Source organism: Sturnira hondurensis, unplaced genomic scaffold (genome assembly GCF_014824575.4).
Source record: "Sturnira hondurensis isolate 20B ecotype Veracruz unplaced genomic scaffold, ASM1482457v3 Scaffold0000867, whole genome shotgun sequence".
Taxonomy (NCBI): Eukaryota; Metazoa; Chordata; class Mammalia; order Chiroptera; family Phyllostomidae; genus Sturnira; species Sturnira hondurensis.
The window spans coordinates 3,178,367-3,300,262 of record NW_028073498.1 but is presented as its reverse complement, the minus strand read 5'-3'; the positions used below and the strand labels follow the sequence as shown (position 1 = coordinate 3,300,262).

Genomic DNA, 121,896 nt, shown 5'->3' with positions numbered 1-121,896 from the left:
ATGTTGGGGGCTGATCCAGGAAAAGGCCCACGTGCCAAGGAGCTGAGGGAGGACTTTGATCAACAGCCAGTGAGGAACTGAGGCCTTCAACCCAACAAACCACAGGGAACTGAATCCTGCCCAAAGCCACCTGAGTGATTTGGGAAAGCCCGTCAAGCCTCGAGTGGACTGCCACCCCAGCCAGCTTCGTGATCACAGCATAAGAGGCGGAGACAGAGGCCCGGGCAGGCCAGGTCCGGAATCCTGACCAACAGGAGCTGTGAGTTAACAGACACCTATTTCAAGCTGCTGTGTTTGGGGGCAACTTTTTACACCGCAATAGAGAACCAGTTCACCTGGGACAAATGAGGTATCACCGCGTCACCGCCTGAGCACTGTCCAGCAGTTCCCTTCAGCAAGTTACTTGGCCTGCAAGGGCTTCCTTCCCTCCCCTTCCCATGGGAAGAGCCTTCCCCACCTTGTGGGTTACGATGTCTGTCTGAAGGCACCTGGTTCACAAAAAACAGCTCGACATGGACACAACATAGAAAATGGGATCAAATTTCCTTACACAAAACATTTTTAATCAGTAAAAAGAAAGGACACCTTCAAAATCAGGTAAAAACCACGTTTTTCTTTTAATTGACTATTTAATTCACATTTCCTCCTGGGCTGCTACTTCAGTAAGAAGCAGGTCTCGCCTCTCAAGAACACTACACCTGGACAGGCTGAGGCACAGCCAGTGCGAACACAGGGTCGCGAACACAGGGTCCCAAACCAGGGCCTCTGGAAGAAGAAGAATAGCAAAACCCAGCTTTTTCTTTGTCTAGAAAGGGACTGAATCAGAGGGTCCAAAGCTTCACTTTCTAAAAAGAAAAACCTGGAGCGCAATGTAAAAATGGAAACCAAAATGTATCAGCAATGAAGCACAGTACCCTCCTCGTATTCCAAGGTGAAGGTGGTTTCTGAGAAATAAGTATCTGATTACCCGGCTTCTTGTGTTAGGAATGGCCCCTTCCAGCATTTTTAAAGGAAGATATTTATGTTTCTATTTCATTTCCAAACACGTATAAAGTCTACTGAAGGAAAGAAAATGAATCAGAATAAATCAGCTCACTTATAAGAGACACTCCTAGATAATGATTTTGGTTGCTGAGAATATTCAGCACATTATTTCAAAGTGGCAAAATCTGAGGTTATCTGAGGAAGAGAATTCAAAAGAGGCAGCTACATTCACTGACAAAATCACTTGAGACACACATACATACAAACCCATTTTTTTCAGTGTATATATGAAGGGGCCAAGGCCCCTGATCATCAAAATAAGTTACTTTTGTATTATAGTGCACAGAACAAAAGAGAAAAAGATGCTTTCTTGGAGAATGACCGAAAGGCATTTTGCTAAAGGTCCGTATCACTCTGCGGTGCAAGGCCCGGAGCCCAGTGCGGCAGCGCGGCCTTCATTAGCTTGACCCTTCCTTTTCTTTGGTTGCAGTGACCTCGGTGGGAGCTGTCTCTTCCGAATGTTCTCCTGCCTTCTTCTTTTCCTCCTCCTCCTCCTCCTCCTCATCTTGGGGATAGAGGTCCGGGTACTTCTGCATGCATTCCTGCATGGCCCGGAACTGGCTTACACAGTCTGATCCCTTGACATCCTCTGTGCTGTAGTGGAAGCAGGAAAAGGCCGACTTGAATTGTTCCCCACAGGGGCCACTGGCCATGCCCCCAAGGCAAGGGCAGTTCCAGTTAATGTCTCCACTTGGCAGGATCAATCCTGGAATAGGAAGATGGGCGAGGAAAACGTGAGGGATGCTCTCTAACGCTGAAAGAAAAGCAAAACCAAGTCCAGCTTTCATGGGCCACTTGAGAGGTGAACAGTATGAACTGCTGCCTGGCAGGCACCTGCCTGTGGACCTACCTCTTAGATTGGGCTTGGATGCCTGGAACAGGGCCAGCCTTCCTGGCTCAACTGGAGAGAAACCCCCCACTGGCGACTGTCTCCACGAGCAACACGGATCTATATTCTAAGCCACCTCCCAGGGCTCTGACTGTGTCCTAAGAACTATAGGCTGGAATCCATTTAGTCCAAAGTAGAAGCCACCACTTGGATGGTTAATGAGAACCTTTTTAAAGCCCAGACACTTGAAGAATCTGAGGTACTGCCCTGGCCGGTGTGGCTCCGTTGGTTAGAGCACTGTCTCATATGCCAAAATGTTGGCGGTTTGATTCCTGGTCAGGGCACATACCTAGGGTGCAGGTTTGATCCCTGGTAGGGGGAGTGTATGGAAGGCAATCAACTGATGTTTCTCTCTCTCTCCCCCACTTCCTTTCTCTTTCTCTGTAAAATCAATAAGCATATTTTAAAGAAAGAAGAAGCTGAGGTATCCATCTCCTCCTTCTACCCTCGGCTGCCTGCTTGCTCCTCAAGCCCCTCTTGCTCTGCAGCTGCTCTCAGAAGCCACACAGTGTGAAGCCTGGTGAAAACGAGGAGGCTGATCCTTCTGTGCTGCCGAGGAAGATGTCCGAGACATGTTCGCAAGGAAAAGGCTGGTGGCATACAGAGTGGTGTGGTTCCGTTCTTATAAAAATGAAAAATTTAGACCGAGACTAACCATATCAACCCAAGTGCTACACTGTACATAGGTGTTAGGGAGGGGCTAGGGTTTCAGATGGATTTTCATTTCAATATCATACAGGCCCCTATCTTTCAAATTTTACACTTTTTCTTATCTTTGAACTTTGTCCACATCCATATAGTATTTTCTGGTTTTCTAAAATGCTTTTAAGATGATGGCTCATGTTCAGCTTTGTGGCAGACATGGACGGAAATGTGATTCATACAGAATTCTCTTACATATGTCAACCACAGAGACTGAGCGTACTCTTTAAGAAAGACCCTTAAGTGCCCAGTGAAGTTACACTTGATTTTTCATTGCCAGGAAATACGTACATCTGGCATTCTGAGCTAACGTCCAAAGTCCTAGGCCTGGGCTGAACCCTGTCTCTTCATTTCGGCCTAGAAAGCTTCAGTGATCGACAAATCCGCTGGTGTGGTCACTCACTAGGAGACAGGCTGACAGTGGAAACGGCAGTGGGAACCGGCAGGCAGTTCCCCACTGGTCCCGCTGACCGCTGCAATGCACGTTCTCGTGCAATCCTTGTATGTGGTAAATCATGTACTCCTTTCAGCAACCTTCTGCAGTGGGTATTACTAATCCCAGTTTACAAATGAGGTTTCTGGGGTTCAGTGGGGTCCAGGTTGGTACTATAGCCAGGACCCTTACCATTCCCAGAGCCCATTTGCTCCACATCTCACCACCTCTCCCAACTTCACAACCCATCTCTGTGCTGGAAGCATTTACAAATGCTGCCCCCTGGAGGCCTGACACTGCCAATACATCGGTACAGTTTCCGAAAGAAATAACACTATAATGCTAACATTTAAAAGTAATAGTTCCAATTTGCAGGAGTCCTTGTATCACTATCTATCAGAGGAAGGTTAGTGAGAAAGCAGTAGTTCCTCACAGAGAACACTATGGTGCCGACCTGCACTTGAGGGACACAATGTAAAACACAATGATGGTAGCTGCAAACAATGAAGCTCAGATGCAGAGTGTCTTAAAACCAGTAATTCTGCAGTTGAGAGCTCAGAATCTAGGTCCCGGAGTTCTGTTTAATATGCTTCTTCACTATAATTGCTCACACGAAGGGGCTGCAAAGGCAAACACCCATGAAGTCTAAGCAGATATAGTGCATGTGACAGAAGCAGGTAGGAGAAAAATCAAGAGGAACGGGAACGACGGGCAGGAAATGGAGGGAAAGGCACAGCCTCAAGGCAGACGCATTCAGTTTTTATACAAATAGGACGGGGGCAGAGAAAATGAGAAATGATTTGTCCAGCAAGCCTCAGTCTCAATCCATTAAAGAAATGTGCTTAGCTAATGTGGACTTAAAGACCGGCAAAGGACTAGAATTTACATGTGATTTACTTTTCTTTTTCTTTTTTTTTAAAGATTATATTTATTTATCTTTAGAGGGGAAGAGAAGGAGAGAAACATCAATGTATGGTTGCCTCTCGTGAGTCCCCTACTGGGAACTGGCCTGCAACCCAGGCATGTGCCCTGACTGGGAATAGAACCGCGATCATGTAGTTCGCAGGCCTGTGCTCAATCCACTGAGCTACACCAGCCAGGGCTGATTTACTTTTCTTTCAAGAGTGTTGCCTGCAGATCACTCCTGTTGCTGTCCTTCAAAGGAACCCAACACTTTGTACAGTGTCTGCACTTCCTACTGTCCTCCAAAGGGTGCTTGCTACACAGGCCTCTGAGCTTTATTTTAATCCCTATAAGCAGTAGACAGTGTCCTACTTAAGAATATACACTTTAGGCCTGGCTGGTGTGACTCAGTGGATTGAACACCAGCCTGTGAACCAGGTCCCTGGTTTGATTCCCAACAGGGCACACACCTGGCTTATGGGCCAGGTCTCCAGCTTGCAAGAGGCAGCTGATCAAATGTATGTCTTGCATGTCAATGTTTCCTCCCTTCCTGTCTAAAATAATAAATAAAATCTTTAAAAAAGAATAACGAATATACACTTTAGTAAGCATTCGAAGAATTTTAACCAGGAGCCCATATTCTACAGGCAGCTCCTACAAGGTGTTTCAACCACATTAATCACCAATGGGCACCAGAAGGCTTTTCAGTTATTATCATGGATGTCAGAAATGGCTTTAGATTATTGGTGAAGGGAGTACTGTTTATATGACATATAGACTATGAACACAGCATACGTGTAGCCACCTTACACAGGCCAGAGTACATCCTAGTGAGGCCAACAGTCCAAAGCCTTTGCAGTGATGCCCCAGGTCCAGGTGACCATTACCTGAGTTGTGTGAACAGTTCTGACTAGGTTAGCTGAACCCTGCTGCTGGAAAACTCCAAGGAGAAGGCACCTCACAGAACAAGGTATGTGGCTCTTAGGTGCCTGTGTACTGACAGCCTGCAGATGTGGCAGAATTACGTCTTGTGACTTGACTGAACTCAGGATCCTCGTTACCTCATCTGGAACTGCCCAAATCCACTGACACCCCCCTCCAAAACTTAATGACTGGGAAGCATCCAACCAGCAGCTTAAGCTAATGCAAAAATTCAGAAGAAAAAGATGCAGAAGACTTCAGTGAGGAGAAACTCTTATGTTCTAGCCAAATGGCCAGGGAAGTATATCAGAATGGGGGCCTCAGAACAGCCCCTTACACCTCTGAGGGAGACAAACTCACTGTCCTGAATGATGGTCCATGGCTGAGGTACATAACTGAAAACCCAGCCTCGTCCAGGACAAAATGGGGAAGAAAATGTGAACGTTGAACTTTCCCCCCAGTTCATGTCTGTGGGTCCCTGGGAGGCCCCATGTCACTCACCATGCTCCTCATAAGGATCATTGGGATCATCAGCCACCAGCTCAGCAGTGCTTGGAGTTTCATGGTCTTCTTTGGTCACAAATATGATTCGATCCTTCCCTAGTGTTTAGAGGGCAGAGGAAGACACCTTTCACTCAAAAGCAGTGAATCAGCCCTAAAGCCAAAAGGGTAAGACAAACCAAGTTTGAAGACTGTCCCAAGGGAAATCCCAAAGTGAGGTGACCATCAAACTGCCCTCTCTGGGCTGAATTCCTGACTCTGCATGACGCACGGGTTAGCAGCCACTTTCACTGAGTACCTGTGGCTGGAACGAAAGCTCCACTGAGGTCTCAGGTGAGGAGGATGATAGCACACTCTGTCCACCATGTGTATCCTCCACACGGGAGATAAGATGCCCAGCCCTACCAAATGCAGCTGCATTTAGTCTCCAAATTGCTGACATTCCAGTGGTGCAACGAGTCTGTCTTCCTTCAAGAAATGAGCAGTCCTTTTCAGAGACCTCAGAGGGCGGGTGAGATCTTCAAGCTTACTCTCTGCCATGCTCCAGACAGCCGGTGTGTGCTGGAGGGGACTCCACACGTTTGGTGCCCTGGGTTTTGTGGCTGCCGCCCAGCGTACACCCCTTCATTGCCTGGCTCCGGTGGCTGAGGACACTTGTATTCTGGTGTCCCACAGAGCTGTGGCAAGCAAAGCGATTGTTCCTGGCAGGCAGCACCCCCCACCCCGGAACTGCACCGACAGTGGACTAAGGTAATCCTCTCCCACCCCAGGTCTTTCTGTTAAGGAGGTTTTTGCTTGTCTAGATTTTGGCGTGAGGGGCAGACTTCATATCTGGAAGACACCTAGTGGCTTATGGAACTGCTTTCCAGAAATGTAGGCTGGGGAGGCCGAATTGGTGATCTCCCTCTGCCATACTCCAACTTTCTGGTATCACCTAGAAAAGAGCGTATACACTTGTGGGAAGTCCTGATTTTTGTGACCGCCATCCAAGGGACACCTCCAGATTGCCTGGTTTTGGTAGCCAGAGGTATATATGCTTGTAGTCCCACAAGACTGTAGAGATTTGCAAACTTTTAGTAGTTGATGCCTGAGCCCAGGCTGGTGTGGCTCAATGGATTGAGTGCCAGCTTGTGAACCAAAGGGTCACCAATTTCATTGCCAGTCAGGGCACATGTCTGGGTTGCAGGCCAGGTCCCCAGTAGGTAACGCACTAGAGGCAAACACATGTTACCTTCATGTGTCATGTTACCTTCTCTCCCTCCCTTCCCCTCTCTAAAATGAATAAATAAAACTTAAAAAAAAAAGTCAATGCCTAAGTATCTAGCTTTCAGCAAGCCTGAATTTAGGTGCTGAGACTTTCCCTTTTCAGACACCGCCAGTTTGGGCACATCCTCCACTACCAGGAGCCATTACAAATACAATAGGCTGCTTGGCCAAGTCCAAAGATTGAGACAACCAAGAGCTGGGGCAGGGACGAACGACCAGCTTCACCTCCCATATGAGGTCACTTCTTCAAGGCTTAGGTTGTTTCAGCTAATGCATAGAAACCTACAAAGAGAGTCAAGGAGTATAAAGAAACAAAGAAATATGTTTCAAAAACAAATAAAAAACCAGCTAAAACTCAGGGAAAAATGAAGAACAAAACCAGTATAAACTTCCCTAACCCGGAGAAGGAAACAGATACCCAGATCCAGGACGTTCAGAGAGGCCCAGTGAAGAGGAGCCCAAAGATATCTATACCAAATCAGATTACAATGAAAACGTCACAAGTTAAAGATCAGGAGAGAATATAAAAAGTAGTAAGAGAAAAACTTGTTAAGTACAAGGGAAGCCCCATAAGGCAATCAGATTTTTTCACAAACTGTGTAGGTCAGAAGGGAGTGAAATGAGACATTCAGAGTACCAAAAGAAAAATAACTTCCTACCAAAAATACTATAACCTGCAAGGTTACCATCCAGAAATAAGTGAGAGCCCTGACTAGTATGGTTCAGAGCGTTGGACATCATCCTGCAAACTGAGGTGTCCCTAGTTCGACTCCTGGTCAGGGTACATGCCCGGGTTATGGGCCAGGTCCCTGGTTGGGGGTGTGTAAGAGGGAGCTGATTGATACTTCTCTTGCATATTGATGTTTCTCTCCCTCTCTTTCTCTCCTCTTCTCTCTCAGAAGTTAAATGAATAAAATGAGAGAAAAACAAATGAGAGAAAAAGGGTTTTCCAGACAAGCAAAAGCTAAAGGAGTTCATCACCACTAAACTGACCTTATGAAAAATGTTAAATGGACTTCTTTAAGTTGAGGGGGAAAAGGGTGCAAAGTAATAACAAGAACATATATGAAAGAATAAATTTCACTGGGAAGGCAAATATACAGCAAACGTAGTAGATTAAACACTTACAAAAGCAAGTAAATAGTTTAAAGACAAAAGTAAAAAAACTACAATTACAATAATTAGTTAAAGGATACACAAAATAAAAAGATGTAAAATGTGACATTAAAAACAAAATGTAGGCCCTGGCTGGTGTAGCTCAGTGGATTGAGCGCAGGCCTGTGAACCCAACAACCCTGACTGGTTCTATTCCCAGTCAGGGCACATGCCTGGGTCACAGGCCAGTTCCCAGCAGGGGAAGCACGAGAGGCAACCATACATTGATATTTCTCTCCTTCCCTTCCCCTCTAAAGATAAATAAATAAAATCTAAAAAAAAAAATCCCAACAAACAAAAATGTAGGGAACAGAGAATAATAATGTTGAGCTTTACAATGAACTTAAATTTTGTAAGTTGTTATCAAATTAAAAATAGCTTTATATACAATATACATAAGTTGTTACATGTATACTTATGATTACTGTAAAGCAAAACCTGTTGCAAATATGCAAAAGATAAAGGAAAAGGAATATAAGCAAATTGCTAAAGAAAGTCATCAAACCATGAGAACAAGAGAAGAAAAACTACAAAATTGTCAGAAAAATATTAACAAAATGCAATAAGCACAAACCTATCAATAATTATTTATGCACCTAACATAGGAACACCTAAATATAAAAAGCAAGTATTAACAGACTTAAAGGGAGAAATAGCAATCCAATAACAGGTGACTTTAGTACTCCAGTTACATCAATAAATAAATCATTAAGATAGAAATCAATTAAGGAAACATTGGCTTTAAACAACATGTTAGACCAGATAGACTTAAAGGCATTTGCAGAACGTTCTATCCAAACAACAGAACACACATTCTTCTCACGTGCATATGGAACAGTTTCTGAGATAGATCACGTTAGGCCACAAATCAAATCTTAATACATTTAAGGAGTTCTGGCCAAATGGAGGTATAGGTAGATACACTTTGCCTTCTTGCCAAACCAAAAGGAGGAAACAACCAGTCTAAAAACAAAAAACAAGCAGAACTGTCAGAAAATTCAAGTATATGAAAGTCCCACAACCAAAGAGTTTAAAAAGAAATATTCATCCAAACTGGTAGGAGGGGCAGAGAGGGGCAGCCGGGGGAGAGGACACAAGGCTTCAGCAGTGGCTGGTGGACCAGGTGGGTGAGGTGGCACCTGCAGACTGGACGGTCCCACATGCAAGTGCAGATAAACTGGGAGGAACAACTGGGGAGTGAGACAGACCACACAACCCAGGATTCCAGCACTGGCAAGATAAGGCCTCAAACCTCTGACTGTAAAAACCTATGGATGTTGTGGCGGCGGGAGAAACTGCCAGTCTCTTGAAAACGGGGCGAGAGCCGTGCAATTGGCATTGCTCCCTCTCTGACCCTTCCCCCACATACAGTGCCACAACCCAGCAATGTGGGTTGCTCCGACCTGGTGAATACCTAAGGCTGTGTCCCGTACAATGTAACAGGTATGCTGAGACAAACGAANTGGGTGAGGTGGCACCTGCAGACTGGACGGTCCCACATGCAAGTGCAGATAAACTGGGAGGAACAACTGGGGAGTGAGACAGACCACACAACCCAGGATTCCAGCACTGGCAAGATAAGGCCTCAAACCTCTGACTGTAAAAACCTATGGATGTTGTGGCGGCAGGAGAAACTGCCAGTCTCTTGAAAACGGGGCGAGAGCCATGCAATTGGCATTGCTCCCTCTCTGACCCTTCCCCCACATACAGTGCCACAACCCAGCAATGTGGGTTGCTCCGACCTGGTAAATACCTAAGGCTGTGTCCCGTACAATGTAACAGGTATGCTGAGACAAATGAATATAGCCCAAGTGAAAGAACAGATCAAAAGTCCAGAAAAATTACAACTAAGTGACAAGGAGATGGCCAATTTATCAGATATAGAGTTCAAAACTCTGGTAATCACGGTGCTCACAGAAATGATTGAGTATGGACACCAAATAAAGGAAGAAGCGAAAGCTATACAAAGTGAAATAAAGAAAAATATACAGGGAACCAACAGTGAAAGGAAGGAAACTGGGACCCATACCAATGATTTGGAACAAAAGGAAGAAATAAACATTCAACCTGAACAGAATGAAGAAACAATAATTCAAAAAAATGAGGAGAGGTTTAGGGACCTCTGGGACAACTTTAAACATTCCGACATCCGAATCACAGAGGTGCCAGAAGGAAAAGAGGCAGAGTAAGAAATTGAAAACTTATTTTTTAAAAGATTTTATTTATTTATCTTTAGAGGGGAAGGGAAGGAGAGAGGGAGAGAAACATCAATACATGGTTGCCTCCCATGTGTCCCCCATTGGGAACTGGCCTGCAACCCAGGCATGCCCCCTGACCGCGAATCGAACCGCGACCGCGCGGCTCGCAGGCCCGCGCTCAATCCACTGAGCCACACCAGCCAGGGCTGCAAACTTATTTAAAAACTAATGAACCACTCCCCCCCAATCTGGCGAAGGCAATAGACATACAAGTCCAGGAAGCTCAGAGAGTCCCAAACAAGTTGGACCCAAAGGGGAACATGCCATGGCACATAATAGTTAAATTACCCAAGATTAAAGATAAAGAGAGAATCTTAAAAGCAGCAAGAGAAAAGGAGACAGTTACCTACAAAGGAGTTCCCATTAGACTATCAGCTGATTTCTCAAAAGAAACCTTATAGGCAAGAACGGGCTGGAAAGAAATATTCCAAGTTGTGAAAAGCAAGAACCTATGACCTAGATTACTCATTCCAGCAAAGCTATCATTTAGAATGGAAGGGCAGATAAAGTGCTTCCCACATAAGGTCAAGTTAAAGGAGTTCACCATCACTAATCCCTTATATGAAATGTTAAAAGAGACTTAATCTAAGAAAAAGAAGATCAAAACTATGAACTCTAAAATGACAACAAACACAGCTATCAACAACTGAACCTAAAAAAAAACAACCCAAAACAAAAACAAACTAAGCTAACAGCTAGAACAGGAACAGAATCACAGAAATGGGGATCATGTGGAGGGTTATCAGTGGGGAGGGGGGAGGAGAATGGGGGAAAAGGTACAGGGAATAAAGAGCATAACTGATAGGTGCAACATAGACAGGTGGAGGTTAAGAATAGTATGAAAATGGAGAAGCCAAAGACCTTATATGTACAACCTATGGACATGAACTAAGTGGGGGGAATGCTGGAGGGAATGGGGGTACTGGGCAGAGGGGAATAAAGGGGAGAAAAAAGAATGGGACAACTGTAATAGCATAATCAATAAGATATACTTGAAAAAGGTCTTAATAAATTTAGGAGAATTGAAATCATATCAAGCATTTTTCCTGACTACAACAGTATAAAATCAGAAATTAACGACACAATGAAAATGAGAAATTCACAAACATGTAGAGAGATTAAACAATATGCTATTGAACAACAAATGATTCAGAGAAATAAAAAAACACCTGGAGAAACAAAAATGGAAATTTAAATACCAAAATTTAGGGGATACAGCAAAAGCAATTCTAAGAGGAAAGTTCACAGCAGTAAATGCCTACCTCAAGAAACGAAAACAGCTTCAATAAATAAGCTAATTTTATACCTCAAGGAACTAGGGAAAGAATGAAACCCAAAGACAGGAGAAGAAAGGAAATAACAAAAATTAGAGCAGAAGTAAATAAAACAGAGACTACAAAGACAATACAAAAGAGCAATGAAACTAAGAACTGGTTCTTTAAAAAAATAGAATTGATGAATATTTAGCTAGAATCACCCAGAAAAAAAGAGAGGACACAAACAAAATCAGAAATGAAAGAGGGGATGTTATACCTGATATGGTGGAAATACAAAGGATCGTAAGACATTACTATAAACAAGTACACACCAACAAACTGGATGACCTGTAAGACATGAATAAATTCCTGGAAACCCACAACCTACCAAGACTAAATCATGATGAAAGAGAAAATCTGAACTGACCAATTACTATAACAATATTATTAACTGAATCAGTTTTCAAAACCTACAGAAAAATAGAGTTCCAGCCAAGATGGAGGCATAGGTAGACACACTGTGCCCCCTTGAACAACCAAAATAAGGACCACAACAATTCAGAGACAAAGTAACAACCAAAACGGAAAGAAAATTGAACTGTATGGAAGTCCGACAACCAAGGAGTTAAAATAGACACATTCATCCAGACCAGTAGGTGGGACGGAGTCGGGCGGCCGACCAGAAAGGGGTCACTGCACAAAAAGCAGTGACACCAAACATGCAAGGAGGCGCCGGGCAGATTCTGGGCACCCAGGCGGTGTCTGGTAGACCCCGGGCGTGGGGTGGCAATGGGAAAACCCAGTGAGGTAGCGACTGAGAAGTGGGGCACTACGCACAAGGTGGTTGGCTGATCAGGCAGAGGTCCCAGATTCATGTGCAGATAACTGGGGAGCGAGGCAGATCATGCAACCCTGGGGTCCTAGCGCCAGGAAATAAAGCCTCAAAACACTGATTGAAAACACTTATGGGGAGGGCCCTGGCTGGTGTAGCTCAGTGGATTGAGCGCAGGCCTGCGAACCACAGGATCGCGGTTCGATTCCCAGTCAGAGCACATGCCTGGGTTGCAAGCCAGTTCCCGGTTCGTGGCAGGGGACGCACGAGAGGCAACCGTACATTGATGTTTCTCTCTCTCTCTCTCCTTCTCTTCCCCTCTAAGATAAATAAATAAAATCTTTAAAAAAAACAAAAAGAAAGAAAACACTTATGGGGGTTAAGGCGCAGGGAGAGATGCCCACCCTCACAGGAAAGTTCGTTGGAGAAACCCATAGAGTCCTAGAATGCACACAAGGCCACTAACATGGGAATCAGCACCAGAAAGGCCTAGTTTGCTTGGGGGAAGCAGCAGAAGGGACTGAGGTGCAACAGAGAGCGGAGGAGAGTGCCATTTTTTTCCTCTCTCAGAACCCGTCTCCACATACAGCATCACAACCCAGAGACTAGGGTTGCCCTGCCCTAGTGAACATCTAAGGCTCCGCCCCTCATATGTAACAAACGCAAACAGACCAAAATATTATGGCTCAAACAGAAGAACAGCTCAAAGCCCCAGAGCCAATACTTCTAAGCAACCAAGAGATAGCCATCCTATCAGATGTACAGTTCAAAATACTGGTGTACAAGATGCTCACAGAACTGGTTGAATTTAGTCACAAACTAGAGGAACAAATGAAGGCTTCACTAAGTGAAATGAAGCAAAATGCATAGGGAACCAATAGTGATGGGAAGGAAACTGGGACTAAAATCAACTGAGTAGACCAGAAGGAAGAAAGAAACAACCAAACAGAAAAGAATGAAGAAACAAGAATTTTTAAAAAATGAGGAGAGGCTTAGGAACCTTCAGGACATCTTTAAACATTCCAACACCCGAATTATAGGGGTACCAGAAGGGGAAGAGGAACAGCAACAAGTGGAAAACTTATTTGAACAAATAATAAAGGAGAACTTCCCCAGTCTGGCAAAGGAAATAGACTTCCAGGAAATCCAGGAAGCTCAGAGAGTCCCAAAGAAGGTGGACCCAAGGAGGAACATACCAAGGCACATCATAATTACATTCACCAAGACTAAAATGAAGGAGAGAATCCTAGAAGCAGCAAGAGATAAGGGGACAGTCACCTACAAAGGAGTTCCCATCAGACTGTCAGCTGATTTCTCAAAAGAGACCTTACAGGCAAGAAGGGGCTGGAAAGAAGTATTCCAAGTCATGAAAGGCAAGGACCTACATCCAAGATTGCTCTATCCAGCAAAGCTTTCATTTAGAATGGAAGGACAGATAAAGTGCTTCTCAGATAAGGTGAAGTTGAAGGAGTTCATCATCACCAAGCCCTTATTATATGAAATGTTAAAGGGACTTATCTGATAAAAAGAAGGTGAAAATATGAACAGTGAAAGGACAGCAAACTCACAGTTATTAACAACCACACCTAAAACACAAGCAAACTAAGCGGACAGCTAGATCAGGAGCGGAACCATAGAAATGAAGATCACATGGAGGGTTAGCAACAGTGGAGTGGGAGGAGGAGAAGGGGGGAGAAGGTACAGAAAATAAGTAGCATAGACGGTAGGTAGAAAACAGACAGGGGGAGGGCAAGAATAGTATGGGAAATGTAAAAGCTAAAGAACTTAAGACACATGGACACAAACTAAAGGGGGGGATATGTGGGAGGGAGAGGGTGTGCAGGGTGGAGGGAAATGAAGGGGGGAAATGGGACAACTGTAATAACATAATCAATAAAATATATTTTTTTAAAAACCCTACCGAAAAACAAAAGTCCAGGACCAGGCAGCTTCACTGGTACATTCTACAAAACATTCAAAGAGATATTGGAAGAGGAGGGAACTCTTCCAAACTTATTTTATGAGGCTAGCATTACCCTGATACCAAAACCAGACAAGGATGCCATAAGAAAAGAAAATTACAGGCAGCATCCCGGATGAACACAGATGTAAAAATCCTCAGCAAAATATGAGTAGACCAAATTCAACAATATATTAAAAGAGCCATACACCATGATCAAATGAAATTCACTCCAGGGGAGGGAGGGTGTCCAACACCCACAAATCAGTCAATGTGACTCACCACATTAACAAACTGAAGAATAAAGACCACACGATCATCTCAATCGATGCAGGAAAAGCGTCTGACAAAATTTAACACCCATTTATGCTAAAAACTCTCCACAAATCAGATATAGGGGGAGCATATCTCAACACAGTAAAGGCCATATTTGGCAAGTCCACAGCAATTACATTCAGTGGTGAAGCTGAAAAGTGTTCCCCTAAGATCAGAAACAATACAAAGATGCTCGCTCTTGCCACTTTTATTCAACATAGTATTGGAAGTCATAGCCAGAGCAGTTAGGCAAGAAAAAGAAACAAAAGGCAACCAAATTGGAAAGAAAAAAAAAACTGTCTCTATTTGCAGCTGACATATTATAATATAGAAAACCCTCAACACCATCAAAAAGTTGTTAGAGCTAATGAATACAATAAAGTTTCAGGATACAAAATCAATATACAAAATCTGTTGAGTTTCCATAAACTAATGATGAATTATCAAAAAGAGAAATTAAGAAAACAATCCCATGTACAACTGCATCAAAAAGAATAAAATACCTAGGAATAAATTTAACCAAGGAGGTAAAAGCCCTGTATATTAAAAACTACAAGATATCAATGACAGAAATTGAAGATACAAACAAATGAAAAGGCATTCCATGCTCATAGATTAGAAGATTATTGTTAAAGTGACCATACTAACCAAGGAAATCTACACATTCCGGGGAATCCCTATCAAAAATTTAACGGCATTTTTCATGTATGAAATAGAAATAGAACATGTATGGAACCATGAAAAACCCTAAATAACCAAAGCTACTGAAGAAAGAACAAAGCCAAAGGCATCATGCCCCAATTTTAAACTATATTAAGAAAGGTAAAATAATTAAAACATATGGCACTGGCATAAAACCAGACACACAAATCAGTGGAACAGAACAGAGTTCAGAAGGAAACCCAGGCACACACGGTTGATGAAGGTATAGTGGAGGAGTCGAGAATACCAACACAGGGGAAAGCACAGCCTCTCCACCCAGTGCTGTCGGGGGGCTGGAGAGCCACATTCGAAAGACTGAAGCTGGACCACTGCCTTACAACATGCACAAATTAAGCCAAAATGAATTAAGAACTTGAACATAAGATCCGAAATCACAAAGCCCTAAAGAAAACAGGCAGCAAGCTCCTTGACATAGGTCTTGGCAATGATTTTTAAAATTGGATACCACAAACAAAAGCAACAAAAGCAAATGTAAACACATGGGATCACATCAAACTAAAAAGCTTCTGCCCGGAAAAGGAGGTCATCAACAAAATGAAAGGCAACCTGCAGAATGGGAGAAAATATTTGCAAATCATGTATCTGACAAGGGGCTAATATGCAAAATATGTCAATGTGATATACAATGGCATAAAAAAGTCTGCTAAAATATGGGGAGATCTAAATACACATTTTTCCAAGAAAGCTATACAGATGGCTAACTAGTATATACAAAGATATTCTACATCACTAATCATCAGGGAAATGCAATCAAACCACAGGAGCTATCACCTCACACCTGGTAGAGTGGCTACTGCTAAAGAGACTAGAAATAACAGGTGCCAATGAGGATACGAAGATAAGGGACCCTTGTGCACTGTTGGTGGGAATATAAACTGGTACAGCCTCTACTGAAAACAGACAGCGATGTTCTGGCTGGTGTGGCTCAGTTGTTTGGAGCATTGTCCTGTAAACTGAAAGGTCAAAGGTTCGATTCTCGGTCAGGGCATGTAGGAGAGGCACCCAATTAATGTTTCTGTCTCACGTTGACATTTCTCTCTCTCTCCCCTTCCCTTCCCCTCTCTCTAAAATCAATAAGCATGTGCTTGGTGAAGATAAAAAAAAAGCATGGAGGTTTCTCAAAAAATTAAAATAGAACTATTCTATGATCTAGCAATTCCACTTCTGGGTCATTTATTCATGGAAAACAAAAACACTACTCAAAAAGATATATGCTATGTTTGTTGTACTATTTACAATAGCAAAGGCATGGAAATAAGCTAAGTATCTATTGTTGATGAATGAATAAAGAAATTGTAGTGTGTATGCAATGGAATATTATTCACCCATAAAAATGAAACCTTGCCATTTGCAACATCATGGATGGGCCTTGAGAGCATACACTGAGGTAAGATGGAGAAAGACAAATGTCATATGATCTCCCTTACAGGCGGAATCTAAAACAAAACAAAAAAAGCTTATAGATACAGAGAGCAGATTTGTGGTTGTCAGGGGGAGAAGGGGGTGAAAGAAGTGAAGTGGTTTTTTGTGTGTTTGTTGTAACGGAATTTAAAAAAATATGACTTGCTTCCAGCTCCCCAGGGATTCACCCCCAGGGGTCACAATGCACAAGCAGCCCGAGCACGAATGAGCACTGTGCGACGGGAGAAGTGACGGCGGTGTGACCGCCGGCCAGCAGCCCACTGCAGCCGCTCCGCTGATGCAGCCACACTCTGTGTGTCCAAGAAGCCACCCTGCGGGAAAACACCCCAGTCACTTGCCTCTGAAAGGCAGGAGTCTGACAGTGCCTCTGGTCAAGACTCCCGCTAGGCATCTTGGGCTCCTAATCGTGGCTGGGAGAAGGAAGGGATCAAGATGGTGGGGGACACTGTGGAAGTTCCTCAGAGTCCGTGGGGTCTTGGGGGCAATTTTCCAACAAGTGGGCCTGGGGGAGAAGTTATTTCGCCAAAGTACTGGTGTCATTAACTTCTGCAGCTTGTTATTTTTAGAATAATAAGCTGGGCAGCAGGGTCAGGATTGATGTCCTCCAAAGACCAGCATCAGGAAGGCAGCGCAGCCAGGGCAAGCACCCACAGCCCCATGTACCTGGCTACCAGAGGGTCCGGGGCCTCCAGGAAAGCAAGGAGGTGGGAGCCAAATGCATTTTATACGAGGAGGTTCTCCTCATGGGAGGCAGGGGAAACGGAATCAGCACTGAATGAACCAGGATGGGTGTATTCCACGGCTCGCTTCATCTAACCTTACAGTGAACCTATAAAGTTTTATCACCCTCATTTTACACAGCACAAAAAGCAAGGCCCAGAGTGGTGACTCAAAGTCAACCCACGGGAAATGCAAGCAGGCACCTCACCCACTGGACTCCCTTCTGGATTCTCCCCTACACCTTTGCTTCCTAAACTTTAGGACCATCTGCACAGCAGGTATCTGTGTGATATTCCCACTGTGGGTGGGAGCACCTTCTCCTCGACACCACACATGCTGCACGGTCATCAGTGTCCCCTGTAGTCCCTGGAGGGCTTGCCCTCTCTAGGTCCTGTGTGTCAGCTAGCTCCTGCCATCTGGCCATTGCTCTCACAGGAGACAGCAGGAGGCCCATTTTCAGGTGGTGACCTGAGGCTCTGGAAAGAGGCTGGCTCACACAGGGCTGGAATTTGAACCCAGCTCAGGGACTGCAAAGGCCATCTACAGAGATCCTCCCCACATTGCCCCCCGCCCCCCGAAATGATGATGATGGCTTGACACAGAGTACTTAGCATGACCAGGACACTACTGTGTGCTTTGGGCAGGAATAAATGGTCCGTATAATACTGACCCAATCCCTGACCAAGTAGCTTAGAATTAAGTCAATGAATGTTTGCTGAGTGCATCAACAGAAGGTTCCTTCTAAGCTACTGGTACTTACCTGGAGGAGGGAAAGACACATTCATTCTATAGCCCTACTAACCACCCTCTCTGACCCAGGAGATCTGGGATGATGGGGGTCTCTTCTAAAAGGGGCTGGGAGATGCCTAGCATTTAAGGCTTCTCCAGGCACCATCCAAACGTGCCCTTGGACAGGGCCTTAGTCAGTGGCCTGGTGTGAACTAGCTGCTGGGGCAGCAGAGGCCAGGCCTGCAGAAGTGTGGCTGAGAGCTGCTAGTGTTTTCTCTTATTATTTCGTACTTTCCTCTGCTTTGGGTTTAAGATAGCTCAGTCACAGGTGCGGCTAAGGGAAACCAAGGGAAAAATGCTGGGCCCATGATTGGGCTGCTGTATTGAAGGAAGCAGCTTGCGGCAAGTATGGGGGTGACAGCAAAAAACAGGGACACCTTCAGTGAAAAGGGCAGTTGAGGGGCAGAGAGAAGTCACCTTGGTGCCCCATGCCCTTTCTGCACTGGGCCGCAGTAATGACAGGTGCCCACCAGCGTGCACAGGGCCTAGACCTCCAGTGCATCTGAGGTTTCCATCGGAGCTGGTCTCTGCCCACAGGCAGCACATTTTACCTCAGGGAAGACTGCTTTCCCCATGTGGCCTGGGCAAGGATTTGAGCCAGGCAGCCAGGGCACGTCCCAGTAACCAGTGACCTTGGTGATCCTGGTCAGTTTCAGAAAACTCGAAAGCAACCTGCAAAAATGCTGAATGCTAAGCAGAGTCGGCCGACTGGGAAGTTCTCAGCGCAGCTCTGATGGTTGTTTACCAGGATCTACCAGTGATGAGGCCGAAAGGCCTGGTCTCACCCCAAATTAAATCAAGCTCTCTAGCATGCTCACGTTGCTCACTGGTTTCACAGGTAGCTGTGATACACAGCCAGGTGTCGGTATCATAATCCCACCTAGAATGCTCCAAGTCCCTCCCAGAGCTGAGTCCTTTCAAGTACCTTCCTGGACATCCCTCTGAGAGAGGTTATACTTGATGGGCAATGTGATATTGTGATTTATAATAAGAAATATACATATTTCCAGGCCTTCACTTCCTGGAATGTTTAAAAGTGAAGACAAGGCCCTGACTACTGTGGCTCTGTTGGTCGGGTAATGTTCCCCAAATCAAAAAGTCACTGGTTCAATTCCTGGTCAGGGCACGCGCCAAGGTTGTGGGTTTGGTCCCTGGTTGGGGGCGTGTATGAGGCAACCAAGTGATGTTTCTTTCTCACATTGATGTCTCTCTCTCTCTCTCTCTCCCCTTCTCCCTCCCTTCCCCTCTCTCAAATAAATAAATAAGTTTTTTTTAAACCTAAAAAAAAAGTGAATAGAAAGACAATGCTTAGCTACTCTTAACAGACCTAACTGTGAAGGAAAGAACTAGTCCTAAGAATGCCAGCTAGTGGGGTAATCAGGCACCTTCTTCGGGTCTCAGAAAAACAGGTCCCCCACCAGCTTAGCCAGTCTACCATGGTAAACAAAGAAAGTGAAACAAATTTGTCTGCCCTGAAATCCTGCTCATACGGCTCCAATGACAGGCTAAAATGGCCAAGAACAGAGACAATCAGAGGCTAGAGCTGTCAATCAAGTTTTGGAAGAGGAAAGGCTGACAGCAGAGTGCCCTCTGACCCACGGATGGAGAATGCTGAACCCAAGGCACTCAAGGAGGGCACATCCGCTAGAAGATCAGCCCCATCCCAGGATCCTGCTAAGGGGGCGAATCCAAGGCCCCAGGGGTCCCTCTGAAAGACTCTCCAGACCCCCACTCTGGAGTGGGGCTGAGGACAGGACTGCCTGAGCAGCTGGACACCAAGACACCCCCGATTCTGAAGTTTTACTCTCTGTACAGCCATCCTCTTCTCCTGTCTCCTCTTACACCGTCATCCTCAGATCAGGTTGGCTCCAGCTTCAAATACGTCTACAAGGATCTGCATCCCTCACACAACCCTATCTTTCTCTATTTGCTCCCACCGTCCCAGCACCTTCTTACAGCTACTCGAACACGCCGAGCACATGCCTCCCTTCGGGCCTTTGCACAGGCCGTTCTCTCCTCCAGCAGCACCTCTCTCTCCCTCAGGTGCCTCAGCACCACCTGCTCGGGCGCCTCCTTCCTTGACCGCTCGGCAGCTCCTTCACCCTGCTTTATTTTTCTCCAAAGCACTTCTCACCTAACATATTATGTATTTTACTGCTCATCTCCGTCACTGAAATGTCAGCTCCCAGGGACAAGGGTTTACCTTTTTCATTCACTGCAGTATCCCCAGAGCCCGGAACAGTGCCCAGAACACAGTGGGTAATCAATATCTGTTGAAAAAGTGAATGGAGAAACTGAACTCTGGATGAGGACATGCAGCAGAGGGGTAGGAAGACGGAATGATTGTCGTGATTAAGTGTGGTAGAGAACCCTATTGGATGGGGGGCCTCATTTTTCCCCTAGAAAGGGGTATATGAACGTGCACGGGATCATTACCCATCAGAATCTCTGAGCACATCCAACCCAGGAGTGCCCACCGTGCCACGAGGGCAGATTGTGCCACCTACACTCACTAATAATATGCACGGTGGATGGCATGTCAGAGGTGCTCAATAAATGTTTGTTGACTGAATAGGAGAGAGCAGGCTCAGCATCAGACAAAGAGGAAACTAAAGGGACAACAGGGAAACGCTGACCCAGGAAAGTGTGGGTAGCTCAAGGCCAGGGAGCAAGGCTGAGCCCTGCCATGGAATGCCTTGAATGCCAAGCTAAGGCCTTTGGCTTGAGGCTGGGTGATGGGGTGGACCCCGGAGGTAAATTTGCATAGGCAAGTGATTCAATCAGAACAGAGTTCAGGTATGTGTGTGAGTTTAGTCAGACAAAGATTTCAGCGTCCATTAGACCAGGCTGTAGGCTAGATCTTGGGAATATGCCCCATCTAGTTCTCTTACTTCAGTGGGAGAAGACCGACAAGAAACATGATGACAAAAATAAACCAAGTGGCCCTGGCTGGGTAGCTCAGTTGGTTACAGCATCGTCCTGATACCCAAAGGTTGTGGGTTTGATCTCCAGTCAGGGCTCATACAAGCAGCAACCAATGTGAAGGAACAATGGAATTAGGAATGAGGCAAAGGATGTATCATGATTTTTAAAATTTTACTAAGATTTTTATCTAACGCTTGAAAATGTTTGAAATACTTTTATCTCCCAAGTCCAATAAACACCATATTCTGATAACTACAAATACCAAATTAAAAAATGGGTGCATAAACAAGTGGAACAACAAATTGATGTTTCTCCCTTTCTCTCTCAAATCAACAAATAAAACTTAAAAAACAATAAACAAAGTACTGCCATAAAATTTAGGATATGAAAGACACCAAAGGAGAGGAAGACCTCTCTGAGGTGTCATGTGAGCTGAATCTTCATGGCCGAGGGGCCAGCCACAGGAAAAGCTGAAGGATGCACCAGGCGAAGGGAAGAGCCGCAAGTCCAGTGTGGCTGAGCAATGCCGGAGTGGTTAGCGATCAGGATGCAGCCAGGTCAAGCAGGAGCTGGAATATTATATAAGCCCTTCCTTACATGGCAAGGGGTTTGTGATCATTTTTCTAAGTCCCATGAGAAACATAAAAAAAGTTGGTAGAAAAACAAAAAGTTGGGGACTTAGGGGACAGTGGGTATTGATAAGATAAAAACCAGGGAAGGTCTGAAAGTGAGCACTTTCAATTCTCACCCCTACACTGAGAGAGAAGAAAGATCTTTGAACCAGGAAAAGATCAAGATCCAAGCTTTGGTGGAAGATGGGGCTGCCTCTCCTTCCCAGAGAACATGCGGCACCTAGAAATCCTCAAGGGCAAGGAGGGAGTCTTATTTATCTGCACAGCCTTATTATACCCAAAAGGCTTAAATTTACTTGCTAAATGACAAAGTAAATTAGAGACTCAGAGAAAGAAAATGAAAAACAAGAGACCTACTGACTGACAAAGTGGAGAGGGCAGAAGACTTTTATCCACAGCACAATTAAGTACTAATCAACATAAACAGTACTCATTAGCAACTAATTAAGTATGTGGCTTTATGACCCAGGAAAGAGGAAATCTTCAAAGTAAGATTGGGTGGAGGAAACAAACTTAGCATTTTATTTATTTATCTTTTTTAGAGGGGAAGGGAGGAGAGAGGGAGAGAAATATCAATGTATGGTTGCCTCTGGTGTGTCCCCTACCGGGAACTGGCCTTCAACCCAGACATGTGCCCTGACTGGGAATCGAACTGCGATTGTCTGGTTTGCAGGCCCGTGCTCAATCCACTGAGCTACACCAGCCAGGGCAAGCTCAGCATTTTAGACTAAGCTGTTTCCCTAACTTGATATAGGTATGACCTTGGGTTGGTCATCTTCTCTGGGCTTCAGATTGCCCGAATTAAATTGAGGGAGCTGGACTATTCAGCCAAGAATTTCTCAGGTGGCTCCTCAGGGGTCCACTATCCCTGTCACCTGGGACACAAAAAGTTCTTCAAGAATATCTGCTGAATGAATTAAGACCAAATACTTTTAACTTCTCATTTTACAAGTTTGGAAACGGAGGCCTGGAAGCTTCTGAACTAACTGAGCCCAACTTTGTGTGTGTGGTGGTGGGCGGGAGGTGTTGGGGGTGGTGTCTTCCGAAAGAGGGCTCCCTGGAATCCACTGGGCACCAGATTGGATAGTGCAGTTCTGGAATCAGACTGCTAGGGCTCAAACCCCAGCTCCACGACTTACCCGATCGCGTGGCTTTAGCCAAGTCACTCTGAGTCTTAAGCAGGGCTTGACTTACAAAAGTCTCTGCGAGATCAATGATAAGCCCTGTAAAGCTCCTTGAAGAATGCCTGATAGAGGTAGCTGGGGCTTAATAAATGTTCTTTTTGTTGGTACTTCTACCGCTCTAGCACAAAGCCTAACCAGAGTGGCAACCTTTCAGGAGTTACAAGGCACGTGCAAATCGTAACACGTGCTGTGCGGGAAAAGCGAGAGTAATAATTAGTGTCAATAAATTCCAAATTGTGAGCCAAAGGAAACGTGCTCAGTACTACCCTTACCGGCTCCGGTCTAGTTTATAAACTACCAGGAGCTGGTCCCTCTGAGGCTCGGGTTTGAGCCTCGCCATGACCTTAGACCAGCCTCCTCTCTCTGTCTCAGTTTTCTCATCTGCAAAACGGGGCTGGCAACCCTGCAGCCCACCCGGCTCCAAAGGCCCCAAGGAAGGTCCGCCGGTCCGCCTCCGGTTGCCCACACTTGCACTGGGGCCCCTGACTGCCCGAGCCTGCGGGGGCAGCAGAGACCCAGTAGAGGCCCGCGTAGGCCGGTCTCCATGGCAGCTCACCTTCCCTACCTTCCTGCCGGCAGTAGGACATGGCCGCAGCCCAGAGCTCAGACTTCCCAGTGGTTGCGGTGGCAGCGACGGCAGCGGCGGCGGCTCCACGCCGTGACCTCTCCTCTGGCAGGGCGGAAGGCTCCGAGGCCCGCGCGAACCCGCCCCCTCCAGGCCTGTCCGCCGCGCGCCTGCCTCAGCGCCTTCCCACTTCCAGCCGGGGGACCCCCTCAGCAGAGAACTACATTTCCCAAGAGGCTGCGCTCCGCCCGGCCACTCTTCAGGCAGACTTCAGGAAGACTACACTTCCCAGAAAGTCCTGCAATGCGCAGGCGCATCAGTTACATACGCCACATTTTGCTAATTTGCGGAGGAAGCACCTAAGCGCGTACTACGTTTTCCAGAAGACCTTGCGGCGCGGTGGATCAGAGTAGCTGGAGACCACGGGGAGTTAACCTTGCAGCACGTCGTTGCCTGTGGTTCTGGGCATCGCGCGGGTTTTCGCAACTCAGACAGACAAGAGGCCTCTGCACTCCGCACTCTGGTTGTAAACTCCTTTCGTCTCTGAGCTGAGCGAGACGGGCCGGCCAGCCGGGTCTCACCATGGCCGCGAATGTGAGTGTCTCCTAGTCTGGCGGGCCACACCCAGTCTTCCCCAGGTCTCGGGGCCTCCTTTTCCCGCGGGGCCTCCTCGGTCCATTTTGCTTGTCAGACCCATGTCGGTGCGGCTGCCCCCCTGCTTCCCTCTTCATGCTGTATCTATACCTTCTAGCAGCTAATTTGTTAGTTTGTTTTAGCCTGTCCAGACTCCTTTTGTCCGTATTCCTTGGTCCACCTCTTCCTCGGGTCACTAATTTGTGGAGAGGGAGACTCAGGAGGTGTTGCTTCGGACATTGGCATCTACTTGTGCTCGGCACCTCTCCGCAACCCTTCCGTTCATTCCCAGTTACCGCGTATAGGCCCTTGAAGTTTTCAAATTTGCGGAGCTGGATGTAACCTCAGAGAGGGGGCCAGTCCGCGGGAGTTGGGGGAAGCCGATACCGCCCAGGCGGAGCTGTCCAGCAGGGGACAGACAGGGCTTTCTGGTCAGTCAGTGAACTCCCCTCCCTAGGTGGGTATGTAAGGGGCTCAGGTTTGTTTGGGAGCGGAAGAGTTAGGATGACTGTAAGCATTTACCTACTGCTAGACTTCTCGTCCTCCTAGCGTGGTTTCGGTTAGAGAGATCCTGACTGAAGGTGATTTCTGTCAAAAGGCTGCTGCCCTCTTGTCCCTGCAGCCAGCCTTTCTCAGGAATGTTTCAACTTAAGCCCAACATTCACTTAGCAAACCGAGTGCCCCTTTCCACCAGGGTGCTGTATATGGGAGAAGCTAGTGACTCACCACTCCCTTTCTCTATTGAAAGTGCTTCTGGAGCCAGCTGGGGAGCCCTGCCAGCCCCAGACACTCCCTCCCTTCCTCCTTCTTTGGTGGAGTGCCCTACCCACTCTCTCCTGTCTTGTTAAACCCTCTTTCCAGGCCCCTTCTCTGTTCCAAGGGTCCCCTCTGCCTCCCACACCCTTTGAGAGGCAGGGTTTGTGTCACCCACAGCCCCAGTGCACTCTGCCCCAGGTTAGAGTTGTGTTGGAAAGCCTTGAACGCTGCACCTAGAAAAGCCTCAGAGGTGGTCCCTGAGACCCAGGGTCTGCCAGGGTAGAGGGTAGTCAGGAGAGACTGGCTTGCTCCCCCAGGTGAACTCCTGTCTGCCCTCCACACCACCACCATGTTTTACAGATGGGGAATTTCCGCAGCAGAGGAAGGCACTTTCACAGGTCTTGCAGCCCGGTTGGCAGGTTTTGGCATTGTGGGAGTCAGGCAGTCCTGGAGGCAATTCCATTTTCCTCCTCTCTGTAGTTGTGTGGCTGTAATCTCTAGAGGGATGGGAAGTTTAAGGGAGATTGTGCTTTCAACAGTGCCTGGTGTATAGTGGGTACTTAGTACATGAAAAAAATCTTAACACTCTAACATGGATGGTCCATGTGGTGGGCAGAGACCATCTTGGGTATGTTGGGACCTAACCTTTGCCGAGGAATGCAGTTGAATTTGGGTATCCTCTGTTGCCAAGCCTTTGTTGATTCATCTAGTGGCCGGGTGTGTGTCTTGGGGAGGAGCCGCCCAGCCCTGGTGGTGGGGGAGCAGGGAGGTGACAGAATTCTTAATCAGTGTAATCACTGTCCTGTCACCGGCACAGCTTACTGTCTTCATTTTGTAAGTGAGTAAACAGGATCAGGGAGGTAGAGCAACTACCCAGGGTTTCACAGCAAGTGATTTTCAGGCCTATGTGTTGACCTCTGTTCCCACCTCTTACTAGTTTTGAGCCCAGAGTGCTGGGACTGGGAGGGTGTGTGTCACCGAGGACACATAAAGGTATTCAACACACATTATGTAGCCAACATCCAGATGGCCTTGAAGGGAAGGAAGAAAGGCACAGGAGGGTGCCCCTCAGGCCAGGGGAGGTGTAAGCGTGGGTAGTGGGGAATGGGCAGAGGAAGTCTCCATCATCCTGTTTATTGGAAATTTGGTTCAGAATGTAGACTGCGTGTGTCCTGCTACTACCCAGCCTACTGGCATAGCTGTTAACTCTGGAAGGCGGAGGGAGGGGCGTGTTGGTAGGAAAAGGGAACCAAAAGTTCCGGGTGATAGGCATGTTCTGTGTTGTGGTTAGGATGCGGGTCAGGTGGGATTTACATTTGTCAAAATCTGTCAAACTGCACACGTAGTATATGTGTATGTTTACCATATATAATTAAAACAAAACCAGTATAAATAGTGAAATTTAATTTATTTAAAGAAACTAATTTTTGTTGTTCTTCTTCTTCTTCTTTTTTCAGTATTCTAATACAAGTAACAGAAGAGAACATGTCAAAATTACAACTGACCCTCAACCAGGCTTCCTACAGCGGCTGAGCGAGACCTCGGGTGGAATGTTTGTGGGCCTCATGACCTTCTTGCTTGCCTTCTACTTAATTTTTACCAATGAGGTAAAATGTTTAGGGTCCCACTGTGCAGATGAGGATCCCTGTAGTGCCAGGGAGCCAAGTTTATTGGAGCTAGAGGCTGGATTTAATAATAAGGGCTTAGATTTTACATAAGAGAGAGGGAGATACTGAATTAATCAGAATTCTTTCTGTTGTGACCCCCCCTTGTCCCCCACATACACACATACTATGTGAAATAATGGGAAGTGAGCGAATAGGTTAACATACTTGAAATCCTGGGGTAAACCAGCTTCATGTATGGTTGGATCCAGGCATTCATGTTGGGTCACCAGAAATCTCCATTTTTCCATCTCTTGCCTGTGTTTCTCTGTTGTGGGTTTTTCTTTGACAGACTCTTTGTTTTGGATAAGGAATTCCAGGATCATATCCAATCAGCTTAGCAACCACAGAGAACAAAGAAACCGTCTTCTTCTAAATGAATTTAGCAACCATTGCAGGGAGATCTTTGAGTCCTGGCTTGGGTCTCGGTCCTCTCTCTTAACCAGTCTCTGTGGCCACTGAATACATGTACTGATTGGCTAGGCCTGGGTCACATGCTTTGGACCAAAGTACTGATTGGCCCATGTAAATCACATGGACTGGGAGAAGAGGAGAAGACAGAAGAAAATGGGGGAAAGGGCACGGGGCAGACAGAACACCAGCTAGCTCCAGTGTGGAGGCAGTGGGGTGGTGGGGAGAGGTCTGCCTGGGAAAGCAGGAATTTAGGGTTCCAGTCCCAACTGTGCCACTTGCTGGACTTCAGTTTTCCAACCGTCAAATGGGAAGAGCAGCCTCAGTGCTCTCTGAGGCCCATGCCACCCTGAGACACTGCGTCAGGCTGTGCCTGACTTTGTCAAAATCCTCACTTCCCTTTGCCCACAGGGCCGCGCATTGAAGACGGCAACCTCCCTGGCGGAGGGGCTCTCGCTCGTCGTGTCCCCCGACAGCATCCACACCGTGGCTCCTGAAAACGAGGGGAAGCTGGTACACATGATTGGGGCCCTGCGGACGTCCAAGGTGTGTTTGGCGATGGTCGCTGACCCACTGGAGGCTTGGGGCATGTCACTAGATTTTGTTTGGTTGAGGATTTTGAAAACACGGACCTAGGAGATGGACACACAGGTCTGTGATTACTGTCTCCACCACTCAGAAGCTGTGTGGACCCATCACTCCTAAATCTCAAGTCTTCCTGGGGAGAATAATTGTAACAAATTGGGGGCCAGTTTTGAAGATTTTATGGGATTAAGTAGCTGAAGTCCTGGCCTCGTGCCTGGCAGGTGGCATGAGCTTTACAAATAGGTACATTAATGATTATGGTTAGCATGTGCTCTAGTTCAAGGCTACAAAGGTACTCTGGTTATTCAACCTTTCCTGTCTGAGCACTAAATGTGGCACTGAGCACCAGTGCCACCATGCCACTGGGCCTCTCAGCTTGAGCCTGCGCTGGGAGGCACATGTCACAGGCATTGGGTGTTCAGAATTCGGGACAAGCAGCTTCTCCCTATTCTCCCACGTGAAGTGACCATGGTATTCTCCATCCTGCCCCGTCCTCTGTACCTGTTTCTTTTCTAGTCCAGCTTCCCCCGAGCTGGGCGTTCTGGGCTGGTGTGAGTCTTGTTCTTTATTTATTTGGTTTTGGTTTGTTTGATTCTTTTTGAAGCTCTTGTCCGATCCAAACTATGGGGTCCACATTCCAGCTGTGAAGCTGCGGCGGCACGTGGAGATGTACCAGTGGGTGGAGACCGAGGAGTCCAGGTGAGGCGCCAGAGAGTGGCAGTCAGCTGGGGGTGGAGGAGGTGCAGATGTTAGGATAAAATGCAGGTGGCTTTCGTTTTGACATTTCTGCAATTTAAGGTATAAAATCTTACCGTCAGAGAAATGTCCTGTTATCCTGAACTTATTTGCGAATGATCTTTTGTTTGAAGGGGGCAGAAATCTGATGCATAGTGGCCCAAAGAAGGGGGGGATTGATTAGCTCCCTTATCTGGAAAGTTCCACAGATGCCTGAGTTTAAAATATTACTGGTTCCAGGCCACAATTTTTTCCCATGTGTTAATTCCATCTCCTCTCCCATAAGGGGACAGAAGTGGCTTCCAGATTTATATTCTATCAGTTCTAACAAGTCTCAGGGGAGGCTCTTATTGGCCAGGGTGGGGTCAGCCCCACCTGAGCCACATGGACTCTGAGTTGAGGGGTGGGGAGGTGGCTGGGCAGCCAGGCCAGCTCAGCCTGGAGGAGGGCAACTGCAGAGGGCCCCCATGGGGCTGTCCTGGGGCAGAGGGCACAGCCAGATCCATGAGCCCAGGGCGTGGGCCAAGACCCTTTGTGTAAGCAGGTGGAGGCAGATTTCAGCTCTAGATGAGAAAGCACTTTCTCCAGTCAGGGCCTTGGAGGGCTGGAGCTCGCTGTCTATTAGGGAGTGAGCATCATGTCTCTGGGCTGGTGCAGACAAGGCCCATACCATTTGGACAGTTTGACAGGGGAGCCCCAAGTTGCTTCCAGCTGGAGACGCTTTGAGATGGGAATGCCTTAGGAGTGATAGGCTGACTCTGGGCTGCTGTGCTTTCCCTGCAGGGAGTATACTGAGGACGGGCAGGTGAAAACAGAGAGGAGGTACTCCTACAGTGAGTATGGGCCCCCATCCTCAAGAGCCATGGGTACATCCTGGGTACATCCTGGGCACATCTTATAGTGGGGAAGGTCACAGAACCAGGCATTGGGGCCCCGAGTGCTGGTCGCAGAGCCCTGCTCTCTCATCCCTCCAGTGAGGCTCCGGGAGCTGCCCCTCATCCATGAAGCGGTTGTGCGTGGGCTTAGATAAGAGGACGAGGAGCTAGTAGGCCTTGGACATGTGACCACTCCTGCCACGGTTGCTGAGTTGTTCCCTTTTCCCACAACAGACCCTGAATGGAAGTCAGAAATCATCAACAGCAGAAACTTTGACCGAGAGATTGGCCACAAAAATCCCAGGTGAGGGCTGGGCTCCGGGCCCGAGTGCAGCCTCAGCTTTCTCATCTGAGTAATGGGGTTGAGCTACTTCTGCTTCATGAGTTGATTAGAGCACTGGATGTGTGGGCCACACCGTGGCCTGTGATGACCACGCTCTCTCTGGCACAAGTCTGGACACAGGGTAGGCAGCTCCTGCGTCAGGTGCTGAGAATACAGAGGCAAGATCCATGCTACCCTCAAACAAGTCAGGAATATAAGGCCTGGAGCGAGTGCCTGAAGGGGTTTGCGTGTACATTACAGCACCAGGGAAGCATTTGGCAGCGGTTTGCTGTGGGGCTAGGAGGACGATCAGGAAGGGCTTTCAGTAGGCAGCGGCATTTGATCTGGGCCTTTGTAGGAGCTGGGCAGAGAGGGGTTCGCTCAGGGACCTGGGGCTGGAGCAGGCCTAATGCTGAAGCAACCCTGGAGGGCGGGCTGTGTGCAGCCACGGGGCAGGCTGTGCCGTAGGGCCTCGAATATACAGGGGTCACTACCTGGGGCTGGGAAGGGTCAGTGAGGGCTCGAGGTCCACGGAACGTCCATCTGATGGCTGGTGGTGGGGTGAGACAGGCTGGTAGGGGTCTGGGCAGGAGGATGTGAAGCTCTAGGGACAGGAGACAGAATGAGGGTGCACCATCCAGGGAAGAGGGACTTGAATATCCAGGGAAAGGAGTTGCTGGTAAAGACAAGATGTCTGCAGTGCCTGGGCTGGTCTGGACTTGCAGCATCCCCCTGGGCAGGGACCCTGCCAAGCCCAACCCTGAGGAACCCACATGGCTCCCACCTGGGGCGCTGCCTCACTGACATCTCCCTCTCACCCACAGTGCCATGGCAGTGGAGTCATTCACAGCAACAGCCCCCTTCGTCCAGATTGGCAGGTTTTTCCTCTCGGCGGGTAAGTCTCTGACCCCTTCAGGTGAGCCATTGCCAGCCCAGAGGCTTTGTGCTTCCATTTGGCCGCCTCCCAGGAGCTGGTGTCTCTTGTACTCAGCCCTTATGTGGGTAAAGGGGCCCCGCTGCCCTGGGAATGGGATCAGCCAGCAGCTTGCCGAGGATCATGTTTTGGGTTGGGGCCCGAGGGAAGGCAAATCTCTAGGAGGTGGGGACTTGTGTAGAACCCTCCCACCCTGGGCAGATTCCTCTGACACCCAGATTATTCCAGAGAATGACTGCCAGTCACTGTTGGGGTGCTGGTTCCTGTCTGACCAGACAAAGCCAAGGGCCCTTCCCTAAGCACCCCTTGAGCCAGCTGTAGAGACAAGGCTTCCCCAGGGGGCTCCACTGATGAGCCCCATATGGCATCTAGCCTGTGCCAGGTAGTAGGTGGTTCATTGTAACCCCCAACCCCCAAGTTATTTCATAGTCAAGGGGAAAAGCAGTATCACCAGCCATAGGACCTCCTAGGGCTCTGTCCCTGGACTTAACCCAGAAAGGTGGGAGAGAAGACACTGAGGGCCCAAGGAGCCAAGGTGAGGGAGTGGAGGCTGGCGATCAGAGCTTGGCCAGTCTGCCGTCTGCTCTGTTGCTCAGCGAGTGCCTGCTGTGCCAGCCAGTCCTGGCCTCAGGTAGTTTCCATGCAGCTGAGAGCCAGGCTTACACACGGATAAGCAGGCCCAAGGTAGAATGGGTACAGGCTTGAGACCATTTCCAGAGCTGTGGTCTCCATTCTCTGCCTGGATGGAGGCGGGACAGGGAAGGCTTCCTGGAGGGGATGGAGACTGCAGTGGGGCTGGCACAGGAGCAGCAGAGGAGGGCACGGAGCTGTAGAACACCGCTCTGCGTGTGGCGCGTGTGCGAAGACCCCGAGGGGGTTGAGCCAGGAGGGCGCCGGTCAGCGGGGCTGTGTGGGGGTGCAGTGGGGAGGATGCCAGGCTGAGGGGTGTTTCAAACTGCACACGTTGTCTCTGACTACCCTGTTCCTCTTAGGCCTCATTGACAAAGTTGACAACTTCAAGCCACTGAGCCTGTCCAAGCTGGAGGACCCGCACGTGGACATCATTCGCCGGGGAGACTATTTCTACCACAGTGAAAACCCCAAGTATCCGGAGGTGCAGAGGGGCTTGGGCAGTTTGGAGAGCAGAGATCAGGCCCCTCGGAGTACCCTCCCTCAGTAATACACAGCAGTCAAGTTCTGGCTTAAGACTCTGATTCGGTGCAGTGGAGCCCACAGCTGCACTTGGCCGAGTAAAATTGGAGGGGGGAGACATTCTAGGTGATGAACCACCTGGGCAAAGCTGTGAAGTCGGGAAAAGGGGGCTAGTGTAGGGGGTTGACAGTGCCATGGACCCAGGCACAGGCTGGCTGCTCCTGGCCTCACCCACCCCCTTCTCTTCCACCCCCAGGTCGGAGACCTGCGCATTTCCTTTTCCTATGCAGGGCTGAGCAGCGATGACCCTGACCTGGGCCCGGCCCATGTGGTATGTAGCCCCTGCGGCGCGGACTAAGGCAGGGCTTCCTGCTCTTGCTGGGCACAAACACGGGGTGGTGCTGCGAATGTTCCTTTGGACCCTCCGTCTGGGAGCTGTGTTCCTGTGCTTGTACTCACCCAGTTGGGTGCGCCCTTGAGCAGTCTGAGCGGTCTGTCCCCTGAAGCCATCCATGGGTATCAGTTGACCCCAGGTTGCGAACTGTAGTTCGGGGGACCTCATAATGATGCGTAATGAGCGTTCTTCTGATCACAGGTAGCCCCTCCTCCACTAGCCCCTGGTTTTTGCTCTACATGCTTGCTGTCACATTTCCGACCCTGTCGAGTACGTTTCACCCCCAGCCCAGACCCTGCTCCTGCCCAGGGGCCTTTGTGGCGCTGCAAATGGAGTGACTCTGTGGGAGCTCCAGCAGCTGCAGTGCCCTAGGCTGACGTGTGGAGCTGGAGGCTCAGGGATGGCTTGGGGCTCACTCGCATCCGTATCAGACAGTGTCCAGGGGTGCGGGCCTGGGCGGGCTGGTCACTCCCTCAGTTCTAATGCTGAATTCTCTGGCCAGGTCACGGTGATTGCCCGGCAGCGAGGTGACCAGCTAGTCCCATATTCCACCAAGTCTGGGGACACCTTGCTTCTCCTGCACCACGGGGACTTCTCACCAGAGGTGAGCAGCCAACTTCTGTGATGGAGGGACTGGTGTCTCCCTCCCTGGCACTTCCCTCCTGTGGTTATTTGATAAGCACCTACTACTAGTGTCAGAGCCGGTGCTAGGAGGCAAGGAATAAAAAGGGTAAGCATCTCCCTGTGTGCCAGGCTGTGCTGGGCGCAACAGTGGGCAGAAGGCTTCCAGTCTTGTGGGGGAGAGACACTCAGCAGTAAAACAAGTAAGGGCGCCTTGTGCTGGCTGTTGCGAAGGAGACACGATGCTTTGGGGTGAACAGGCATGACAATAGGACATCTGCTCCGACAGTGGGAAGGAAGGCCTCTCTGAGTGATGTTTCTGCTGAGTGCCAAGTGGAGAGAAGGCATTGGTGCTGGAAGTAGTCCAGGCAGGTCAGAGTTCACCTTGCTGGGGCATCAGGAGCGTCCGTGTGGCCACTGCCCAGGGAGAGGGGTCGGGGGGCAAGGCTGCTGAGCGGGCAGGGGCCCCTCAGCATTTGGGGGGCAGTGAAGGGATTTGAGCAGAGTCCTAGGACAGGGTGAGGGTGGCACTCCTGTTCCCTCCCGTAGAAGGAAGAGAGAGGGTCACATGTCACCTGAGTTCCAAGGAGAAGGGGTACAAAGATGTACCAGTTAGCTCCATTGCATGCCTAAAGTTAGCCACTTTCTCTGGGAAGGAAACCCTTTACAGAAAACACGGCATTTACACTGTTGATGAGCATAGTGTACCACTCCTGAGTGTTCCACTCCTGGTATATTCTGTGCTTTGAATAGGATTGCTGGGCTTTGCATCCAGAAGGGTTTGAATGGGTAAGGGCAGCAGGCAGGTGTCAGGGCTTAGCTGGGACCCTTTTGACCCTATTCTTAGGCCCTAAGCTGTCATCCCTCTCACTTTAGCCCCCAGCCCCGGCGTGTTGCATGGGCCCAGCCCTCTCTAGCCAGGACTAGAGTGTGGCTGGGCTGCAGCCCAGGAGCGGGATTGCCGATCTCAGGGTGGGGCTGTCACCTCCCAGCCTGGCAGGGCATGAGTCACCCTTTCCTCCAGCAGCTGTCAGGGCCACCTGGGGCATTTCTAAAATTAGGAGGCCCTGTCCAGGCCTTTCCCTCTCTCCCAGAGCTCCAGCCGGGTCCCCAGGCTTCCATCCTCTTGCAGGTAGAGGCCCCGGTCTCAGAGCTGTCCCCCTAGAGAGGCGTGGCGGTGCTCACGGCTTAGGTCACTCCCCCTCAGGGAAGGCTGTGACAGAGCAGATGGGCAGAGCTTCCTGATCACCCTGTGCCTCCAGCACAGGCTCTGGGGAGAGGGAGGAGAGAAGGCTCAGAGCCATGGAGGCAGCCCCTGCAAAAGCCGGGCCAGCCCTGCGAGTTGGGAGGTCCAGATTTCAGTCCCGGGAACAGGAGGGAGCAGTGTGGACAAGCAGGGGCACTGGAGGCAGGCCCCGCTCAAGCCCTGCTCTGCCTTCTGCTGGCTGTGGGACCTCAAGCCAGTCGATTATCCTCTCAGCCTGACCCCCTCTGTGAAATGGAGATTTAAAAGGAGATGATTATTGCAATTATCTCTACCTTATGTGGTTGTTGTGAAGATTATCCATTCGATGTGTTTTTACTCAGCACCAGGGTCATAGGGACAGAACAGACGTGACCCCTGCCATCAGGCTTGCAGCTTGGTTAACTTTCGGGTGAGACCCTGGGTGTGTTACTTATCCCCTCAGAGCCTCAGTTTCCTCATGTGTAAAGTGAAGTAAGGGTGCCTACCTCATCAAGTTGTTTTGTGGATTGAATAATACTTGCAAAGCACCTAGGACGGTGACTGGTAAATAGTAAGCAGTGAATGTTAGCTCTCACACTGTCACCGCAGATAGTGATGAGGTAGGCTCTCTGAAGAAATGTCCTTTAAGCCCACACTGGCAGAATGTGCAGGAGCTGGCCAGGCGTGGCTCTGGGCAGGCGTGCTCTCAGCACAGCGGATGCATGCGTGAAGGCCCGAGGCAGGACGACGCTTGGCTTGGTCTCCGAAAGGCAGCCTTGGGGCTGGGGCACAGGCGCGGGGTCTTGGCAGGCTGCTGCATGGAGAAGGTGGTGGCCAGGGCAGCAGCAGGGAGACCAGCGGGGAGGAGGCTGCCGCAGAGGTCCTGGTGGGAGAGTGCGACGGTGAGAGAGGGTTTGAGGAAATGGGGACGGCTGTTGACAGGACTTGCTGATGACCTGGATGGGAGGTGGTGAGGGGAGGAACAAGCCAAGTGTGCCACCCAGATTTCGGCTTGTGCAGGTGGGTGGGTGCAACCATTTGCTGAGATGCAGGTCATATGGAAGAACAGGTTCGGGTGGAAGCTCCAGTGTCAGTGTTGGATGTGGCAGGACGTGAAGTGGAGATGTCACACAGGCGGTGGGTGGGGCACAGCGCGGGGCGTGGGGGGACCAGGGAGGTGCCGTGGCAGCAGCCTAAGAGAGGCCCTGATGTGCGGGTGGATTTCCTGGTGAGAGAGTGTAGACTGAGGCAGCTGGAGAATTTCAACATTTAGGGGATGGTCAGAGGGAAGGAGTAGCCCCGGGGACTGAGAAGGGGCAGCCTCAGAAGTAGGAGGGAAACCGGAGGGGGTTGTCCCCCTCCCCTGGGAGGGAGATGCCAGCATCCCAGAGCAAGTCAGGTACCATACACGAAGTGGTTTCCGTAGCGCCTGGCAGGCACAAACGTCCCCAGTCACAGATGTTGGTAAATGACTCCCAGAAAGGTACTGCTGTGGTGTCAGGGAGTCACGTTCCTTCCAGATGGGCTAAAGATTTTTTTTTTTATCCTCATCCAAGGACATTTTTTCATTGCTTTTAGAGAGGGAAAGGGGAAGAGAGTGAGAGAGAAACATCGATTGGTTTGCCTTCTTATACGTGCCCCAACCCAGGATCAAACCTGAAACCAGGGTATGTGCCCTGACCGGGAGTTGAACCCACGACTTTTTTGTTTATGGGATGATGCTCCAACCAACTGAGCCACACCAGCCAGGACAAGATGTCGGGCTAAGGGCTCTTGAAGGAGGTGGGCTGTGATCTGAGGAGGGCCCATGCCTTCCACAAAGATCTGTATGCACACCCTGCCCTCCTGTGCTAGGCTGGGGAGGTGCATACACCGCATGGGAGGTGTGCCCTCGTCTCCCTCTGGTCTGTTCAGAAATGATCAGGGTCTGCTGCGGGGGCATGTCCCCCTCAGCTACCTGGCCTGCCAGCTGGGCAGGTCAGTGACCCCCTCAGACAGCAGGTGTAACACCACATTACCCCGTGTCCTGCAGGAGGTGTTTCTGAGAGAACAGAAGAGCAATTCCATGAAGACGTGGGGCCTGCGGGCTGCTGGCTGGATGGCCATGTTCACGGGTATCAGCCTCATGACTCGGATCTTCTACACCCTGGGTAGGTGCGAAGGGAGGGGCAGGGAGCCTCGCCCACCCTCTGTGAGTGCCCTGGGCTTCCTCCAGACTTCTCACAGCATCCCCTGTCAGCCTTTCTCCCCAGTGGTGTGGGCCCTGGGGCCTGAACTGGCCCTTTGGTCCATCTCTGAGTCCCCACTCCATAGCCCTGAGATGGCTGAGCAAAGAAAGGCAGGCAGGAGAGGCAGGATGTCTCAGGGGTGAGGGCAGAGTGGATACCCATCCTGGGAAGCTGGCCTAGCCCTGGGGTCTGGGGACCTGGCTCTGCTTTGTCCAATTCCTTGATCATTCCTTCTTCCCTTCATCCTACGGCTGAGTAACCATGGTGAGGAGGCTGGCCAGCCTTTGCAGTGGCCAGGCCTGAAATCTGATGTCAGAGCTGTCTGAACCCTTATGCTATCCTCCGTCCTGTCTCAGCTTCAGTTACTTCACACCTGATTTGTAGTTTTATGAAATGTTTGGCAAATAGGAATCACTAAAAAATTGTTATACTTCATTCCCCACCCGAAAAACTGGGCTATATTTGGGCTAGCCAGCAATTCTGGGACATAAGGGAGAGTTTGCTGGGCTGCTCCCCTGGTCTGTGGTTGGCACCAGTGAGCCCTGTTGGCACCAGTGAGCCCTGGCACTAAGCGCCCCGGGCTGGTTCAGGACTGAGCATCTGGGCTGATTGAGTAAGCAATGGGTCAGACTGTTGCAACGGGAGGTTGGGGCTTCAGAGGATTTTCCCTCTGAGCCTTTACCCCAGTTGTGTCTCTGCCCAGTCAGTGATTCTGTCAGCCTTCTCTGGGCCCCAGCAAACCTCTCCCCCACTTACCCATGCCAGCTGGGGAGAGGTCTGGGCACACATATCTGACTCTCAGAGCTGGGAGGGCCGCCCACCTCATTTTACGAATGGGAGAACTGAGGTGCAGGGAGGGGAGGGACTCTGCCCCAAGGTTTTCTGTGGATAGCTGAAGTGTGCTCGGGAAGGCCAGCTGCACCTTGGGCACCCTTCAGGAGATCTGAGTTTGAATAGAAGACTCCATCCTTCTCCTCTGTACTGAGCCCATCGCGGTTGTGTGGTCTGGACAGGCTGTCTCCCTTCTTGGAGACTTGTGTCCGCATTGTTAAGATGAGGAGGTTGGAGTCTATCTCAGATGGCCCTTCTCTGATTCTCCCGTCTGGAATGCTGACATTCCAGACTCAGAACAGACTTCAGAGCATGGAGGGACCCGAAGTGCAGGAGGAGTGATTCGGGAACCTGCGGTGAAAGCACCCATTCACTCAGTAAGAACTTACCGCTTGCCTGGGGTGTGCCAGGCGTTGCTCTGAGCCCTGCAGACCACACAGTGAGTAGGACGGACAAGGCCCCTGTCCTTCCAAGGCTCAAACAATGGCTTAGAGCTCAGGCTCTGGGCTTTGACAGTCCTGAGTTTAAATTCTGGCTCTCGTGCTTTCTGGCTGTAGGACTTTGGGTGAGTTGAACACCCTGGGCCTTGGTGACCTTGTGGGTAAATGAGATGAAGAATAGTGTTGGCCTTGCAGAATGGGCCCGAGGGTTTAATGAGGCGGTACACACAGTGCCTGCCCCTGGTCACTGCTCAAAAACATGAACGCTGCTCAGTATGAGGGCAAAGTGGGGTGCTTGCTCCCTGAGTAGACAGAGGTGAGCTACGAAGTGGCCTGTAGGGCGCTGGAGCCACAGCAGGGCACTGGGGTGGGCTTTGCAAACCCAATGGCGTCAGCCCACTGGGGCCTCCTGGGAACTGAGTGAAGATTTCCCCAGTGGACAGCAGCCATGGGATGCCATTGTGAAGAGGCGAGACAGGTCAGAGACAGCGATGGATCCAGCTGGATCCTAGACTTCATCACGTGTGGCCAGTAGCTGAGAGAGGCTTGAGGCGTGGGCGGCTGAAGCTAATTTGTTTCCCTTTGTCCCTGCATAGAGCTGGCACGTAGATACTTGGTGAGGATCTGCTGCCTGGATGCACAAACACCTCCAGGAATGGCCGAGGGGCCTGATAGGCATCTGTAGAATGGTCTGTCCCACCTCCTGTGTTGCGTACAGCCAATGGCATTTGCCACTGCTGCAGTCGAATGTCTTTACATTGTCCTCAGGCTGGTTTCACCAGTTCAACATTTGCCAAGCACTTGCCTGTGGGGGTGACTTTGCTCTCCAGTCCCCCCGTCTGCCATGGATGAAAGTAAACACTACCAAGACATGATCTGCTTGGGGAGGAGAGGTAGCCAGTTTCTCAGAGGAAAAAGGCTTGGAGCCCCTTCTAGGGGCTTTTATTGGGTTGTAATACACAGGAATACAGGGCGGCAAGGGTCAAATAGTAGATAACATTTCAAAGAAATCTGAGGGCTTCAGAGTCTGAGTCAGTGTCTGTCAGGAAAGGGGGTTTGCAGAAACTTTGGGAGACATACTCATTTCCTGCTTGGACCCTTAGCATATAAATGAAAGCACTCAGCAAAGCAGGCTTCACAGGATTTTTAGGAATTCTTTCTTATGCCAGATTTCTCCCCGGATACCACTCTAGCAAGGCAAGGAGCTGCACCCCCTCCCCATCAGGTTTTCAGGCTTAAGTGGATTAGAGCCAGGAAGTGCTTCTCCCAGAGGAATGGGGACTCGGGCTATGTCCCCACATAGCCACTGGGCAAGGGTCTGTTGCTCCCTCTTTGTTGCAGCCCCCCAAGTCCTTCCATGATGGCCTCCCAAGTGATCATGTCTGGCTTAGGTTGCCCCTCTCTCTGAGGAGTCTTACCTGTCATTGACTTCCGACTATGCTTTGGGGGTAGGCAGCATTTGCTACCAGAGACAAGCTTTTGTCTCCAGGGGCTCACATTCCGGAGGTCACTCGCTCATACTTAGCCATGGCGGGTAGTTATAATTCCCAAAACCAGGCAGAGCGGTCCCCAACACTTGCCTTCTCCCTGGAGCAGTGCAGGACCACACAGCTCGGGAGCGTGCGCTCCTCCCCTTGTGGATCCTCAGCTCTCCCCAGCAGGGTATTTTTGCCTTCCGCCACTGACCTTCTCTCCATCCTCACCTAGCAGCAAGGGCCTACCCTGGTCTAGAGAGGGGAACCATCTGGTGACTTGAGACATAGAGCATGGTGTCCTCGGAAGCCTCACTGCCTTTTTCTTTCCCACAGTGGACTGGTTTCCTGTCTTCCGCGACCTGGTCAACATTGGCCTGAAGGCCTTTGCCTTCTGCATGGCCACCTCACTGACACTGCTGACTGTGGCTGCTGGCTGGCTCTTTTACCGGCCTCTGTGGGCCCTCTTCCTTGGCTGCCTAGCCCTGGTGCCCATCATCGTTGCTCGGACACGGGTGCCAGCCAAAAAGCTCGAGTGAAACAGGACCTGGCACCCACCCAACATCCCCGTGAGCTTCAGGATCTGGCGTACCCCCACTTCCCTGACCCTGCTGCACACGAGTGCACACTGGTTGTGGATTCTGCACCTGCTCTGCTCTCCAAGGAGCCAGCCTTGGCGGCGTGCCCTCATGTCGGGTTTGGTGTTCATCTGCTAACGTCTCTTCATCCCCTGTCTTGCCAGTAAACAGCTTCGATGGGCAGAAGGCAGCTCCTCTCTGGCAGCGTGACAAGTGTTCCGCTTGTTTCCTCCCCTTCTCTGGGGACTGTGTGTGGCTGGTTCTCGTGCTTCATTTAGCTGATGTCCGCAGGTGTCAAGGCGACACAGACCTGCTGCCTTACCCCGTACTGCCTCCCACCCTTGGAGATGAGTGCCAGGGCCCCGCCACAGCCACACCCCGGATGCTGCAGGGCCACCCGTATCAGCTGTCTCTCGTCAGTACTGGATTGCCAGGAGGCTAAGCCTACATCCTCCAAAGCCAGCGTGTGGATAGAACTTGATTTGGTTTTTCAAACAGAAAACCCACTGGAGATGTGGATGAATTGGACATTTGTTGGCTTTACACTCCTTTTATGGTTTGGCAGAATCATTTTAGTGTATGGGATCTCCAAAGGCCCTAAGGTTTCATGGCTTCACTTCATGCAGGCTTGGTTGCTTCGTCTACCCTAAGAGGGAGTTGTTTGAAATAAGATTTGAAAAGCAAAACAGAAAACCTGGATGAACATTTCAGACTCACAGCAAAAGACACCCTTTTACCTGTTAGCTGAAGTTAATTCAGATCACAGAAATGTTAAATGGGGGTGTGACTTACACATGGTTTAAAAACAAAACCAAAAAATCGTTACCACTGTCAGTGTTCTGGGTCACTGGGAAGCTTTAAGATGCTTTCAAAACAAGCGTTAGCAGAAGGGTTTTTCCCTCTGGGAGGAGGTGGGGAATCTCTACAGGTAAAGCGTTTCCTTTCGTCCTCTGGCATCAGACACTACCTATGTATTTGAAGATGGTTTTGAGTTTCTAGTCAACCATCCAAGGAAAAGGCTGGGGAACAAGAGTGGGGAGAGGTTGGAAGCTTCATTATCCTACGCTCCTTCCTAGTGACCCCGTCAAAATCAACACTTAGCAGCCTTAGGCTTGCTGTGGATTTGAATGTGCTAGTCTGGCCCGTCCCGTTCATCGTGAGAGCACTTCCAACATTAGCAGCCAGGCCTCCAGGGGCTGCTTCTGAGATTCGTTTTATCTGTCATGTCAAAACCTACCCACACTTAATTCACATATTTCCTAAGTTCCCCAATTACACTCTCACATCCTTTGGAAGATTAAGTTGTAACCTTGATGTGCTGAAAGAGTCTTTGTATTCTCTTTTATCTTTTCACTACTTGGAAATTGTTCTGCCTTGCTGGGAGTGGTTGCTTTAGCAAATAAGTACTTGGTAGTTGAGTAGGGGTCAGAACTTTAGGAAATAGCAACCTAATAATTTCTCCTGTTGTCCTGGTGTATCTGGGCCACAAACTGAGTTGCTTGGTGGCAAAGACAACAGGGCCTGGAGATGATTTCTGTGTTTAAGGACCAAAACAGGTCACTGCCGTTCGCCACAGGCTGTTCCACTGCATCCCGAATCCTCACAGGACGCGTTCGGAAAACAGACTGGGACGAGACGATGGCTGTATACAAAGCCCTGGGATTTGGTCTTTGTGATTCTTCCTAGCACAGACTCCAAATTACTGCCAATTTCAAGTGTTCTTTAGGAGCAAAATAATGTTAATATTTGACACATTTGAAAAGCCGTGCAATTTGTATTACCTTTGTATTTTTGAAAGGAAATCAAAATAAAAATGTCTTTTACAGGACCTCGTCATTATCCCTTTTGGTTTTGTATTCTTTCTGAAATTTCTATCTTAAAAGAATTGAGCTGTAAAATTTAGTAAAAGCTGTATGGATTTTAGATTTGGTTGTAAGTTGTTTTTAGTGGTTAAAATAGATTTTTTTTTTTAAAAAGGGCAACTCTATTTCTAGCATTTAGAAGTCCTAAATACCAAAGTCGACTGTTCTGGATGGAGTTAAAGTGAATGACTCACACTTCACCCATCCTCAGAATGTGTTACAAGAAAGACGGGGGATGGGAACCACCATCTAGTGTGGTGCGCACGGCATCCTCGGCGTTGGGTTGGCACAGACCTGAATTCCAACCCCAAGTCTCCCAAGTCCCCCACCCATTGGCTGTGTGATGTCGGGGACATCAATGCCCTCTCGAGCCAGTTTCCTCACCTGTAAAATTAGGACAGTGCCATTCTACTCATACCAGTCTCCTGTGAGGACTAACTGGGAGAAAGCCCACGAAACGCCAAACACATGTGACATTCTCATTCCTTTGGCCTCCTGTTCTGCAGTTGACTGCTGCTAACCGTCCACTAGGAAGCTAGCAATTTGTAGTGTGTTTTTTGCTACAAGATTTGAAGCAGGTGATAACTTTTCAAAACCTTGTATTTCTCAAAACCGAATGTTTTATATGACTTCCATAATGCCCCTAGGAGTTGACATCTGCCTGAAAAACAAGTTATTTCTGCAGAGACAGGGTGATGTTCAACTGAGCTCCCAGAGAACAAGTTGCTTATTTCTAGGAGAAGGGCTCTGGTGCAGGGAGAGTGAGGCACTGCAGTTTCCATGGCAACCCGTTTGTTTCTCAACAAGAGCGGTCCAGCCAGGTCCAGCCAGGCTTCTGCGCATGAGTCACACCCCAAGTGTTTTGTTTGTTTCCCTGGGATAAAACTGATTCATAATGGCTCCTGTTGATGATGAAACAGCATCTCCTTGATTAAACATAGGAAAAAAACCCCACGTGTGTGGTAAGTTCCCAGCCTATGTGAAAACAAAGTTTTTGATGAGGTCTCAACGTGTGTACAAATCAGTCATTGTGTTTTCTTGGCTGACAAAATCTGAAAGAAAATGTGCAGCTGAGCCTTTTTAGATAAATGCTTTATTTTTTTCTCAAAACGTTATTTCTCCTGAATATCTATAGTGCATAGAGCTTTATGACATTTATCCAGTTATGAATAGATTCTGTTTTAACAATGATCCACTTTTATTAGTATTTATTTCTGAGAACTTTGCATTTTTGATCTTCCTGATTTTGGTTCTTAATTCTAGTCTTCTGTCATCATCAAATGTAACTTTAAAAAGTAGGTCCCAACAATCCACAATCTGAGATGACCTGTGCTCGCCACACCATAAGGGGACAGCATTCAGCAGCATTAGTACACCTGACTGAGGGAAAACGAGTGGTCTGCAGAGAGAGGGTTTGGGGCCTGCAAGACAGGCAAGAGCACAGACGTCTGACATGAAGAATCTGCCTGGAAAGAAGCACTGGTGCATTCCTCATGGGCCATGGTCTGAGAATTTCTCAGTGGTTTCTGTAAAAAAAACTTACTCATTTCCAAAAGTGGGGAGAACCAAGTCTAGGTGCAGGAGGGTCTCTCCGGGGAAGGGTTCTGCAGCTCAAGGCATAGGGTATGGGAGCAGAAAGCTTTGAAGGCCTGCCCTATGGAGAGGTTATGACAAGGTCTGGGCCCAGACCAGACCTGCAGCCCCACCTCACCCTGACCTTCTGTCCCTCGGATCCTTGTCCGCCCCACACGATGCCCATCTGCCTTCTCAGCGGAGACGCTGCCAGCTCCAGGCCTGGGCATCCCCGGCAGCACGTGTGGGGCCTGTGGGGCCGAGCCTATCACGAGGCAGCCACCCATCATAGCCTCTCAAATGGGAACAGGTGGGAAGCCGCCGCCTTTTCCCTTCTGGTTTTCTTAGGGCACTTTGCCTTCTGCTCTTCCTTAGCCTCTCGGTTTTGGGGCCAGGAAGCAGCCAGGATCCTGGCCGTTTTTGCCTGAGAGCTGGTTCCTTCATCTTCATCGGAAGAGAGTCCACCTTCCACTTCGGGGGCAACTGCTGCCTCACTCTGGAGTGGTGATGACAGTGGAGGGAAAACACAGGCCACAGGTCAGTGACAAGATATGAGGAAGCACCATCCTGGGACAGTAACTGTCCCAGCAACGGCCTACCTGGAGGTGTGTGGCTCTGGCAGGACAAGGACACTGCGTGGGGCTGGGGGAGAACCAAGGCCTGTCTTCTTGTTAGACTGGGGACTCACCCAAGCAGGTCCTGGTAACTTACGGGCTGAGGGGATGCCACGGTGTCTAGGCAGGAAACTGCCCTCCGGGAGTGTACAGTCAAATCTAGGGGATCACTGAGCCCAGTGCTTTGCACGCATTACTTCACTTCTGAACAAAGGTGACCAGTGCTCTGAGGAGCACTCCCTGGGCCTGGGCCGGCCGGGGCGGGGAGCTGGATGCAGAGGGTGAAGGAGCAGTCAGGCATGAAGCCAGGCGAAGGGGTCAATGAAGGGATATGGGGGAGGAGCAGGACAAGCATATTTTTTAAAAGCAAACAGGCACCACGTGGGATTGGAGAGGCGTGGTCACAGCTGCTTCCAGAGCACATTTCTGCTGTCTGACCCCATGCTGATCACGAGGCCTACGTGAAAAACTCGCGCCTGTGTCCACAGGCTGGCCTGCCAAATAGCAGGTGCTTCAGAATATTTCTGGCCTCAGGGATGATCACAGGCACCAGCCGGGAACAGCACAAGGCTAAGAACAGTGGGTCAAACACAGAAATACAGGAACTCATCTCTTCCTGTAGGGTTAGTGCCACAGCAGGCACTCACTTGGGCAGACAGAGGCAGAAAAGGGGGTGTTGGGGCAGGGCCGGGGACCAGAAGTGGCAGCTGAGGCTGACTCCAGGGATACCTTTGCCAACAAGTAAGGACACAGGGCCTGGGAGGCACAGGTCTGTGGCATTCAAAAATACAGCTGATGGACCTATGACGTATGTCCAGGCAGAACATGGGCCAGTGATTGCTGAGTCGCCCCCTCTCCACCCCAGGCTGTCCTCTTTACAAAGGACGCACACTGACCTTGTCCCCATAGCGAAGCTTCAGCCTCTCCCTGATGAGCAGCCCTTTAATCAGCAGCTTCCAGTTCCCAATGGCCCGCTTCTCCCTTTTCTGCAGCAAAAACAGGTTAAGCATAAAATGTTCAGTACTGCCATATTCAGGAAAAACGTCAAGGCAGAACCTGTGGACATACATATCTATATAAAATATTTTAGGTTTAAAAAAAGTTTAACTATACCAGTCTCAAGTTTTAAAATTGGAGTGACTTATAAGAGGCATGAAAGGCATCAAAGACAAAAGCCTCTTTGTAATTGTTTCCAACTCTGAAACTTGTAGGGGAAAAGGTTCTCCACACCTGGACCACAGGCAGTTCCTTTTAACAGAGGCAGGTGTCAGCAGCAGGGCTGTGATCCAGATAGCTGACAAGTAATAGATGCGGGCAGACAGTGGGTTCCAGGGTGTAGGCGGGGCCATTTTATCCAGTGCTGGCTCCCTGTGGTGCCTTCCATGCAGCCAGGGAGCCAGTAAGGGCCTCGGAGAACACGGACTCTCCTTTTACAGTCACCGCAAGTGAGGCATCTGTCCGCCCCGAGTGCCCGCTCTCCCCAGCCACTCTGCTTTTCCGCCCAGGCCAGCCTACTCACCTCCTTCTCCTTCTTTTCAATGAGTGCCTGCTCATTTTCCCAGGCTGCCAGGAGCACATCTTTGTATTCCTCGCAGACTACATACCCGTCAGTTCTGTGGGGATGCAACATGGGTGGTCTTCCTCGGGCCCGATTCCTGCTCTGGCCTCTCTTCCTCCCGTTGTGGAAGGACAGTGGGCTGCTCCCAAGCTCTGAAGGATTCCCTGTGTCAGCTGGCCCGCAGTCCTGGCCACAGCTGCTCAGATACTGCTCGTGCAGAAGGCAGGCCCATGGATGGACACTGGCACTGCCTATGGACTGGGATGAGCCCCTCCCCACCCCCACCACATGCAGGCAGATGCTGACCCCACAGGTCACCTGTGACCACCCCCAGAAAACAGTGTTTTAATCTAACATCATTAGATGCTGGCTTCACTGGTTTTTCTGCCTCTGGATGGAAGCCAGAGTAAAGGTGTCAAAAGTGTAAAAGGTAAAGTGTTAAGGCTCATTTTCCAAGTTCAGAGTAAACCTGGAAAATAAGACCCACTGGGCCCCAACTCCCACCAACCCCACATCAATTCCCCGCCCCTCCTTCCAGCCTCCATGGAAGACGCCTCACGCACACAGGATAGGAGTATCCCCGATGGAAATCGAAGCCAGTGATGGCCTGAGCACAGTCGATGCCCAGCTTACGAGCCACACGGTGCAGGTTGGGCAGATTCAGTTGGACACAGCCAACAGGCATCATGCTGGGCAGGAAGAGGTACACGTTCCCAAATTCATTCCGGGGGACCTGCGGAGGGTAGCATGCCAGGTCCGGCCAGCGGCAGAATAAAGCAGCCTGGTCCTAACCCCACTGAGCGCTGCCCTTACCTTTCCGCCCACAGCCACGGGTGGCTGGTACTCCTCCGTCTGCCACCTGCCAAACAGGCCCAGGTCATTTTGGTCCTGCAGCTGGGGCTCAGCGAGGCGGGCTCTCCGGGCCCGGTTGGAATAGCCTTTCACCATCTGCACCAGAGGGAGCAGCCAGGTTACAACAAGGCTCCTGAATGCTTACTGCACAGTGAGCACGGCAGGCCCTGTGCTCGGTGCTCGCACCTGTTACACAACAACCAGCAGACGAGCCTGAGATGGGCGTGCATTTCATTCCCTTCATGAATACTAGAGCTACTACCCCCAGCTACTGCCACTCTGCAGCTGACATCGACAGAGTGCCCACTGTCCCAGGCTTGGTTTTCAGTCTTCTCTATGCATTTAACATTTTGAGATCGCGGCTGATATTGAAACAGCAGGAAGCAAAACAACAGACAAGGAGAGATTACTGTTCTTTGTTCTAAACTTTCATCAGTGAAGGGGAAATTGACATTTGGAAACGATGTCACTTGAGATCCCATGGCCAGGTGAGCGACAGGGCCAGGGTTCCATTCCAGAAAACTAACTTTGCTATGTACCCTGGCAGTTCGAAACGCCGAGCACCCCCCTAGAGCTGTTTGACGGCCAGCACCGAATTCTCACTGGGGAGTGAGGGCGAAGGGAGTGGAGCACTGGCGACGAGGAAGAGGCGGTGGAACTTCTACGTGGAGCCGTGGCACAGGCGTGGGCTGCGGACTGGCTCCTGGGCCTAAGCTGCCTCTGGCGCAGGGGTTGGCAAACCCTTTCTGTAAAGGGTCACATACGGCCTGTTGCATACTCTTTATCTCTTTTTAAAATCCATTAAAAAATGGAAAAAGCATTCTGAGACTAAGGGCACCAGGAAAACAAGACCCAGGCTGGATGTGACTGTGAGCTGTACACTGCTGACCGCTGTTCCAGGGGCCATTTCTGCCATGGTCTCTGGGCACGCCACCTGTCACCCCTGTGGGGCTCAGTCCCTTTCTAAGGGAGCCCTTCATCCAGTGCCGTTCGGTAAAGACCCAATGAGCATCTACTACAGACTGCAGCACGACACCAGTCATGGGGGCAGTCTTGGTTTTTAAGGAGCACGGGCTCCTGCGGGGAGACAGAGAAGATTACAAGTCAGAGGGAAGAGTAAAGGGCCGAGTGGGGCCCAGAGGCAGGACCGGTCTGAACCTCTCGCCACCCTGAGAAGGGGAGAGGTTCAGACCGGCTGTTCAGAGAGGCCCCATCTCAGGCGAGTCTGAAAGGACAAGAGGGACTGATCAGGTGAAAAGGGCTGCAGCGAGAGGTGTTTGGGACTCTGAGTATGGGGACTGCAGAAGCTCTGGCGCGCAGGAGGACACGTGGGCACTGGAGCACCACAGGTCCTGTGACTGACACACGGAAGAGATGGGACTCTGGGTGGGGTGAGGTGGGCTACCCGGAAGGTGTCACATGCACTCTGTTTCAGAAAGATCCCACGATGGCAATACTGGAAATGAACCGAAGGGCTGCAGGTGGCTGTAATCCAAACAAGAGAAGATAAGGCACGAGCTGGGAGGTGTGACAGCAGGCTTCAGAACAAGAGGAGGACTTGAAATTTGGAATTATACCAGAACTGTGCTAATATAATAGCCACTACACATTTGAAATGTGCCTAATAGCAAATGAGATGCACTGCAAGTAAAATACTAGATTTCAAAGCCTTAATAAAAAGAAAAATATGTAAAATATCTTAACATTCCAAAATATTACATGCTGAAATGACAATATTTCAAAAATATATATTTTTAATATTTCAAATACATTTGAAAATATTTTTTAAAATTGTTTTATTGATTATGCTATTATAGTTGTCCTGATTTTTCCCTTTGCCCCTCTCCACCCAGCACCCTCTACTCCCTCAGGAAATACGCTATTGTTCATGTCCATGGGTCACAAGCGTAAGTTCTTTGGCTACTCCATTTTCTGTACTGTACTTTACATCCCCATGGCTATCCTGTAATATCCGGTTATACTTCTTAATCCCCTCACCTCTTCACCCTTCCCCCACACCCCCCTCCCATCTGGCAACCATCAAAAAGCTCTCTGTGTCCATGATTCTATCTGCTCTTGTTTGCTTAGTTTGTTTTTTAGATTCAACTGTTGAGAGATATGTATTTATTGCCATTTTATTGTTCATAGTTTTGCTCTTCCTCTTTTTCTTACAGTAAGTCTCATTAACATTTCGCATAATAACGGTTTGGTGATGATGAACTCCTTTAGAAGCTCTTTATCTGCCCTTTAATTCTAAATGATAGCTTTCCTAGGTAGAGCAATCTTGGCTGTAGGTCCTGGTTTGCATCACTTTGAATATTTCTTGCCAATTCCTTCTAGCCTACAAAGCTTCTTTTGAGAAATCAGCTGACAGTCTTATGGGAACTCCTCTGTAGGTAACTGCTTCTTCTCTTGCTGCTTTTAAGATCTTCTATAACCTCTGGCATTTTCATTATGATGTGTCTTGCAGTGGACCTCTTTGCATGCATCATAATTGGTACTATTTCCCAATTATGCCTATTTCCCTCACCAAATTAGGAAAGTTCTTTTACTAGATTTTGAAGTTTTTTCATACAGATTTCCAATTTCTTGCTCTTTCTCTTCTCTTTCTAGCACTCCTATAATGTAAATGTTGGACCTCTTGAAGTTATCCGAAAGGCTGCTTATATTATCCTCATGTTTTTTGGATTCTTTTTTGCTCTTGTTCCGATTCATTGTTTTTTGGTTCCTTATGTTTCAAATCATTGAACTGATTCTCAGCTTCATGCACTCTACAGCTGTTTGTTTCCCTGTAAATTGTTCTTTATTTCAATTAGTGAATCCTTTTCATGCTGCTGAGGTCCTCACTAATTTCCTTGAGCATCCTTATGATCAGTGTTTTGAACTTTGCATCTGATAGTTGCTTATCTCCATTTCATTTAGCTTTTTCTGGAGTTTTGGGCTGTCCTTTCATTTGGCCCATGTTTCTTTGTCTCCTCATTTTGGCAGCCTCCCTGTGTTTGTTTTTGTGTATTAGGTAGAACTGCTTTGATGCTGCCTTGGTAGCGTGGCCTAATGTAGTAGCTGACCTGTAGAGTCCAGGGACACAGCCGCCCCTATCACCCAAGCTGGGTACTTGAGGTGTGCCCTTTGTGTGGGCCGAGTACACCTTCCTCTTGAAGTTGAGCCTTGGTTGCTGTTGACAGGTTAATCGGAGGGATTTACCCAGGCCAGTCAGCTGCAAGGACTGGCTGTGACCACTGACCACTAAACTCTGCCCTCCATGAAGGATTAGCTGTGTATTGGCAAGCTGGTCGTGGTCTGATGTGGTCTGTAGCTGGTTCCCTGGCCCTGGAGTTTCCTATGTGGTGCAGAACAAGGTCAGCCCCCACCTACGTTTGGCCTGGGGCACCCTGCCTGAGTTATAAAGCAACCTGAGATGGCTGCTACTTATGCTGAGCTTAGAGATTCCCAGGGGAAGCCAAGCTGGCTGCTGCTAGTGCCAGGCCTGGGGCTCACTGAGGCCAGCTGTTGCTTGTTTGATAGGATTTAGGAAGTTGTGAAGCATGAACCAAGACCAACCATTGATACGGAAAAGCAGTTTGGGTGCAGCAGAGTCTCTGGGAATCTACAAGGTGGGTCAGTGTTAGCCAGCTTGATGGAGTCGCAGATATGGCACCAGTTTACCAACTCTATGGGGTGTTTAGAAAAGGGACACTGGCCTCTGTTGCCTGGATACCACACACTTCAGTTTCCCCCTGTATGCCACTGGTGCCTTTCAAGCTGCTACCCTGATAATACAGCTCTGAGGGAGTGAGTCTGAGCCGGTGAGTACATGTGTGGGTTCTTCAAGAGGTACTGCTTGGGGCTCCAGAAATTTCTTCCACTGACTCACTCCCCATTGATTTTTACAGCCAGAAGTTGTGGAGACTTATCTCCTTGGCACTGGAATCCTGGGCTGGTAGGCCTGGTGTGAGGCTGGGACTCCTCCTCCCGAGACATCCCTCCTGAATTTTTATCCACCACACCTGGGCACGGGATCAGCCCATTCTGCATCTGCGCCCCTCCTGTCAGTCTGGATGGATGTGGTTTCTTTAATTCTGCAGTTGTCAGACTTCCATTCAACTTGATTTTGTAGTTGTCCGACTTCCACTAGATTTCTGATGATTCTGAGTGATGGTTGTTCAACATTTTAGTTGTAATTTTGATCTATTTGAAAATATTTAAGCATTTTAGCCCTGGCTGGTGTAGCTCAGTGGATTGAGTGCAGGCCTGCAAACCAAAGGATCTCGGTTCGATTCCCAGTCAGGGCACATGCCTGGGTTGCAGGCCAGTTCCCAGCAAGGGACTCACGAGAGGCAACCACACATTGATATTTCTCTCCTGTCTTTCCCTTCCCCTCTAAAGATAAATAAATAAAATTATAAAAAAAGAAAATATTTAAGCATTTTAAAATTCTGCTTCTATTTTAAAAATTTTAATGTGGCTAGCAAAAAATTTAAATTTGTATTTCAACCAGACAGTGCCATTCCGAAATGAAGAGGCTCGTTATTGAACAGGAGCATGAAAGCAAGGTGAAGGTCTGTGGGGACCCTGGCGGCCAATCCTCCAGGTCCATGCAGGCAGCACAATGCACTCCAGCCTGCTTTTGGCACGGTCCGCTCCCAATGCCTGCAGCCCCTGCCCACCCAACTGAGGCCTCTCTACTCCCCGTCCCACCGTCTGACCATCCAAAGGGCTCCTTCTAGGATCTGACAAAAAAAGAACAGATGTGTCTCTGTGGCCGGCCACTGTCCCCCCTGGTTAAACAGGGCTGGCTGTCCCGTGACAAGCTGTTGTGGAACGGTACTGAATCATGTGTCTTGTGGGCAGCTGACCTGACTCAGCGCAGCGGTACAGTGGGGGAGAACAACACCGGAGCAGAGGCAGGGCCTGGGACTGTTGTCTGGGTGCTGCCAGTACCCTAACTGTAAGGCCTTGGACAAGTGGTTTCCCCTCTCTGAGTTCCCATGCTCTCATATGTAAAATAGGCATCATAAGGCTAACTCTATGGCTGGTGAGACTTGGTAAAGCATTTATGTGTGCAAAATGCATGGTAAGTTACCAAGTGGAAGGACGCTGATGACTGGTGACTGTGTCCACAGAGAGCAGAGCTTCAGCCTCTTAGAACTCAGTAACACAGCTCCTACCTACACAGCGCTTAAGCAACACCAGGAATCGAAGGGCTGCTTTTTGGCCTAGATTTCTGGCATGCTCTGGAATATCCATTTCTTACAAATTCCTTATTAAAGGCAGACAGTTATATGCGTTCCTCCTCCTCCAATCCTTCTCAAACTAGAAAAGGCAGACCTGGATTCCTATCCTGGGCACGTACTCAGCAACCCTTAGTCTCCACTTCTCTTCCCTGAGCTGTTCCACTCAGCCTTGGTCCTGAGCCTCCCCAATGCCCTCAGGGTCCCCCCAACCCCCCATCTCTAGTTACCTTGTAGGGCACTTCTCCAAGCCTCACCACTCTTCCTTGTTTCAGCCATGTGTCCCTGGAGTGCAGGACATGCACGCAATCCCTACCGGAGCCAACAGAGGGAGACAAAGGACAAATTTAGTTCACACCCTGCCTAGCCGCACAGTATGGAGAGGAACCCCAAGCACATGGGTGCTCATATAACCTCCCAGAAGGAAGAGCACAGCCTGGGTACTCTTCTGAGGCTCTGTCTGCCTCACACCCTGGGAACAGGCTCTGTTCCTGAGGAAACCAGGGAACCTGCCTCAGACAGTTAACTTGGATTTCCTGTCTTTGCAGGTGTGAGTCCACTCAGAAACCCTGACCTACATGGAGTTACTGTGTCTGTCCTGGGCTTCATGCCATACCCTCACCTCTCCCCTCACAGTGAGAGTCCCTCCGCAGCCTGCAGGGGAAGAGGAAAAAGTCACAGCAGTGCAGGCACAGATCCTTACCACCAAGCAAGTGCCTGCCCAGGTGTGGTCTGCTGCTAAATTTCGTGGGGTGTCCAGAGAAGGGGTGGTGAACCCAAAAGACTATATGCAAATTATAATTACACTAATAAATCACCATGGAATTAAGGTTCATGTTCAGGGAACGTCAAGTAATTCCTGGCACCCTGTGATTATGGAGAAAGATTCTCTAGCTTCACTCTCCTTCCAGGGCTAAGAGCTCTGCCCAGCCTTACAATTCTACTTGCACGCCCGTCTCTTCTTCAGGTTATGGCCCTGAACTCTCTCTGCCCAGAGAGCAGGGCTCCATGGAGCACGGGCACTAAATTTCCTTCTAGTGCAGAAACCAGGCCCTTCACCTGCCTGCCAGTCTGAAGCTGATGTTCAACATAATACCACAGCCTTGGGCGAACCACCCCTGTGCCACCTCCTAGTGGGGTGGTCCTGGACAAGTCACTTTCCCTCCCTAAGCCTCAGAACCATCCTCTGCACTCAGGGATAATGAGCTCTGTCCTTCTGCCTCGAGAGGTTGCTGGGAGGACCGGACTCTTTCCAGGTGCTGGAGCAGCACTTCTGTCCACAGCATCACTGCCCGAGCTGAGCACTCCAGCCACACTCCCACTGCAGGCCACACGCCTGATCGCCCAAACCAGAGATTATGTCCTGGGTGCCTGGGAGGAGGGGACATCCCCAGGAGAGCAGCAAGCCAGTGGACACACACCCCTCAGAGTAAATCTCAACCTCTAATCACTTCACACCCATTGGGATGGCTATTACCCGAAAATCAGAGAGCGAGTGCTGGTTAGATGTGGAGAAACGGAAACCCTTGTGCTCTGCTGGTAGAAGTATAAAGTGGTGCAGCTGCTGCCGGCAGCGGTACATCAGTTCTACACAGTGGAAAACACAGAATTACCTGCAACCCAGCAATTCTACTTGTGGGGCATATACCCCAAAGAACTGGGGGCGGGGTCTCAAAGAGATATTTATACTCCTGTGTTCATAGCAGCATTATTCCCAATGGCCAAGAAGAACAAGCAGTACCAGTGCCCACCATGGACGCTAATCACATAAGGACAAACACTGTGTGAGTCCACTTACATGAGGTCTCTAGAGCAGCCAAATTCACAGGGAGAGGGATGGTGGTTGCTGGGAGAGGGGGGAGGGAATTTTGGAGAGTTGGTGTTTAATGAACACAGAGTTTCATTTGGGAAGATGACAAAGTTCTGGAGATGGGTGGTGGCAATGGTTGCACAACAGTGACAGTGTACTTAATGCCACCGAACTGTACACATAAAAATAGTTAAATGGTAAATTTCATTACACGTTTTACTACATTAAAAAATGTTTGCCTCTCGTGCTTTCCCTCGTGACTGACCTGGTCCCTGTGAACCAGCCTTGCATTCCCTTCCCACCAGACTTCCTGTCTGCCAGCCACTTGAGGAAGCCTGCGCCTTTTCCTCTATCAAGGCGGCCTGGGCTCTGGAGGCTTTGACTGTGGGCCGCTGAGGCCCCTGACAGGCGTGATGCTTTCTGACGTGGACCAGCAAGTGCCAACAGAGCCCCTTGGCAAGGTGTCTAGCCTGACTCCTGCAGGACTGACATACAGAAAGTAGTCCCAGGTCACAGGACTCAAACCATCTATTCATGCGGACTTTCCTCTGTTTCCTTTTTTCTCCTTCTTTTCCCATTTCTTAAGAACATCTATTTTTTCATCTTGTATTTCAATGTTTTTTAAAAAGATCACTTTTTTATTAAAGAACTTATTTATTTATTTTTAGAGAGTGGGGAATAGAGGGAGAAAGGAGAAAAACATCAATGTGTGGTTGCCTCTTGCGTGCCCCTCACTGGGGAGCTGGCCTGCAACCCAGGCATGTGCCCTGACTGGGAATCAAACTGGTGACCCTTTGGTTCCCAGCCTGTGCTCAATCCATTGAGCTATACCAGCCAGGGCTAAAAAAGATCACTTTGGTTTTTTCTACTGCTATTTCTTTTTCTTTCTTTTTTTAAAAGAGATTTTATTTACTTATTTTTAGAGAGAAGGGAAGGGAGGGGGAAAGAGAGAGAAACATCATTATGTGGATGCCTCTCATGTGTCCCACACTGTGGGACCTGGCCTGCAACCCAGGCACGTGGCCTGACTGGGAATCAAACCAGCGACTCTTTGATTTGCAGACCAACACTCAATCCACTGAGCTACACCAGCCAGAGTTCTACTGCTATTTTTTAAAAGTTCTGCTTCTACTTTTATTTTTTCTTCACCTTAAATTTAAACATTTTTCAGTTTTAATTTTATATGTATTTTATATTCATTTTCTACTCTTATTTCCTTCACTCCTTCTTAATTTCTTTTTACTCTGGATAAAACATACACAACATAAAATATACCATCATAATTATTATCATTATTTTTAAATATTTTATTTATTTATCTTTAGAGAGGAAGGGAAGGAGAGGAGAGAAACATCAATGTATGGTTGCCTCTTGTGAGTACCCCACTGGGAACTGGCCTGCAACCCAGGCATGTGCCCTGACTGGGAATCGAACCGCGATCCTCTGGTTCGCAGGCCTGCACTCAATCCACTGAGCTACACCAGCCAGGGCCCATCATAATTATTTTTAAGTTCGGTGGCAGTGAGGACACTCCCTTTGTTGTATAACCATCCCCACCATCCATCTCCAAACAGGAGCTCTACTTTTTCATCTTCCCAAACAGAAGCTTTACACACATTAGAATACCCATTAACTTGAACTTTTATTGAATCTTTTCTTCTTTCCTTTTGTATGTTTTTAGCTTATATTTGAGGGGTGTGCTTATATTGTCCTATGGAAACCTTGTTTGTCCACTTTTTATATTTCCCCTACAACACCCCCACCCCACTTGTCTTTTAATCCTTGTTTTAATTTCTAAGCTTGACTCCCTCTACACATCACCCCACACAACAGCACACGTACACACAATAAAGCTCATTCCATATGACAAATGAGATGAATGCCATTACCAGCCCTTTGCTCCAGAAGAAGGCTGATAATCCCAGGCCACCAGGAAGCCCAGCAGACCACCACACGCACCTGGAGTAGACGGCTTCCCCGCGACAATATCCAATGATCGCGGCTGTCTCAGGATAGATGGCCTCGTATTTCAGGAGATGCCTCTTCAGGGCGTATAGCGGGTGGTTCTTATATGTGCCAATGACACAGGGCAAAGGCTGGTCCAGGTGCTTTGCCTGAAACTGGGAAGGCCAGAGAGACAGTGTTGAGCATGCATTTTAGAAGAGGAAGTGAGTTTTGAGGTGGGCAAACCTCAGACCAACTTGTTCAGGTAACAGACGGTGGAGCAGAGCTTTCATAAGCACCAAAAACTGTAACACTGTCCTGGCTGGTGTGGCTCAGTGGGTTCAGTGTGGGCCTGCGAACCAAAGGGTTTGATTCTCAGTCAAGGCACATGCCTGGGTTGCAGGCCAGGTCCCCAGTAGTAGGGTGTGAGAGGCAACCATACATTGATGTTTCTCTCTTTCTCCCTTCTTTCCTCTCTCTCTAAAAAATTAAAAAACAAACAAACAAAATACTGTAACACTGTCTTTGTAGCTCTGGTGTTAGGTAGGTTTTAGATAAATCAAAAGCTAAGAAAAATCAAGTATTTCTGTGGCTCATAGCAACTTTGCAAACTCTAACCTATTCCTCAGCCAGCCCTAGCAGATGAGCTTCCACTCTTTTAAGGAGCTTCACAGAAGAAAAGCAGTTTTCTTCAGGAAAGAGGCCTTATCTCAAAGTGACATCACTATTCTGCAATGCAGGTTTCCATGACAGCTCTCACAGGACAGCAAAATGAGTTGTTCACACCCTGTGACTGTTTTGAGTCCCCTATGATACATATTCTCTTAGCACTTCTTTGAGGAATCTGATTTTCCAGTGGACAATTCCACAGCTGTAATTCACATCCTACTCACCAAAGTCTCCTACCCTGCCCCTTAGCAGCTCTTGACACCCTCCAACCCATCAGTGAGGACCTGCTCTGTGGCACAGCCAGGAGTAGGCTGGACCCTGCACGGGGCTAGCTCCCAGGACGAAGACTTTATTTAGTTAGGCTGGTCACAAGGCCATCTGCACAATTCTCATTTCCTCGGCCATTTTTTAGTAACATGAACCGGGAACGGCCCCAGAGGAAACTCTCAGTACAGGAGAGAGGGCAGGAAACTCTCAGTTCATCCTGCACTACTACAGAAAATGCTAAATAAACCCACGCTCCACCCACCCTGAGGAACTGGGCTTAATTCTTCGGCAAATCTGGGCACATTCCCATGTGGAGATGCTGAGCTCCACCAACCCCACAGCTGCCATGCACAAGCAGCCCAGGCCTGCCTCCTGAAACCAGGTGATGACACTGTTCCATCTCAGTTTAGAAGCCGGCTCCCCAGTGGGCCTTCTCCACAGGCGGAAGGTATGTCCTCATCCCCAGTCCCTCCCTTCCCAGTGTGCGTGCTTGTATCAGTGCACTCGACTGGAAATGCGGAGGGGGGAGGGGAATGACTGCATTAATGAGTTTTTTCTTCTTTTACCCAGTATCACTTATATGACTTCATAAATATTTTAAAGCTCCAAATTTATAACTGGGCAATAACTAAAAGTGTACAGTCTTCAAAAAAACCAGACAGATCTGGGTTCAAATACCAAGTCAGTTAATGTCTTGGATCCTAAATCTTTAGCTGGTAAAATTAAAGCAGTAATAATCCCAGCTTTACAGTGTTAAAATAACTAATGAGATAAACACTAAAAATACCAAACACAGGCTGGGCATACATACAGTGCTCAAATATGGAAATAATATTAATAACTCAATGGGTCTTTGAGCCCGTGGCAGCCGAGGCCTTACCTCCAAGTCTTCTTTCTTTTCCCTTTCCACCAGTAGGCTCTGGTAGGGTCTCAAGGTTTCAGCCCACCACTTGGCATCAACTCGGCACTTGCGTGTCACTGTCATCCAGGCTGGGTCATACCTCTGGGTGACATCCCGGACCCAGCCATCATTGTCAATGCCCACAACGTAGGTCATGGGCTTGGTGGCGTACCTGTGACAGGTCAGAGCCTGGCCTACCACACCATGTACACAGTCCACACACACCCACTTTTCCTCCTGCTCACAGAACACCTCTAGCCACTGGTCCACACCAGCTGCGTTTTTTTGTTCTGTCCCCTCATCATTGCTGGACATTTTCTTGCTTTTCTTACTCTTCGTGCTCGAAGAGCTTGTGGATACTGCTGGAGAGCCAGGGTGCTTACGGAGGCTTCCATGGTGGGTCCTGGATTTACTTCTGGATCTTGCCTTTGTCCCTTGAGAGGCTGGAGCCCTCCTCTGCCTTGAAGGACCAGGCTCAGAATCCTCGTCAGATGGATGAGCTTCCCCACTGGACAGCTCGAAGTCGGAGGCACTGCTGGCCTTGTCACTCCCACTCTCCTCCTCTTTGTAAGACACCCGGGAGCCCACCCGCAGCTTCCGGCCATGAACGCGCCTCTGGGTCTCCTCCTCCTGTTCCTCTGCCTGGCCCTCTTCCTGCCCAGAGGAGGGGGGCTCTCTCCGCTTCTTCCTCACGGCAGCTGCCACGCCCCTCTTCCCTCGGGCACTTGCACTGCTAGTGTCCTTAGAAGAAGTGCTCTTTTCTGTGGTTCCTCTGCTGGTCTTCGGTTTGGTTGGGTTTTCTGAAACTAGGCTGGGAGTTTCTGAGGGGCCTGCAGGGCCTTCTGTGGATCTCTCTTTAGGTTTCTTTCCCTTAAACAGAACAGAAATTTTGCTTTTTCTTTTTTGCTAATGATGGGCTAGAGACCCTGTAACCCAGCAGGACTGAGTCACTGGCTAGAGAACCAGTGGACCCAAGATGTCCCAAGCTCAGACAGTGATCAACTGGCTATCCTGGGTAGCAGGAAAATATCTGCTAAAATCTACAGTACCTTTGATAAGGTAACAATATAATTCTCTTTACCCTCAAGTGTGGCACAGGGAAAGGAAAGAATGTGGGAACAGGCAAACCTGCATTTAAAGTTGTTTCTCATGTTATGAGTTAGGTAAATCATGTAACCTCTGAGCCTCAGCTTCCTTAGCAATGATAATCTTCACCTTGCACTTAATGCATTTTCAAACAAATACCAATGGACTTTAATTAAGTTATAGTATTAATACAGACATTATTAAAATCGATGTTTGGACCATCAAATTTAGGACAATGCCAACACCCTGGTGAGTACACTGTCCAGCCTCCTCCTTGGGTGACTATAGAATTCAGGGCCTTTCACCCATCATCATTGGCCACACTGCTAGTGAGGACAGGCACCACCCCACTGTTTGACAGGGCAGAAACCACAGCACCGAGGAGCCAGACCTCGCACAGGCCCTTCTGCACATGCAGAGGTCAGGCTGCTAGAGAATCCACTCACGTGCCCGACCCGCCAACACAGGGTATGTGCAAAGCAGGCTCAAAGGAACCCATGATCTATTTTATACCGACCCTTAAAAATAGTCTAATGACCAATTTTTTTTTAAGTCTGATAACTTCTCACTTCTCCCTGACCAACTACCTTTTTCTCTGGAAGCCCCAAGAACCTCACCCTGGCTGCTGAGGACTTCAGAGGAATTGGCTGGAGAGACAATACCAGTCGGGTTGGGAGCTGTAGGGCCCGGAGAATCAGTAACAGTATCTATAATGAAAAAGGGTTACACATTTATTCCAGGAGAAGGAGTAAGGGTTTAATTAAATGTTGCTTATTGTGGTGCTTATTTCTAACAGGGAAAAGTTAGATACAACCAAGCTGTCGAATAATAAGAGTCTGGAATACTGGACACTATTAAAAATGATGCAGCAGACTTCTATCTTTGTAGAAAAATGGGAAAATGTTTGCCATCTATTAAAGTAAAAGAGAAGTTTTTTAAAAAAAAAGATTTCATTTCTTAAAGGGGAAGAGAGGGAGAAAGACAGGGAGAGAAACATCTACACACAATTGCTTCTCACACGTCCCCTACTGGGGACCTGGCCCGCAACCCAGGCATGTGCCCTAACTGGGAATCAAACCAGCAACTCTTTGGTTCGCAGGCCAGCACTCAGTCCACTGAGCCACACCAGCCAGGGTGAGAAGTTTGTTTTTAATGTGCAATGTTAATTTTTGTAAGAAAAAAATGTATAAACATAGGTGTGTATTTGGAAAAGGATATGTATATTAGGTTATGGCTGTTTATATGTAGTGTTTTTCTCAGCTTACCTTTCTGTACCCAACATATGTTATGTCTGTGATTAAAATAATAAAATATCACTTTGACAAAAAAATATATAAAACACATTACCATCAGATGACCAAAGTCTATTTCCTACATTCTATTTTCCCCACAATGAATCTTTCAACTAGAGGCTACATTTCTTTTTTTTAAAGATCTTTTTCATATATACTTTATTATTTTTTTAAAAGATTTAATTTATTTACTTTTAGAGAGAGAGGAAGGGAGGGGAAAAAGAGAGGGAGAGAAACATCAATGTGTGGTTGCCACACCGCGCCCTCTGCTGGGGACCTGGCCACGACCCAGGCATGTGCCCTGACTGGGAATGGAACCAGCAATCCTTTGGTTTTTAGGTCAGTGCTCAGTCCACTGAGCCACACCAGCCAGGGCAGAGGCTGCATTTCTAAACATGCTGCTAACCTGTAAGGATGGGAGCCTCCTCCAGGGAATTAACTTCCAACACAGCAACAGTGATAAAGCACCTGAGCAAGATCTTCCTACACAGATCTCAGGCTCCCAACATTTCTCAGGCCTACTGAGAAAGCCAGAGGTGAAAAGGAGAAATAAAAAAAGGGAGGTTTTCTGTGGAAAGCCACATTATATTGAAAAAAATAATTGCCCTGATTGGCATGGCTCAGTGGGTTGGGTGCTGTTCCAAAAAGTGAAATTGCCAGTCTGATTCCTGGTTAGGGCACCCGCCTGGGTTGCAGGCCAAGTCACCGGTTGGGGTGTTAGAGGCAACTGATCAGTGTTTCTGTCCCTCTCTTTCTCCATCCCTTCCCTTCTCTCTAAAAATAAATAAATAAAATCTTTAAAAAAAGAAAAACTTACTTTTGCCTTGCTTTTTCTGGAGGTAAGAACTGGGGAAACATCAAAGACCCAAACTGAGAGACAAGCTGCAACACTCCTAAGCAGCACTCTCCCAAACCATCAAGGTAGTGAGGGACAGGGGAAGACTGAGAAACTGTGACAGACTGGATGAGACTGAGGACACAGGATGACGAAATGGTACATAGCACCTTGGGTTACACCCTGGGACAGAAAGAGGGCACTAGTGAAAAACCTTGAAAAATCCAAATAATAGCTACAGTTCAGTTGACAATGTACTATCAATTAGTTGGTATAGTTATTAACGTACCAATAATAATTGCTTAGCTTCTTTGTGTACAGCATGGCACAGAAGCACATACATTATCCAAAAATCTGGATAACTGAGTACTTACCTAGATTTCACTGAGTGTTCACTGGAGCATTCAACTGAGTGACTTCTCTACACCTAGATTTCTCCATCTGTAATAACCTGTCACGTCTTCCTCACAGTATTACAAATAAGATCACGTATGTGACACCATCCAGAAGCAATCCAGCGCTACTCAAATACGCATGGTCATCACCTTTAATAAGTAACCTGCCAGTGTACATTGGTGCCAAGAGAAAAACAATTAAGTTGCAAAGCCATGTGATTCCTATACAGAAAATAAGATAAATGGATGAAATGGACAAATCCTAAAGATATTGAAATGACCAAAACTAACTAAAAAAAAAAGAAAATCTGAATATAACTTTAACAAGAAATTGGGACAGAGATCAAAAACCTCCCCATCAAAAAAAGTCTAGGACCGGAAGAGTACTACCAAATATTAAAAGAAGATTTAACAAGAATCCTTCTCAAACTCCTCCAAAAAATAGAAGAAGGAAAACTTCCCAACTCATTCTGTGAGGCCAACATTACCCTGATATGAAAGCCAGATACCACAAGAAAACTACAGACCAATACCCTTTATGAATACAGACTAGAATCCTCAACAAAATACTTAGCAAGCCAAAACCAGTAACATTAAAATTGGACTTCCAGCCAAGATGGAGGTAGACACACTGTGCCTCCTCCTCCCACAACCAAAAAAAGGACAACAACAATTTAAAAACAAAAAACAACCAGAACTGACAGAAAATTGAACTGTAAGGAAGTCTGACAACCAAGAAGTTAAAGAAGAAAATCCAGACCGGTGGGGGTGCAGAGACAGGGAGCCAGGCGAGGGGACTTTAGGCAAGGTGTTGGCTGGAGGATCAGGGTGGGCAAGGCTGCAGCTAGCGGACCCAGTGAGGCAGTGGCTGGTGGAGCAGGTGGTCCCACATTCAAGTGCAGATAAACTGGGAGGAATGACTGAGGAGCAAGACAGAACAACCCAGGATCCTAGCACAGAGAAACAAGCCTCAAACCTCTGATTGAAAACACATGCGGCGGTTGAGGCGGCAGCAGGAGAAACTTCTAGCCTCATAGGAGAGTTAACTGGAGGGACTCATAGGGTCCTAGAACGTACACAAACCCACCTACCTGGGAGTCGGCACCAGAAGAACCCATTTGCTTGTGGGAAGCAGGGGAAGTGACAGAAAGCCAGCTGAGAGCAGAGCAAGTCCCATTGTTCCCTCTCAGCCCCCTTCCCCACATATAGCAACGTGGGTTGCCCCACGCTGGTGAACACCTAAGGCTCTGCCTCTTATCGCTGAGACAAAACAATGGTCCAAATAAAAAAATAGATCAAAGCTCCAGAAAAAAATACAACTAAGCGATGAAGAGATAGCCAACCTATCAGATGCACAGTTCAAAACACTAGTAATTAGGATGCTCACAGAACTGGTTGAATATGGTCGCAAATTAAATGAAAAACTGAAGGCTATGCTAAGTGAAATAAAGGATAATGTACAAGGAACCAACTGTGACAGGAAGGAAATTGGGACTCAAATTAATGGTGTGGACCAGAAGGAAGAAACATTTAACCAGAAAAGAATGAAGAAACAAGAATTCAAAAAAAAGAAGGAGAGGCTTAGGAACCTCTGGGACATCTTTAAATATTCCAACATCTGAATCATTGGGGTACCAGAAAAAGAAGAGGAAGAGCAAGAAACTGAAAAGTTATTTGAACAAATAATGAAGGAGAACTTTCCCAATCTGGCAAAGGAAATAGATTTCCAGGAAATACAGGAAGCTCAGAGAGACCCAAAGAAGTTGGATCTAAGAAGGAACACACCAAGGCACATCATAATTACATTACCCAAGATTAAAGATGAGAGAATCTTAAAAGCAGCAAGAGAAAAGGAGACAGTTACCTACAAAGGACTTCCCATAAGACTATGAGCTGATTTTTCAAAAGAGACCTTGAAGTCAAGAAGGGGCTGGAAAGAACTATTCCAAGTCATAAAAGGCAAGGACCTACACCCAAGATTACTCTATCCAGCAAAGCTTGCATTTAGAATGGAAGGGCAGATAAAGCGCTTCTCAGATAAGGTCAAGTCCAAGGAGTTCATCATCACCAAGCCCTTATTATATGAAGTGTTAAAAGGACTTCACCAAGAAAAAGATCAAAACTATGAGCAGTAAAATAACAACAAACTTACAGTTATTAACAACCACACCTAAAACAAAAACAAACTGAGCAAACAACTACAACAGGAACAGAATCAGAGAAATGGAGATCACATGGAGGGTTATCTGCAGGGGAGTGGAAGGGGGGAAGAGAGGGGGAAATGGTACAAAGAATAAGTACCATAAATGGTAGGTAGAAAACAGACAGGGGGAGGTTAAGAATAGTTAGGAAATGTAGAAGCCAAAGAATTTATATGTATGACCCATGGACATGAACTAAAGGGGAAGGAATTTCAGTGGGAGGGGATGTGCAGGGTGGGGGGGAATAGAGGGGAGAAGAAAATGGGACAACTGCCATAGCATAATCAATAAAATATATTTAAAAATTTATTGATGTTTGCATGTTGATCTAGTACACCATGACCTTGATGAACTTACCTATTGGTTCTAAGAAATTTTCAGGGGGGTTTTGTGTAGATGTCTTAGATTCTACATAGATTCTCTATGTATACAACAATGTCATCTGAAAATAGAGGCAGTTTTTATTTTTTTCTTTCTGATTAACATGTCTTTTATTTCTTTTTCTTGGCTTATGATACTGGTTAAAAATTCCAAAACTATTTGGAATAAGAGCAGTTAGAGCAGATATTTTGTCTTATTTCTGATCTTAGGAAGAAATCATTTAGTATTTCACTTCTAAGCATAATCTTAGCTGTAGGTTTTTATTAGGGTACTCTTCATTAAGTTAAGTTAGTTATCCTCTAATCCTAAATTACAGTATGTTTTTTTCTTCCATGAATGGGTGTTGGGTTTTATCAAATGCTTGTTTTATTTCAATTAATATGGTCATACAATTATTTTTCTTTAGTCTATTGATATAGTGGATGACATCAATTAAACTTGAATGTTGACATATACGGAATAAATTCTACTTGTGCGTTGTGTATACTTATTTTCACACATGACCAAATTTGATTTCCTTTTTTAATATGCCATTTTATATCCAGTTTTGTTCTGATTCAAAAGGTTTTAAAAATAATATGGTTTTATTCTGTTTTGAATATTTCTTATTCAATAAAATTAAATTGGTATTCTGTGTTGTATACTTTACTGTGCTCTTTAGATTTAATACATATTTTAGAATACATATTTGGTTTACACTGCAAAAAAAGTATACACCATAAAAAAGTGGGATTTAGTCTCAGGAATGCAAGGGTGGTTTAACACATGAAAATCAATCAATGCAAAGCATTATATTGATAGAATAAAGAAAAAACCCACAATCATCTCAAATGACAAAGAAAAAGCACTTGATAGAATCCAACACACCTGCATGATAAAAACACTCAGAAAACTTCAACACAACTAAGAAAATTGATTAAAAACCCACAGCTAGCAAGATATTCAACAGTGAAGAGTGAAAGCTTTCTCCATCCCCAAGATTGGGAACAAGACAAGGACGCCTGCTTTTATCAACGCTATTCTAAACTGAACTGGAAGTTGCAGCTGGAGGAATTGGACAAGAAAAAGAAACAAAAGGCATCCAAGCTGGAAAAGAAGTAAAATTATCTCTATTTATAGATAGCAAGATCTTATACATAGAAAATATGAAAGAATGTACAAGAAAGCCACTGGAGCTAATAAGTAAATTTAGCAAAGTTTTAAGGTATGAGATCAACATAAAAAATCAGCTGTGTTCCTGTTCACTTGCAATAAACAATCTAAAAAGGAAATGAAGAAAACAGTATTATTTATGATAGAATAAAAAAATACCTAGGAAAAAATTTAACCAAAGTGATAGACAAGTACATTGAAAACCACGATACACAACATAAAGAAATGAGACCCAAAATAAGCGGAAAGACATCCATGTTAGTGAACTGGAAGACGTAATACTGTCTTGATGGCAACACTACCCAGATCAATCGACAAATTCAATGTAATCCCTATCAAACTCCCAATGGCCTTTTTAAAAAAAATAGAAATGAAAAAGCAGATCATCAAATTCATGTGAAACTGCATGGGGCCACTGAATAGCCAAAACAAAATTGTAAGTGAAGAACGAAGTTTCACTCACACTTCCTAATTTCAAAACTTACTACAAAGTTATAGCAATCAACCAGTGTGGTACTGGCATAAGGAGAGACATGCAGACCAATGGAATAAAATTGAGCAGCCAGAAGTTAACCCACACCCCTACGCCAGTGGATTTTTGACAAGAGTGCCGAGACCACTCAATCCCCATTGAAAAACCTCTCTTTTCAAAAAGTAGAAAAAATAATTCAACAAATAGTTGAAAGATCAGTCCTTCAACAAATAGCACTGGGACAACTAGATACCCACATGCAAAAAGAATAAAGTTGAACACCTACCTCACATGACACACAAACATTAACTTAAAATGGATAAAAGACGTACATTTAGGAGCTAAAACTGTAAAATTCTTAGGAGAAAATATAGAAGGAAATCTTTATGACCTTGGATTTGACAAGGAAGTACTAAATATGACACCAAAAGTATAAGGAACAAACAAAAAATTTTGACTTTGTCAAAATTAAAACTTTTCTACATCAAAGGTCTTTATCAAGAAAGTGAAAAGACAACCTAAACAATGGGAGAAAATATTTGTGAAGCATGTATCTGATTGGTGTCTAGTACCCAAAATATATAAAGAACTCTTACAACTCAACAACAAAAAGACAAAGAACTCAATTAAAATATAGGTAAAAGACTTGAATAGACGTTTCTCCAAAGAAGATATATAAATGGCCAATACACACATGAAAATATGCTACCATTAGTTATCAGGGAAATGTAAATCAAAACCACAATGAGATACTACTTCATACCAATTAGGATGACTAGAATAAAAACACAGAGCCCTGGCTGCTGTGGCTCAGTGGACTGAGTGCTGGCCTGAGAACCAAAGGGTCACTGGTTTGATTCCCAGTCAGGGCACGTGCCTGGGTTGCAGGACAGGTCCCCAGTAGGGGTGCGCTGGAGGCAACCACACATTGATGTTTCCCTCCCTTTCTCCCTCCCTCCCCCCTAAAATAAATAAATAAATCTTTCAAAATAAATAAATAAAAACATGGAAAATAGTAAGTGTTGGTGAGAATTTGTAGAAATCGGAACCCTTGGATATTGCTGGTGGAACAGTGCAGCTGCTGTGGAAATGCGTGGCAGTCCAGTTTAACCTACAATGACCATATGACTCAGGAAATCCACTCCTAGGTATATACCCAAAAGAACTAAACAAGCACTCCAATAAATACACATACACATGTATACGGCAATACTCTTCACAACAGCCAAAAGGTGGAAACTATCTAAAAGTCCATCAGTTGATGAATGGGTAAATAAATGTGGTCTTTCCATACAAAGGAATAATATTCATTCCTTCATAAAGGAATGAAGTACTCATACAACCTGCAAACACAGATGAACCTTGAAAACACGCTAAGTGGTAGAAGGCAGACACAAAACACCACATGTACAATTTCTTTTATATGAAATGTCCAGAATATGTAAATCATTAGACAATGCACATTGGTGGCTGCCACGTGCCTGAGGGGGTGGAAGAGGCAGAATGAGGAGTAACTGTGTAATGGGTACAGGATTTCCTTTTGGGGTAGCAACCCCCAAATATTTTGGAAATAGAGGTGGTGGTTGTACAAAACTCTAAATGCACTAAATGTCACCGAATTGTTTACTTAAAAAATCTGTATGTTTTTGCTTTAAAAAAACCCCACGAATGAAAATAAATGTATATAAACACAAATGCACAGGAACAAATATTGGAGAACAGTACTCAAATATTAATGTTTCTCTCTGGATGCTGGTATTACAGCATAATTACTGGCCAGACCTTATCAAACCAAATCAGAAAGAGAGAGGTAAAGATGCCAGTCATTTAGCCTCTAAAGATACAAAAAGTATGGCCTTTTCCCCTAAACAAGCAGGGAATCTGGGGCTCAGGCACAAAGGTGTCTATTCACAGGAATCTTCCAGGGACAGATTCCTGGAATGTATCTTCCATATATCTACCTGTATTTTTGTTTTATTCGGAGCCTTACCCAAGGTTATTCCAAGCATTTGAAAAAGCCTGTCTACACATTAAGAGGCCTTCACCAGGACTGCTTTTGGTAGACAGAAACCGCACTGGCTGCCTGCCAATGCTGTCACTCAAACTAGAAAGTACGGAAATACTTCTCTAAGGATTTCAGCAGCCAACGTGCAACATTTCCTTAGACCTTCTGAACACAATTTCTGAATAGTTAACGGAAACAATCCTAGGGCGCCTGACCAAAAATCCACTGCTTTAACACATCAGGCCACCAAGTAATAGAAAGGGAAGAGTGCAGGCCTTAAGCTCACACACTGGTCCCAACCCTGATTCCAATGCTTGCCAAGTCGATGAACCTAAGAAAGTTCCTTAGCCTCTTTAAGTTTGAGTACCTATTCTTTATTTTATGAGGACCGAGTAAGGAAAAACATGTAAAACACCTGGAACGATATCTGGCACATGACTGCCACCGTCATTTGCCAAAAGTTCTAATAAAAAGAGCGCTGCCGTGAAGAATCACTCACGTGGACCAATTCCTCATCATCGCGCGCAGAGTAAATCGCAAATCTCCTTTCCAGTGTGGTCTGCAGGCTGTCTTGCTCACTGACTGAAAGCTCGGAGTTAACTGTGAATGTCCCGATGAACCTGGAGAGAAGCCGGACATTCCTTCGTGTGAGAGGCCAGAGCAAAGAGGAATTCCGTTCTTTGTGCCAAGAAAATCAGAAGGGGAAGTCTGGAAAGGGAACTGTGAGCCCCCGCCTTTATTCCACTTTCCCACCCCGTATGGCTAACTCCTACTCATCAGTGCAGACCCAATTTATTTTATTTATTTTTTAAATATTTTTTAAATTTAATTATTGTTCAAGTACAGTTTTCCGTCCTCCACTCCCATCCCAGCCCATCCTCCTGTTCTCCCCACCTCCGTCCCATTTACACCCCCCTTAGTTGTTCTCCATGTGTCCTTTATACTAGCTTCTGCAGTGAAGACCCAATTTAGACTTCACCTTCCCAGACCCCGCAGCTGAGGTAAGTGTCCCAGCTCCACGTGCCCACAGTCCCCAGTATACCTCTTCCAGACCACTGGTCCCTACTCTACTTAACTGGGTGTATTTGTCACACTGGCCAACCTAGAGCTCTACCAGGACAGAGATCATGGCTGACATTTCTTACACTCAATGCCATGCCCACTGTCTGGCTTACAGGATCGCTTCAGGGGATATCTGTAGAAGTGACCTGCACCCAGCCTCTGAGAGAGACACAAATCCTACACCAAGGCTGTGCCACACTGGCCAGAGGACCATACCATTTCACCAGGTTTGACAGGTAGCAGATGTCCACGTCTTGAGGAGGCACTCGGGTGAAGTGGGCTGGGATAATGGAGAGGCTAATAGCCTGCAGATCAGGCTGGTTGCAGATGTTATTTCGATAGAAGCCATTTGCCAGCAGGCACAGAAGGTGAACCTGGGAAGAAAGACAAAAAGGAAGACATGGAAGAAATGCTAAAAATCAGAAGGATTTTTGTTGCCAAATTTAAAAGGCATTTTGTGGGCAGGAAATATTTGTTGGCATTTCTACATACAAAAAAAAGTAAAAATACTAACATTAGCCATTTGCCAAGATTTTTGTCTCACCCCCTCTTCTATCCAGCTACTCATTCCCTCAAAGAATCCCGAATCTCAAAATACAAACTTCTTTTCTTCCAGGAGGCCTTGTCTTTTAGAGATACACACCGAAGGGACTATGGATGAAATGCTGCAATGTCTGGGGTGTGCTCAGGAGTGTGGGGGAAAAGTGAGTAGTGGAAAAGAACAGTAAGACTGCTCACGGGCTAGTAACAGTCAAAGCCAGGGGGAGCAGGGGCTCACTGCACGCAGCCGGCACCTCCGTGTGTGCTTCAACCCACCCGTTCTGCTCTGACCCCACACCAGTCTCACCTCTGACCTCCACGCCTACCCTTCCTCAACCTATAGAAATCATCATGTGACTGTCCTCCCCTTCCTTCACACATAGATTTGCATCATTTTCACTTCAAAATTGGTCTTCCTTCCCACTCATAGCCTGCCTACTTCAATCAATGGCATTGCACTTCTCCTCTCACTTAAGCTTCAAACCTCGGTCTCTTTCTTTCTTCTCCAACACCAAAGAGGTACGAGAATCATGGCTATCTCATTTACTCCCCAAGGCTGCTGTGAGGTGGGCATCACGCCAGTTCCCGTCTCATCTCCTGTCTGTTCTTGCTATGTGTACGTTTCACCTCTAAGTTTCTGTGGCTGCTGTGGAGTGTCTCCTCCATCCATCCTATCACCACCTTCTCTGCTGCCCACTGCCACGTGGAAGAAAAACCAAAGTCCTCCCTGGCCACACTCTCATCTGGCCTCCAACACAACCATCCTCCAAGATGCAGGCAAACTGGTTGCCCTCCATCCCCTCTGCAACTTGGTGAGAGCAATCTTCCCAGATTGTCCTCTCCCATCTCAACATGCTGTTCTTTCTCCTAAATAAAGCCTTCCTCAGCTATTCGCACCCACACTGAGCTCTTTCTTTCTTCCAAGTCTTAAGTTTCTCTGGTTTGAGGCCTTCTACTTCCATCTTGTGAGATCAGAAACCCTTTAATAGAAGGAAATAAACTTTATGCAAGGCTCTCTCCCCACAATGCCAAGAACCCTGCTAGGTCCATAAAACATGTTCAATAACCATGATGAACTCAAAAGCCAGTGACTTCAGCTGATATCGGAATTAGTGTCATTAGACAGTTGAAAGAAGAGATGGATGGTGTCTGTTATTTAGCCGGTGCTCCATGCCAGGCACTGTGCTGTGCACCTTACATGTGTCATTTGCTTAATTCTCACAACCACCCTTGAGGAAGACACTATTGCTACCCCTTATTTCAAGGATGAGGGAACTAAGCCTCAGAGAGAATAAGAAACTTGCCAAGGTCACACAGTGAGTAAGAGAATCAGAAATAAGACCTAGGTTTCACGGACTGGAAACCCAAGTTCCTTCCACCACAGCACCCCGCCCCGACACAGAGGAACGCTGTCCTTTCCGTTGTTCCTGCCCTTACCTTGTGTGTGTTCTCTTGGACTTCTTTACTGAAACGCTTCATCAGTCTCCGAAGGCTTGTCTCAAACTCCATTTGTATTTTTTCACTGCAATGTACATTGAAAAATCCAAGAATGAACTGGGAAATTGAAACCTGACTCCATTCCCCAGTTAATTCCTTTTATTTATAATGGCACATGAATCGTTCTCCTTGTCTTCCTACACAAGGCTGTGATACTTGAGTAAATTTTTAAAAGCTACCTATTTTATGCATACCTTTCTGCTCCTTCTCACCTGCAAATCTTAGCTCAGGACATTCTCTGCCCATACTGTCCTCCTCTAAACCTGCCCCAAATCATGCCTCATGAACATGAGTCAAAACTCACCCCCTCCAGGAAGTCTTCTCTGACTGCCTGACCTTCCTACTACCCATTCCCTCCTTAGCAACCACCACCTTTATGTTAATGTATACTCATTTGCATTATGCTGTTCTGGTGTAAAATCTCTTTCAGGTCTGTGTCCCATACATCTTTAAGAAAATTCGATGCTTCTTGAATGACTTCTATTATCTTCCTTCTGCATGGCTAATAATAATGTGCCCATCATATAGTGGAACCCTTTGACCGATAAACTACCAGGTATTATGCTCCATGTTCCCAAGCCATGAGAAGCTACAGAGGTACTTGGGACACTGGGGTGAAGTAAGGGCTCCCACCACAGGGGGTGCTGTTTCAAGTCCTGTGGAGTGACATGTGAGGAAAGCATGACTTCCTGAGTCAACCTGACAGGGATTTAGAGCTTGGTTCATCCACTTGCTGGTGAATGACTCCTAAAACTATATTTAACCTCTCTGGGCCTCTGGCTCCTCCTTCACAAATTGCTCTAAAGATTAAATAAGATAATGGACAACCTGGGCACAGAGAAGTGGTTCATTACAGAGGTGTTTTCTCTCCCCATCTTCTGACCCAGCCAGGACACGAAGGTTTCTCATTGAGGTCCTAAAGGTGAGCCCAGGATTCTCCCACCCAAGGTTCCCACTCTGGTACTCAGCCCTGACCGCCTATGTGTTTCCTGGAAGTTTTCACTAAATAACAGCTGTTGCCAATGGTAAGTGACAGGAATCTAAAAGCAAGTGCCTAATCTCACCTTCTTTCTCTTGCTTTTGCCTGCTCCGGTGTTTCAATCTCTATCTCCACTGGTTTCATAGACAGGACCGACTGAGAGAAAGCTGCATTTTCTCCCACATCACCCGGCACAGGTTCACTAAGTTCTATCAACAGTAATTTAAAAAATCAATAATAATAATAATAATAATAGTAATAATAATAGCTACCATAATGAACAAAATCGAGGTTCTAATGGGAAGGCGGAAGTGAGAAACAGATGCAAGGTGGACAACTCACAGAAGTACTCCTTCTATGCTTGGAATACCTAAAAACCAAAACCAAAACAACCCCCCCTGCCATGCATTGTGCTGTTTGACATTTATTTGTTTCACTTAACCTGCAGGGAAGTGGTCCTGAGAGTACAAAAGGAGGAAACGAAGACACAAAGATACTGAGTTGAATTAGATACAGGCTCCTGCTACCAAGGGGCTGACGCTTGTGTGTTTTAGTACTAAGATTCTTATTCTTTTCATTAAAAAAAGAAAAGGCAAGTGAAAACAATTCCTATATTTTCATCACTATATAACAGCACAATTTACTTTGTATGAAGTGATGATTTAGCTGTCTTTCAGTCTTAGCTGTAAACTTGTAATGACAAGGAATGCATCTTCTTCATCTCTTCATCCCCTACACTGCCCATCACCACTAGCTGAAATAAACTGAATTTGCTGAAATGGATCTGTGCACTTTGGTAGCAAAGGGCTCTTATAAAGAAGCTCTGGGCCCTGGCTGGTGTAGCTCAGTGGATTGAGCACAGGCCTGTGAAGCAAAGGGTTGCTGGTTCAATTCCCAGTCTGGGCACATGCCTGGGTTGCAGGCCAGGTCCCCAGTAGGGGACACATGAGAGGCAACCACACATTGATGTTTCTCTCTCATTCTTTCTTCTTCCTTTCCCCTCTCTCTAAAAATAAATAAATAAAATATATTTTTTAAAAAAAAAGCTTTGGGCTTAGAAGCAGTAACACCTGTTTTGCAATGAATACACCTAATGAAAAGATTTTGGTTTCTATATACCAGTCCTCACTAAAATGAACCAGGAGAAAAAAGGTTGCTTTCAGGTCTGGAGCAAGGAAAGTACAAAGTAAGCCTAGAACAGCTTTTTGTGCCAGAAAACACACATGTTCTCAAAAACTCACTAGTGAGGCCATGTCATAAAGGCATGGTAGGGAAGCTAGCTTAATGAGGCTTCCACTAGCCAAATTTGGGACAACATGAAGCTCAGAAACATGATAAATGGTAATATATGTAATCTGTAAAAAAAAATTCTTTAATAATATAATTCCTTTACAGATCACTCAGGTGTTAAATGTATATAAAATAATAGAATCCAATAATTATCATTTTACAATCAAATATAATAATTTTTGATCTAGTCATGATCATTAATGCATTCTAAAACTGCTAAGTAAAAATTATGGGGGAACAAGATAATCACTGAGAATCAGAGCATTACCCCAGAGATATTAGAGAGGGAGAGTGGCTCAGTGTCCCTAGCTATCAGAGAGATGCAAATTAAAACCACAATGAGATACCTCTTCACACTGGTCAGAATGGCCATCATAAACAAACCAACAAACAATAAGAGTTGGTGGGGATGTGGAGAAAAGGGAACCCTGGTGCACCACTGGTGAGAATGCAGGCTGGTGCGACTGCTGTTGAAAATAGTATGAAATTTCCTCAAAAAATTAAAAATGGAACAGCCTTTTGACCCAGTGATTCCACTGCCGGTAACATCCCCTAAGAATCTCAAAAACACGAATTCAAAAGAACTTACTCATCCCTATGTTCATAGCAGTGCTATTTACAATAGCCAAGTGCTGGAAACAACCCAAGTGCCCATTGGTGGATGAGTAGATTAAAGAACTATGATACATTTACACAATGGAATACTATACAGTAGAAAGAATTAAGAAAGAATTCCTACCTTTTGTGACAGCATGGATGGAACTGAAGACCATTATGCTAAGTGAAATAAGCCAGGCAGTGAAAGACAAATATCATATGATCTCACTTACAAGAGGAATCTAATGAACAAAATAAACTAATGAGCAAAACAGAACCAGAAACCTGGAAACATAGAATGAACTGACAGCAGCCAGAGAGGAGGGGGGTGGGAGGGAGGCAACGGTGGAAAGAAGGGGAAGGGAATAGTCAAAGAATATGTATGCATGTATGGATGATTGCATGTATGCAATATGTATGCATGCTGTCCACACATGTGGACAATAGTGTAGGGAGAAGAACAGAGACAGGATCATGGACACAGAGAGCATTTCGATGATTGCCAGATGGGAGGGGGGTGTGGGAATGGGTGAAGAAGTGAGGGGATTAAGAAGTACAAATATACAGTTATAGAATAGCCTTGGGGATGTAAAGTACAGTATAGGAAATGGAGTAGCCAAAGAACCTACACAGATGACGCATGGACATGAAAAAAGGCATGGGGACTGCCTGAGGGAGTGGGGGTGCTGGTTGGACGAGGGCAAAGTGGAGAAAAATTGGGACAACTGTAACAGCATAATCAACAAAAAATAATTTTAAAAAATTTAATCTAAATTCAATCAAGACTTTGGATTTAATTCACAATTTATAAGAAACACACGGGATACTGAAACAAGCGTGACAACACCATTAGATGATTCACCAGACAAAATCAGAAGCTGAGATACCCCACACAACAAGAGGCTAGAACTCTTCAGTAAAAGAGGTGGTGCTACGGGAAATGGAGTGCCACTAGTGGTGGGCGGGGGACTGTTCTAAAACGAAAGAAACTAAAGAGACAACCAATTCAAGGCTTACACCTTGAACAGATCCTAGATTAGAACAAAAGGGGGAAAATAGCTATAAAGAGTAGTTTGTAACAGCTGGGGATTTCTTTTTCTTTTTCTTAGGAGTGCTGACAGTATTTTATAATGCAGTGGAATGTCTTATTCTTAGGCAACTCATGGTGCAGTATTTATTGAGAAGTGAAGTATCAAAATGTCTGGACTTACTTTATTATTTTTTTAAATATATTTTATTGATTATACCATTACAGTTGTTCTATTCGCCCCCCTTCATTCCCCTCCACACGCACACTCTCTCCCCCACCGTTCTGCCCCCCTTAGTTTATAACCACGTGTCTCAAGCTCTTTAGATTCTATATTTCCCCCACTATTCTCGCCCTCCCCCCTATCTATTTTTTACCTACCATCTATGCTATTTTCTGTGCCTTCCCCCCCTTCTCCTCCTCCCACCCCCCTGTTTCTAACCCTCCATGTGTTCTTCATTTCTATGGTTCCACTCCTGATCTAGCTGTCCTCTTGGTTTGCTTTTGTTTTAGGTGTGGTTGTTAATAACTGTGTGTTTGCTGTCCTTTCACTGTTAATATTTTTCATCATCTTTTTCTTATATAAGTCCCTTTAGCATTTCATATAATAAGGGCTTGGTGATGATGAACTCCTTGAACTTGACCTTATCTGAGAAGCACTTTATCTGACCTTCCATTCTAAATGAAAGTTTTGTTGGACTTACTTTCAAATGCTTCCACAACGCATACTTACTGAAAGATGGCAAAATGTTAAAGTTAGTGAATGTGGATGAAGAGTACATATACTATATTTTCAACTTTCTTGTAGGTTTGAATATTTTCCAAACAGACAGCTTGGAAAAAGTGACACTAGGCAACAGGATTCAGGGATGATAACGTTAGCTGGTTATGTGAGTACATGTTGCACTAGGCTCGTTACATGTGCAACTCCCCCGCCCCTCCCACAAGCCCAGAGCCTAGCCTGCTCACAGTAAGCACTCAGTGTTTACTGAATGTTAACCATGAAGAAAACCAGCTCAGACGGGTGGAGTCACTTCCTCGCACAGCTATATAAGGGGCAAAGCTGGGCTCTGACCCTAGGTCTAACTCTTTAAAAATCTGTGCTTTTTTTGTGTGCCTCTGCTCTTTCTAGAGTGATATTGCCTCTTTATTTCATAATCTACTGCATTAACAGCCAGCAAAGGAAGAGAATATGCAACCTCTTCTAGTAACCTGGTATTGAATTTCTCCTTATATCAAAAGCAAGTCCCTACTACAACTTTATCTTGGGTCTTAAAAAGTTTCAAAAGAAAACAACAGGATCGCAATCAGTGACATGACTCCAAACAGAATCAAACAGAAAAACAGGATTGGACGGTTCTGAAAGCAAGGACAGACGCTTCACCTTCAACCTCTTCCCAGTCATCTTCACTTTCCTCCTCCTCATCTCCTTCATGGCTGTCTTTGTCCATGGCCTCCCCTCTCTTTGGATGGTGCCCCTTCTTGCAGGTACTTGTAAAGTCCCTGTATAAAGACCACAGGAAAGAAGATGAAGAAGGTGCAAACATCCTAGTATTACACTTAAACTACATGGAATTTTAAGGACTCTTATTTATTGAAAATCTGGTGCAATTATTTGAAGATCACTTGTGAGCTCGGAGCCTCACTTGCTCCACCAGCATGAAGTTCTCACTGAGACGTGCTCAGGTCAGTCTGAGACAAACGTGCTAGCGAAATAGGAAGAACACTGTAACCCTGCAGCCTAGAGCTGTGGGAAGGAAACATAGCTGTGTCTGGAAATGGGATAGGAAAAGCCACAAGAAAACACAATATAACATGAATTCCAGAAGGAAAAGCTGTGATGTGTGTACATACAGTCGGATGCCAGAAAGAAGAAACTGTAATTTGCACTTGCAGATCCTACTACGGGCCGACTCAGAAGGTCCCCAGCCCCAGGAAACATGACACAAGGAGACTGAAGTAGAAGTGTAATTTCCAGATAAGGTATGTCATAAATAACAACATAAACCAGGACACCTAGCTAGGTAAGTAAGCAGCTAGCTGCATATCAGTTCAAGACTAAATGGTTGCTAATGTGCAATAAGGATTTTTCTCATCTTATGATGGCGTTACTTCCCAATAAAACCACCTTAGGTTGAAGACATCTTAAGTCTGGCTCCAACTGGTGTGGCTCAGTGGGTTGGACATCATCCTACAAACCAAAAGGTCCCCTGTTCCATTCTCCATCAGGGAACACACCCAGCTGTAGATCAGGTGTCCGGCTAGGGGCATTCGAGAGGCAACCAATCAATATTTCTCTTGTGGGGACTTCCGCCAAGATGGAGGCATAGGTGGAAACACTGTGCCTTCTCCCACAACCAAGTTTGAATACAACAAAGGTTTGGAGAACAAAGACACTGCCAAAGAACAGAAAATTGAATTATACGGAAGTCCGACAACGACAAACCGTTCAACCGGGACGATAAGAGGGGCGGAGCCAGCAGCTGAGCAGGATCGGGCAGGACAGATCCCCAACCTAGGTGCACAAGCAGCCTGGACCCAGTCAGGGTGTGGGGTAGACTGACCGTGGTCGCACATTCGCGCACAGTGACACTGACCACGCAGGCCCCAGCGGGCAAACCCAGTGGTGGAGGGCTGATGGTGGTGGCTCACTTGCGTGCAGTGGGACGAAACGCGCAGGTCCCGGTGGCAGCTGCGGCACCTGTGGGAGCCGCGGCGGGAGGTGGCAGACGGACGCCATTGCTCCTCTTTGACCTCGCCCCCACATACAGCATCACAACCCAGTGACTTAGTTGCCCTGCTCTGGTGAACACCTAGGGCTCCGATCCTGATATGTAACAGGCACGAACAGCCCAAAAGATGGCGCAAGAAGAACTCAAAGTCCCAGAGCCAATAACTCTAAGTGACTAGGAAATAGCGAACCTCTAAGATGCACAATTCAAAACACTGGTGATCAGGATGCTCATAGAACTGGTTGATTTTAGTCACAAATTAGAGGAACATATGAAGGCTAAACTAATTGAAATGAAGGGAGATGCACAGGAAACCAATAGTGATGGAAAGGAAGCTGGGTCTCAAATCAATGGAATGGGCCAGAAGGAAGAACAAAACATCCAACCAGAAAGGAATGAAGAAATGAGAATTCAAAAAAATGAGGAGAGGCTTAGGAACCTCTAGGACATCTTTAAACGTTCCAACATCCGGATTATAGGGGTACCAGAAGGGGGAAAGAAACAGCCACAAGTGGAAAACTTATTTGAACAAGTAATAAAGGAGAACTTCCCCAGTCTGGCAAAGGAAACAGACTTCCAGGAAATCCAGGAAGCTCAGAGAGTCCCAAAGAAGTTGGACCCAAGAAGGAATACACCAAGGCACATCATAATTACATTAGCCAAGACTAAAATGAAGGAGAGAATCTTAGAAGCAGCAAGAGATAAAGGGACAGTCACCTACAAAGGAGTACCCATCAGACTGTCAGTGGATTTCTCAAAAGAGACCTTACAGGCAAGAAGGGGCTGGAAAGAAGTATTCCAAATCATGAAATCCAAAGACCTACATCCAAGATTGCTTTATCCAGCAAAGCTTTCATTTAGAATGGAAGGACAGATAAAGTGCTTCTCAGATAAGGTCAAGTTCAAGGAGTTCATCATCACCAAGCCCTTATTATATGAAATGCTAAAGGGACTTACATAAGATAAAGAAGATGAAAAATATTAACAGTGAAAGGACAGCAAGCTCACAGTTATTAACAACCACACCTAAAACAAAAGCAAACCAAGAGGACAGCTAGATCAGGAGTGGAACCATAGAAATGAAGAACACATGGAGGGTTAACAACAGGGGAGTGGGAGGAGGAGAAGGGGGTAGAAGGTACAGAAAATAGCACAGATGGTAGGTAGAAAATAGATAGGGGGGAGGGCAAGAATAGTAGGGGAAATATAGAATCTAAAGAACTTGAGACAGGTGGTTATAAACTAAGGGGGGGGAGAATGGTGGGGGAGGGAGTGTGTGGGTGGAGGGGAATGAAAGGGGGGAATAGAACAACTGTAATGGTATAATCAATAAAATATATTAAAAAAAAGATCTGTGAGAAAAAAATATTTCTCTTGTGAATTGATGTATCTCTCCCTCTTTCGCGTTACCTTCTCCCTCTCTAAAAATAAATAAATAATTTCTAAAAAAAAAAAAGAAAATATCTGAAGTCTGTAGATGGCTTCTGATCTGCATCTTCAAGGTGGAAGAAAGCATTTCAGGTAGGAGGAGTACATGAGCACAGCTCAGAGATGGGAAAGTATGAGTACAGGTCTAATGATGGTGAGAAGTCCTGGTGGGCGTTAGTGTGTGCTGGAGGAGAGTGGTATGAGAGAAAGTTGGAATGGCAGGTAAGTACGTTTTATGTGTAGTATCTTTGAGCAACAAAACACAGGACCAGGAGTCAAAGACTTGGGTCTCACCTGGTTTTTCCCACTACCTGTGTGAGTGCAAATAAATCACTTTCTGCAAGCTGTGGCTGTTCTTGTCTGAAAAGTATGGGAGGTAAGAATCTTTAATCACTAAGATTCTTTCTGGCTGTTACTAGCAGTCTGAGCTCTATCTGGAAAAGTTTTAGATCCAATCTTGTCCATGGATCCTAGCAACAAGAACAAACAGTAGGTTTTATTAATCACACTTTCCTGATGGCAACAGTCAAGACCTCTCACCTGAAATCTTCCCCGTCACTGAGGTCTTCCTCCTTCACAGCCTTGAGGTTTTCAGACTTCACATTCACCTTGGCCACTTTCCTTTTTGCTGGACCATCTGCCGGGCCCCTAGGATTGCTGAGCCCCCTCTTCCTCTTCCCGTGTGAGGCTTTTGAGAGCAGACTCTCCTTGGGGGGTTTTTCATCTTCAAAGACATCTAGATGACCACGTGGAACAGGAAAGGGACAGTAAAAACAGGTAAGGGACAACAGGAAAGGTGGATGCAGACTGGTTTCACGGGCAGGGTCATGAAAGTTCCTGTCCTGTAACCGTCCTCCAAACCGAATCTTCATTACCAGCTCACCATGCCTTGTCTGGTCAACAACCAGCTTTCAGCTTCTTCCCACCTTCAGTCCAGCCTACACTGTACCCCCAGTACAAACCTGATGGTCTTCCCTCACCAGCACCTTACTCCTCCTAAGGCTACAGAGAGGCTCCCATATGACTCAGACAAAACCTAACTTCCAAATCTTAAATTTCTGTGACTATCCAGCAAGAAAAATACATCAATCTGTGGACTAACCCCTTGCTTATTTACTACCTGCCAAGACTATTCATTTTAGGGATAATCCTCTCCTATTAAGTGAAATGTTCTGAGTTCATAAACACAACCAAGTTTTACCACAACCTTATTTCTACTAATATGGATTTCCACTATCTTTCAAAATCAAACTCTGGCCCTGACTGGTGTGGCTCAGTAGGTTGGAGTGTTGTCCCATAGCTGAACTGTTGTGGGGCCGGTCCAATTCCTGGTCAGGGTACGTGCTTGGGTTGCAGGTTTGAGCCCCGGGCCAGGCGTGTATGGGAGTCAACCAACTGATGCTTCTTTGTACCATTAATGTTTCTCTCTCTCCCTTCCTCACTCTCTAAAGAAAGCAATGAAGAAATTGTCCTCTGGTGAAGATTAAAAAAAAAAAATCAAACTCTTGATTTGACCAAATTTGCTCAAAACAAATACTCTTTAAAAACCTTTCCAATCTAACCCAAATGGCACCTGGTATACCAACAATCTCAGCAAGCCTGGGGTTGGAATAAGATAGTAGTGATTACCTCTACTTTCTTAAAATAATTTTTTAGTTTTGAAGAGAACCAGCAAATGATGTTGGTTTTAGTTAAATTAGGGTATCTAAACTATGGTCTGTTTATTAATATATTACTTTTAATGAGTGAATAATTTCTAAATAACTTGGCAGAAAAGGATTTTTTCTATTTTGCAAATCTATCCATACAAAAAAATCCTGAATCTGAAATAAATTTCCTTTGCCTGACTCTGCTTTACTTAATTTTTGAAAACAAAAATACTTTACCTAAATTGAGGTTCCAAGGGAGCTGCAATATTAACCTAAGGTAGTAAATCAATTCATTCCTTTCATTTATGGTTTGTCAGGCTGACTCTCTTAGGTTATTTACATTCCCCAAGAACACACTTTTGCATGGGAAAAAGACTCTCTGCTTTTGAGCTAAACATTTTTCATTTTCACCAATAACTTCATTGATTTGGATATTTTGAGTATGTTGGCTCTCTCCTAAGTGGTATAACATTGATTGTTCTCAGTTAATGTCTGGATTTGATTGCTGTCAACTTCAGATGATCTACAAAACTGTGGAGCATCATTCGGCAAGAAATCTCCAGCACGAAACTTTGCAAGCCACTTTTGACATGTCAATCAGTCACAGCACCTTCTCCATACACTGCACAAATCTTTTTTGTGTTTTTACCTTGCTCGAAATAATAAAGCATAATATGCTGAAAATGTTGTATTTTCTTCCATCTTCAATAGATGACTATACAAAAATTCACCAATTTTGATACTTTTTTTAAGTGCAGGCCGATATGACAGCTGTCACAATACAATCTAACAAAATTGTTTTGAATGAAGTTAAAGACAACTAAGCAACACTAGAGCCATCATACAGAACAAACTTAGCAAACTTTTTGGCCAACCCAATACCATTATTTAGTGGTGGTTATTTCTGCATGGTAGAAATAGAGATGATTTTTTTGTCTATTCTTTTTTTAAAAGATTTTACTTATTTATTTTTAGAAAGAGAGGAAGAAATGGAGAAAGAGGGAGAGAAACATTAATGTGTGATTGCTTCTTGCGCACTCCCTACTGGAGACCTGGCCCGCAACCCAGACATGTGCCCTGACTGGGAATCAAACCTGTGACCTTTGATTTGCAGGCTGGCACTCAACCACTGAGCCACACCAGTCAGGGCTCTCCATTCTTTGTGGGGTTTTTTGGTCCCAGAGACTCTAGAGGCTATTTTCCAGGACTCTCCATGATCTAGGGCTATCTAATATGGATAACCAGCCCCCTTGAACTCAATGTGGTTATTTTAGCAAGGCAGGAATTACCACTGTGGTTTGCTTGGCCATCTATGGAGATTTAAGAAAAACACCTGCTTAAATCTGCCAGCTGCCTCTCAGAGCACTTGGAATAAAATTCAAATTCCTTAGCTTGCTCTCCAAACTAAGGGTTATGCCCACCTTCCCTACCTCAATTCTTCTACTTAACCCCCTTACTCACTGACCCAGCCAACTGGCCAAGCTCATTCCTTCCTAAAAGTCTTTATTTATATTTGTTTGTTTATATAATTTTTAATTGAATTCACTGGGGAGACATTGGTTATTAAAATTACATAGGTTTCAGGTGTACAATTCTATAATACATCATCTGTATATTATATTGTGTGTTCACCATCCCAAGTCTTAATTCTTTTCAACCTAAGAATCTTTAAACGTTCCCTCTGCTTGGATCTTTCCCCCCAAAGCTTCCTATGAATGGCTCCTTCAGGACATTCAATAACTGGCTCAAAAATGTCACCTCCTCACAGAAGCCTTCATGACCACTGATTCCGACTTAGTTGCTTCTTCCCAACCTCATGTTAGTTTTACAACAATAACCTGTTTTACTTTCTTCATAGCTCTTATCACCATAGGAATTTATTTTTAACTTCTTATTGTCTGTCCTATCTACCCCCCCTCCAAAGATTACAAGCTGCCTAAGATGCAAGAACTTGGCCTGTCTTGTTCATTACTAATTTCACTGCATGCACTGAGGTGCAGTTAAAACCTACACTGTTGAACTATTAGAAACAACAGTCCAAACCACAACCACAGCAAACTCCAATCCCAGCAAAGATTCTAGCTCTTCAGATCCTGGAAGCTGCTTTGGGAAATTACTGCTACCTCCTTTGGCTACCAGAGGTTTTTATCTTTAATTAGTCCTCACCCAAGGATATTTTTTCACTGCTTTTAGTGAAAGAGCAAGAGAGAGAGGAAGGGAGAGAGAAACACTAATTTGAGAGAGAAGCATTGATTGACTCCCATATGCACCCAGAGTGGGGATAGAACCCACAACCTAGGTTATGTGCCCTACCAGAAATTGAATCCACAACCTTTTGGTTCCGGAACAATGCTCCAACAGAGCCACACCAGCCAGGGCTGACTAGCAGAGTATGAGTTAAGCTTAGATGCATCCTTACCTTCATTTAAAGTGAATTAATATGAGCTAGCCCAACTGACTACCTAACATGGACCATGCCAAGAACTGTATGCTATATCACTGAAAAAACCACAACCACTTTGCAAGATAGTATTATGTTTCACAGACCTGGTACAGAAAGGCTAAATTATCTGTCCAAAATAATTTTCCCAAGTGCATATAATGACTGCATGTGGAGCTATACCAAGCTGGTACCCAGGTAAGTGTTTAGCTGGAAGAAATGCCTCCCAAGCAGGTAACAGTTCTGTCAGATTAAATTTTTTAATTCTTGAATTGGCACATATTCAGAATACATTCCTTCTGGCTAGACCACCACCTCACAGCCTCTTGCTGAATTACCCACTTTAAAGTCACAGATCAACTCCTTCAGAGAGCATTTCTCAATACTATCTTCAGTCACACCTGATTACTCCTTTGGAAGCCACAAAGCCCTGTATCTTCTCCCATGATATCATGCTCTGCCTTGGATATTTTTGTAAATGCCAACACTATTATACTCTAAGTTCCTCCAAGAAATCTCAATCTTCCATGTCACCTAATTTGTTTACACCACACAGCTGGTACTTTGAAAATATTCAAATATTGCACCCCTGCTAGTTACCTGTCTAATCTATTACCTAGTTATTCCACGAATCCCTCCACAGCAAACATTTTGCAATTAACAACATTTATTGAGCACTTAGTATATTCGGGGTGAGACAAGAGAGAATAGAGCAAAAATAAGATGCTTTCCTGAAGCTTAAATTCTAGTAAGATGGGCAATCAAAAAGGAAGGAAATAAATCAACAAGATCATTGAGGTAGCAACAGCCAAATCAGGTAGGGACTTGTAGGCTATGAAGAGGAATTTGGATTTTATGTCAAGAGCAATGGGGTGTCACAGAAAGTTGAAAGTAGGAGCATGTTATGATCTGATTTTTTTTAAAGATCATCACTTGGGTTGCTGGGTGAACTATTTATTGCAGGGGGAAGAATGGGAGGAGTAGGGAGACCAGTAAAGGGGCAACTATGGTCGTTCAACTACCAAAGTGATGGCTTGGTCAGGGGCCGAGGTCATGGAAATAAGTAGAAGTGGAGAAATGAGATACAGCGCTGAGGTTGAAGTGACAGGACTTGCTGATGGACTGGATGTTTGCGTTTAAGGAAAAAGAGGTGTTTGCTTTAAATAGTGGGTGAAGGGATCATTTATTGAGATGGGGAAAAGTGGAGAAGAGGCAAGTTGAAAGGGGAACACCAAGAGTTTTGCTTTGCCCATGACAAACATAAGAAGCCTATCTAATATCCACATAAAGTCAGGATGGATCCAGATCTGAAACTATGAGGTGAACTTTAGCTGACGATATTATTCCAGGAGTGAGCACAATAACAGCACTGATTGTTCTGGTCCACTGTCTTCTGGGGACACAAATAGCTGCAAATACCGTTTCTATTCAGCCCTTTGTTATCTACCAGGAGGTTGGGTTTTATATTGTGGACAACAAAGACCAGAAAAGAAGTTCTGGGGAAGTTCGTGGTTAGTTTCGTGGGTTTCACTGGAACCGTTCAGAAAGCATCATTCCTTCCCCGAGGACAAGAGGCAGAGCGACGTCGGGGAGGACCCGGAAGCAGCACAAACACCAGCCTCAGGTAACGTCCTCCGCTTAGCAAGGATGCGCACAGCCTCCGCCGCACATCTCCACGGGGTCGAACTCCCCGCTCCCCGAACCCAAGGCCTGCTGCCGGATCTCCTTCAGCGTCTCCCCCTAAGCCCAGCTGGGCTTCGCTCTCACCTGCCTCCTTTTCTTCACGCAGGGCCGTGCTCCTACCCTTGGCCTTTTGGCTGCGCGGTTCCTGTCCCCGCGACTCTTTGCAGACGGCCCGCTTCCGAGCCATCTTGCCTGGGCAAAACTACTTTTTGGAGTGGCGCATGGAGTTGCGGGAAACTGCTCAAAGTCCGGCTACGGTCTCCAGGTGGAAAGATGCCCGACCACGCCCCTGTCTTTTCTATACTGAGCCACGCCCCAAACCTAAGCCCCGCCCCTAACGAGCAATGCAAATTGCTGGACGCCAGAAGGGGCAAAACAGACTTTTACTTCCGGTGCATGACGTTCTCGCGTTTTCGGAGCTTGGAGAGGCTCGAGTGATAACGCGAGAGTCGGGAAAGGGCGCAGGGTTTGAAACATGGCGGACGACGTGGACCAGGTGAGTGCTTCTTAAGAAGCTCGGGGAATAGCGGCATCCTCACGCCTCGCTAGCTCTGTTCGGTTTTGCATACTAGGGCTGCTTGCTTCAAGTCCATAGAAAGGTGGTTACCATGCCTCTTGTCTCTGGGTCGTTAACGGCCTTGAGTTTTGCCTCAGGCTTCACAGCCTGAAGAAGTCTTGTTAGAAGACTTTTTCACAGTCTTGTTAGAAGTCCTCCTGAAAACTAGTTTCTCCGCCCTCTTTCTCTCTTCTCTGAGTTTCACCTTTATCTATAGGATGGGAATTCTCCGTGCGTGCCTCACGGAACTGTGGGGATTCTAATAGCGTGATAATAAAGTTAAGGAGTTTTATCATTTCTGAGTGCAACAATTATTACTCCTTCAAAAGATATTTCGTGAACATCAGCTTTGTGTGGTTAGACACGGTTTTAAACACTAGGAACCCTGACATTGACCCCACTTGGAGCTTGTATTGTGGAGAAGGACAAATAAAAAGTAAACGCAAATATGTGCGATATGTAGGAACTGTGATGTGGTATGAAGGAAACAAACAAGGAACGGGTTTACAGAAGAACTGATAGTCCTACAGGCTTTCTCACCTACTCTTCCTCCTCCCCAGCATACTCTTCCTCAGGTTGTGGATCGTTGTGCACCAGGCCACAACTTGTACTGAAATCTCACCTCATCAAAGAGGACTTCTTTGGCCTCCTACATAAAATAGCATTCTCCCCAGTCCTTTTTAAAAATTTCATAACATGTTATTTGTTCATATTAAGTGCAAGCTTTGTTTAATGTCTGTCTCCTGCCCTGCCTCCCAGAATGTGTATTTCTTAAGAGCAGGAGTTTCGTGCACTGTTCTGGGATTTAGAACAGGGCTGGAAACACTCTGCACATTTATTGAGTGAATGAATTGGGTGATCAGGGAGGCCTCTTTGAAAAGGAAATATTTAAAGCTACAAGTTGAAAAGGGTAGACAGTGGGCATCCCAAACTGAGGCTAAAGGAGCAGTAGGCCTCTGTCACGTGTATATAGTGTTATAATTATTTAGATGCCTCCCTGGACTAGAATGAGGCTTGAGGGCAGGGAGTGACTTCTGTCTCCTTGTAACCGAGTTGGTTAGTTGGTCCTTAACAAACACTCATTTAACTAGGGATAGGGACCAGTTGAGTCCAGCTGGTTTTTTTCTCCTCTCATTTAGCCTTTTAAGGCTGTAGAGCCTGTAATGTTCAGTCACCTTCCTTCATTGGCTTCCTGTACTCAGCGAAGAAGCTCTCTCTGAATAGTTGTATCAACTCGCCTGCCTTCAACCATCCCATCCACGTGGATGACCCCAAGTCATTCTGGACCTGATCTCTCTGACACCTGTTTCCAAATATTCTTTAATGTAAACAGTGACAATCATTTATACATACTCTTTGCCCAATACCATGTTAAATACATTAAATATGTTAGCTAATTTAATCCTAAGAATCATGAAGGGAAGATTGTGGCTTCCTCATTTTATAGCCAAGAAAATTAAGGACTAGAGATGGCATAATTTTTAATCTTGATTCATAAGTGTCAGAGTCAGGAGTTGCCCTCTTGTTGCCTGACTCCAAAACCAGTGCTCTCAGCCTCTATACAGTCTGATGAATATATTTCTCTTATTGGCCATTTGGCGACCGAAAGTCGGCCTGCCCGGTACTGAACTCATAATCTTCCCTCAAACTTCCATCTCTGCTTAGCATTCTGACGATTGTGTAGTAATCATTAAGTGAGTATTTGTCAAATTACTAAATGATAGTTGAGATAAGGCTAACATCCCTGACAGCAACTCCCTGTACCCTGAAATTGGGTCAGGGAGTTTGGATTTTCTGTCATTATATTGCTGTATAACTCCTTCCTGTGTGTGTATGCTTCAGCCCTCATCTGTATAGCATTTACTTTGTGCTACTCTTCTGAGTCTTCATATGTCATTTAAGCCTCACAACAAGCAGTATTAGGTGTGTACTGTTGTAATCCACATTTTACAAACAATGAGACTACTACACAGAGGTGTTGGGTTATTTGCCCAGTCACACAGCATAGCATTGATTTGAGCACTACATTTTCTCTAGTAATTATATTACTAAGCCTGTTTCTTTTATCAGCAACAAACTACCAACACCGTAGAAGAGCCCCTGGATCTTATCAGGCTCAGCCTGGATGAACGAATTTATGTGAAAATGAGAAATGACAGAGAGCTTCGAGGTAGATTACATGTAAGTAAATTACCTTGAAATCAGATTATTTTTGTGTCATCTCTCCCTACTCTCATGCCCTTCAAATGTAGAAAATGTCCACTGTGGACGAGCATTTTGAATGTAGAAGATAGTGAGGTGGAAGGTCACCTGTATTTCAATAAGTCAAATAAGACTAATTTATTCATATTTTTAACATTTTTCATAACAGAAACTTGAATTTATTCTTTCATTTTTTACTTCTTTTTGCAAATAATGTTTCTCCATTCTTATTTAAATGTTCTTTAAATTACTGACATATACATAAATTTGTGTTTTCTTGTGAAAAAATTAAACAGCACAGAGGTATGTAGAGTAAAAGGTGAAATCCCATTTCTTCTGTTGGTAACCACTGTTAAAAACTGGGTCTCTGGTGTTTCAGATCTTTTCTGCATATCCACTTGTGTATATTTATATTTATGTCCATATGTATAATGTACACGTTTAGAGATGGTATATACATCATCTCTAAAAGAATGGGATCTTGCTATAAATATTTTTGAGCACTTTTCTCTTTCACTTAATCTTCCTTGGAAGTTATTGATTGTGAGTGCATATACATTCTTATTGTGTTTAATGCTTACATGGAGTTTTTTATTTAATTTAAATCATTTTTTTATGTTTCAGTTACAGTTGACATACAACATTAGTTTCAGATGTATGCTATATGTAGTTATTAGAATATTATTGACTATATGCCATACTTTGATCCCTGTGACTATTTTGTAACAACCAATTTGTACTTCTTAATCTTGTTACCTTTTCCATCCATCCCCCGTATTGCGACTATCAAAATGTTCTCTGGGCCCTGGCTGGTGTAGCTCAGTGGAATGAGCTCGGGCCTGCGAACCAGACGATCGCGGTTCAATTCCCAGTTAGGGCACATGCCTGGGTTGCAGGCCAGTTCCTGGCAGGGGCCAGTTCCCAGCAGGGGATGCACAAGAAGCAACCATACATTGATGTTTCTCTTCCTCTTTCCTTCCCTTCCCCTCTAAAGATAAATAAATAAAATATTTTTTAAAATGTTCTCTGTATATGTCTATTTCTGTTCTGCTTCTTCATTTTGTTCTTTTAGATTCATTTGTTGATAGATAAGTATTTACTGCCATTTTATTGTTCATATTTTTTATATCATTTTTTCTTCTTAAAGAAGACTCTAATATTTCATATACTGGTTTGGTAGTGATGAACTCCTTTAATTTTCCTCATCTGGGAAGCTCTTTATCTAAATGATGGTTTTGCTGGGTAGAGTAATCCTGGTTGTAGGTCCTTGCTTTTCATCATTTTGAATACTTCTGGCCTGCAAAGTTTTTGTTGAGAAATCAGCTGACAGTCTTATGGGGGCTCCCTTATAGGTAACTAACTGCCTTTCTCTTGCTGCTTGTAAGAGTCTCTCTTTGTCTTTAACTTTAGTGTTTTAATTATGATATGTTTCGGTGTGGGCCTCTTTGGGTTCATCTTGTTTGGGACTCTGCACTTCTGAACTTCGATGGCTATTTCCTTCACCAGGTTAGGGAAGTTATTTTGTCACTATTTTTTCAAATGGGTTTTCAACTTCTTGCTCTCTCTCTTCTCCTTCAGGCATGGCATTGATGTCACTGTTGGTCTGCATGAAATTGTCCCAGAGACTCTTTACACTATCTTCATTTTAGGGGATTCTTTTTTTCTTTTTGCTCTTTTGTTTGGGTGTTTTTGCTTCCTTATGTAACATCACTGATTTGATTCTCAGCTTCATCTACTATACTGTTGATGTCCTGTAAATTATTCTTCATTTCAGGTAGTCTAACCTTCATTTCTGACTGATTCTTTTTCATGGTTGCCATGTCCTTTTATATGCTATTAAAGTTCTGAGTTCAACTACTCTTCCCCTAAGTTCGTTGAGCATTCGTATAACCAGTGTTTTGAACTCTGCATCTAGCAGATTGCTTGTCTCTGTTTCATTTAGTCCTTTTCTGGAGTTTGTTCTGTTCTTCCATTTGGACATGTTTCATTGTCTCCTCACTTTGGAGGCCTCTATGCGTTTGTTTCTAGGTATCAGGTAGGGCTGCTGTGTCTCCAGGCCTTGGTAGAGTGGCCTAATGTAGGTGTCTGTAGGGTCCAGTGACACAGCCTCCCCAGTCACCCAAACTGGGCATGCCAGTTGCATTCCCCCAACCCCATGTGGCCTGTGTACCCCTTCCTGTTGTAGTTGAGCCTTGATCGGTGTTGGCACGTCAATGGAATTTACTCCCCAGGCTGGCTGTCTGCAAGGACTGGCTGGAGGGGTCTGCCCCACAGTTTAGCAGGGCCATGGTCCCTGCTGAGTCTGCCCTGTGAGTGTATCACTGTGAGGGTGGTGTTTTAACATGGTCTGAAGCTGTCCACAGGGAGTGCTGGCTCTCGCACCTCCCGGGAGGTTCAGGTGAAGGTCCACAGCCACCTGTGTTCCGCCTGGGGCCATGTGGCTTGCGCTACATAGTGATCTGCATCTGACTGCTACTTGTGCTGGGCTTGCAGGTTCCCAGGAGAGGCCAAACTGCAAACCATTGCCAGCTGCTGCTAGTGCCAAGCCTGGAGCCACTTAGTGAGAGGTACAGGGCAGCTGAGGCCAGATGTCACTTGTTTGAGAGATTTTAGGAGAGTCTAAAGCATGAGCCAAGACAGGCCATTTGTATGGAAAAGGCACTAGAAACAGCTTGGGTGAGCCCCCAAATTTGGATGGGCGAGGCCTCAGGGAGTGAACAGGGCGGGGCAAACAGTGTTAGGTAGGTTGATGAAGTCTCAGATATGGCACCTGGGGTTTGATCACACTTGGAGGATACCATAGCTGGCTCTGGTGCGGGGGATGCTCGGCAAATGAACAATGGCCTCCGCTAGCACTTTTGTCTGGTAGAAGGCGGCCCTCCCCAACTCTCACTCTTATGCCAAGTACCTCAGTTCTTCCCCATATGTTCTTGGTGCCTTTCAATCCACTGTACCAGTGCTGGAGCTCAGAAAAAAGAGTGAGTCAGGTAACTCTGTCTATGGGCCCTTTAAGAGGAATTGCCCAGGACTCCAGAAGCCTTCATCTCACTCAGTCTCACTTTCATATGGTTGTTACAGCCAGAAGTTAGGAGAACTTCTCTTCCTAGCACTAGAACCCTGGACTTGGGGGTCTGGTGTGGGTCTGGAATCCCTTGCTCCTCTCCTCGGGGACATCTGCAACCAACATACCCCTTCTGGTTTTTTGCTGCCACACGTGGGTGTGGGGACAGCCCCTTCAGCACCTCTGGCCCTCTGACCCTTTTCTGTGTGGCTGCTTCTTTAATTTCCTAGTTGTAGGATTTCTATCTAGCTACATTTCAGGTGGATCCGAATGATGGTTGTTCGGTAGTTTAATTGCAATTTTGATGTGGTGGGAGGATGCGAGGGCCACGTTTACCTATGCTGTTATCTTGACCAGAAGTTACGTGGAATTCTTTATATGGCATTAGTGATATTTAGATTGTTTTCCATTTTTTGCTACTATAAATAATGCTGCAATAAGCATTTTTGTACATTTGGGGGGGTGTATCTGCATATATTTTTATAGGATTGGTGCCTTGAAGTGGACCCATTTATTCAGAGAGAGAAACTAAAGGTTTTGCCTCTTGATAATGTGTTACTTTCCAGATTGCATTGTTTTTATTACTGCCATTCTACCCTAAAGTGATTAAAAATAGCTAAAATTTATTGAGCATTATTCCAAATGTTTTGTATATAATACATGTCCCATTTAATCTTTATAACAACCTATGAGGTCAGATACTAAATATCCCTGTTTTGTAGTTGAAGAAACTCAGGGTCAAAAAGGTGAAGTTACTTGCATGAGGTGACACAGTCAGTAAATTGTGAACCTAGGCAGTCTGGCTTCAGCCTCACTCTTAAGTACTGTGATTCTACCTCCCATAAAACCTAAAGGTAAAGAACCTGCTATTCCTGGAAAAGAAGTAAGGACCTAGGGAGACGTTATTCTTAATGTATAGCTAGCCTTAGGGGAAAAGGAACCCCAGGAAATGAAATAGTAGCAACTTTGCCAAGAAAAACAGAATTGAGCTTAATCACCTATGCCAGTCAGTGGCACATGGAGAGCTACTCTGGGATAAACATACTGCCTTAACTCTTTGAAGCTTTTTAGTTCCCTATGTAGAAATTCTGTTGCCTCTGTACTAAACAGCCCCCCCAAACTTTTGTTTGTTTTCCTGGCCCTAATCTGTAGATTTTTGCTCTTAGTGTGCTCTGCCTAGCAGTTCCCCATGTGGCCAATTGAATGCTTTTATTTTGATGTGAGCTAGTAAACCATGTAACACTTTGTTAAAGTGTTAAGAGAAGTAAGTGGGTTCTGAATAAGGCCCTGGAGGCTCACCTTTTAGTAAAATGAATGAGCTTTGGAGTTTAGATTGAGGACATCCCTGAATATTGTATTACAGCGTTTACTGGTTGAGCCCATAAGTGCTAAACACAAGTTAGTTCTGGCTAGGTTATAAATGGGTGGGGTGTTGCTTTACTTATATTACCTTGTGGTGTTTAGGACAGGGAGGATTGAATAATGGTGTCCTATGCCTTTAGGAGACTATAATGCTATCATCTTAGCAATTAAACAAAGTATTTTACTTCCACACTATTAGAAATGGAATTGAAAGAATGAAAGAAGCCTATCCCTGGCTGGTGTGGCTCAGTTGGTTGGAGCATCATCCTGTAGACCAGAAAGTCGGGTTCAGTTCCTAGTCTAGGCACATACCCAGGTTATGGGTTTGATCCCTGGTCAGGGTGCATATAAGAAGGCAACCAATCAGATTTCTTTCTCTCACATTAATATTTCTCTCTCTCCCCCCCCCTTTCTTTTTCTCTAAAAGCAATGAAAAAATCCTAGAATGAGAATTTTTTTTAAAAGTCTGATGAATTTGCTATTTTTATAATTAATTATTATAAATGATGGAAGTGTTTTGGGTAAAAAGTAGGGTGACCCTTTGAAAATAATTTCAAATTATTTTAACTAAATTCATTTTTGGCTATTTAAACAGTTTTATATTTTTATCAGGTCAATTTAGTTATTGTTGGAAATGATTTCTGATGAAACAGTGTATTTATACACCAAGATTATTATTATATTTAAATATATGTTATTGATTATGCTATTATAGTTGTCCCAGTTGTTTTTCCCCTCTATCCCCCCTCTGCCCTGTACTCCCAGCCACACTCCAGCATTCCCCCCACACCTTAGTTTATGTCCATGGGTTGTACACATAAGTTCTTTGGTTTCTCTATTTCCTATACTATGCTTAACCTCCCCCTGTCTGTTTTATGCCTACCAATTGTCCTTCTTATTCCCTGTACCTTTCCTCCCTATTCTCCCCCTCCTCCTCCCCATTGATAACCCTCCATGTGATCTCCATTTCTGTGATTCTGTTTGTGTTCTAGTTGTTTGATTAGTTTTTCTTTTTGCTTTTTAGGTTCAGTTGTAGATAGTTGTGAGTTTGTTGTCATTTTACTCTTCATAGTTTTTTATCTTATTTTATTTCTTAGATAATTCCCTTTAACATTTCATATAATAAGGGCTTGGTGATGATGAACTCTTAACTTGACCTTATCTGGGATATACTTTATCTGCCCTTCCATTCTAAATGATACTTTGCTGGATACAGTAACCTTGGATGTAGGTCCTTGCTTGCCATAACTTGGAATACTTCTTTCCTGCAATGTTTCTTTTGAGAAATCAGCTGGTAGTCTTACTGGTACTTCTTTGTAGGTAACTTGTCTCCTTTCCTCTTGCTGCTTTTAAAATTCTCTCCTTATCTTTAATCTTGGGTAACCTAATGATGATGTGCCTTGGTGTGTTCCTCTTTGGGTCCAATTTCTTTGGGACTCTCTGAGCTTCCTGGACTTCCTCCAAGTCTATTTCCTTTGCCAGGTTGGGGAAGTTTTCCTTCATTATTTGTTCAAATAAGTTTTCAATTTCTTGCTCTTGTTCTTCTTTTTCTGGCAGCCTTGTGATTTGGATGTTGGAGCACTTAGAGTTGTCCCAGAGGTTCTGTAGCCTCTCCTCATTTTGTCTTTTTTAATTCTCGTTTCTTCATTCCGTTATGGTTGAATGTTTCCTCCTCCCTTCTGGTCCACACCATTGAGTCGAGTCCCAGTTTCCTTCCTGTCACTGTTGGTTCCCTGTATATTTTCCTTTATTTCACTTTGTAGTCTTCATTTCTTCCTTCATTTTGCCACTGATGCTCAATCATTTCTGTGAGCATCCTGATTACCAGTGTTCTGGACTCTGCATCAGATAGGTTGTCTTATCTCCTTGTCACTTTGCTCTTCTTCTGGAGTTTTGATCTGTTCCTTTATTTGGGCCATATTTCTATGTCTTGGCACACCAGTCTGGATAAATATTTCTTTAACTTCTTGGTTGTTGGAGTTCCATGCAGTTTGCCTTTCTGGCAGTTCTAGCTGTCTGTTGTTTTTAAATTGGTTGTTATTCTGCTTTTGGTTGTGCGAGAAAGGGAAACATTTCTACCTACACTTCCATCTTGGCTGGAACCCAAGATTATTTTGATTTGTAAGTAAAAGTTTATGGTATACTTTTTTTTGGTCATTCAAGTACTGTTGTCTCCATTTCCCCCGGCCCCACCCTCAATCCTGCCCTGCTTTGGCTTTGTCCATGGGTCCTTTGTACATGTTCCTTGATAGACCTTCCCCTTTTCCCCCATTACCCTCTATCCCTCCCCTCTGGTTACTGTCAGTTTGTTTTTTATTTCAATGTCTCTGGTTATATTTTGCCTGCTTGTTTGTTTTATTGATTAGGTTGTACTTATAGGTGAGATCATATGGTATTTGTTTTGTGGTATAAGTACTATGTGTTACTTGTAATTGAGCCATTTGCATATTGTAAGCCCTGCTCATTGTTTCTTAATTTTGTAATTTTTTGGTCCCTCACCCTCCCACTTCAGGCTTATGATCAACATTTAAATATGATATTGGGAGATGTGGAAGAAACTGTGACTACTATAGAAATTGATGAAGAAACATATGAAGAGATATATAAAGTAAGTCATGTGATTCTACTTACTGTTTTTATTTATTTATTTATTTTAGGATTTTACTTATCTTTAGAGGGGAAGGGAAGGAGAGAGGGAGAGAAACATCAATGTATGGTTGCTTCTCATGCATCCCCTGCTGGGAACTGGCCTGCAACCCAGGCATGTGCCCTGACTGGAAATTGAACCTCGATCCTCTGGTTTGTAGGCCCACGCTCAATCCACTGAGCTATACCAGTCAGGGCTGCTTACTGTTTTTAAAATGCTAATTGTTTTTAACATCCAACAGTTTAACGATTATGGAAATCCTGTCATGTTTTAACACCTACTCATGGACTCAATGGAGTGTAGCAATTAAAAGCAAAGTCTTTGGGGTCAGACAGACCAGGTTTCTAGCACTGGCTTGGCCACTTCCTACCTGGGGTATATTGGGCAGGGGAATTAACTTTGCAGACTTAGTTTCCCTATTGGTAAGCAGGAATACTACCACTTAACCTCTCCTAGGGTTGTCAGGATTCAGTAAGATACGACAGTGTAAGATTCCTGTGTGTGCCAATATATAACAATAGTACTGACAATGTTCTTTTGTTTGATGTGGATTTGATCTAGCAATACTCAGTAGAAACTAAAACTGAGAAATTTTAAAATATTTATTAACGCATTAAAAATAATAAACCTATTATGTTAACATAAGTAGCATTCTTACGAACAATAACTGTATTTTCTAAAATAAGGTGTTTAGTGAGAAGTGTCTGTTTCACATTTTTTTTGCAAATATCTTTATTGCGTGGCTTAATTACATCTAGTTTCTCACATCTTTTTTTCTGCATTTAATGTGTTGTGATATGTTATAATTGAAGAAAATTCAACCTCACAGATAGATAGTTGGGGGTTGTCCTCAAACTCAAGAGTGGTGGTTTCTTAAAGGTTAGTTGCAGTGTGGAATGTGAAACCATGTTATTGAACTTTTTGTACTTTGTTATGTGCAAATTCATTGGTCTGCCTTGCACCTCAAATGGATCTTTTACACCTGTGTGAATTTATAACGTCAAGTGCTGGTCATTTGGAACATACTAGTTCACTGAGTTACGCAGATCTTTTAAATGTTGGCACATTTTATTCTTCAAATATAAGAAAAATCATATTTGTTGTTAAGTCTTTTAAGTATTAGGAAACCGGTCTCTGGTCCTTCTAGAACATGGTGGTTTAACCCTGCATTCAAATCTTGACTCCCTTGCTTCCCAGCTATATAGTTATACCAAATTACCCACTCATCTGTGACTAAGTTTCCTGGTCCCTAAGGTGGGGGTGGTAATAGGACCCACTTAATACAGCCTTCAGATTAGCCATGGATACATAGTAAGTGTTCAGGTGTTTGCCTTGGTTTTGTAGTTCTGCTTTATCATGGCTTTCCTCCTTCTTCAACCACCCCTGACTCTTTTGCTAGTTTTCTTTCTTTCTCTCTCTGAACATGGGCTTTAGTTTTTTATTTGCACTTTTTTTCCTCAAAGATATCATTTAGTAACTTTTATTTTATAAGCCATGAGTCTATAACAATAATCAGTACAGCATAAAAGCTTGGGCTCTTAATAGATCTGGGTTGAAATCCTTGCTGCTATTGATGAGTTATGTGAACTTGGGCAAGTTATAGGAACTTCCTAAGCCTTGGGGACCTCCTCTGTGAAATGCCAGTACCTGTGCATACCTCCCAGGATGATAATAGGATGCACTGAGTTTGGTGCATGGAGAGCTGGCAGCATGTTCTGATAGGTGGCCAGTAAAAGTATGGATAAACTTGTCTTCAGTTTCTTTCCTTTTCCGAGCTTTGCTCTTATTTCCAACATTCTTATTGAAAATTCTCTGGTATGGATGTTACCTCAAATCTAGTACATCTAAAACTAAACTAGTGTTCTTCACCTTAAAAAATTCCCTACTTCTGTTTATGATTTGCTCATTTATTTAGACCACGAATCTCCAGATCTCCCTTTTACTCCCACAGGTTAGTAACTACTTCGTGTGAGTCTTTGTTCATGTTGATACGTGTCATCACTTTGTTTTTTGTTACCATGACCTTGGCTCAGGCACTGTTCTTCGTGTGCACCTCCATTCTAGCCTGTGCGTGACTGACTGCCACTAACTGTCCTTGAACACTGCTTTTATTTGTCACAGTCATGCTTAGAGACAGACTTAATTAAGGCATTCTACGGCCTATAGAGCAGAGTGTAAGATCAGGCTAGGTTAAGGCCCTCCATAGTGTGATTGTAACTTTCCATTCTCCATTCTGATGACTGTAGTTAAGTTGACTGCCTTCAGAGTGTGCCCTCTATCATTCTACTTCTGTCTTTTCCCATAGTATTTTACCTAGCTGGACTGTCTTGTCTCTTCCCACAAAGCCTCTTTCAAGAACCAGCTCATCCCTACCTCTTTTGTGACGCTTTCTCTGACCATCTTGATCTTTCCTCCTTCGGTCATTTCCTCCTTTGGTTGTATCTTCTAACCCATGGCACTTTGAGCTGACACTGATCTCACTCACTTTTTCCTTTCTATATTCTTTTCATCTTGTCAGCTTTTTGACAGCAGAGACCAGGGCATTATTCGTTCTGTTCCCCACAGTGCCTTGCTGTCTCTAGGCAATGAGTGTATGGTCAGGTTGTTGGAGGACAGACTAGGGAGGGAGTGGACATAACGAAGTGTAGTCTTAGAGAAGCATGGTGCGTACTGTTAGTAAAGTTTTACAATTAACTGGGAAGTGGAAATAGCATAAGTAGATGAAAAAATTGCATTCTAAGAGTTCATTTTAATCCAGTCTCAACTTCTGGTATATAACTTGCTAACTACTTTTATCAGGCTGTTAATATTTTGCCTTTCTATTAATTTTATTTGAGAATGGCTCTCTTTTTTCCAAGATTTGACAGCACTATGGTTTGTAACAGTAAGTCATTCTCTTTCTATATATATCTGCTTCTTCAACTGAAAAATGAGGGGACTGACAATGAACTCTTAGCTCTTGGATATGTAAAAATCTCTAGTTCTGAGTTCTCTACTAAATAATGTTAGGGGAAAACAGTCACTCAAATTGAACTTAGAGGGAATACTTTGAGAACAAAAAAAAGGGTAGAGAGAAAATATTTACTTATTCAGGAAGACAATAAAGAGGGCTGGGTGAAGGAAGTTAGTATGTCTCGAATAACTGCTATATGCCAAAGCCTTGCGTGTTTTACCACATTTAATCTCCCAGTAACACTGAGGTCAGTGATACTCCCATTTTCTGGCTGAAGAAACTTAAGTTCAGCTAAGAAAAAATATGGTAGGGATTTCAAACCTATGTCTAACTGGCTTCAAAGCCTGCAGGGTTCTTTGTGTTAGGGGCTGGAACTCAGAGTCATTGATGGAATTGGTAGACAGTGGAATCTCGATGTTGGTAGGATAGCACTTAAGTTCTTGCTGAGCTAACACAGATAGATCGAATACAAGAGATTATCATGTAAATCTCTAGGATCTGGCAGGCATGTTTGGTCCCTGCCACTCTGGGCTTCAAAATCTAATTTGTAAAGTGCCTAGCACACAGAAATTTTCAGGTACCTTGAACATGAACAGTTAGGCAAAATATCTAAGGGAGCATGCACTAGATAGGAGAAAGTGTTCTACCATAATGTAAACTCATTCTAACAGGAGACAAAGGGAAGTGTGTGAGGTTGGAGAACTAACCTTTGCTGAATGCCTGCTGTGTGTCAGGCACTGTGCTATCCATTTTATATGCATCATATTTAATTCTAACAGCCCAGTGAACTAGGCGTGGGTTAAAGCTGTTTTGCATTGCTGTCTCTGTGAAATTGTATAGTATTTCCCAAACTTATATAACCACAATACTTGTCTTAAGAATATGTATTGCTGCATAACAAGTTGCCCTAAAACTTAATGGCTTAAAAGCACACATTTATTAGCACACAGTTTTTGTGAGTCAGGTGTCTAGGCACAGCTTAACTGGGTCCTTTGCTTCAGGGAGCTGCACAAAGGCTGGGGTCTCATTGAAGGCTCTGCTGGGGAGGATCCGCTTCCAAGCTCACTTTCATGGTTGTTGGCAGGATTCAGCTCCATGAAGTTGTTGGACTGAGAGCCTCAGTTCTTTGGCATATTGGCCTCTACCACCACCTGGTAGCTTGCTTTATCAAACCCAATGGAAGAATTGGCCAGCAAGATGGAAGTTACTATCTATCATGATGGTGACATCTCATAGCTTTTGCAGTATTCCATTGGTTAGAAGCAAGGCACAAGTTCCACCCACACTCAAAGGGAGGTGGTTATACAAGGACATAAACACCAGGAGGCAGGGATCACTGGGGGCAATCACAGAAGCTGCTTACCTTGGAAAATGCTGCCGTGTTCATTTTTGTTCACTGGATCTCCAGAAAACTATAATTGACTTAATGGAGAATCATTATGGAAGAAATGAATTCATATGAAGGTAAGGGATGGAACCTTTTTGTTTTATTTTAGATTTTTACTCATTTATTTCAGAGAGGAGAAGGGAGAGAGAAGAGAGGGAGAGAAACATCAATGTGTAGTTGCCTCTTAACACACCCCTTACTGGGGACCTGGCCCGCAACCCAGGCATGTGCCCTGACTAGGAATCAAACAGGCAACCTTTTGATTCACAGACTGGCACTCAGTCCACTGAGCCACACCAACTGGGGCAAGAGGGAAGGAACTTTTTTAGTTCAGAAATATTATCACTTGAGTAAGGGTTTGAATGAAATATATCAGTTGTTTTGGGGAGCACAGACTCCTTCACTAAACTTACTGTCCTAGAACTAGATGCACCTGTTACAACTTTGAAGGAAACCGGAAGGAAGTTCTGCTACATAATAGCAAAAAGCAGACCTGTGGTATTTGTTTCTCCAGGGTGATTGTTGAACCAGGAGTATTGGCATCACCACTTGATTGGGTTAGAAATACACATTCATGGGCCATATCCTGACCTACCGAATGAGAATCTCTAAGCATGGAGCCCAGGGACAGAGTTTTAACAAGCTGTTGAACAGGTGGTTCTAAGGCACCTTCAAATTTGAGAACCTCTGCCTGGAGAAAGTATTATCTAGAGAAGAGTTAGATAATCTCAGGGATGACAGATAAATATATTAGAATTTAGTATACTATACAAGTATTACTTGAATTTAGTGTTAGGGTCTTCAATATCAGAGAAGCTTGTAAAACAGGGTTATGGGTGTTTTTTTTTTTACATTTTAAAAGTGTTATGAAAACACAACTACCAGTAATATTTTCTGCCTGGTTGAGACAAGACCCTGCATCCTGCTCTGTGTGCTAAGACATGATTCCCAGTCTTGAGACAAAGCCGTAAGACCTCTCAAGCCAAAAAGCATTATGAAATCCCTTGCAGATAAAGGGTAGGTGGTCTTGTTGGCAGGTCTTGATGGTAGGGCCTCAGAGACAAAAATAGGAACTTCCTCTTGTAAGACATCTGGGGCAAATAAAAGCTCAAACTGATGCCAAAATGTAACAGAGTCACTCTTACCTTTTGTTGAGAGAAGAGAAGATTCCACCTGGTAGAACCTTTTCATGTTAGGTGATATGTTTACAAGATCTCTCAACAGCTACTCTGGGAAGTTATTTTCCCATAAAAACACCAAACTCCTTTTATGTTGAAACACCTCACATAGTCTGTCTCTGTTGGTCTCAATGGAAATAAATTTGGAAGTTTTTAATCCCTTGCACTTAGAAAATGTATTTTTTTCCTGAGCATGAAAATAATGCATATTCACTAAGAGACTTTAGAAAAGACAAAAACAATATAAGAAAAATAAAAACTACCCATCCCACCAACCAGAAATATCCACTGAAAATATTTTCTTTTATTTCCTTTCTGTCTTTCTTGTTGCTTGTTTTTTTAAGTTAACACGGGCATGATCATAATGTAGCAATTCTAAGGTGCACTTTCTGTTTCTTACATACATTTTAGCATCTCAAATGGGTTTGTATCTCAGATGAGATGTGGGGAGGAATTGTGTCATAGTTTACTTGGAAGCTTTTTCCTTTTTTAGTTGAAATGAAGTTTACATATGAGGTCTTCGGTGTGATGAAATATAGAATATATAATTTTAACAGTATTTAAAATTCTCAGCTGAGGGTATGTTTTTATTGATTTTAGAGAGAGAGGAAAGGGGGTGGGTACAGAGAGAGAGAAACATCGATCGGTTGCTTTCTGTATACGTCCCTACTGGGGATCAAACCCATAACTTAAGTATGTGCCCTGACCAGGAATCAAACCCACAGCCTTTTTGGTTGCGGGATAACCTTCCAGCCAACTGAACCACCCAGCCAGAATGTGCAATTTACATTCTGCTTTTTTCATGTAACATTAACCTAAAAATTTCACCATAAAAATAGACTCTCCATAAACATTTTCACACTTTTGTCTTGAATTCTACTTGTGACAGGGATCAGTCCTTGTCAACTGTGGTGTCTCTTTGTAGAGAGAGGAGCAGTGCTGCTCTCTTTAGATCCATGGTGAGCTGGCATGGGTCTGCCTCTCACCACTTTTCCAGTCAGCTTGCAGTGGGTTCCTCCCGAAGCTGAAGGTATTGTGGGTCTGCACACGTGTGTATCTCTGGGCGGAGTGTCTGTAACAGATTCTCCAAGCAGTCACTGACCTTGTAAAGGCTCATGACTGCTGCCTTTGAGGGCCGTTCCTCTGTGTGCGGCCGGGTGCGCAGTCTCTCTGGCTCCCAGAGATGCAGCTGCAGCTGCAGCAGAGAGGCAAAGTTAGTTAATGAGACTTGTTTTTGCATTGCCATGTTTATTAGATATAATATTAAAAATGACATCTTTGGATAGATGAAAATACTTTTCTCGCCCTGGCTGGTGTAGCTCAGTGGATTGAGCGTGGGCCTGCGAACCAAACAACTGTGATTCGATTCCCAGTCAGGGCACATGCCTGGGTTGCAGGCCAGTTCCCAGCAGGGGACTCACGAGAGGCAACCATACATTGATATTTCTCTCCCTCTTCTTCCCTTCCCCTCTAAAGATAAATAAAATAAAATCTTTTAAAAAATACTTTTTTCATTTCAACTGTAAAGAAAAAGACAATTTCTTCTCTAGAAAGTGTAGTATGTCATTTTCCATACGCAAGGTCTATTTTCTTGTACAAACAATTGCACCTTGTAGGATTTTTAGATGTGTATGTGATAATTTCTCCTCATAGTATATAAATGTATATTAACTATAGATACAGAAGAAGGAAAGATAGTGATATTGTGGGGAATACCTATGATCAGTTTTATTCAGCAACATGGAAAACAACCACTACACTCTTGGTATTTCTCTCCTAGATAGGAAATCAGACTAAATGCTTCCTCAGTTGGACCCATTTTATGTTTTTCTCTCTTTCCTCTGTTGAAATCACTAATGCATGTATCAACATTACCAAAACAGGGAGACCCACAGACCATATAGGTGTTTTTCCATAACTTAATAATTGACTTCTGAATAACTGAGAACTGACTTATTAATGGGAAGGTTGGTCGCAGTCAGTCTGACTCTTTTTGCTCTCAGCCCTGCATAATTAGGGTCTCTGTTTTGTAAACTGCTTAAGGCCTGTGTGTATTACTTGGCCCCGGCCTACTTTTTCAACTAGCCATCACATTTACCACCTTCCTTCAGCAAATTCCCTGTGCTTTGATTCCCAGGTTTCTCCTGGGGATGTTGTCGCCCTTTTGGAACTGAGCCACCTTGCTCCCTCTGCTTGCAGCATCCTCCCTCACTTTGCAGACCCTCGCCTGTAGGCCTCTAGACGGCATCGCATACTTCTCATAGACCTTTCTCTAGACAGCCGGTGTCCAGCAGAACTCTCCACCAGTGGAAATGCTCTAACTCTCCAGTGCTCGATTCAGTAGCCATATGTGGCTGTTCAGCACTTGAAGTGTATGCCAGCGTGACTGAGGAGCTGGATATTTAATTTTAATTTTATTTTAACCACCTGTCCAAATTTCATATTGGACAGAGCAACTGTAGGCCAACTCCCCCATATGGAAGGAACTCTTCTCTCTCTACAAACTTTCCCATTCTGAAGTAATTCCTCTCTTCATGATCCCATCATATATATCTCACTAATACTTAACACATACCGTATTTTGTTTCTTACCCACTTCGCATTATTTTCCGTTTAACTTTTTGAGTAGATAATGGAGTCACACAGTTTAAAAGTCACAAAACATGAAAAGTAATGTAATAAAAAAGTCTTTCACTCCATCCTGTATTTTCTTTCTACCTTCCTCCCCAGAGGTAATCATTGATACTGGTTTCTTGAGAATATTCCTCAGTGTCTTTATGCTAATGGATTATTCTCCCTCCCTGTTTTTTTTAAAATAGCATGCCGTGCATGTTGTTGTACATATTGCTCTTTCAACTTAATATATCTCATATATTTCAGAGCCTTTTCCATTTGCATATGTAGCTTCTTTATTCCTTTTTCATATGTAGCTTCTTCATACTTTTGGTTTTAGCTTTACAGTGCTCCATTGTATAGATGTACCATAATTATTTAACTGTTTTGCTGTTGATGGACAAGGTAGACATTTCCAGTCTTTTGCTAACACACACTATCCTGCCATGAATAATTTTATCTTTTTCTTATGTATAATTCTTGTAGGATAAACTCATTCTTTCTCTACTTTCGTTTGTAGGATGGGGATTCTGGGAGGACAGGTTCGTGTTTTATTCATCTCCATGTCTTGTGTCTGTCATCGTACCTGATACATGATGGGAAGAGAGAACACATATAACCACTCACCCCCACTCCTGTATATGACAAGGCTTGGGTCTGCAGTCCTTGGCAATGAAATAAACTCTTCCCTCTTTGAAACTTGTTGATCTAACCTGAGGCTAAATTTAAATTTCACTCATGTAGTCTACACATAAATGTATGTGTATGTATATTAAATTCTGGGTGAAATTCACTGCTATTACTACAAAATCCACTAAATTTTTTTCTCTGATACTGGTTTTATGGAATTCTTTTCTTACCTAGAGAATGTAAGTTTACACACTGAACCCCTTTTTTTTCTGAAAAATTATTGATCTGTAGCCTGGTCTTCTGGATGGATGCTGTGAACGGGTAGCTCAGGGCGGGTAACTCACCTCAGGGTAGTTGGAAGATTACCCTTACAGGCCCTGGCCAGATAGCTCAGTTGGGTAGAGTGTCGTCCAGATACACCAAGGTTGTGAATTCGATACGAGGTCAGGACACATGCAAGAATCAACTGATGAATTCATGAATAAGTGGAACAGCGAATCCGTGTTTGTTTCTCGCTCTTCCTCTTCCTCTCTCCCTAAAATCAATTCATAAAAGATTTTTAAAAGAAAGTTTACCTTTATAGACAGGTTGGCAACAAATACTCCCCAAACACGTACTAGCTTAGCACAGTTCAAGTTGTTTCTTTTTTTAAGAAAATCTATTTTATTGATTATGCCATTACAGTTGTCCCATTTCCCCTTTTCATTCCCCTCCACCCTGTATACCCCCCTCCCACTCACATTCCCCCCCTTTAGTTTATGTCCACATGTCACAAGTTCTTTAGATTCTGTATTTCCCATACTATTCTTTCCCTCCCCCCATCTATTTTCTACCTACTCTCTGTGCTACTTATTGTCTGTACCTTCTCCCCCCTTTTCCTCCTCCCACTCCCCTGTTGCTAACTCCCCATGTGATCTCCATTTCTATGGTTCTGCTCCTGATCTAGCTGTCCTCTTAGTTTGCTTTTGTTTTAGGTGTGGTTGTTAATAACTGTGAGTTTGCTATCCTTTCACTATTCATATTTTAAATCTTCTTTTCCTTAGATAAGTCCCTTTAACATTTCATATAGTAAGGGCTTGATGATGATGATCTACCTGAACTTGACCTTATCTGAGAAGCACTTTATCTGCCCTTCCATTCTAAATGAAAGCTTTGCTGGATAGAGCAATCTTAGATGCTTGCCTTTCATGACTTGGAATACTTCTTCCCAGCCCCTTCTTGCCTCTAAGGTCTCTTTTGAGAAATCTGCTGACAGTCTGATGGGAACTCCTTTGTAGGTGACTGTCCCCTTATCTCTTGCTGCTTCTAGAATTCTCTCCATTTTAATCTTGGGTAATGTAATTATGATGTGCCTTGGTGTGTTCCTCCTTGGGTCCACCTTCTTTGGGACTCTCTGAGCTTCCTGGATTTCCTGGAAGTCTATTTCCTTTGCCAGACTGGGGAAGTTCTCCTTTATTATTTGTTCAAATACGTTTTCCACTCGTGGCTGTTTCTTTCCCCCTTCTGGTACCCCTATAATCTGGATGTTGGAACGTTTAAAGATGTCCTGGAGGTTCCTAAGCCTCTCCTCATTTTTTTAAATCCTGTTTCTTCATTCTTTTCTGGTTGAATGTTTCTTCCTTCCTCTGGTCCACGCCATTGATTTGAGTCCCAGTTTTCTTTCCATCACTATTGGTTCCTTGTGCATTTTCCTTCATTTCACTTAGTGAAGCCTTCATTTGTTCCTCTCATTTGTGACTAAAATCAGCCAGTTCTGTGAGCATCCTGATCACCAGTATTTTGAACTGTGCATCTGGTAGGTTGGCTATCTCTTCTTGGTTGCTTAAAAGTATTAGCTCTGGGGCTTTGATCTGTTCTTCTGTTTGAGCTGTAATGTTTTGGTCTGGTCATGCCTGTTACATAGTGAGGGGCGGAGCCTTAGGTGTTCACCAGGGCATGGCAACCCAGTTGCTGGGTTGTGGGGTGGGATCAGAGAGGGAGCAGTGGCACTTGTTCTGCTCTCTCTCTCGGATTTCAGTCCCTTCTGCTGCTTCCCACAAGCTGGCACCTTTTCAGTCAGTAGTTTTAGGCTTTATTTCCTGGTGCTGGGGCCTTGGGTTGTACGGTCTGTCTTGCTGCCCATTTTTGCCTAGCTTATCTGGGTGCGAGTGTGTGACCGCGGTCAGTTCCACACTACCTGCACTGCTGGGCTGGTGGCCACTGCCTTTTCCTACTGCGACTCCTCTTTGCCGGCCACCCACTCTGCCCCTCTTACTGGTTTCGTTGAATGGTTGTTGGACTTCCATACAATTCAGTTTTCTGTCTGTTCTGGTTGTGTTTTTCTTTCTAAATCTTTGTTGTCCTTAATTTTGGTTGTGCAGGGAAGCACAGTGTTTCCACCTACACCTCCATCTTGGCCGGAAATCCAAGTTTGTTTCTTTTTTCCCCATTTTTTAAAATTTATTTTTTATTTTTTTAACTTTTTTTATTGTTGTTCAAGTACAGTTGTCTTCATTCCAAGTTTGTTTCTCAGTCACCTAATTTTCGAGACAGGTGTCCTCTATATAGTTATTCAGGAACCCGGCTCCTTTTATCTGGTAGCTCTACTTCCTCTCTTTATCATCATTCACCTCCAGCCACTGGTAGCACAAAGAAATGGAGGAGTGTTCATGAGCAGTTTTATGAACCTGGCCTTGAAGTGCCACATTTATCTTCTCATGTTCTTTAGGCTAGAACTCAGTGATAAGATCGTACCCAACTGTAAGGAAGCCTGGGAAATATACTTTAATTGTGTACCCAAGAAGGAAAGAAAAAGGAATTTTTATGAAGAGCTAGCAATTTCTGCCATAGTCTGCTCTCTTGACAACCAAATATCTCTGTATACCATAGGATTTTTTAAAAATTACCTCCATGGGAAAATGATCCTTCCCAGTTCTCTTTCCCTAGTAACATGATGTAAGTGGAAGGTCAGCTGTTTTACTAGGAAACATTGCTTATGGTGAGAGTGGTCGCTGGTTGGAAAACCGCATGTGAACTAGGAGTGAACTCTGCTGTTAGCCTGTAGCTTTGGGCTTGCCTGAGTGTGATGTGATACTTGTAATGTAACATGCTCCTCTCTAGTGACTATGAAGTTGCATTTGTGGGACTATTATGGGATACTGCTTCCTGTGTGGAGCTTAGGACAGCTAAGTCAGGGTGGCTCTGTTTGGGCAGCTAGAGAAGAGTCCTTGGGGAGTTTTTTTTTTTTTTTTTTTAGATTTTATTTATTTATCTTTAGAGGGGAAGGGAAGGAGAGAAAGAGAGAAATATCAATGTATGGTTGCCTTTCGTGAGTCCCCTGCTGGGAACTGGCCTGCAACCCAGGCATGTGCCCTGACCGGGAATCTAACCGTGATCGTGTGGTTCACCGGCTCCCATGTTTTAACGGCTCCCATGAGTGCCCTGCCTGGCTGGTGCGCTGTCTTCCTTCTGGGAATCTGCCCGCACCGGTATGAACATGGCTGTATTGAGCTTTGGGAATGGGATTGTCTAGCTTCTGTGAAGACCAGCAAGAGTGAGTATTGCAGAACCCTACTTCCTACGCACAGAACACACTCACCTCTACCCCCAAGGAGGTAAGCAGGACATCTTGTTCAGAGTCTGGGATCTCCACATGATTGGCAGTTTTCTGTCAGATCTACAGGTGGGCACTTGTGGTACAGATTGCTGTAAACTAGAAAGGATGAATGAATTGCCATTGCGCCCCCCCCCCCACACACACACACACATCCACTGAAGCAGAGCCAGGGCAGGCTATCCACGATACAAGCCCTTTCGGGAAAGGAAAGAATGGGAACATATAGCAGTTATTGGTCCTTAGTTTTGAGAATCCCCTGGGGAGATGTGCCTCTTCCCTGACCTCATAGTACAACAAATCCGTTTGTTGTGTCAAGTGTGTTTCATGTGATATTTGGCACATACTTACACTAAAACAATTCTTTGTGTTTATCTAGAATTCAGATGTAATTGGATGACCTGGATTTTTACTTGCTAAATCTTGCAGCCCTAATTGCGGAGCTTCAAAGGCTTTCCTTTTTATGCAGGCTGTGGTTTCTTTGGCAGTACAATTTCTTTAAAAAGACTTGTATGACTACAATCTGGTTACTTCTAATTAATACTGTGGGCCAGGTTCCCCAATCAGTGTTCTCTCCTAGATGTAGGTTTTAGATGCCTTTATTTAATACCTTTATTCACCTGTATTCCTCTCCCTCAAATTAATGTTCACTACCTTGAGGCCATTTGCTAGACTGAGTGTGGGTGGGAAGGCAGTACCCTTAATCTGATCTTTGCTTCAAGGCTGAGTTTGTTTAACAGGAGTTTTACTGGGCTTTGTTCTTCAAAGCTTTTTCCTGCTTGTGTCTGTAGTTTGAGGTCTAAAAACAGTTGGCTTTTCTAACCCTTTGAATTCTATGTCTTGTAATCTCTGCTTGAACACCAGCTAGTTCTTTTCCTGAATCCATCTCTTTCTTACACTTCTTGCTGAGTGCATCAGGCTAACAGTCGTACCTGCTAACAGTAGCACCTATTACCAGTTGACTTTTCTAATCTCGCCCCCAAGAACCTATAGGTTTGGGAGGTCTTGGGCTACTGTCCATGTCATTGCAGTTTTACCATGTGTTTGCCAAGGCATAAGAGGATTTTAAACATTCCATGTCTGTTTTGTTACTTCCTGAGGTGTGACACCAAGGCTAACCTCCCAGGGTATCTGTTTCATGTGTATGAGTATGGTAGCAACATCTGATGGCTCAGCACCATAGGATTTTATTTCTCCCCACGTAACAGTCCTGAGTGGAGTTTTAGGTCAGCGTAATGGCTTTCTTCTAGATGTTTGCCCCAGGGGCCCAGGGCTCTGACATCCATGGGTTTGCCAGCAGTGGGAGGAAGACCATAGAGGGAAATTCGTGGGCAGGGTTTATGGATCGGTCAGCCACTTCTGTTTACTTCTCATTGGTTTAAAACTCAGCCTCATAGCTGTATTTGGTTGCAAGGGAGCATGAGACATACAGTCTAGCTGTGTACTGAGAAAAGAATGGATGTGAGTGGATCGCTCCACTCGGCCCCAGTTACTGCTGTCCAGGAAAAGCGACCCGTTAATAGATTGGCTCTTTGTGTTACAAAGGTCAGTGATCAGGTTTTCTAATCAGTTTGTTTGTGTTATGATGAATCTGTGTGTTTTTTGTTTTCAATTTTTTCTTATAAAAAAAATCCCAAACAGTGCTACTAAATATTTGTATGAATATGTTCTCTTCTTTTTTTCTTCTTCCAGTCAACAAAACGGAATATCCCGATGCTCTTTGTCCGGGGAGATGGCGTTGTGCTGGTTGCGCCTCCGTTGAGAGTTGGCTGAAACAAAGAATTTATCTTGTGTGGAAGTTAGGAGACTTTGTATGATCGCATCTTTACATGTAGAAGATAGTAAAAGAGAAACCTGCGTAAATTTTGATGTTGAGAAATGACCAAGGATTCTTCCGCTCCTGAAATGAGTTGGTTTGCACATAACCTACAAATTCTTAAGCCAAATGGCATTTTTATTTTTGTCTAACCCTTCCAGTAAATGTGATCACCAAGATGCAGCCCCTCTTTTTTGGGAGTTGATTTGCTCCATTGATTTTTTTCAGACAATTTCTGATATTTTTAAATTTAAATTAAATTTGATGCTTGCTTTCTTTTTTTTTTAATGCAGTCTCCTGTCTTGTGAATTCTTCAAGCACCCGTCTTACATTCACTTTACCTGTACACACAGTATGCACCTACTGTGTGCAGTGCGCCAGGTTGAGTGCTGTCGGTATGCTTCGTCCCCTGAGTTCTGGGGAGGCAGTTGTTTACACCAGTAATTGCAGGACAGTGAGATTAGTGCCCATATAACGATGCATGTATAGGATGCCATGAGAGCACAGCGAAGAGTATCCAGATCAGAAAGGGGTTTGAGGTGGGCAGGAAATGTGTCATTGTAAACACTGACCTTACAGTGAAATATGAAGCCTGACTTCCATCTGGCCTGATTTATTTCACTGGTTATATACCTGTGTGGTTCAGCTTGGTCCTATCTACTAAGGCTACACATATTTTATGATGCAAAGGAACCATTTTTTCATCCTTAGATTACAGGCCATTAATGATGAGAGGGCGCAAACAACTTATCTCAGCAGCACAATAAACAAAGTGGCTAAAAGCAAAGCTACTTTTATTCCTGGTTTCAGTCAGTCAGCACTTAATGCTTGAAAGTCATCTCTAAATCTTTATTAAGATAGAGCTTAGAACCTGGCATCCTTCATTAAATAGGTTGTACCATTTTGAAATGTAGAAAATGATATATGGATGGTTTGTCTGTAAATATGCTGAATGTGTGTTTGTTCATCCATTGTCAGTCACGATATGCTAACATGCACAATGAAGCCATGAGCAAGAAAGATGCTTTTGTAGACATTGTGTAGGAAGGTTTCATTTTCACTATTTATTGTACCTGTCCCTGCAAGTTAGTGGAAAAGGGAAAAACGAGTGTGGGGGACCTGATGGGGTTTTATCTAATAAGAGTAGACAGGAGAGAATCTCCCTTCACTTCTGCCAGCCCCATACATTGTCCTCAGGCGTTAGTGGCCTTGGAAGGTCACCTGTTTGTAGCAGGTGTTCACTCTTAATAAAATGAGACCTGTTCGGGTGGTAGGTAGCAAGTGGCAAATCCTTTGGACCACTTTTTCTGAGTAGGACTCTTGTCTAAAAGATGATGATACGCAAACCTCCAGCCAGGATGGAGGTGTAGGTGGAAACACTGGCCTCCTGGTGCAACCAAAATTAAGGACAACAAACATTTAGAAACAAGAACACAACCAGAACAGACAAAATTGAACTGTATGAAGTCCAACAACCATTCATCCAGACCGATGAGAGGGGTCACAGCAGGAAAAAACGGAGGCTGGCAGACCTGGGCACGCAGGCAGTGCGGGGCTGGCAGACCCTGGGTGTGGGGAGGAAACGAGCATACCCAGGGAGGCGCGCAAGGCTGCTGGCTGACTGCGGTTACACATCCCCACATGATAAACCAGGGAAAAACGAGCAGCAAGACAAACCGTGCACCCTAAAAGCACTGATTGAAAACACTTGGGGTTGAGGTGCGAGGAGAGACTCCCAGCCTCATAGAAGAGTTCGTTGGAGAGATCCACAGGGTCCTAGAATGTACACAAGCCCACCCACCCAGGAACCAGCACCAGAAGGGCACAATTGGCTTGTGGGAAGTGGCGGAAGGTACTGAAGTACGAGCAGAGCAAGTGCATTGTTCCCTCTCTGACCCTGCCCCCACATACAGCATCACAACCCAGCAACTGGGTTGGCCCGCCCTCATGAACACCTAAGGCTCTGCTCCTCACTGTGTAACAGGCACGACCAGACCAAAAAATCATGGCTCAAACAGAAGAACAAATCAAAGCCCCAGAGCCAATACTTTTAAGCAATCAAGAAGAGATAGCCAACCTATCAGATGCACAATTCAAAATACTGGTGATCAGGATGCCCACAGAACTGGCTGATTTTAGTCACAAATGAGAGGAACAAATGAAGGCTTCACTAAGTGAAATGAAGGAAAATGCACAGGGAACCAATAGTGATGGAAAGAAAACTGGGACTCAAATCAATGGCGTGGACCAGAGGAAGGAAGAAACATTCAACCAGAAAAGAATGAAGAAACAGGATTTAAAAAAATGAGGAGAGGCTTAGGAACCTCTAGGACATCTTTAAATGTTCCAACATCCAGATTATAGGGGTACCAGAGGGGGAAAGAAACAGCTACGAGTGGAAAACTTATTTGAACAAATAATAAAGGAGAACTTCCCCAGTCTGGCAAAGGAAATAGACTTGGAGGAAGTCCAGGAAGCTCAGAGAGTCCCAAAGAAGGTGGACCCAAGGAGGAACACACCAAGGCACACCATAATTACATTACCCAAGATTAAAATGAAGGAGAGAATTCTAGAAGCAGCAAGAGATAAGGGGACAGTCACCTACAAAGGAGTTCCCATCAGACTGTCAGCAGATTTCTCAAAAGAGACCTTAGAGGCAAGAAGGGGCTGGGAAGAAGTATTCCAAGTCATGAAATCCAAAGACCTACATCTAAGATTGCTCTATCCAGCAAAGCTTTCATTTAGAATGGAAGGGCAGATAAAGTACTTCTCAGATAAGGTCAAATTCAAGCAGTTCATCATCACCAAGCCCTTATTATATGAAATGTTAAAGGGACTTATCTAAGAAAAAGATGATGAAAAATGTGAACAGTGAAAGGACAGCAAACTCACAGTTATTAACAACCACACCTAAAACAAAAGCAACCAAGAGGACAGCTAGATCGGGAGTGGAACCATAGAAATGGAGATCACATGGAGAGTTAGCAACAGGGGAGTGGGAGGAGGAGAGGGGTGTAGAAGGTACAGAGAATAAGTAGCATAGATGGTGGGGAGAAAATAGTGGGAGGGCAAGAGTAGTGCGGGAAATGTAGAAGCTAAAGAACTTATGACACGGACATGAACTAAAGGGGGAATGTGAGTGGGAGGGGATGTGCAGGATGGAGGGGAATGAAGGGGGGGGGAATGGGACAACTGTAATGGCATAACCAATAAAGTATTTTTTTTAAAATGATGATACACAGTAACAACTACTGTCATTTGTTGAACAAAATGCATCAGGCAAACACAGTTTGTATACATATTCCTATTTCAACCTTACGGCAACTCATCCCTACAGAAATGTTATAAGACACTGAAGCTCTTTGAGCCCCACTGTGCTCACACAGCTAGTTCAGGGCAGTGGGACAAGCGTCTGACAGGCCCTTACCCGTGTGAGTGTGTGTTGCAGGCGTGCTGTGGAGACCCTGGCTGTGCGTCGTGTGGCTCCAGTGTCCGTCACGGTCATGGCCTGACTCTTCATCTCACCCTCTTACTCTGTCATACCTTCCCGTTCTCTCCAACGTTGCATTTGCTTTTAGTGGCTTTTGATAGCCATGCTTAGTCCATGGACGATTGTTCTGCTGTAATTTTGGTCATCTTTCTCCCTTTTCTCCCAGGATTGGTAAATTACATGAGGACTTTTGTCTGCGAGGACTGTTGTTTACACACGTTTCTTAAAACCGTGAATCTTAAAATTTAACAGTACCTTCATGTGCATATAAAATGTAACTGCAACATGTAAAAACATCCACTTGCCTGTTGGCTGCTAAGATACAGGAACAGGCAATGAAAGATTAACCACAAGAAAACCATCTGTGTGTTACCAGATAGAGGTTTTGTGAGCCCTTTGAGGGCTCAGGCTACCTGCCTGTAGGGTTGGAGCTGGGACTGGTCCAACTAAGCAGCCCCCTGCCTCAGTCGTCCACATCAAGGCATCCTGCACAGGCCTGTAGGGGTGCTGCCTTCAGGAGGTGCTGAGCAGGCAGAGGGTCCCTGGGACCCATGCTTTGGACTTCCAGGCTGCACAGTACTGAGCTCCAGGCAGCTGGATAGCCCCTGGTTGGTGGTGCTAGTGACTGGTGGGACCTACAACATGGTGTCACATGGCCCAATTAGGTCCTTCTGACCACCTTTTCTCCCTGAAAGAGATTGTCACTGGTTGTCACTGCCTCCCACAAAGCAGGGTGGACAGGCAACACGTGGGACCACACATTAATCTTTGACATGAAATGCGCCCAAATTGAAACCCAAGTAATTTGAGAATCCCAAGTTAGACTAATATCATTAGCTACAAATAGACAATTTTCAAATAGTGACTTTTAAAAGTCTTCCCAAACTGGAAGTACCTTTCTGCACACTAAGAAACTGGCTTCACACTCCTTTTATGACGTGTAATGTTTACCTGTGAAGTCAGGAAGGGAGGGGTGTTCCACTGTGTGAGCATTTGCCAGCTCTGAGCAATGCTTTCTTGCTTTGGACCAGGAAAGAAATGGAAACTCCAGGCATCCTGGCAGGATCAAGAGGCTCAATGGACGTTTCTGTCCCTGAGAGCTATGTGGGTTTCACTCTTGGGCAAACCCTACCTGGGAGCAGATTTTACAACCTACCTGCCTGCCTGCAATAGTCTCATTGTCCTCAGTTGGTTCCTGTGCCAGTTCATGTCTACTCATGGCCCTGTGATTGGGCTCTAGTGAGGCCTTAGCCACCTGCCTATTCTGGAACCAAGAGCAAGATGATTTCCACTGAGCCGTTTGGGAGGGTGCTTCACCAAAGGGAACCAGAGGAAGTGATGGATGAGAGCTGTAGACAAAGAATGCCGACTGTAAGGTTTTGTAGTTCCCTTTTCTTTACAGAAAAATACCCCCCCCTTTGGTATTTGATTATTAATAAGTTTCTTGGAACACACCTCATAGTGAAGACACTGTGATTTAAAGCCATTGCTCTGGAATCTGGTAGAGGGCTCTGGGTTGCCCCGATGGGAATGGGTGTGGATAGAGCTCAGATCTGTTTGATGACTGGGCCTGAAGGTAGCTGCAGTCCCCTGAGGGTGGGGTGGGGTTGAGTTGGGTGCCTGCAACACAGAAGGGTGTCAGGCTGAGAACTGGGGCCCTGGGAGCTCTGAGGAGGGCAGGAGGCCTGCATGATGTGAGTGGGTAACCCCGAACTCCACCAGATGAGTTGCTGCTTGTGAGCAGGGATGGCATTCACAGCTCTTGGGTTGGGGCCTGCCCAGGAGTTTGTCCTCAAAAAAGGCTGAATGAGCAAACCGGCAACAACACTGGATGTAAGAAGCAAACGGCACTTTCCCCCTTCGGCTTTACTGAGGTATAGTTGACACAATTGTAAGATATTTAAAGCGTGCATTGTGGTGATTTGATGTACATTGTGAAAGGACCCTCACCATCTGGTTACCGCACCTGTCGACTCCTGTTTATCCGTTTTGTGTGTGAGAACACCTAAGCCCTCTGGGCAATGGCAGCTGTGTGATATGGTGCTGTCCACTGCAGTCACCGCGTTTTGCATTTGATCGACAGAACTTCCTCATCTCCTACTTGAAGATTTGTACCCTTTTACCAGCCTTTTCCTATCCTGCCCTACCCTCCCTTTGCTACTCTTTGACTTACTTTTTAAAAAGAGTTTGACTTTCTTTTTTAAAAAAATTTTTAGATTCCACGTGTAAATGACACCACATGTTGTTTGTCTTTGCCTGACTTATTTCAGTTAGCACAGTGCCCTCAGGGTCCATCTGTATTGTTGCAAAAGGCAGAATGTCCTCCTTTCTCGTGGCTGAATAACACTCCATTGTATATACTAGCAACTTATCTGTTCAGGGCAAAGCTACTGTCAGAAGTGAACTTTGCCCATTGTTTTCTAGGTATGTGCTTGTGATGTGCTCCCACAACCGAACAGTGCTTCCCACTTTTTTTGCCTTTCTAGCTGTCTTGTCCCCTTTACCATATACCTGAGAATATCAGTATATGTCAAATGTTCATAACTAGTTATAAATTTGCATGTGAAAATTAACACCAAGAAATGAGGAAGCCAAGGCCAAATGTTTTAAATTCTCTTTAAATTCATTGCTCGATTTTAGTGCCTGAAGCATATAGATTCTTATTTTCTTGGCTGCTTCTAGAAACTTCCTGGGTGTGGAAGCACCTTGCCCCACTGTAGTTTCTGATACCGATTAGTCCAGAGCAACTTTTTTCCTTGGTGCCCACCCTACCCCCCTACAGTGCTGTGGGGATCTGGGCTCTGAGTATTGACAGGACCCCCAGAGTCAGTTGCCCTTGGGTTGGAAACTAACCACTAGGTTCTGGAAATGTGGTCAGACGAACCTGGCTTCAAACCCCAGCTGTGCCACGTGTCAGCTGGGAAAATTACTTATGTTCTAATGTCACCAAACAAAAGTGGGTTTCAGCTGCCCACCCCCATCCACAGGCAAATGCTGAAGACGAAGGTTGGTGGGGAAGGAAAAGAGGTCTTTATTAAAAGGTTGCACAAATTGGGAGGACCGGGAACTCCCTGGCTCCAGGCCAATCTCTTCTCCAAAACACAGATAAAGCCCAGCCATCTGCAGAACCAGAAACTGCCCAGAATTCCCACTCCACCCTTGTCTGTTCTTTGGCACCCGAGGCTGCCAAGGGGACAGCTTTCCAGCTTCAGGCTCCCTCCTGGGGTCCATGTGTAGGGCCAGCACTGTCATTGCCATGTGGCTTCCAGGCCCCGCTGGTCCCCGGGAGCACTGGCCTGCAGGTCTGTGCTGGTGGGTCCCAGAAGAAGAAGAGCAAGTTTCTCCTTCCCCTCAGTTTAAATCCCCCAGTCTGGGCTCTCAGGGAGGGACAGGGCCCCACAGCCAATCCTGTCCTTTATTCAGGCTAGACTGACAGGACTGCACCTCCCCTTACCACCATGTTGACATTTAAGGTACCGTGCTGCTGGGTACCCTGGTTTCACCCATGCTCAGGGACTGGAAGGGGGTAGGAGGGCTTTTCCCTTAATCAAATGTTTCACTGGCCTCGTGCATGCTCCATGCAAGGCTTCCTCCTGCTGTGTCGCTGCATGGGGGTGTGACATCTGTCGTCACATGCTGCATGGGATGGCACTGGCACAAGGCCCTAGAAGGTGGCACAGCTTCAGGGCCGTTCCCTCCTTCGGCACTACTCCGTGATCTGGCCAGGCAGCCTACCATTTATCACTAAGGTTCTGTAAGGAAGCCCAGGACAGTGCCTGGAACGTTGCTGACACATCACGATCACTGGATTCAGAAATCACAGAAGTGGAGGCAGTATTGGGAGGCCAGTTAACTTTGCTAAGGTTGTAGTTCATTGTGTTATAGCTATATGGACACTTTTCCTCCCCAGGTAGTTTTCAGGAGGATCATAAAATAATTTAATTTAGTCAATTAAAAATCATCATCAAATGTCCACTAAGTGTAGGCTCTGTCAATAGAAGACTAAACAAAACAACTGGGTACCGCATGCTGAGTGCCATGAAGGACCTGGAGGGTACAACTGCAGCTGGGACAGGACGCAGCATCAGAGGAGCTCGGCAGAAGTTCTGTCTAAAGAGGCGACCTGGGAGCAGACATCTAAACGGCAGGAGGGAGCCAGCCCCTGCGGCTTTGACAAAATGGCTTTAGGTTTCTGCAGCTAGAACCTGTGCAGAGGCTCTGAGGCAAGAACAGTTCGATCTGGTTAAGGGTCAGCAGGGAGGCCAATGGGCTAAAGGAGAATGAGAGCAGAGAGAGGTCACATCAGAGGGATTTCAGAGATCCCAGGGTAACGCAGCACATTCCTCGAACACATGGGGAAGAAAAGGCCGAGAGAGTGAAAGAGACTTGCCCAAGGCCACAAGCAAGTTCAAGCCACTCTAGTCCAAAAATCTAAAGTGGAGCCATTGTGTGAGTGGACTCTATCTATCTAACTTGCTGTTCATGCCACAGTTCCCGGAACTATGTCATGTGAATGTGTGCTGCTGCAGACCCCTTCTGATCACCCATTAACATTTCCTGCCCCTTTCAAAGGAAGGGTCTTTCTTGTGAGTCCCTGCTGCCATTTGGGTCCTATACCAGCTGGTACTCCATAGAGAGGATGGCTGTACTCTCCTCCCCTCCTCTCCACAGGGTCTTATGAAAAGAGCACAGAATTGGAAATTACACACTCAAGGTCTCAGCTCTATCCCCCTTGAACTTTGTCAAGCCCTTCACCCTTTCTGGGCCTCAGTTGTTCACTTAAAGGGAAATATGGGGAAGAGTTTTACTAATCCAAACTTCGGAGAGAGCACACCTAAACTTGTATGTTCTAATAATCAACACTAGGTGGTGCTGTGTGCTTTACTTTTCAACTTCAGCTCTTGGCTGTCACCCTATACTAATGTTAGCTGGCAAAGTCTGTGTCATTTATTTCCTTAAATCCAAACAGTTTGTGAAACTCCAACCCAACAATATCTATTGCTGCTGAGAGGAAAAAAGGAAAGAAAACAATGTGTTGTTCAGGCCTCAGGGAACAAGTTGTAAGGTAAAATGCCCTCCTAATTAGCACGTATTCTGTTGAAGTACAGTGAGATTGTCAACAAGGCCACATCCCAGAGGAGATGGCTTTGGTCAGCCCTGTCTTGTGCATGCGGGTGACTGCTGGTGAGGGAGAGTTTTTGTCAGCGTCTGACGCCAGATCCCACCATTCTGTCGAGCAGATTTTACCTGCCTGTGTCCTCAGTGTCTGCAACTGTACAATGTCCTTCCAGTTTAAACATTATGTGTTGGGGGAAAGGCCTGAGATCATTCTGTTACTGGTTAAAAGAGCCTACATTTGGAGTTCTTGAAAAACTCTTGGTTATAGCTCGTGAAGGTCAGTGATTATATGTGCTTTGTAAAGACCACAGACTGGCCCCTGTCTGCACAGCTGTTGGCTAGAGCAACAGCCCAATATGCCAAGGTTATAGGTTCGATTCCTGGTCAGGGCACAAACAAGAATCAACCTATGAATGCATAAATATGTGGAACAGCAAATTGATCCTTCTCTCTAAAATCAATATGTCAGTCAATCAATAAAAAAAATACAGCCTTGGAGTCAAGAAGCCTCACGTTTGTAACCCAGCACCAGGACTAACTAGTCAAGTTAATAGTCTCTCTGCTCCTCAGTTTCCTCCTCCATAAAATGGGGGTGGTGGCAGTGCTCATCCCCTGAAGGACAGCTGGGGATTAAATGATATCCTAAAGCAGTGGTCCCAACCTTTCTGGCACCAGGGACCGGTTTTGTGGAGGCAGGGCAGGGGGTGGGGAAGGGACAGAGGCAGGGCTCTTGCCTGGTTCCTTACCGGCTGTGGATCCGCACCGGGGTTGGGGGCCCCTGTCCCAAAGGACCTAGCTTTAGAAGGATCTCCGTTATCTTTGTTTCCCTTAATTAAACCAGCAGTTCCACATAATGGCTTCTGTGGTTGATCCATAGTATGAAGGGCCACTCATAAATATTCATCTGTCTTTATGATAAGAATTAAAGCTCTTCTTTATGAGTGCATAGTTTCTGCCTTGCTGAGTTGACTATAACGTTAAAAATAACAATCTTGTTCTCTTCTTGCACTGTTTTTCCTTTATGATTTTTCCAGGCCAAGGACTCCCCAAAACTGGGTCAGATAAAAGCTTCTCACACATGATAAGGGTTTGGAAATCAGGTGAGGGGGCCCAGGGGGCTATCAATTTGCGGAGTCTCAATGCTTCCTCTCCTTGGTTCTTGGTAAAGTTTTTTCCTCGGTTCAACTTTAGGGTACAAGAATAATGAGTAGAACCAGCTCAGTGAACAAGGTCACCCAACAACATCACGAGATGATGACATCACTGTCAGCTTCTGCCCAGGAAAAACCCAGGGCTCAAATAACTGAGAGAAAGGGCCGGTCATCTTCACAGCAGGCTGACAGATGGTGGCAAGAAGCCGTCAATTGTCAGACCTGGGAGTGTCGCTGAAAACTACCCAGGAGCCGCACCTGCCTCTGCTCAGTTTGCCCTGGGCGGCTTCCTCGCACCTTTGCGGACTCAGAGCAGTAGGATATTACCATTGAGGGTTGTTGTTTTGGTTTTTTTTTCATTTCCTAGAAGAAAGGTTACCAACTGCCAGAATCAAAATAGAATGTGAATCGTGTCACAGGAATCCTGTCCAACGCAAGCACACCCGTATTGTGCAATGGTCTTTAGGGGACAGAGCCGATAGGCAAAATCTCAAAGTTAGTATCGTTTTGTTGGAATTGACATTCATGGCAGAAGGCCTCTCACTGGCCTCTCTCTCCAGGCTAGTTATGTTTCCGCAGTGTCATGTGTCAAGTGAGTCATGTTTTTAGTGCCCTGGAGGGACACTGTTAGGTGAACCTGATGCAAAAATCCCCATGAGAACTATCCTCTTGTTAGAGTGAGTGGTTGTCCCCAGCTTCATCCATTTCCCAAGTTCGTGGTTTTATACATTGTTTCTCATTCTTAGCATAAATTCTTTATTTTTTTCAAGTTTTAAGAGAAAGTTTATTTAGAGTTACAGAGGTAGTAGAAGCGAGACAGCTGGGCAGAGTAGGCTCAGGAAACAAGCTACGAAGCAAAAGAAGAGCCCCTGGAGCTCAGGAGAGAGAAGGGCAAAGGCGACTGGCCCAGGGGTGGGGTGGGGGGGATGGTGTGGGGGCGGGGAGGCACAGGCGCACTCCTGAAAGGGAGAGCGCGCCCTTTATTATTCTTAATGATTTGATGTAGTTTTCCATATAGTGGTAAAACACCCATAGTTACATTCCTGAGGAACAAGCAAAATCTAACAAATTAAAGAATTTAGTGCTCTGCAGATTTGCCATTCACATATAATGAATATCATCTTTAAAAAAACCTGGTAAAAACATAACATCAAAGTTACAACCTTAACCACTTTTAAGGCTCAGTGGTGTTGAGTCTATTCAATTGCTGTGTGGTATATGTTGGGTTCTTCAAGCAAAGCACTCCCAATGTCTTTATCAATAATTTGAGACTCTTCTGTCCACCACCTCCTTTTCCCAGCACATCGTTAGTATGGCTAAACTTACTTTTCAAGGGTTTCAATCTTTGGAAAGTAGTTCTAAACAAAACCCATACTTAAAATGTGTGGAGCACTTAGTGAGGGCTGTGGAGTTATTTCATCCTTCATTAATCACAATTCAAACATTGGGTAGAAAGACCTGGGGACCAGCAGGAGAAAAGCTGGCCTTGAGACGGCTGGATAAGGGTCATGGTTAGGGCCTTCAGGGCACGTCTTCTTTGCCTAAAGCCTCTAGCGGTGTCCATCTCACTCGAGTGAGTAACCTCTGCTCGCCTGAGTTGCCTCTCTCCCTCCTGACCCATCTCTGCCCGCTTCTCTGACCTCGCTTCCTTCTGCCCCACCGCACTGGCCTCCTGGCCGGCCCTGGAAAATGTCGGGCTCCTTCCCTCTTAAAGACCTTCGTATTTTACTCCTACCTCTTCCTAGAACAATCTCCTCAACTTGCGCTGAGCAATAGAACCATAATGGAGCACACAACAGTCTCAATGTCCGGGACACATTTCATACCAATTAAGTCAAAGTTGCTGAGGCCTTAGAAATCGGTCAGTATTTCAAACAAACAAACAAACAAAAAATAAAACAAAAAAACCTCCCCAAGAACTCTAATGTGTAGCCATGTTTGCAAATCAATGTCCTAGAACAGCAAGAGCGGAATCAGCTTGTTAGAAATGCACATTCTCAGTCTCACTGAGTCAGAAACATTGAGAGAAAACCCTGGAGTGTGTGCTGTACCTGAGCACACCCTCCAGGTGATTCCAGGGCACAACTTAGTTTGAGGACACATTGTTCTGTGTCCTTGGATCTCCAGATGTGGCTTGAGGACCAGCAGGGTCAGCCTGGAAGCTCATTAGAAAGCAGAGGCTGAGACATCAACCCTGGGGGTAAATCCGACCAACTGAACCAGAATCCGCACTTTAATAACCCCCGTGATTCACACGCCAGTTGAAGTTTGAAAAGCTTTGTGGCTGTGTCCCCTACGACAGCCCAGAAGCAAGAACACATGGGTAGCAGGGCCCCGCCTGGCCCCACATCTCGCGTTCTAACGGTCTTTTAACGCCAAAAGGACACAGGCTCTTTGGAGAAAAGACTGATGCCAGGGCTAGTGTAGGAAAGTGTAAGATAAGCCTGCAACATCTGGTTCCAAAAGGCAAGAAAATGTTTGAAGAATGAAGGACGTGTGTCAAAAAGACACCAGGGCCGGTCTAAAGGGCCTCTCACTGGCTAAATCTAAGGCAGATCTGATAGTAATGGATGATAACCTTTCTGAGTAAAGTAAAAACCAGTGAGTCCATATAAAGAAATAAATGACTGTATAATAAGTGAAAGAAGGAAAAACTGTCAGTAGAATGCCGACTAATAAATATAGGAGGAAAGATGGAGTAAGCAAGTCACCCGTGGATGCTAACACTAATGGGTGAAAGTTTGAGAAACAGAATATTTATATTCTAAAAGTACCTCCCCACAAAGCACTCACAGAGCTACGAAGGGGAAATGGTAACTTTGTTGCGGAGAGATCTGGCAGAGCCCCCTCGCCCCACAAGCCGTGCCGGGCTGGACCCACCCAGGCGCCTTCTCTGGTGCATGGGAAGGATGCGACTTACTGCTGTGGCTGTACCATCTGAAGGGCGTGGCCTGGGCCTGCTCCCCAGGGAGCATCAGGAGACCCAAGCAGAGGAACGTCCCATGAAACAGAAAGGTCAAGGAGGACGGAGAGCGGCTGGGGGATTGTTCCAGATTAAAGGAGACTGAGAGGCATGAGGACTGGATGTGATCCTGGGCCTGGGCCTGGAAAAATATGTGTAATTTTAAAAGGTTATTGTTGGAGCAATTTTTGAGATAAGGAATAGTTGGGTAAGAAAATGTTTTTATTTTTGGAAATACACCCTGAACTGTAGGGTGACGGGGCAGTACGTGTGCATCGGATGTACTCCGGTGGCCCTGAGAAAGGTGTGCGTGTATGAGCATGTGTGTGAGATTTGTGTATTATAATTTCTCTCTCTCTCTCTCTATATATATAGTCTCAGTTCTCTTGTCCACAGGACAAGGGGCTCCACAGTCTAACACCCCGACCCCTTCCCAGCCCTGACACTGACAGGGAGAGTCAGGCAGCGAAAGAGCTGCCGTGTAACGAGCATCAGAAATGCCCCGAGCTTTGATTTGTGATTGCTCGTCATTTAATCTTCACGGTGACCCTGCAGCAGTGGTGACAGTGCCTTATTTCCTTCCGTCGTTTAGCAGAGGTGTGCTGAGTGCCCGTCCTACTAGGCATCGAAGAGAACACTGATGAACACAACAGACACCGCCCCGACCCCCATGGAGCTTGCCGGGTTGGCAAGAGCTGAGAAAACGAAGACTCAGAAAGGTTGTTCAGTTTGTTGAAGTTCTACATCGAGTGCACGGCAGAGCTGGGGAGCTAATGATTCCAGTCCAAGGCCCATGTTCTCCTGCTGCCGGTGACAAGCTGCCTCGAAGGAGGGAAACTGCTGCGAGTTGGTCACTCCTCAGGTGGCTCCCTCAGAGCTGTGATACCACATGGGCCTGTGACCTTGAACAGATCCTCGCTGTGCCCCTTTCCTTCTGAGAGACAGGATGTTCTATGTCTCAGCCATTTCTGATTACATTTTGATTATTCCATGGCCTCTTGGTCCTGTTTACTTCAGATAAGCGAGAGGCTGTTCTGCTTCGTTGGGCAGAGGTCAAGTGCATTTCAGTCTGAGAAGTAATCTAAGTTGGAGATGCGATCATATAACCTTGCCAGAGAAGTAACTGAAAAAGCAATAACTGAGAAACAAAATAAAAACCCACTTTAAAAAATGTTTAATGCAGAGATTGAGCTCAAAGAATTACAACAACGTGAGGGAGTGGGAAAACGCCCTAAAGGATGTTTCATTTTTCTTCAGCTCATTGATCCTTTCCCCGCTCGAAAGCCTTCTCTGCCAATTAATCACTCAACATTGTACCAGGCCCTGTTTCCCTGTTTATAAGTTTGAACCTCAAGAATCTCTCTGTAAGGACCACAGTTAATCCCTGGTTAGCAAGACAAACATTTATCTTAGAGGATCAATTACGACGCTGGGAGGTCTTAGATTCCTGGGATTTAGTGCATGTCTTTGCCCTTGGTCTGTTGGGTGACCTTCATTTTTCTGCGCCTCGGTTCCTGAAGCTATGCAAGGAAAACAATCTCCCCCCTTGAGTCGTGTCCTGAAATTGCTCTGGGACCCCTGCTGGGAAGTAGAAGAGGGTATTTGGCCAAGGATGTGATTTATCTATGCCCATAAAATGCTTCTCCTCCTTCTGGAAACCAGCTGGTTATGTTTAGAATTGTACATGCATTCTCGTGGGCATCTGAAGTAGATTCCTGCTGGGAATGTCCAGTGGGTGGGTGAATGAAAGACACACATCAACAGTTTTGTTATTCCAGAGAAAAATGTCATATCTTCATTTTTCTTTGTGGGCACAAAGTTCAGAGTTTGGGAGAGGGGCGGACAAAAGAATGGTATTGTTTTTGTAATTGACGATTCACAGATGGCTGGTGCATGAGGGAAGC

The 121,896-nt window shown here is 45.5% G+C and overlaps 4 protein-coding genes and 2 long non-coding RNA genes across 9 annotated transcripts; 3 read left to right on the top strand and 3 right to left on the bottom strand.

The window, feature by feature from the left end:
• Positions 1-593: 593 nt before the first annotated feature.
• CHCHD4 (coiled-coil-helix-coiled-coil-helix domain containing 4) lies at positions 594-23,610 on the bottom strand. Of its 2 annotated transcripts, none has more exons than XM_037051409.1 (3): positions 23,387-23,610; positions 5,394-5,492; positions 594-1,750 (listed from the first exon to the last, which is right to left on the bottom strand). In XM_037051409.1, the coding sequence occupies exons 1-3, from the start codon at positions 23,415-23,417 to the stop codon at positions 1,443-1,445; spliced, it is 438 nt and encodes a 145-aa protein (XP_036907304.1). In that variant the 5' UTR covers positions 23,418-23,610; the 3' UTR covers positions 594-1,442. The 2 variants fall into 2 exon arrangements, with proteins under 2 accessions (XP_036907304.1, XP_036907312.1); XM_037051417.1 differs by having other exon boundaries at positions 23,396-23,610.
• Positions 23,611-23,743: 133 nt separating this feature from the next.
• Positions 23,744-41,001, top strand: TMEM43 (transmembrane protein 43). Its single transcript, XM_037051368.1, has 12 exons — positions 23,744-23,989; positions 26,242-26,391; positions 27,271-27,405; positions 28,049-28,143; positions 28,963-29,012; positions 29,289-29,358; positions 30,201-30,271; positions 31,303-31,424; positions 31,719-31,793; positions 32,359-32,460; positions 35,735-35,852; positions 39,010-41,001. Exons 1-12 carry the CDS (start codon positions 23,978-23,980, stop codon positions 39,210-39,212), a joined length of 1,203 nt encoding a protein of 400 aa, XP_036907263.1. The 5' UTR covers positions 23,744-23,977; the 3' UTR covers positions 39,213-41,001.
• Positions 41,002-42,189: 1,188 nt separating this feature from the next.
• XPC (XPC complex subunit, DNA damage recognition and repair factor) lies at positions 42,190-83,572 on the bottom strand. Of its 3 annotated transcripts, none has more exons than XM_037051339.1 (16): positions 83,359-83,571; positions 78,043-78,238; positions 74,727-74,845; positions 70,514-70,637; positions 69,390-69,474; positions 67,629-67,786; positions 66,850-66,970; positions 58,235-58,324; positions 56,511-57,401; positions 54,710-54,870; positions 51,171-51,252; positions 45,671-45,805; positions 45,421-45,590; positions 44,819-44,912; positions 44,196-44,285; positions 42,190-43,181 (listed from the first exon to the last, which is right to left on the bottom strand). In XM_037051339.1, exons 1-16 carry the CDS (start codon positions 83,459-83,461, stop codon positions 42,972-42,974), a joined length of 2,829 nt encoding a protein of 942 aa, XP_036907234.1. In that variant the 5' UTR covers positions 83,462-83,571; the 3' UTR covers positions 42,190-42,971. The 3 variants fall into 3 exon arrangements, with proteins under 3 accessions (XP_036907234.1, XP_036907243.1, XP_036907250.1); XM_037051348.1 differs by having other exon boundaries at positions 78,043-78,226; XM_037051355.1 differs by lacking the exons at positions 42,190-43,181; positions 44,196-44,285 and having other exon boundaries at positions 45,491-45,590; positions 83,359-83,572.
• On the top strand, positions 48,879-60,971 carry LOC118990671 (uncharacterized). Its single transcript, XR_005067283.1, has 3 exons — positions 48,879-48,987; positions 50,750-50,754; positions 60,961-60,971. It is a non-coding gene; the product is annotated as an uncharacterized LOC118990671 (long non-coding RNA).
• On the bottom strand, positions 73,432-74,719 carry LOC118990668 (uncharacterized). The gene is made up of 2 exons (XR_005067282.1): positions 74,043-74,719; positions 73,432-73,521 (listed from the first exon to the last, which is right to left on the bottom strand). It is a non-coding gene; the product is annotated as an uncharacterized LOC118990668 (long non-coding RNA).
• An 89-nt stretch (positions 83,573-83,661) lies between the features above and the next one.
• Positions 83,662-107,454, top strand: LSM3 (LSM3 homolog, U6 small nuclear RNA and mRNA degradation associated). The gene is made up of 4 exons (XM_037051381.1): positions 83,662-83,770; positions 85,901-86,011; positions 92,968-93,063; positions 107,148-107,454. The coding sequence occupies exons 1-4, from the start codon at positions 83,750-83,752 to the stop codon at positions 107,226-107,228; spliced, it is 309 nt and encodes a 102-aa protein (XP_036907276.1). The 5' UTR covers positions 83,662-83,749; the 3' UTR covers positions 107,229-107,454.
• The last annotated feature ends 14,442 nt before the right edge of the window (positions 107,455-121,896 follow it).

Excerpts from the sequence above, each read along its gene's own strand:
- CHCHD4 (XM_037051409.1), bottom strand. The coding sequence starts at position 23,417 with ATGTCCTACTGCCGGCAGGAAGGTAGGGAAG. Across the intron at positions 5,493-23,386 it reads CCGGCAGGAAGGTAGGGAAG|GGAAGGATCGAATCATATTT; the intron begins GTGAGCTGCCAT and ends TCTAAACACTAG. Across the intron at positions 1,751-5,393 it reads TGATCCTTATGAGGAGCATG|GATTGATCCTGCCAAGTGGA; the intron begins GTGAGTGACATG and ends TTCCTATTCCAG.
- TMEM43 (XM_037051368.1), top strand. Across the intron at positions 31,425-31,718 it reads AAAACCCCAAGTATCCGGAG|GTCGGAGACCTGCGCATTTC; the intron begins GTGCAGAGGGGC and ends TTCCACCCCCAG. Across the intron at positions 32,461-35,734 it reads ACGGGGACTTCTCACCAGAG|GAGGTGTTTCTGAGAGAACA; the intron begins GTGAGCAGCCAA and ends CGTGTCCTGCAG.
- XPC (XM_037051339.1), bottom strand. The coding sequence starts at position 83,461 with ATGGCTCGGAAGCGGGCCGTCTGCAAAGAGTCGCGGGGACAGGAACCG. Across the intron at positions 78,239-83,358 it reads GCGTGAAGAAAAGGAGGCAG|ATGTCTTTGAAGATGAAAAA; the intron begins GTGAGAGCGAAG and ends GTGGTCATCTAG. Across the intron at positions 44,286-44,818 it reads TTGAAAAGAAGGAGAAGGAG|AAAAGGGAGAAGCGGGCCAT; the intron begins GTGAGTAGGCTG and ends TTTTTGCTGCAG.
- LSM3 (XM_037051381.1), top strand. The coding sequence starts at position 83,750 with ATGGCGGACGACGTGGACCAG. Across the intron at positions 83,771-85,900 it reads TGGCGGACGACGTGGACCAG|CAACAAACTACCAACACCGT; the intron begins GTGAGTGCTTCT and ends TTCTTTTATCAG. Across the intron at positions 93,064-107,147 it reads CATATGAAGAGATATATAAA|TCAACAAAACGGAATATCCC; the intron begins GTAAGTCATGTG and ends TTCTTCTTCCAG.